This window comes from Saimiri boliviensis, chromosome 1 (assembly GCF_048565385.1).
Source record: "Saimiri boliviensis isolate mSaiBol1 chromosome 1, mSaiBol1.pri, whole genome shotgun sequence".
In the NCBI taxonomy this organism is placed as follows: Eukaryota; Metazoa; Chordata; class Mammalia; order Primates; family Cebidae; genus Saimiri; species Saimiri boliviensis.
The window spans coordinates 295207542-295351720 of NC_133449.1; the positions used below are offsets into that span (position 1 = coordinate 295207542).

At 45.2% G+C, this 144179-nt stretch overlaps 3 protein-coding genes, 1 non-coding gene and 1 pseudogene across 7 annotated transcripts in view; 2 read left to right on the plus strand and 3 right to left on the minus strand.

Moving 5' to 3' along the window:
• Positions 1–907: 907 nt before the first annotated feature.
• TENT4A (terminal nucleotidyltransferase 4A) lies at positions 908–44284 on the minus strand. 2 transcript variants are annotated; one of them, XM_010343060.3, is made up of 13 exons: positions 43002–44284; positions 20599–20722; positions 19548–19594; positions 18313–18433; positions 15602–15709; positions 14348–14476; positions 11825–12038; positions 9704–9830; positions 8275–8375; positions 7426–7598; positions 6733–6891; positions 4870–5034; positions 908–3194 (listed from the first exon to the last, which is right to left on the minus strand). In XM_010343060.3, exons 1-13 carry the CDS (start codon positions 43718–43720, stop codon positions 3003–3005), a joined length of 2379 nt encoding a protein of 792 aa, XP_010341362.2. In that variant the 5' UTR covers positions 43721–44284; the 3' UTR covers positions 908–3002. The 2 variants fall into 2 exon arrangements, with proteins under 2 accessions (XP_010341362.2, XP_003932554.2); XM_003932505.4 differs by having other exon boundaries at positions 908–3197.
• A 16428-nt stretch (positions 44285–60712) lies between these two features.
• LOC120365777 (small nucleolar RNA SNORA40) lies at positions 60713–60839 on the plus strand. The gene has a single exon (XR_005580634.1). It is a non-coding gene; the product is annotated as a small nucleolar RNA SNORA40 (small nucleolar RNA).
• A 39735-nt stretch (positions 60840–100574) lies between these two features.
• On the minus strand, positions 100575–130490 carry SRD5A1 (steroid 5 alpha-reductase 1). Of its 3 annotated transcripts, none has more exons than XM_003932506.4 (5): positions 129979–130473; positions 117775–117941; positions 111830–111931; positions 108603–108753; positions 100575–103678 (listed from the first exon to the last, which is right to left on the minus strand). In XM_003932506.4, exons 1-5 carry the CDS (start codon positions 130251–130253, stop codon positions 103612–103614), a joined length of 762 nt encoding a protein of 253 aa, XP_003932555.1. In that variant the 5' UTR covers positions 130254–130473; the 3' UTR covers positions 100575–103611. The 3 variants fall into 3 exon arrangements, with proteins under 3 accessions (XP_003932555.1, XP_039323527.1, XP_039323529.1); XM_039467593.2 differs by lacking the exon at positions 129979–130473 and adding an exon at positions 119752–119917; XM_039467595.2 differs by lacking the exon at positions 117775–117941 and having other exon boundaries at positions 129979–130490.
• LOC141581526 (keratin, type II cytoskeletal 8 pseudogene) lies at positions 114899–117768 on the minus strand (annotated as a pseudogene).
• A 28-nt stretch (positions 130491–130518) lies between the features above and the next one.
• Positions 130519–144179, plus strand: part of NSUN2 (NOP2/Sun RNA methyltransferase 2) — a 31099-nt gene continuing 17438 nt past the window's right edge. Inside the window, exons 1-9 of the mRNA XM_003932507.4 lie at positions 130519–130923; positions 131041–131198; positions 131791–131895; positions 135582–135687; positions 137931–138002; positions 139136–139220; positions 140645–140837; positions 142821–142895; positions 143955–144085. Coding sequence (XP_003932556.2) covers positions 130642–130923; positions 131041–131198; positions 131791–131895; positions 135582–135687; positions 137931–138002; positions 139136–139220; positions 140645–140837; positions 142821–142895; positions 143955–144085 — 1207 coding nt within the window. The 5' untranslated portion in view covers positions 130519–130641. The remainder of the gene's footprint in view (positions 130924–131040; positions 131199–131790; positions 131896–135581; positions 135688–137930; positions 138003–139135; positions 139221–140644; positions 140838–142820; positions 142896–143954; positions 144086–144179) is intronic.

Sequence of the window (144179 nt, forward strand, 5' to 3'; positions counted from 1 at the left end):
GCCAAGGTGGGCGGATTACCTGAGATCAGGAATTTGAGACCAGCCTGGCCAACATGGTGAAACCCAGTCTCTACTAAAAATACAAAAATCAGCTGGGCGTGGTGGTAGGTGCCTCTAATCCCAGCTACTCGGGAGGCTGAGGCAGGAGAATCGCTTGAACCTGGGAGGCAGAGTCTGCAGTGAGCCAAGATCATACCACGGCACTCCAGCCTGGGCAACAGAGACTGTCTCAAAATAAATTCCAAAAGTCAGTCACAGTTTAACCTACATTATGATTGCTTAGTGGTTTGGAATGTCTTGTTTACAAGCGATACAATGTTGACCTAAAAGAAACTAAAACTCCCTTCCCTCCCCCCACCCCCCTCCACCCGCCCCAACAGTATCACATAGCAGCTTGCCAGAAACTGCATATAAGAATCATTTAAACAGTTTTACTGAATTCCTGTTAGTGTCAGAATGTGAGGACAGAGAGCAGGTTTCTGTTACTGTTACATAGGTCTTATGCAAAGCCTAGAAGGTTCACCCACTTTTTTTTTTTTTTTGAGAAAGGGTCTCGCTCTGTTGTCCAGGCTGGAGTACAGTGGTGCGGTCTCAGCTCACTGCAACCCCCACCCCCGCCCCAACAGATTCAAGCAAATTTTCATGTGTCAGCCTCCCGAGTAGCTAGGATTACAGGTGTCAGCCACCACGCCTGGCTAATTTTTGTATTTTTACCTCCTCCTACTTAATCAGTGATAACATAAACTCCTTGCCGCAACTTGCTTTATAAGACTGGGATCATCTGCCTTCTTCTGAATCTTATTTAGGATAACTGGCTAAGGCATTGCCCTCATTTAGAAATTCAAACCTGAAAACGTAGAAGCCACTCTTACCCTTGAAAGCATATACTTGAACACAAACACAAAACTGGTTTCCAAAGTTTATTAAAAATCAAAGAATAGAAAAACTTTACATAAAAATATGTCAATTTTAGCTTCCATATTGTTGTCCACACACAAAAAAATCGAAACATGATATCTTTTTGTCAAACCTGTAGCACGCGACCACAGTGGTAGCCAGGCCAATTCATTTGCTTCACCATGACGGAAATGGAACGTGGTACCTGGGTCTATGAATCGAGCTTTAAAATGCACACCCCACGGGACACTCCCCGCCGGCCCCGCAGGGGTTGCCGTATTGTGGGTTTACAGTCAATATTGCTAATGTGTAGAGATTAGTACAGGCCTACAGATCAGTTTTATAAATATTCTTTATCAATAGGTTCACAATTTAAATATTTTAAATATTTTTGATAACTTTCGGTCATCGAGAACTGCAGACGCAGTGTGCTACTCTATTCTGGAATGCCGCCTAGGGAACCTGCAGTCGCAGCTGACAGCTCCAATGACAGAGTGAGCCAGTCCTGCTTCAAAAGGGCAGACCGCAGACATCTGAAAGCTTGTCCTTGCTGGGCGTCCATCACATTCAGAGATCAATCTAGAACTCCCACTGCTGCACATCCATCAGGTGTCATGGTAAGAAGTATCTTGTCTCGACATTCTCCACTAGTGGACTTCAAAGACCAACCTACCTGTAGTGTTTAGCAAGACCAGACCCCCGTTTTACAAGCAGGAAGTCAGATGGCCTACAAGATGCAACCAACTCCCAGGACAACTGTGGTACTCCACAAACTCAGGGTTAGGCAGGATGGATATATTCTTGTTCAAAAAAAGGTAACAAAGACAGTGGTTGTTGTGGCAGAATACACTTGCATAGTATACCTGTATGCTTCTGACGTCGGGTGCCAGCAGTCCGGCCCCAACACTGGGCTGTGCTCTCCTGCAACACGATCCATGAAAACACTCGCCACGGCGCACTGGGCAGCTGAAGCAGTTCTCCTAGATTTGCTCTTAACAGAACGAATGGATACGCTACAGATTCCTCAACGGAATCAACAGAATTCCTTTCTCCACATTCCTAAAACTGGGTACCATGGTCCGCAATAATAAGTCACCAGACCCATCATCACAGGCTATGTCACTAAAACTGACCGAAGCATTTTCCAGTTCACGTTTTCCTAAAGATTTTATGTTGTGACAACCCTTCTCTCCTTAGAAAGTTATACTTCTGGCACTTGAAATGCTGGATTTGTTGTCCAGTTTAAAAGAACTGAAAACCAAAACATTAAAACTCTGTGGTCAGAGCAAGACAACGGCCTGAGGCCCAACAGCAGGGCCACGGGCAGTCGTCAGGCGACTCCGGAGCCAGCCCTTCGGAAAACCACCAGGGCGCCCTGGCTCCTTCCCTCACTTCCGACCAAAAGAAAAGACATCAAAATAAAACCCTAAACCCCTCATCAAGGTGTTTGTAACGATGCTCGTCAGACAACCAGCCGACACGATGACCCAACTTAGAAAATGCAGCTCGGGAAAGGACCTAAGCTTGTTTAAAAAAAATTCCCTCCTCCCTTAAATATAACTTATGTGAAAATATGAAATTAAATAAAAAATATCTGAGTTATTGCACAAATCATAAGTTTTCAATATTTACATAGAAAAACAGTTCTGAAATTTCAAACAAAACGTGAGGGCAGTAAAACAATGACCTCCCAAGCCTCTCCGTGGAGGGAAGACACATGAAGGGGGTTTGATCTCCTCTGCTGCTCTGACAAACAGGAAATGAAAATACCAAACGGTGAAGGAACAGACGCGGCTACTGCAAAACCGCAATTGCATGTTCACGCCCCTGCAGTTCCTGAGCCCGGCCTGCCTCGGCACTGAATGAAGAATCCTGGGAAGGCAGAAAACAACGTCCACGTTTAATAAGGCTTCACAGATGAGCACAACGAGCTGTTCTTGAAGATGGACGCGACCACCACACAAAGAAACATGCAGAGTGATCAGCGGCGGGCATGCCGCGAGCCCGGCTGACGTGCGGGGTGCTGGTCTCGGTTCCCCTGCTGGTGGCCGAGGCCGTGGGGCAGTCTGCGGAGGGGTGGGGGAAGCTGGCGTAGCCGGGAGCCATTATCTGCTGAGGCTCACGGGCAGACTGTCCCGCGTGTGTGTGTGTTTTTTCCTCCTCCAGCCGGTGCGGTTATACTGGTGGTGTCCCCTGTTGCCCACAGGGGGCCGCACACCTCCACTACCCACAGAGCTGTAGCCGCCGCCTTGGGTGTGGCCGTGAGAGCCCTTCATGGACAGTTTCATGCCATTGTGCTGCTGGAGAGAGAGAGAGACAGCGGCGTTGGAGCCAGACACAGATACCAGGCACAATCGTCATGTCCTCGGGCAGTGAATTAGGCACCAAGGTGATGTTAGGCAGGGAAAAGGGAGGGACATCTGCCCTCTGGGACTTCCCAACTCTTCCATCTGAGAGAAAAGCATTCTTCCCATTCTGCCACTGACTGAAGGCATGAACCATGTGCCAGGATCGAACCGCCCAAATTCAGTAGAACCTCACTTCTAACTTGTTCTACTTATCCACAGAAGAAAGAAGTTCCCTGGTTGGGTGCTGGTGGCTCACACCTGTAATTCTAGCACTGTGGGCGGCCGAGGCAGGCAGATCACCTGAGGTCAGGAGCACAAGACCAGCCTGGCCAACACGGTGAAACCCCGTCTCCACTAAAAATACAAAAATTAGCTGAGTGTGGAGGTGGGTACCTGTAATTCCAGCTACTTGGGAGGCCAAGGCATGAGAATTGCTTGAACCCGGGAGGCAGAGGTTGCAGCGAGCCAATAGCACACCACTGCACTCCAGCCGGGGGGATAGAGATTCTGTCTCCAAAAAGAAGAAAGAAGAAGGTCACTGTCATGTTCTTCCCCCAACTGTGACCTTCTAGAAACAACCAAGCGAGTCGCACGTGCCAGGGCCTGGCGCTCTCACTCTCAGCAGCTTGTGCCTCGGCAGCACACAAAGTTCATCCCCTGCACTGTAAAGTCCCCAGCCAAGCAGACTGAAGCCTCACGGAAGCCTCAGAGCACGACAAACAGGAGGAGGAGGCAGGGAAAGGAGAGCCAAAATGCCATGAAGGGACCCTTGTGCTAAGTTGTTCTTTCACCCTGAATGTGTATCGAGGATGGATATATCCAAGAAGAAATGTTCTATTACTTAACTCCTAAAAACAATCATCATATGATACAGAGCCAAAGCAGCAAGCCTCAAGAATAGAAAACTTACGGTAAAATAGAGTAGACAAGCACAGGAGGAGCTGAGCAGAGTAAGAAGTGTGGGCATCAGTGAAAACATCAAGCACCCACAGAGTGTAGGGGAATATGAGGCACCATGGAGGCCGACCTGAAGACCCTCGTCATGGCTCTCCCAGTCATTCAGGTGCTTCAGGACTACGGGGACTTAATACGACCCGTTTTCTCCATGCACACAGCTGGACTTGAGAAAAGCCACAGGGCAGGCATGCCAGGGCCCTGCTGAGGCCCAGCACACAGCTCTGCCCACCCTGACACTTGCTCCCACCCCGGGCGGGGATCAGGCAACATGAGAATGACAGCAGCATACATGGGACATCATGGCAAGATCTGCTCTTGGTTTTATCATTTGTTTCTTGAAAACCAAGGTATTTAGCATATAAATGAAGTATACAAATGGGAAAAGAAACATCTTCATTTTGAACCTCATTTTAAAGTTGTTTTATGCTAATCAGTTCAACAGAGGAATTAAGAGATGTTTGTGGCAACCAACTATACATTACATCTTAAAATAATTTAACTTTTTAAAGTTCTGTTTGGAAAGAAAAGCAAACATAAGGCTGAATGACAAGAAAGCCAATTCCATTTTCAAATCATCTCTCTGGAATTCTCTTTGGAGGAGAAAATATTCCGCACCCCCTCTCACGTGGCACCTTGGGCAGGTGACCGCACTGGGACAGAGCCGTACCTTATGATACAGATGAGGGCTGGAGAGCGGGTTGGGGGATGCCGAGGGAAGGGCCGGGGAAGACATGTGGTGGACGGCTTTCAAAGACGCAGTTCCTTCGACACCAGCTTGTCTGCAGGGAACAGGAGCAACCCCTAGGGTCGGTGGAGGTATAGTAAACCTGGTCTAGGAACAAAACAACAGAGACAGCCATGGGTACCCAATCAATCCGAGAAAAACCGTCCATGTTCTAAAGCTCAGCACCACCAAGGACAGCTCGTAAATACCACAGCTGCATGCGGGCTTCATAAAGCAGGCTGTTTGACTATAACCTAACAATATTGTGCTTTGAATTGGAAATATCTTATGTTCTAAAACAGCAATTGCGATATAAAGTATGCCCAGTAATCCAAGTCGTAAAGTTTAAAACTCATTGAAGATCAAACGATTCAAAACATTAGAGTCACCAGAATAACAACTGTCACTCAGATCTCTGTCAAGAGCCCCGTGGTGAATCCCCTACTCACAGGCTGAACCCAGGGATCGGAGCCTGATGGGCCACAGGGCGGTCGGCAGCTCCTTCCCCGTCTGCTCTCTAGGTCCGGGGGGTTTCTATGTCTGCATCCCCTGTTACTGTCAGCAGCAGCCGCGCTAAGGAGAACCCCTTTTCTCAGACTTGCAGCACTGACCTGGCTGCATGTTGGCATCCCATGCATTTACTCCAACAACCTCTGGAGAGCGACTATGGCCAAGTGTCTTCTGAGATACCGATAAACCCTCAGCGTCCCTAGACTCCACACTTGAACCACACATGCAGCCACGGAGTGTGGCTCTGTAGCTCAGCTGCCGCGCTGGGCTCTCAAGACCCCAAGGCTTGTGGGTGGTTAAAACAAACACCTTTGTGACACATGGCTGAGGACGTCAGAGCCAACGTGATGACCATAAAAAGACAAGCGAGTTTATCTGTCGTAGAATTCATTTTCAGAGTGTAAATAATTGCCTCATAATTGTACGCTTATGCAGCAATGAGAGGCTTGTAGGACACATTGCGGTGTCTGGCTGGGCCATGGCCGGCTCTGTTCATCAACTCTGTGGGCCCTTACAGAGCCAGCATTCCAGAAGCTCTGCTAGTTTCAGGGTGGATCCTGTCGGATGTCTTCAGAGTAAGTGCAAAGCTCCAAGAAATGAGTCAAAATACTTTTGTGTGTACCTACATTGTTTTATGCTCAAATTATACCCCACATTTCAGAAAATAGTTTTACTTTGTCAATTAACATGTTAGGTTTCATACCCACACATGTTCAACTGATATGTAATTTGAAGTAGAGACAAAATTTAGTATTTACAAAATTCTCCTTCAGATTTCTAACTTTATCTAAATTTTAAAAACAGACAACATATTCTAACAGAAAAAACCTTAGAAATTATGCCTAATTAAAAACATTTAAAAAGTCTAATAATTTTACATTAAAACTTTTTAAAAGTCTCAACAGTGAGATTCTGAGAGGGGAGTGGGGTAAGTGCCTGGTGCTGCCTGGCACCTGGCTAAGTGGGCCGCAACCGAGTTGCTCTCTCAAGATGACCCAAGATGGTGGTCTCATGCTGGGCAGTGAGGAAACATGCAGGAAGGCAGCTGACCTGGCCCCTGTGAAAAGCCATGGCAGCACTCAAGAACCAAAGTCTCGCTGCTGAAACTGTACATGGCGGATCTCAATACCACAAGAAAGAGAGGATTTCCTAGAACAAGATAGCAATGGCCAATCTACAGAAGACTCGAAAAGCTATTCTTCTAAGTCAAAGTCCACCAGTCTCCTCTAGTGCATATCACAGTTCAGATGCTGTTCCCAGGGGCTGCACCAGGGAAGGCACCAGAGGGCCACGTACCTGATTGTTGGTTGTCATGATCAATGTTCTGGAAGTGGTGGGCTGAGGTTTGCCACTGGGCATTGGCAAGGCGGTGGGTAAGCCGGCCATGAGAGGAGCTGGCGCTTGCAGACTGAACTGGTAAACACTGGGCGTTGTGCAGGGCGGTGTGTCTGAATCCTTGAACCCAGTACAAAAAACAGTAAGAGCTGTCTCACAAAGGTGCACTACTACTTCCTTAAAGCTATGAAAGGAAATGCCTGCATCCAGGCTGGCTATGAAAGGTTATTCAAGTAAGTCTAGATTCTGAACAGGCAGTCCAAATCTAACCAGACTTCCTTCAAGTAATTTCAAAACTGAAAACAAATGTTAAAGGAAATACAGAAGAGATACTTGGATTGTTTAAAAAAAAAAAAAAAAAAAAAAAATCTCCAAATAGATTTTTTTAAACTATTCAAGAAAGCCCACTGTAGTTCAACTGTGAAAAGGATGGCTGCCCTCAACGGCCACATGAGACACAAAGACAGGTTCTCAAGGTTCGTGATGGGGGAAAGGAAGCCTGGTGCAGACAGCACAGGGTGCCCCCCCGACACACACATACACAGTAACAAAACCTGAGCAAAACTATGGGGGAAATTTTAAGCTCGCTGCTATGGACATTTACCAGAGACACAAACTGTCCAACAGACACACGGAGGAGGGGAGGGCACTCACAACATCACTCCCAGAAAGTGAAGACACAGAGGAGGCTGAGGAGCCCGAAGACAGGAGCTGGGGGCTGGAGAGCGACAAAGTCAAGCGCTGGCCATAGGGGGACTCGGGCTCCCGGCTCTGCGTCTGCTCCCCGTTGCAAGTGGCTATTCGCTCTTTGATCTTGATCCTGTTGTCTGTGAAGGGAAACAAAGCCTTGGTTGGTAACGCCCGAGAACTGCGGTGTGGCATCGCCAGGGCAGCATCAGTCATGGGGACTGCTGAGCTGGGAAGGCTGCTAATGTGACCAACAAACCCAACATTAGGTTTTGCTTAATTTTAAAAATTACATTCAATTAGTTACTGGTACACATTAAACATCTTTGTAACAACTTGGGAATATATAAATCGTCTTCAACTGTGAACTTTCTAAAATCTAAATCTAGACCAAGTATTTTTAATGAAAATTTAGCATCCTAATTAGGATGTACTCTAAGTACAAATAAATACACACTGGATTTCAAAGACGTAGTACAAAAAACAGGTATAAAATATCTCAGTAACTTTTATGCTGATTACATGTTGAAATGGTGATATTTTTGAGTTGAATAAAATACATTAAAATTATTTCACCTGTTTCTTTCTCATTTTTGACACAGCCCTAGAAACTCTGAAATTCTATGTGTGGCATGCATTACATTGTTTCTACTGGACAGTGCTGCTCTAGATCTTACCATGTTTTTAATTAATGCTCATCAGAAAAACTAGCTATTTTCTTAATTTGACCAATTTACCACAGAGGAATAAAGAAACACTTCTGCATGAACACACCAGTGAGTGGTTAGGAAGAATATAAATGAATCAATCTCTCACCCAGCCCTGGTGATGGGTGGGCTTTGCTGCCCCACTTCTCTTTGATCCATCTCCGGTAGTCAATCACCTCCTGAGTTACTTTGATGATTCTTCCTAAAGTACTGCAAAGAGACATTGTTGGAGATCAACAGAGTACAACAGGTGTCGGGGAGCTGAGAGCTGCTCCCGAGCACTACCTTACACCCCTAACAGGTCACCTCGCTAGGTGAATGACAGTAGGAAAGCAGCCAAAATACGTTTACAAATACATACGACTTCTAATGATTCAACTCAAGCATACCCTGGGATCGCCGTACATCTACCTACAGAAGACCACTGTGAAACGTAGTTCTAAGTAGGGGAGCGTGGCCTTCCCGCCCACGATGATCACACTGTGCTGACATTTCACTTCCCACTTCCCACTGCACAGGCGAGAATGGAGACATGGTACCAAGACAAGCGCCCTACGTGAGGCCCAGAGCTCCGCCTGAAAACAGCGAACAGACAGCGGCTCAGGAACACACAGAGCTCCAGCACCACCAGCGCCTGCAGCAGCTGCTGAGCCAAGCCTCAAAATCTGTTTATTCCGTTATCCACCATGGAACAGAACTATCGAACCGTTTCCACTTCCACTCTTGACAACGTCACTCTTCCTTCCCATTCCTACCTCATCACCTACCTGCTCCAATCCCACCAACTCCACCACCACAGCATGATCTAAGTCAGAAGTAAACACTTCTGACTACATGTTGGGACTCTAAAAATGCCCCCAAATGTAGAACAAGGGATGAGTGTACATTAAGAGAAGATGGCAGGGACTGGGTGCTCAGATACATTCACGTTTATGATTTGAAGGCTCCCTAGAGAAAAAACATCATGTTCTCAAGTTTTAAAAGCCAGAAATCACCTCCCCAAAACAAAAGACCCTGAAGAAAATGTCAAATCTCCAAAAAAGAAATTTCCAGCTCACGCCTGTAATCCCAACAGGGAGGCGGAGGTGGGAAGATCACCCGAGGTTGCAAGTTCAAGACCAGCCTTGCCAACATGGTGAAACCCTGTTTCTACTAAAAATTCAAAAAAATTAACCGGGCATAGTGGTGGCGCCTGTAATTCCAGCTATTCAGGGGACTGAGGCATGAGAATCGCTTGAACCAGGGAGGTGGAGGTTATAGTTAGCCGAGATGGCACTACTACACTCCAACTCCAGCCTGGGCGACAGAGCAAGACTCTGTTTAAAAAAAAAAAAAAAAAAGGAATTTTCAACTCTCAACCATGGACGAATCCCACACACCATCCCACATTCCTAGAAGGCCTTCCTTCACCAACATTTCCAAATTGTACTGAAATATGACAGAACATCCCTTCATAAATTTCATGGAGGTAAATGACAAGAAAATGGGTAACTACCATCCCACAGGTGCGCTGAGCCAACAGACACGCAACCCATTACCTTTCAGCGTCTCTGTTTGGATAGGACCTGGCCAGCGGCGACACAGCGTGGCTGAGCACTATGTAGGCATAGTCGAAGACCTGCTTCACCTGCATGGCACCATAGGAGCTCCGGCCAACGTCATTCCCTGCAGCAGAAAGGATGTGTCAGACTCTACCCACATGCACACCATCATCCACACATTTCGGATCTTCTCATACAAGTTACTCTGAAGCAGGTCCTCACCAGTGAAACTCTTCCAGATCCTACCAGCAAAGCCCAGATAAGCGAATACCATGGGCACACATGGCAATCGGCACTGGCCAAGTGCCCGGTTAATCACCATGGCACAGGGCAGTCTGTGTGTGCCAAGGGATCTGGTCTGCATCACCATTGCCCACGTGGTCATGGTCCACTCCAAGGAGGCTGCTACCATTCACAGATGGAGCGAGCTCACAAATAGCCAACTCTCCAGGTGGCAGAAACACAAGGAAGCCAAAGGCTACCACTGTGCAGATCAGCAGCACCGACCCAATGCGATCGCGGATCTGAAAATCAGGGGGCCTCACAGTGCCCCAACAGGACAGGGAGAAAGGTCAGCTCACCCTTGAGTTGAGGGCTTCACAACTCAATCAACACTACTGGAACCTGCAGGAAGGAAATCCTTTAGAATGGAACGTGAATGCTCATGTGTGGAAAACTAGGACAGCACATCAAAGGAAGCTGTCACAGAAGTCATCAAGGAAGCCACTCAAGAGCTTAATTTTCGTAAGAAAAGCACTGTTTGGAATTTTAATTTACATAGAACTCATTCTTCACAATCAGGTTAAGTATGAACTTTTTTAAAGGACGTATATTCTAAGTACTGGAATTTTATCTTTTCTAGATTTATCATATCTCAGTGATTATGTGGGTCTTTTGTTTTTTGAGTACTTTTCAGCAGACACTTGAAAACAATGGAAATGTTTCAACAAAAAGATGGGTGAGACACTGCCATACCGTGCTACCAAGAAAACCACTCACGATCCTGCATAAATCACACCATCTACAAACACAAAACACAACAGTTTTCCTTGAGATGATTTTCAGCAAATAAATCTCACATTCCCAGAAGCCATAAAACAAAAATAACCATTAAATCTGAGGGTTTTTAAAAATATGTACAGGAGCTGAATAAAAAAACACAAATGCAAACAACAAACTGGAAAAAATATGACATGTGAGACAAGAAAGGCTTCCCTGACACACGCAGGCCTTGCACACAGCAGGAGAGGGCAGCCAGCGACTGGGCGGACAACACACAGAGCCACACAGAGGAGAAGGCCCAGGGCCATGCACCTGCAGCTGGGCTTTCCACCGCCTATTCTGTCACCTATCACCGATTTTATCACCAACATAAGAATGGTATCTCACCTAACAGATGCTCAATCAACATTCGTGAAATTCATAAATAACAATTATGTTTAACTCACTAATCATTAAAGAAATGTGCATTAAACAGCATAACACATGGTTTTATCAGATAGGCCAAGATTTTAAAAGGCTGTCAACAAAGCAATGGGAACATACATATCCTTAAATACGCCAATGAGAATAAAACCAGGAAGCCTGGTACCCAGCCTTAGACTCTTCCATGCGGCAATCCTCACAACAAAATGCAACCTACACACACAGGAAAGGGTCGAGGGTAAGCATTAAGTCAAAAGCCAAGTGACAAACGTGTCTGTGTCGTGGGATACATTCAACAAGATGGCAATAACACATATGAATATCCATCTAGGGAAAAAGTGGAGAAATACATGTCCAAATGTGAGGAGATGGTGGCATCCGACGTTTTTCTGTATTACATATTTCTGTGAAACAAATGGTTGAGGTGAATATGTAATACTTCTATAACCAGAATAAAAGATTTCCCCTAATTCTGCTTAAATATAGACTGTAAACAGTGGAAAAGACAAAAGCTAATTAGAAGCATTAAATAAGGACTTCTGAAAGTATCATTACTAACTTGTTAGTATAAGAGAAACCTGTATCAAGAGCAAATGAACTGCCCGGGGCTCTCAGGGCCCTGACACAGCCCCGTCACCAGCACACCCCCAAGGCTGGCCTGGCTCCCAGCAATGCAGATGGAGGCACCCTTACCCGGCAGCAGGGGGTCCTCAATGCACAGCATCGACGGTCTGTACCCACTGGTCATGGCTTTCATGATCTCTTCTTTGGCAATATAGGCACCTCCTTCTTTGATTCTAATACCGGTTTTCAAGTAATTAAAATTTCTTCCATAGAGTTCAAAAAATTCTACAAGAAGCATTCCAAGGTTTTCATCAGCTCTCCGGGCATCAATTCTTGGATGCAACTGTAAAAGCAATGCACCCACAAGTTGTATGGATTCGCGGCATGTTCTAAAGAAAAGAGCATGCAACAAAGTCCACTGTCTAGCAGCCTCTTCCAGGAAACACCAGTGAGTGGCACCAACTCATTCACCAGCACCACGAGGAAACCTGAACAGCAGCCTCTTCAATGAGGAGTGTTCAAAAGGAATACAACGACCTAATCTGAATTTTACTGTAGTTTAATTTTTGAAATTGGTAATCCATACAGCAAACTTCCTGCAAACACAGATAACTGATTAACCACAGCTGCCAAATAATGGCAAATAAGGTGATCACATTCTGCAAAGCTTAGTCATCCAGATGGTAGATGTAATTTCAGATTCTCATCATCCTAATTTTGTTATACTGAAGTACAACCAACAGGGGTCAGTGTTAGACCAAACAGTATTGCAGTATCACACAAAACCAGAAAGTGAAAGGACTGATTTCAGCTGTGAACAAGTAATTAGTAGTGTATCATAGTATTTAGAGCAAGCTTCCATCGTGCTTGTCACACCCATCAGCACCACTCTCAGTTCCGGGTCACCCCATCTTCAAAAGCAGGCACTGCGCTTGTTCCCAACTAAACCACTGTCCACCACACCTCTCAGCTGTCCAGACCTGCATGGTCCACACGTCTATTTAAATGAATTAAAACAAATTATTTAAAAATCCAGCCTGTTGCTCTCACCGGCCACAATGCAATACTCAGTAGCCACGTGTGGCGCCTGGCCCCTTACCAGATCGTGAAGAGATGGCCATCACCATCACAGAGAATTGTTATCGTACAGTGCCAACTAGAAAGGGATGGTCAAGGCCACATGACAGAAAGCTCTCAGCGAAGTACAGTGCTTGAAAATATTTATAACACAGAGTGCCAGGAGAAGCTGCAGCTCAAAAGCCTACAAATGTTTTTAGGGTTCAGAAGAATCCTGGAGTTATCTGTATGCTTCCACCACACAAGAGGATTCTGATTCTGGCCTCACCTTTATTCCCTTCCTTATTACTTGTCTTTTAGCCAGAATCACATATCCAAAAGCCTGTCTGGTGCCAGGATGGGCCTCTTCCCCCCATTTAGTCAAGAAACTCAGATGTTGCCACAGTCGCAGTGCTGAGGCAGGATGGGCTCTGGGCACTGGATAAGGCACAGGGATGTGGCAATAAACACAGCAATCCCACCCATGTGGTGGTGGCCTCCTGTGGGGTCACAGGATCACTGAAAGGACCCCGAGCGGGTGGCAGAAGGCCCTGGGCCCAAGCCTGGCACACGGCACATGCATGATCAAAGTATTAAGTAGCAGCTATTACTACAAGGCCACAGAAATAGTTCAAGTCAGGAGTATTATCAGTAAAGAACAGAAGCCATGTTTCGCTCAAAATAATGTCCAAAAACTATGGAAGAAAGGGCCACATGCAAGAGGGGAAAGTGAAGACAGGACAGTGTGACTACAACTATAAAGAAACAAACATAGAATTCCATTTTCACTACTCTTAAAGCATCTCTGCAAAGACAGACCAAGGAAGCTGCGATCATCACAGGTGGTTACCCAGTGGTTCTACTACTATAGCATTCATGACAATGAGAACACTGCCAAATTATGGACATAAACAGCTCGCTAAGCACAATCACAAATGCAATATTAATAGTAAACATGGGGAAATACAGTTATGTAGCTAAATGATATGGGCAAGATTTTGCAAAGAACAGAATTTCTCACTCAAGAAAATGTAAATGGAATAATTACTGTTTCAATTGGAAACAATTTCATGTGTTTAAAAAGTTAAGTAGTTTATCAATACAACACAGCATTCAATAATACTTTTCTTAAACACTTACCGTGGGTTTTCAATTGATAGATTTTCCATGTAACTCAACAAAATAAGGACCATATATAAGTTAAGACAAAATAATGATGTTTCGTCAGTCTGAAAAGGCTCTCTTGTAAATCCTTTTCTCATATGTGGTACTCAACTGTATTCTGAGACAAATTTTTTTCTAAATAAATCACAAACAAGCACCAAGAAATGTTCATTGTTTACCATGAAATGGACATTTCTAAATATAGAGGATTCCTTGGGCTTGAACTGACACTTCCTTGGCACTCTAGACTCATAGAGCCACATGGGCACCCCTGCCCTAACAGTCACACCCAGTACAAAATGAGCTACAAAGGAGCATCCAGAAAGATGCACTGATCAAGAAGGTTTTATGACAAGAATCGGAAAAATCAACCTCTACCAAATTAAAACACAATAGTGCAAGGTGAGCAAAGTCTCAAGAAAGCATACGTACCTGTAGAAAGCTAATGGCCATTAAAATTAGGCTGTATGAGCTAATTCCACCTGTAAAAACTTCATTCAGGTCCCTCTGCAGAAGGAACTGTTTCAATACTAAAATCAAGTAAGGCAGCAATGAATATTTCTGTAAATTTCAAAAGAAAAAGATTTACTGAGTAAATAGCATACTTTCAAAGAGATTTCACATAGCAAATTACACATGACAGAAAGGAACATTTCATCAGTCCTCTTGCCCATCTGAAGGCTTTCAGCCACTCAGTCTCGAACTTTGGTTGGGGGATGCTAAGAATTAATTTCCTGAGGGATTTATGAAAATCGAGACTGTGGCACCCTCCCCAGGATACCACTCAACAGGAGTGCAGCCCCGCCATGAAGAAAGGCGCGCAGGCACAAAGCAGCTCAGGGAGTGACCAGCGTGTTCACTCAAGTATTTATGCGCTGGCTATGCAGGCTGTGAGGACAGTGCGGGCCTCTCGAGCAGGCCAGCGGAGTGAGGGTGCCAATCAGAGTGGCAGCTACTGCTGTTCACGTTGTGCTGGGGGCAGGCATGCTCATTCAGCCCAGATGACAAGAGGGAAAGAGGGAACCTGCAGGGCAAGGCCCCTGAAAATGGAACAAGACAGGACCAGAATGCGGGGGGTGGGCCTGACCCTGCGAAGGACTGTGTGGCCTTTACTGTAACAGGATTTGCCCTGCTAAGGCCCGTACAGTCTCTATAGTAACAGAGGTCACGACCACCCAGGTGTACGTCTGCCCTGCTAAGGACTGCACAGCCTCTACTGTAACAGGAGTCACGACCCCCGCTTAAAACCATGCACCTGGTCAGATTCCCAAATATGTCAGCTCAACCAAGTCTCTCTGCCCATCCTCAGGCACTGAGACAACCCGAAGTGAGTGCCACATCATAATTTACCAACTTCCAATGGACACTTGGGCAAAACCTGCAAATGAGGCACACTGAGCTAGAAGCAAAGTCTCTTTTTAATAACTAGAAAGAATGTTTTAACAAAGCTCTCTAAAATAATTGTCAACTTTATAAAATGGTTACTCAAAACAAGCAAAGTTTAAAAACAGCTATTTCAACGTATCTCTAGAAACAATACTGTAGGAGAAATAATTTCAGTGTAGGCTGTATTATGAAAGACTCCCGTGTGCAGCTGAAAGCTGTAAGCATCTGTAAGAGCAAGGCCGCCGCGCGTAAGCACTCCAGTCCTGCACTCTCACCACGCTGGGCCACCAAGCACAGTACCTTCATGTAATTCTTGATGAACTCCGCTGCCCGGACGCCCGTCTCCATGTTAAAGCTGATGTCAACTTTCACTTCAGTCTCCTGATCTGTGAGCTTTATTATTGGTACCTGTAAATATTTCATTTTAAAAAATGCTTTAATATGCAGGACTCTCCACAGTCGGGCATGAAAATGCTGCCAAAGCTGTACAGAGATGTGGGGCTTTTCCTTAGTAATGAAAGAGGATCAGAGACCACGTGTCAGTATCAGCAGTCCCTCACCCAGGACGACCCCCAGGCCCCAGCCCATCAAAGCCAGGGCCCACGTTCTGCCCAGCCCCTGCAGCCCTGGATTGGCACCAGAGAGGGGAGGTGAGGGAGCCAACAGGGAACAGGAGTCTGAGTCCCTGCCACACGCACCCTGTGTGCTAGGGTGGGGAGAGGTGCTTGGCCGCCCACTTCTATTTGGTAGAATTTTTGAAATCATTCAATGTAACTTCAAAGCCATTTTTTAAACTGTGTGTTATACTGTTATTATTTCTCCAAACAGTTCTACTTTGAGTTTTCACTCTTTAAGACAATTTTACTAAAAAAAATTTTTCCCCTGAAAAATTCAGCAAATAAAAGGCTCAATACTCTCTCAACAACAAGCTGTCACCAAAAGGTGCTTAAAAGCTGCTCCAGCAACTGTCCAAACACACTCACACCCCACCCTCCAACCCACCACTAAAACTGTGTTCTTCCAGAAGATAAAGGCAATGTTTCCTTCAGCCTTAAAAAATTAAAAAAGGAGTTTCTTTAACCAAAACAATCAGGGTCTAATGAAAGGTTTAAATGCTAATGTGAAAGGCAACGCAGGGACAGTGCATTCAGTACACACCTATTCTGGGCTTTAAAGTCTACACTTGCGGGCAAACAACAAGGACTCAGCGTGCGAGGGCAGGCCAGTGGGGCCAGAGTCACCTGGACACTACCCCGACCACCAGGCAGGGTAAGCCCTGAGGCCAGTACGTTCTAAGAAGGCAGAGAAACAAAATACATTCCCAAAGGACTCATCAGAAACTGCTTTGGAAGAAGCCAACACTCGATGGCTATGCCTTCCCCGACACCCAGAGTTCAAGAAGCAGTTTCCTTTTCGTCTCATGGACTCCTCCCCACAATGGCTCCTGGCACTCTCCTGCCCTACACTTGTACACACTCACTGACAGGAACCCCAAATCCTGGAGATGGGAATAACTCTGTAACATTCAGTTTGGAGTTACTGTTTGCAACAGACAAGCTTTCTCCTTAAACATAGCCCTCCCCCTGGACTCTTGTGCCCATGACAGGCCTGGGAAAGGAGCAGTGGCAGGCTCCAGGCTCTCCCAACAATCTACACTGGACCTCAGGCAACAGAGGAAAAGGTACTTAGTAGCCAACACACCACAGTAATGAGGTCACTGGGACTCAGCAGTTACAGCAACAACTGCTCAATCTACTGTGTGCCCTCAGGACAGCCAGACCTCAGCTCCCCTACTCCAAAGGTCACCTGTGAGTATTCCCACCCACCTCCCAGCTGCCCCCGGGCACACACAGAGGAGCAGACAGCAGTGGCCTGGGCTAAACACAGCTGCTGCCTCGCACTGCCAACAACCCACCTTGGGCTACCTCACCTCTTTACACCTCAGTTTCCTCACCTGTAAAATGAGAACAGCATCAGTGTCTGCTGAAGAGAGTGGCTGGGAAAGCTAAGTGCAACAAGGCCTGTAAGCATTTGAGAAAGTGGCCAGCCAGAGCTTGTCTCGGGCTAACGAGAAGAGCCAACAGCCTCCTCTGGAACCTGGGCCTGGAGGGGGCCTCTGGTGTTGCCTGCTCACTCCGGCCCACATGACAGTGATGTGGGCACACGTACTTCGTTAACTTTCACCAAAAGGTGCACCTGGTATGTGTGCACTTTTCAGTGTATATATCACGTTTTAAAACTCTCCCCCAGCCCCAATCAAAAGCACCTGATAATGAGAAAACCTGAATGTCCCCTCCCCTAACACCACACAGGCAGGAAGCTCCTGCCTTAACTTACACTCTGCTGAACACTATGAGGATGTAAATCACGCACCACTTAAGCTGAAACACAAATTTTAAAATGAAATGCTAGCTGGTAGCACAGGTGAGCCAAGAACTGTCATACAACAGGCAAGCACCTCACAGTCCCTGAGGGGCTTATCACCTTGGACTGACATAAACGTTAACAAGTACACACCAGAAACAGTTTCATCTTCAAACTTCCCCCAAAGATAAGAGACTTATCATATATGTACATTTTTTGGAACAACAAAAGGAACCGCTAAGTTGTTTCTCTTGAATGTAACTTAGCAAACGGGAATCACAGAAACCATGGTTTAGTCATTGAGCCACACACTCCAAACTGGGCAGCACCTGAATGTCAGTGTCCCGTTTCAGATATTCATCCTAACACAAGTAGACACAATCATGTCTTTTCATTCCAAGCACAGTTTAATGGGCTCACAATCCTAAAAGTTCAGACTGTCACTAAACAAGTTCTCAGTTGGTGATCATGACTATAAAACAAAAACATAACACACCTGTCTATGCCAGAAGTAGATTAATCTTCAGAACTGTAGCCAATAACTGTGTGAAATACCACAAGCTCATGACGCGGCACATCCTGCGGCCACCTGGGCTGTGACATCCTGCGCCTCCTGCTGGGTGGAGGGGCTGAAGCCAGGTACTCACCGTAGCCTTGTCAAGGACTTTGATGGAACACGGCTCAGCCACGTTGTGCTTCCGCAGGGCTTGCTCCAGCAGCTGTAAAGGAGGACGCTCCCATTTCCCGAAGACCACCAGGTCTATGTCACTGACAGAAGAAAATGCACGTCAGCCAATGCTCCCCTCGCAACAGCCACACACTCGTGTGGGGAGGATACGCACCAAGGCACGTGTGCCTGCATCTCCCCCAAATGCCAAGGCACGTGTGCCTGCATCTCCCCCAAATGCCAAGGCACGTGTGCCTGCATCTCCCCCAAATGCCAAGGCACGTGTGCCTGCATCTCCCCCAAATGCCAAGGCACGTGTGCCTGCATCTCCCCCAAATGCCAAGGCACGTGTGCCTGCATCTCCCCCAAATGCCAAGGCACAATCTCGCTAGGCTACAGCCCTAAGGAGGTGAAATGCAGTTCATGACCTACAGGAGGACTTCCATAAGTACAGAATAAGATGGAAAGCAAGATTAAATTATTCGACCAACAGCGCTAGGTGGGTGAGGGAATTCAGAGGAAAATGTCTGCCCCCACACCAGGCTGAAGCCCCGCTCTCCAAGTAGCTACGCTGGCACTACCTACACTGGATCATTCCTGTGGGCCCTGAACCTGTTCAATTACCCACTGTCCCTACCAACGTCAACCCCCAAATCCTGAGAGTATAGCCTCTTCGGCCTTCAAACGCTAACTAGCAGTGGGTTAACAGAAGTTAAACTTTTAATTAAGAGACAGTGCACAGGAAATTTATTTGGATATCAAGAATCCTTAATGAGAAAATACTATCATTTTCCTATCAGGTAAAAATCCCTAGAAAATACTGTTTAAACAGATTTTCGCTTGAATCTTCATTAAAACCTAAGATCAATTTTTCAAACACATGTTCTAAAGTATCAGCGGAATGTTTTCTATTGCGTTGGCTTCCCACAGTCCCCCCACTTGTCTTCTTCACGTTTCCAGCATCCAGCATTTTTGCACCCCAACAAATTAAGTGTGAGAGAAAAAATGCAAAGCAACGAATTCATCATAACACTAAATTAAATCTTACTTTCTGCCAATTTTCCCTCTGTAACCACAGTCTTTTCTTTTAGCTGGCATTTCTAACCTTAGACTCAATTACAAAGAATCTATTTGTAGCCCTTAATATTGCACAGATACATCCCAGCCCCCAAATAAGGACACACACTAGCCCATCCCCTGCAGCTGGGTACTCACCTAGTTGGAAGATAGAGACCTGTACTAAAGCTGCCAAATATCTGTACCTGAAAAAAAGAGTGATTGCATTAAAGTGTATACCACAATACAAGCAGTCACACTACCATTATTTCTTACGAAAAGAAAGCTCTCACTATACCCTTGGGTAAAAAATAAAACCACCTTGGAAACTGACAGAGGGGACCGCATAACAATCAGAAAATTCCCTTTAAGTTAAAGACATGCCCCAAAAAGGAATGTTTTAAAACTCAAAATTAAATTAAGAGGTGAAACAAGTTTTGTCCTCAGCCTATAACCCCCCAAAGCTGAGGACTTTTCAGAGCTAGCTTCAAACCCTGCAACCTCTTCTTAAACCCACAGCTAAGAGGCGGAGCAGGGCTTTGTCCTAGGGCTCTGAAGTTTAAAGCCAAACATATGTATCATTTTTAAAAAGGAGAAGAAACTGGGTTGTCCTTGCCCACTACCCACCAAGAGCAAGCATGCCCCTCACAGCTGGGGCAGTGCCAGCCTCACTGGTCCACTGAGCCCAGCCCCGGGGGCAGGCTTCACGCCACCTGCAGCAAGCATTCCAGAAGGTCCCACTCCACATGTCAGAAAGCACTTGTTCCTGCACTGTAAGAGTGGCGTGTGACAGTTTTACAAAAATAAACACATTATATGCTACCATGCGTGGTGGAAGGAGGGAAGCAGGAGTAGGGGACAGGGTGAAATTTCTAAATTTAAGAGAAACAATCACTTTATCCCCCCACTCCACCCCACCCCCAAAACAAATCCCTTAGCCGATGGTCCTCGCACTTGAGTATACACCAGTGCATCACACAGATGGCCGGGCCACCTCAGGTGTCTGAGGCAGCAGCTGCAGGTGGCCCAGGAGCTATGCATTCCTGGTATTCCAGGCCACGCTGGCCTTCTCAAACCACACCTGAGGAACTGCTGCCTTGGGCCAACGAGAAACAGGTCTGTGTGGACCCAGCCTACACATCATAACCACAAGGCATTTACATTTACTTGCAGGTGACATGCAGCATAGAACCCCAAAAAACATACTCACGTCAGCCGTTGGCCATAGGTCTTTAACCACAGTTTCAATCCGTTTCACCACCTCTCTTCTCATCGCTGCTTCTTCAGGACAAGGGGACATGAAGTTATAAAAGTCAATTATTTCCTCATGTAGTCTAATGGACAAAAGAGAAAACATACTAGAGTTACAATGAAACTTCACATTTCCTGTTTTTACATCAGGATAACACTCAAACATATTCCTGACCACTTACATTCAGTTTCATTTCTCCGCTGAAAGTATAAAATGAAACGAAAACTCAGTCCAACAAAATTACACAGTATGACTTAGCACCAGTAAACAACTGAATTTTGTCAATACCAAACATTAATAAATTTACAACTGGCCTTTAAAGACTTATCCGAAAAAAATCACCTTAGGGACTTTACATGGAAAAAATGAGAGAATTCCATCCAGGAAGTGTGAAAGCAGCTTTCTCATGAATGTGGCACAGTCGGGCACAGTTCTGAGGGCGGGACCCAGCTCCAGTGTTGCGCCAAGGCCCCACTGGCACCTCCCTGAGTGCCTCACACTAAGGAGCATGGAAGGGCCTGAGACGGGCCAAGATATGGGGAAGGAAGGAACACGCCAACAGGAAAAAAGGCACGTGAGTCCTCAGGGTCCCAGCAGCCCAGGTCTGCCCAAGCTACCTGGTGACCATCCACTAAATCCAAGTTTCATCCACCACAGTCTCAGCAGAGAGAAACAGGATCCCTGGGGGTAGAAAGCTGATCTAATTCAGTACTCAAGTATTTTCTCCTTAAGAGACCAACAAGGAGGTTAACACCCAAATGCTTGTGGGACCCGAGTAAGTAGGGCCTCTCTCTCTTAACCAAGCTCCAAAGCAGTGTTTTCAAGCACCAGGAGCACGGCCTGGAAGACGCCTCATGCCACCACCTCAAAGGTGCTGATCTCCTTTCACCCCGGGGGCTCTAAGAGCTGAGGTCAGCCCTGTGGCCAGTGGCACCAGGCTGTCAGGAGTTAAGGCCAAGGCCTACACCAATGACTGTGGAAAAGGTGCCCTCATTCTCTTTTAAGGGATTAATTAAAGATGGAGAGAGAGGAAGGCAAATTATCCAATCCTAGGAATTATAACAAACCAAACTGGCCTGCTTCCATTCTAAGAATCCTAGGAATTCCAACGAGTCAAATTCATCTACTTCCATTCTAAGTGTGATTAATAAAGCAACAGCAGAAGACAAAACAGGGCCAGCCAACAGCTGGCAAAGTGGAAGCATGCAGCGCCTCTTACATGAACTCCCAGTGGTGAGTCCAAAGGTGAGTGGCCCCACATCTGCCTACGGTTCGGCTCTTATGTAAGGTTAATTTCAACTGTCTCTCACCTGGAGTACTGCCGCTTCCCACCCCGCCAAAAAAAGTCATGTGGAATAAGCATTCCAAACCATCTAGAGAGGGTTTAAGGCTAGGCTACAAGCACACACGAGATTTCAGTAGCAGTAAATACCTGCTGAGCACCCTTGCTCACGAAGCACCTGCAAATCAGGCTATCCCTGGAGCCTAATTTTATCTATCACATTTAATTTTTAAAAAATAAGAAAAAACCTCATCCCAAGCATGATCCCAATTCAGCCAGCCACCAGTCCAGCTGTTAATGAATCCTAAAAGGATCATGTAACATTAAAATAATTTTTCCAAACTGATCAAACTACAAGAACTTGGAAGTAAAGCTTCTATTTTTTCAACAATTACTGACCACCAACTACATACTAGGCATTTAACTATCTTTTCTACCAGCTCAGTAGGCCTCTTTAAAGCCTGAGGTGTTACCTAAAATTTCCTACCACTTAGTAAAGTAAGCAGGACTAGATATGCCAAGTTAGCACATTAACATCCACCCCAGGGAAGAGCCACAGGCCAGCCTGTCTCAAGAGTGTCTGGGTGGACCCCTTCACCTTCACCAGTCACTATCATGGTCACTGCAGAGCTGGTGGCAGTTGTTGGGGCTGGTGGGTAGAGGTACAAGGAGGGTGGAGACAGCACTGGGCTATCCATGAGAACAGCACTGGGAAGTCTGTCCACCTAAACCACTACGCCACGTGGCCTCCTGCATCTTGCAGTCCTGTTCTGAGGATAATAACAGGAATAGGGAAATTTAGAGCGATTCTAATAAAGACGTGGGCTTGAAATTATTAAATAGTTGGCCCAAAGTCATGGAAGAAAGCCAAAGCTAGCATGCTAAAACTCTATCCACATCCCCCAAATTTAACTTATTAAAGCATACTGTAAACAAGGCATTCCAATTTGTCAAAATATCACTCCAGGTTTCTACCTGCAGAGTAGAATGTATTGTCAACTTCAGGCTGTACCTGAAGTAACAGTAACAGTAAATAGGTTTTAGGACCTGTACAGCCACATTCTACACCTTCAGAGGCATCCCCTACTATTAAGACATGCTCCACCCTCCAGGAAAGGACGAGCAGGGAGGTAACACCTGCTGCAGTCTGCCTCAGACACACAAAATCTGTGTTAACACAGTATCTGTTTTTGTCAAATGTCTGTTCACTCACAGATGTAAGAGTGGGTGCCTAGGTATTCCTCCCCCAAATCAGGAGAGATGAATGACAAAGTGTTGCCTGCCCATGCTCTTAGCAGAAGTGGTACTCAGGGAACACAGTCTCTAGACCTTGGCATTGTGTCCAAACAATAAGACACATTAATAGCCACACCTGTCTGAAATCTGTAACAAAATGGAACTAAAAGTGAGCAACTGCTGTAACAAATATTAGATAATAAGAGCCAAGAATATTTTTGTTTTGCCTTCTCAGAACAGAAGCGACACTGCGGAGGGACCAACCCAGCCATGCCTCTTAGATGAGGGAGTCGTACAAGAAGGCCCGGCGAAGCGCCCTACAGCCCTTCTTCCAAGACAGCGGGGACCAGCCAGGTGCCACATGACTCTAGAACTGCCCACAAGGAGGAATGGGAGCCTGATGATGGCCTCAGGGCATTGCCAATCGTCATCATAACGACCTCTGGGCTGACCAGAAAAGCTCCCAGGCTGCCTTCTGGTTGGCTCTTTGTGAGGCCCTCAGAGGGCGATGGGTGGGGGCCAGGTGGAACCCTGACCAAGCTGAGAATAAGTGCACAGTTAAGAGCTGCCCAGCCAAACCTACCCACATGAGGACACCGCCCTGCCGTGCCCACCCAGTGGCCTCCCAGTCCCTCAGCCTCCCTGCAGCCAGACAATTCTGGAGGCCATTTGTGGACGGACCCAACTGTTCATTGCTCCATCTCCAGTGCCCAGAATAGCACTTGCTGTGCATGGAATAAATTCATCAAGTTTTGCTAAGGTATTTTGCTGACCTTGTTGTCACTGCTCATGTGCATTCTCTTAAGATAACATCTAAAATTAACATTCTGAAAATATTTTACCTCTGCACTGAATAACTTGATTTGTTAGCAGAAACCACTTAAATGGCCAACTATCCATCCCTTTAAAAGTAACAACAGTCACTAAGTATTCTGGATGATCTCATTCAATACTAACATTGCCAGGACTTTTCACTGTCTGAGGAAGCTGCAGACATACCTTCACAGATAAACTCTGCTAACCACAGGCCACGCCGCCAGTGTCGGCTACAACACACCTCCTTTACTCATCTATGACTTCAAATACTCAATACACCCACTGGTTCAATTCTCCAAAAGTCTGCTGCAGAAGTATTATCAATGAAAACTTTTAATCATTTCTACTCAACAAAATAGAGTAAATTTATTCTTATGTTCTGACATACCAAACCTCCAGGGAATTTACAGCTGGCAAGACGTCTACATAAAACCACATGAAAGTCTCGCATCCACAGAGCAGTCACCAATACCTTTTAGAGTCAATTTCAGTTCTGCTCACTAGTGTTCAGTCTCCAAATGGAAGAAAGTTCTATGCACTGACCATCAAACAATAAACCCCTCTACAGTGGATCAGAGGTGGCATATCAAAGCCAGTAGGACACAGTGACAAACTTAGGCAGCTCCAGGGCCCTGCTGCCCCCAAGGCACGCCATCAGTCCCCTCCCCAAGGGAAAGGCTGGCAACACCTCGGGAAGCAGTGTCAACCAAAAGGCGGCCTGACAATCCTCCCTGCAGCCTCAGGCGCCAGTGAGACCTGGGAAGTGCCCAGGAGGACTTTCTCAGGCGGTTTTTTGGGGAAGGAGATCGCACATAGCCTTCTGGCCTTGCCCCCTACTCCTGACACATTAGGCTGCTGCTCTCCAGCTGCGGGCTGCTAGTGGCCCCAGAAACTCCTGTATGATACAAATCTCATTCTCAGCTGAGGAGCTAAACAGACAAACTGAGGTGGGGCCAAAGGACACAACGCCTGGAACACTGCACCCAGAACCGGGAGCAAAGCTTTCAACTGCTCCATGGTGGTGACTTTCAGCCTCATCTTAGACTTAGTCACCATTTGGAGTTGGCTGTGGTGTAGAAAAGGAGCGGGATCTATGAAGGAAGCAAGCCTCTGACGCTTGTCTCCATGAAGGGGAATCCTGGGACACTGGCAAGCCTCCTGCCCCACACAGAGCAGGGCAGCTTCCTGACAATCACCATGGAGCAAGCCCTGAATGATTCAGTTTCTGATTATCTTAAGAAAAAAGGAAATGGTGACAGCAAAGTTTTTCAGTGGATTTTCATTGTAATCAGGAAACTACTAGAAAACAGAATTCTGAAATATTATTTCCTAGTGTACATTTTCACTAAAAATTAGAGAATAAAGTGCATTGAAAAACAAAAGATAGGGGCCGGGCGCGGTGGCTCACACCTGTAATCCCAGCACTTTGGGAGGCCGAGGTGGGTGGATCACGAGGTCAGGAGATCGAGACCATCCTGGTCAACATGGTGAAACCCCGTCTCTACTAAAAATACAAAAAATTAGCTGGGCATGGTGGCGTGTGCCTATAATCCCAGCTACTCAGGAGGCTGAGGCAGGAGAATTGCCTGAACCCAAGAGGTGGAGGTTGTGGTGAGCCAAGATCGCGCCATTGCACTCCAGCCTGGGTAACAAGAGCGAAACTCCGTCTCAAAAAAAAAAAAAAAAAAAAAAAAAAATCACTCTCATTTATAATCACTACCTTGTAAGAGTTCAAACCCATGAAAAGGTAATGACTAACTTCTCAATTTAGTAAATTCCCAATTTTCTGCCCTTAGTACTAAAAAGCAAGATCAGCAATGTTTTTGTATTTTGGTGTCTGGTATATGCTTGCTGTATGTATTTATGAGACCCAACTAACTGAGCTATTTCAAGAGCAAAAGAAGGATCCTACAGTTAGAGAACAAAACTCTATTAGTCTATAGCTAATAAAGCTATTGATGAAAACAGGTGACCCATTTCAGGGGATGATTTTCAGCTTTAGAAGATGACCTAATGGGATTAACTGGTTTTCAAGTTTGTCTAAATTTGAATTAAAGCCAAAGCCAGGATGGACTGACTGCTTTTGAAGCTGAGGCCAAAGAGGTGAAGCAACTCTATCGTCCTCTACCTCACCCAGGTGGGGGCGCTTCCTATCCCTCCCAGGGCAGAGCTGGCTCCTCCCCCATCTCAGCCCCAAGGCTCTGCCCTGCCTTCCCCACAAAACGCAATTTCTAAGTTGTTCAAAAGTGATTTCTTCATAGTCAACCCAAGGAGGACAGGCAGCTGCACTGCAGTAGGTATAAAGGACAAAGGAACTAAGAGGCACAGAGGCAAAGGCCACAGCCCTGAAGCCAGGAGAGTTCATGTAAAATAAAACACTTGAGAAAGAACAGAGGAGCCAAAGAAACACACCAAATACTTCATAATGCCAGACTCTGCGTGGGGAACACACAGGAGCATGCTATGGGTTTGCCTGTCTAGGACGTTCCCCTAGATTTTAAATCCAATAGCTTCTTTTTAAGCAAAGTGATGGTCAAAGGTCAGACTTCATTCAATGGTTAAAGGAAAGGAAATGTCACAAAAATGAACATGCCCTCCTCTGATTTGGTTACAAGAAATTTCAAGCCAGGAGGGTTGGCCTAAGCCTGCGGTCCCAGCTAGTCAGGAGGCTGATGTGGGAGGACAGGCTGAGCCCCAGGATTCGAAGCTACAGTGAGTGGTGATTGAACCACTGCACTCCAGCCTGGGCAATGGTGCAAGGCCTCATCTCAAAAAAAAAAAAAAAAGAAAAAAAAAAAAAAGGGTGTTTCAGCACCTTAAACCCACTGAATATGAGCCGCACTCTGAAGAACTGGCACTTCCTGTCTTCCCAACTCACTGAAATTTCAGAACTCTCAACACTCAGGTCTGCAGCTCTGCCCATGTTAATTATGTGCCTCAGTTTACCTTTAATGCCCCATTAATCTCATCAATTCTGAATGCTAGGGAAAAAGTGATTTTAACAAACTGCATGTTAGTTCAGTTCCCAGTCTTTTCCATTACAACCTAAAATGCAACAGAAAACACTGGAAACTGTCATTAACTGGTAATTTATTCTCTCCCTCTCCTCCTCCAACTCTTCCTTCAAAAGTCTTAAAGTTAGTGGTTTCTCAGAAATCAAAGTTCCCTCTCCTCAGCTCCACAATGTTCCCTATGCATTTTTGCTTAAAAAAAAAAATGCCTTAGTGAAAATATTTGGAGTTAGCTACTGCAATTATGTAGCTTCTATAACATGCATTGATGCGCTTACACCAAAACAACTGATTCAGACCGCACCGCGCTGCACTGATGGGGTCTGGATTAGTATTTAACTTTAACTAGGAAGAGCAGGTTGCTAAGCAAATTACAAGTAGAGCATAATGAGGAAATGACTGCACTGCTTCTACTATTTTGGGGGATCGATGATCCTCTTTAAAGCATCCATTTACTGATACAGTAAATGAGCTAATTGTAAATCATTTTTATTTATTTTTAATTCTGTTACAAGGAAACTAATACCTGCACAAATTAGAAAATCCAGAAGCAGGTCTTCAAGGCTGCTTTTTTAAAATCAAGGCTCAAAAGAAGGAAAAGCACTGAAACTGTAAATGAAACTCTTCGTTTTCTAGGGCCGCCAGTAAGCTGCTTTTGGAGCCTGCCTCAGTTCCTCCCACTCTGGGCAGGGACCTATCGATGTGCCTATTTTTCTACACAGGGGCTGTGAATGAAGCTGCGGCCTCAGTTAAAGGGAAGGCCTGGCAAGGCCCCAGGAGAATATGCTTCAGACGGATGGGGTGCCTGACAGCTATAGACAGAGGAGGGGGCACACTCTCCTGGAAAACGAGCAGGAGCTGTGAGCCTCCTGAGACGGCCAATGCCAACTCAACCAAAAATGTTAAGGTTAAAACCGACTAACATTACAAAACAGCCAGGGCAGAAGGACTCTATAGCTTAGGAATCAATGCAGAACTCAGATCTACATGAATTCCACTCACAGCAAACGTAAGCCTTCTTTCCCTTTCCCTCTCACATCCCTCCTGGAATGAGCCACATAAAATCCTGGAGCAGGTGATGTCCCAGGGCCAGTCAGCCTCACTGAAGGGTGACCAGAGGGTGCCTTTGTGAGTGCTGGGGGGCACAACACTCATTCACCCAGGTAGAGCAAACCCAAGCACACTCCAAATGCCATGTAAAGGTCCTGGGGCCACTCAGAGGAGAAACGCCACAATCTTCTGTTCCCCTCAGAACAGAAAGAAAGAAAGGGCTTAGGTATCAGAAGCTTGTAGTAATTAAGCCACAGAAAAATACTTAACTTGGGACTCTGCATTGGTTCTAAGCCCACTGCTGAGAAGAAAATGCGGCACCAGACCAGGATGAAGCCCTGCATCTCACCAACTGAGTGGGCAGATACTCCAGCAGTGAGGCCAGAACTACTCAGAACCACCCCATGCCACACGTATCACCCAGAGCAAAACCAGGTGAGCTACCCTACCTGCTTAACATGTCCTCAACCCAACTTAGGGCAGAAAAACACCAAGGGGTTCAGTCTCCCAACACTGGAGTCTGAGGCACCCCACAGTGCAATCGAGAACCCACAGACTCTGCAAGAGATTAAGGAAAGACCAAGAAGGCACTTCCTGAGCCCCAGCTGCTGACTAGGCCACCTGCCACCCAGCCTGGCAGTGCAGCCACGGCACAACTGCTGACTACCAAAGGCCACCTCTGGGTGCTTCGAGGGAACCACGCCTGCTGTGAAACTGTGTAACTGCAGCTGGAGGCCAGCGCAGGCCTTGTTTGCTAGCTCAAGCATCTGATTGCTTTTGAAATGCAAACAGCTATACTTTGTTGTGTTTCCAGATATGCTTACACTGCATGAAAGATAAGTGAGCATCATCTTTTGCAGCAACTATACAAAATAAGAGCCAAGAGGCTAAAAACATGAATATCCTGGGACACTACACAACATCCACATTACCAACATGCACACTAGACCTTTCCAAATAGTCTCTGAGGCAAATACTACTATTTTCATTTTTTAGATGACAAAACTAAGTATTCATTAGATATATGGTAACTGGCCCAAGACCACAGACAACCAGGACTCAAGTCTTCAACCTGAACTCTGAGCCACTGGGCCGGAGGCCACACTCAGGAAGGAATCCTACACCGAAATAGGCCAGTCCTTTCACAAAGAGTGAAAAGTTGTAAATGTAACTCCAATTACTCAGAAAATTATGTACCTCTATACAGTATTTTAAAGTTGTTTAAAAGAGCTTTTTAAGGACATGAGAAAATGCTTACCTAGTATTCTTTTAAATTAAATGGTACCTTTGCTACATATTTAAAACAGCATTAAAAATGACATGTTCAAATGTTAATGGAAAATCATAGTTTCTGTAGTTTCCAAATTTTCTTCAATAAGTACACTACTGCTTTTAAAGGAAGCATAATCACTTCAGTTTTACTAATTCATACTGCAATTGTCAAAGAGTAGATATCACCATGCCTGCCTTAAGTCTTCTGTAAGAATCTGGTATCCCCCAGCTTTTACACTGAAGTCACACCAGCAGGGGCTCCCTCCCGGCTCTGCTGCCCAGCACCAGAGACCCTCATGCTGCTGATGCTGTGCTCGGCTCCTAGCCCCGCATCGTGAAAAGGCCCCCTCAGCCCTAAAGTTCTGGGTCTGGATTGCAGCCGTACATGTCCCCACCGTGTCAAAGGCAAGGGCCCTGAAAAAGCTATCCCACAATCCTGAACAACCTCCAGATGCAATGAGGTATGCGAGGAAAATGTTCTCTCGAGTACCCCAACCACACTAGTAAGGCCAATCAGACTCTCTTGAACATGCCAGTTCTCAAAGGCCCTGCTGCCAGGGGACTGTGCTGAGTAGGATTCCAAGGCTACTATACAGCCTTAGTAGAAAAAAACTATTAAGATTCATTAGTGATGATACTGCACCAATACTCATTAGCTCACATTTACCATCTGCCTCCTGTGCCAGGCACTCACTGTCTGACATGCTTTCCAGAGTCTGCTGAAACCGCCACTGCCACCCCACTCTACAGACGGCTCAGAGGCAAAGTACCTGCCCAAACCTCACAGGCGCCATGAGAGCCCACGCAGCAACGCAGGCAGCTCTGCAGCCCCTGCCCTCCGCAGTCAACCTCCTGAGGCCCGCCAAGATGGCAGAAAACAACTATTCAAGAAAGGACTACACAAAAGGCTGGAAATCGCCAATTACACAAAGTAAGTATGAGTGAGTAAATGAGAGAGAGAAAGAGAATAACTCACTGGATCCAAAGATGTACATCAATATTAATGCACAGCAAGCAGATGCGATTTATATGGGAGGTACAGGGGGCCTAATGGGGGAGATAAGTACCCAAAATAAACCAAAAAGGTGCTATGCAGAAATTTAAACTGGTAGCCACAACTGTAAACTTTAGGTTGGTCAGGGAGAGCTTCCCTGATACCAAGAGGCTGAGACTGAAGCTGAGATGGGAAAGGCAATGAGCAGCCAGCTGTGGAAAGACAAGGGGGCAGCACTCTGACATAAGGGACAGCAGGACGCGGCTGTGGGCCTCCAGGTGGGATGGACTGCGAGGGCACCAAGGGCACCAGCAGAACCCGAGCAGCGGAGTCTAAGACCAGGCCTAAGTGTTCCTGTCCCCATGGGCCAGCTACAGAGCAGAGTGAAGCCTGCAGGAGATGTAGGACGAACCCCTCGGAAAGCCAGGGCGCAGAGCCCAGGTGCCAGCAAAGACCCCACCGCTTCCCGCGGAGCCTCAGCACTCCTGAGACACCAGGCCCTCAGCCCATCTGCAGCCTGGAAGGGGAGAAGGTCCCAGGCGCAAGGGGGAAGGGGGATAAGCAGCCCTAGCAAGGGGTTGGTGAGCAACACCCATTAACACGCCAGCTGTGTGAGGGCAACACAGCGGAAAAGGGAAGGGAAGAGGGAGCCCCGCATGGACGAGCACCGGAGTCAGGGATCAGAGAGGAAGCCCGGGACGCCCTGCTCCACAGAAACACCTAGTAAGGACACACCAAGAAAGCACAAGGTAGATGGCGACAAGGAGTGGAACAAGAGGCCCTGAAGAGGCGACTGCGCTAGGGTGGCGAGCTGGGGGCCAGGTAGAGCCCAAATACTGAGAGAGCTAAGGTCACCCCAGGGAGGCTGGGCCAGGAGGGACAGACACTACCACCCATGGGAATATGGCACCAGTAACAAAGTATCCAAGACTCAACAGAAACACCTCCCACGCTAAGGCCAACCTCAGTCTGCAGCCGGATCTCAAGGAGCTGAGGCAGCAGTCGGGCACTGAAGGGAGGGTGCTCAGGACAGCTGGACAACCAAAGGCAACTGCCTGTCCCTGGGGACTGGGTCTCACCTCTGATTCCACACAACCCTGAAACCAGAGAGGACAGACAACATGCACAGGTTCTGAAGCAAAGAGTGGCCCAGTCACCTGCGACCCAGGCACACGGCAGCTTCAAGGTGTGCACCCCCAATCAGTTCTTATTCGGGAACTTTGACCACTCAATGCACATGACAAAAAGGCACTGACTGCGGCTATCTGCAAACACAGCGGAGGACAGTGCATGCCAGGTCGAGGTGGCACAGCACGGGTCACAGCCAGAGGACACTGCAGGATGCCCCGCGGGAGCACAGGGCCTGATCCCATAGAGCTGACCAGACGTAACGCTGGGGGTGTCACCTCAAAGAAACTCACCAGAAGCGTGAACCACGTTAGGAACTTAGAAATCTCGGGAAGCAGTTCTGGGAAGCCTGCTGGTAGTGAGTGTGAGGTCTGTGGAATGTGCTGCAAATCCTGGTTTCCCAGGCAGGGAGGGAGACTGCAGACCCTTCAGGAGCCCAAAGTGCCTGGGGTCAGATGATGTCTCAAGTGCAGCACACGGACGTGGCTACCCCACATGGTGCTGTGATGAGGACTTAATGAATCTTCACTGGTAAGTGCTCAGCACAGGGCCGGGCCCTCAATCGGGGCTCCCTGCAGTAGTGGTCATACATACGAACCAACCGTGAATGCTCAAGATTCATGGACATAGAAACACCACCACGCACCTCAGGAGGGGAGAAACATAGTGGCTGAGCTCCAGCCTACACAGCCCAAGTAACCAACACTTCATCAAAGCTTTTACTCTGATGCTTCTGTGCTTAGCCACTTAGGCTTTTCACCATGTTTTATGTTCTTAGTCTCAGCAGTATCTCTTAGAAACTAGTATTTCCATCTGAAGTTGGGACATTTTTCACTTTCAAGCAAAATAATTCAGCTAATTTTATGTAAAGGTAAGACTTTTAATGTAAGTGTTTCTGCTGACCAATCCACGTGTCCATGTACACGAGCCTAGAGAGAGGGGTCCTACGGTGGCAGCCACCTAATTGTGCTTCTGGGTGGTGGGACTGAGTGACTTTAGAGCTTTAAAAAACAAACCATGAATCAGTTTTAAAAAACAATGTCATTATTTTTAAGTTAGCACAAAGCACTCTTAGAAACAACCTCTAGCTTTAAAGCAATCAGCAAATGCAGCAAATGGCAGTGTAAGAGGGCACAGACAGCAGGTGGTCCCCAGCCTCACAAAGGAGCCTCTCTCCAACTGGTGGTGACAGCACCAGGTCTTCCTGTTTGGTTGAGAGAAGTCACCCTCAGAATCCTCTTGGGAAAATCAGGGCACCAGCTGTCCATCTCTGGAGTCTCTGAATCATTCGGAGACTGGGCAGGCCCTCAGATAGCATCGACATCTCTCCTGAGAAGCCAGACATCACTTCTGTGGACCCAGAGACTGCAACTCAGCATAACTGTTTTCCTCTTCATTAGCTTACCCCTTTGGACAATTCTTGCTTTGCTCAACATTTTCAGTGGCTAGGTGAGACTACCTGGATTCCAACGCCGGCTCTGCACCTACCAGCTGTGTGACCCCAGCCACCTCTGCCGAGAACAGCCTCTCCCGGGAGGGTGGCAGAGACACTGCATAAAGGGTGAGGTCTCAAGTCAGGCCAGGAGTGATTACTATGTGGTGAGGACTGTATACCACGCGCTTGACGGCAGCGAAGGAAAAGCTGAGGTCCCCACTGGTTAAGGGAGGCTCTGTGAACAGCAAGTCATCTTCCCCATCACAGGTCTTATGGCTTTATTCTAAAGCCAATCCTAAAACACCCTTTTCACTCAACAAATCTGCAGGCTTCAGTTCATTCCGTGCCTTCATCTCCCTGGATAGTTCCCACAGGTTTCCATCCTTTTGAGTGAGGTCTCGGTGTGCTTTCCTTTCACCCATCACGCTTCTACTTCAGCATGAACATGTCTCTTGTGAGTCAGAACCACAAACTCTAGACAGAGTCTCCTTCAGCTTTCTTCCATGAGGTAACTCGTAACGACACTCTAGAATTTCTTTGCGTTTCACAGGGCATGCAAGGTATCCTCTTCTAATTTTTGGCCATCATTTTATAGTTGTTCATTTTTTATAATGTTTTACATAAGTTTAGAGAAGATGCCTATAACCTAAATAGACTCTACCATGTTGTGCCACGGGCCCATCTCTGCCAATTCATAGATGTCTTGCATCGCTCTTCACTCCATCACACCAGCATCCTCTCTTCGGGGAAGTGGGAAGGAGCCTGGGTTTCAGCACCACACAGGCCGGCATCTGGGCACCAGTGCCTTTATTTTCTAGCAGCATCTTGGGCAAGACGCTTGAATCTCTTAACACTTAATTTTTCTCTCTTGAAAATGAGTTCTTGTCCAGGATTGTGAAACTGCATGTCAAGCCCCTACACAGCGGTGCCGACTCTGAGGCGACTATGTTGCCAGTCCTGCTTTGTCTTTCAACTGCCAACAGCGAGTAAACAGCTCATCAGATGCTCTGCTTCTCAGAGTGTGCAACTTCTAAGAACACTCCAGGTGACGGAAATCCCGCTCCGCACTGCAGCCTCCCTCCAGGCCAGCTCTGCAACACCTCGAGAAAGCACAAACCCCGAGCGCACTACCACGCAAGACTGGCTTCCCACCGAAATCCTCCCAACACTCCCAAACCCAGAGCTGTCGACTTTGTCCTCTAGTAGCTGTCAAAGCACCCCACCGTATCTGAATCTGATCTCTTTAGGGAAACAAAGTGAAAGGCCTCTACCAACCTATCCAAACCATGTTCCTAGAATGAGCTGCCAGGCTCCAACCCTGCATGTTGGCAATGTCTTGTTCAACTGAACACTTTCAGGAGTAAAGTGCCCAGATGTCAGCCCTGAACTGATATTTCCAAGTGCAGCACCTTTTGTCAGATCACATCAGCCTGTCAAGGCTTCAGTCTTCTGTGTACAAAACCAGGGTAATATCACTCATTTCATGGGTCAGCTCTGGGAACTCAAGGAGCAAACTCAAGGAGCAAACTCATGGAAAGAGCTAAGCCAAAAGAGCCCCAGGCACATGAGCCACCGTGATGCTGGGGACCAGAAAGACTGTTCAGAGAAGGAAATGATCGTCTGCATCATCATTAAACCACATGCAAAAATGCAAAAAAGCTGAGAGACCCATCACCCGCATGCTGGAGCAGACACTCTCCAGGTCACAACAGCTGCTCCGTGTTGTGCTCTGCTATGAACCTATTTCACGCTTCATGTGCTATTAAAACAGCAGCTTTTTGAAAAGGATTTGCACTGGAAACTCAAACAATTTCCAGAGCTTTCATACTGGTAACTTGCTGAGTAACACACTTTGACTGTTGTATGAGTTTCGATTTATTTCAGCATCAGTTACTGTATCAAACAGTTTCAAATAAAAAGAGTCTGAAGGTGCTGCAGTTCTGAGCTATCCAAATATATGGCTATTTAAATTTTAATTAAAAGTAAATAAAATTCAGCTCCTCAGTTGCATTTGTCACATTTCAAGTGCTCAAGTCACATATGGCCAGTGGCTACTGTATTAGTGCAAAAATAGAATTATTCCATCTGTACATGAAGTTCCACTGAACAGCACTGTTCTAGTTGCCTACTTACCATGCCCTGGCCCTTCATTTTGTTTTCCTTCACTATACACAAAACGCTATGTTAGAAGCTGCAAAGAGTTCAAAAAACACTTCATCCACTCATTCTACTATGTGCAGGGAATAAAAAAACCTTAACCAACTTTAAACGAATTACACAGAGCAGCACACACACCCCTGACAAAGTACATCAAGAGTACCCTTGACTCTGGGGAGATGAGAGTCTTATTTAAAGCTGCAGATCAGCGCTGATGTACCTTCACAACAGCTAAAAAAAAAAAAAAAAAAACTAGAACAGACATTACTGAGGCATTGCTAAATTTTTTTTTAAATAGAAAGGTATCTTTCACACCCCTCCAGCCCCCAACTCCAAAGACACAGAACATTCCATCTTTAGCAGTTTTCGTTTTGGTCTAAAAGTAAAAGTTGTATTTTCAAAAACCAAGAAAAATGCTTTTCCCGTCCAGCTGGCAACAAGAAAGACTTAATTTTTGGTTTCAATTTCCTTAAAGAGAGGAGAAAAGGGCAGCAGTGGCCTTTTTAATTTCTCACATGACAGTTCAGAGTGCTTCCAAATCTTGAATATGCCCTCTGAGGTGGGTGCCACAGGCTCTGCTTCACAGGTGGGGAAACTGAGGCTCAAGTTAGAACCCCCGGTGAAACCAGCCAAAGCCAGTCCTGTGAGTATGACATGGGCTGACCGAGCTAGGCTCTCGAGAGCCAAGCACATGGCTCCCAATGCTGCGAAATGGACTCCAGCCAGCAGGTTTGAAGCAGAAACATCAAAATAATTTGACTTTTCATTTCCCTTAAACTACTCCACCCTAGCCATTGCTTCACATCACAGGATTCCAGAAATGTTACAATGATCTGAAATCTCTTTCAAACATCGAAGGACAGAAACCACCTAATTCCCACATCCTAGCACTTGGAAACTAATTCCAATCTTAAGCCACAGGAGAGCCCAACTGGTTATGCAGAGCAGCTGATTTAGGAAAGAAAAAGATCACAAGCCCACAACAAAAGGCATGTTGTTGACAATCAAAGACATTCTCTGCCAACAGGGACCCTCAGAGCTGCTTCCATCTAGCCCACCCTGTCAGCCGAGAGATGGACGAACTTCTGCAGAGATCTACCCGAACCAGGCCCAGATGGGGCCCACCCTCTGGCTCACTGCCAGCAATGCAGTACACATCACCGGAGTCAAGGACACGAGGGACAGGCTCACAGAGCACCTACTAGGTGTTCCCAGTGGTGGACAATTCATCTCCATACTTCTCCAGGCTAACTTTTCACAGTTCGGTATTAATTTTTATAGTAAGAAACAAAGAGCAGTTAAAACTAAGTGATGTTTTTCAAATACAGACTTTTCTTGAATGTTTTCTACTTTTGCATTCCACGTTGTAAAACATAAAACTAGTTTAGCCACTCTCCAGGAAGGAAAGCAGATAAAACTGCAACAGACCTTATTTTTTTAGATTCTAACACAAACAAACGTTTTCCTCAGCATTTGGTTTACGAATACTCCATCGACATGCCGTCCCCCACCTGCTCGCCTGAGCTGGCAGATCCTCTTTCTGCTCTTCTTTCTTTGGAAAGTGGTACTCAGTGGCTACCATGTGCTTGGCACTAAGGATGTGGGCTATAATACAGCTCCTCATACAGCTTCTCCTTCCCTGAGGAGACTCAGGAGGGCAGTGGGGTCAGCTTTATAGGAGCAGCAATAACCCCACAAGAGCCAAAGGCAAAAAAAAAAAACAAAAAAAACAGAGCAGGCTCAGGAAGGGACAGAGGGAGAACTGGGTGGGAGTTTTCTTGTCCCTCCTAAAGGAGGCCCTGTGCTCTGAAGCCAAGGTTCTGGGGAAGCCAACATTCCTACAAACCTGGGCTGGCAGGACAAGTGTTGCCCACATCTTCTGCAAAGCAAAGAGGACTGCTATGACCTTAGAACTGGGTTCCAAAGGTGACTCTTGGGTGAGTCATCAACCACAACCTGCATAGGAATGACACCTTTCCTAGGCTAGCGGACGCAGGACACCTCATGAACAGGACACCTCATGAACAGAACTTTTCAATCACTGTATTTTCCTGTATTCACATGACTTTACTACAAACTTTTCTTAAATGATGTATTTTAAAGAACGTCCATCCGAGAGCAGTGCAGAAAGGTTCCAACGGCCCTCCTCATGATGGTGGCTGCCTGAGTTCAGTAGTAACCCCCAAGCCAGAGGACAGAATGAGCAATCTCCAAGACTCATTGTGATGAGCTGGAGTCCAGTCAGGGGAAAAGTGTTGGACAAGAAAAACCACAAGCTCCTCATCAACCGATTCCACAGCAGGGGAAGTCTACCCACAAGAGCCTCCTCCCCTCAAGGTCCTACACCCTACTTCTTGGAACCTGTGGCTCTGGTGAGGTTATTACACCATGATTATGCTGTATGACTACATGGCCTTAAGGGAGGCAGGTTATCCACAGGAGCCTGACCCAATCACACAAATCCATAGAAGCAGGGAACTTCCTTCAGCTGGTGGGAAATGTCAGGGAGATTGAAAGTAACTTGCTGGTTTGCAGATGGAATGCAGGTGGCATTAAGAAGCTGAGAGAGCCCTACCCACCTCCCCTGCTGCCAGCTAGTAAACAATTAAGGACTTCGGTCCTGTAATGAACTGAATTCTGACAATAATAGGAATGCGCTGGTAAGAAGAGGTAAGAAGACCCGAGCACCAGCTGAGAACACAGCTGGCCAACATCTTGACTTTAGCCTTTCAAAAGCCTGAGCAGAGAACCCAGACCCGCCATCCCTGATCTGACACACACAACCCACAAGACCATAAATGAGTGTTCTTCTAAGCCTCTGAGTTTATGCTAACTTGCTACACAGCAACAGAGAACTACTATAACACAGAAATCTCAAAAATGGGATGTTGTATTAGCGTATATCCCCAGTGTTGAGAGAAAAGGCATCCTGACCACCGCACTCGGGCACATATTTACACCAGGTCAGAGGTCCTGGACCCCTGTCAGCACTGACCAAGACCACCTGCCTGCCTTCCCTGAGGTGCCTGGCTCCCGAGGCAGGTTCGCAGTGGCAGCTTTCAGAGAGGGCGAGGCTTGCCATCCAATGCACTGCAGAGACACCATTGACAAGCCAGCCACACCTAGAAAGGGCCTCTCCACAGCAACACTGTGGCTTCTTTAATCTTCGAGTCTGGGTGGTCTGACTCTGCTACCCCTCCCCGCCTTTAGTCCAAATTCTGGTTGAATCCTCAAAAATCAAGTTTCTAAATTTGAATATCAAGGTTTTTTCTTAAACAACAACCTTTTTTACTCCACAACTACAAAATCAGATCCTAAACCCTATGACCTAACCGAGGCATCAAAATCCTTATTTTCCAACTCCTCCCACAGGATGCTTACATGAATCCCTTTAAAATGAAGATTAAAATCGCATGTTAAACAGTGACCAAGGAAAGTTTGAGACTTTACCTTTAGACACAAATCTTAGAACTTCTTACTTAAAAATATTTACTTAAAATTACTCTAATAAAATTACATCACAAACATGCGTTATTAATTATTCCTGAGAAAAAGCAAACTATGTTGTTCCATCAAACGCTCACAGCAGCAAGACAGAACCCACTTCACTCTGACTTCCAGAGCACGAGCATTAAGTGTGGGGGGGTGTGTGTGTGTGTAAGGATTGCAAGGCCTCTGATTCCCAGCTAGTTTAATCCTCCGACCCTCCTTTTCCAAAAATTCTGTCGTGCCCTCCTGGACAGCCCTTCTCCAAGTGTCAGCTGTCCTGACCTTGCCAGTCCTCGTCCATCAGTGGCCAAACATATGGTGCAAGCAGTTCTCCAGCACAACTTTCCTCAACCCCAGCAAGCCAGCATCTTGCCCTCGATTTTCAATTTCACCTTGTGGAGCTTGGCCATGGAACAACAGGCAGGAACAAGCGATGTTACTACTAAATGAGAGGAGTGTTGGAAGAGTTCATTTATGAAATTAACTCCGCCTCCAACAGTACAGGATCAAGTATCAGCTGCTTAGTGTGACCGTCCACACTTCTCTCTACAAGCTTATACCTCTGGGACTCTGAGAGTGAAACCCAGAAAGCAAGGCCCACACGTGTCACCACTGCCCTTTGAGGCAGGTTTTGCGAGAATCTCTCCCATGCGTCCTGGACACGCACAGGAAGGTATGGGAGGGAAAGGCCCCCGGAGTGATGCCCCCTCCGCCGCGCTCCGTAGCAGGCCCTACCCAGCGTCACAAGGATGCTTCGGGCAGGTCACACCTGCTCTACTTTATGTCAGTGAAGTCAGGCTGGAGGAAGAGTGGGATTCTGGTTGCGCCTCCAAGCTCTGATGCCTTCAGGAAAGTACTAAAAACCAACATGCCCCAGGTTGGAAATGACTCTCACCAGGGGCCCCTGGGGCACGGCTGACCACATCCCTACGGCCACATTTGTCGGTATCTCAGATTTCAAATTAAGAAGAGAATTTCCTCTGAGTTAATGGAAGATATTAAAAAGTGAGATTAAATAACATCAAGAAACCTGCAGAGAGGAAGCTGCATACACCTGCTGCACACTGCAGGCACACCTGAGATGAGACAGCCTTCGAAAGGCCAAACTCTGAATAGAAGCTTTTCAGGGCCCGAGACACCTGCATGTGTCTTCATTCAATTACACTATTTCTGGGTCTCTGTCACACACTAGTAAGGTCGTGGCCAGTATCTGAGGGCCACGCTCCCACTGTCACTTATCAGGACTTTTAACCCAAAGGTTTCCAAAGCTGCTAGAAGAACCATGGCAAAATAACAATAGCCCAAAGCACTGCTGGGTCAGAAGATGAGAGCACATGCCAGTGACAGCAGTCAGAGGCTGGGATGCAAAGGGACCAGGCCTGTCCACATACCTGCCCACGTCTGTAGGTCAAAAGCCCAGGTCAACAGCATGGCTCACACTAAGCACACCATTCCCAAAACAAAGGTTTGGGATTTCAATCAAACAATGTAATAAGATCAGAGCCAAAACTAGCATTTCACCTCCTCTCCTCTGAAGGTTCCTGCACCAATCCCTGTCCTTTCACCTGCTTTTTCTTCATCCTACTTCAGGCAGAAAGCAGACTGGCAGTCTCACAAGACCAAGCCATCAGGCAGTTTCCAAGGGCAGAAAACTCCTCCCCAGTAAAGTACAAATAGTGCGAGTTGCCACATGGGCTACCAGGCAAAGACCCAACTGGGTTCAGTCGATGTGCCACAGCAGGCTCACCCTCCCCTGAGAACTGCACGCTCCATTTTCAGAAGTGCACGTACTGGGATTGTGCCACAACCCCAAGCAGCCTCTCAGCAACAAGATCCTTTACTTTTGGCCAGGCCAGGTGTGTCTTTAATGCAGTTATTTCCTTCTCTAAGGCCCAACTGAAAGACTTTCTGGTGGCCTTTCCCAATACTCTGGGTGAGCTGGTGGCCAGAAACAAGTTCCAGACAGAACTACTTCTTCATAACAAAAGATTAGTTCATATAGGACCAACGGGCCATGTGGAAATGATCACCAGGGGGACCCTGCTTCCTCTAATCACAAGCCCCACTCCACCACTGCTCAGGTTTACTACTTCCTGTTCCTTCTGAAAGAGCAGCTGAGTAGCTGACCAAGCAGAGGTCACCCTGCCCTTCTAGGCACACAGCAGGTGATCCTCACAGGCCCCTATGGGCAGAGGTGGCAGGAAGTGATGCAGCCAGGGCCATACTGGAAGCATGGTACACACCACCCAGACAGGCAAGGAGATCTCCAGCAAAGGGGAAGAAGGTTCAAAGAGCACAACTGCAGTATGAAACCAGAGCTCATGGTAGACTTCAGAGCGCTCTTATGCCCTACACCATACTGCCTTACAGCTGGGTTCTACTAGGTGGACAAGGGCTGGGGCCAGGGGCCAGGACCCAGGGCCATCAGAGCAGTAGAGCCCTGGAGGTGTCGCTGAGTTTTAGGCTTTAGTCTTTAATGTGGGGGATTGAAGATGGGGGAGGTGCCATCAGAGGGTGAAGGGGAACCTGACCAGACCTGCTGGAAGAGAAGATCGCCCTATTGGCAGTGATGGGAAAGGACCCAGGCAGGGCCAAAGTGGATCAAAGGTACCTCTGGCTGCTGTAGCAATCTCTACAGAGGTGGCAAGAGCCTGCCTGAGGGTGGAGGATAAGGTGTGAAGAGACTGAAAGGGCCAAAGACAGCATCAGATGAGTGACTGGACACGGGGGATGAAGAAAGTGACAGGAGATTGCACAACTGAGCAGTCTCTTGTGCACTAGGCAGGGGGGCTTGTGGGCAAGTGTCAGGGTGGGTCAAGATTACGAGACTGTGTTTCCCATGCTATCCCTGCCCCAGAAAATTCCCAGATCCTAGCACAGCACCTGGCCCCGTGGGCTCATTCACTAACAAAAGCAACACCACCTACTGAGGCTGACTAGAGTTACCAGGAGGATCTTGGGGACCCCAAGTGAGGTGCATGGGGCCTGATGCACTACTGCTCTCCAAGGGCAGAGGTACAACAACCCGAGACTGACAGAGACCATGAGTCTTCCTATTCTTTCTAGCGCCAAGAGACACAGAGTCTATTCCAGTTACATAACAGGCTGTAAACGTAAAGGTCCACCCAAGCGAGTCCTTAGGTATGCATTGCTCTGCATCAAGAAAAAACTGCTCCCAACCACTTGCTCTCAGGAAGTTCTACAAGAATGAACCGGAGGGAGAGAGGAGAGGAGGCTGCACTCCCACCAGGGTCTGCAGTGCATGTTTAGGCTTTGGGGAATTTAGAAAGTAACACTTGGAGCCCAAGCCAGGTGAAGCTAGTTACAGAACATGCAGCTATTACAGTGTATCACACGCTTTAAACAAGTATCAACTTGAGCCAACATACAGAAACAGTTATAAGTAAAAGTGTACTATAAGAAGGAACTCCAACACCTAGCAATTGTGGGTATTTGTAGGACTCTAAGGCACGTAACCCTCATACTCGGGCAAATCTTTGTTTTTGAAATTGGCAAAAAAAAAAAAAAAAAAATTTGTAAGGAAAACATCATTTAAGTCTTAAAATACTGACACGCAACCTACATATAAATTATTTTCAGACGCTCAGAAAAGCCCAAAATTGCAAGGAGGCTGCGTAAATAGCATCACACCTGAGCAGCCTCACCTGGGACAATTCCAACCCCACACATCACCTTTCGTTTCACTCCCTGCCGTCTGTAGGTGCACTAAATTTAAGTAGAAACTCTAATTCCCTCCAGGAGGATGTGGAAATATTTAAAATAAAAATGGCATCTTCCAAAGAATCAGCATGTATGACAAATCGGTTTGTATTCTTTAAATAAAGCCAATTTGTATAAACTATAGATGATGCTTTTTGTGTTCATTGCAGCACGAAATTAAACCATACAAACCGCCCTCCCCCCCAAAAAAATCTAAGTTTACTGACGGTTAAATTGTATCACTACCAAAACCTCAGTTATCTTTTAAAGGAAATTTCTCAAAAACAAAGAAAGAAAGAAAGAGAGAAAGAAAGAAAGAAAGAGAGAGAAAGAAAGAAAAAGTTAATATTTACTTTCAATGTGATCTGAGTTCCTGGCAACGCTAAATTACTCTGCAACTTACATGAAACTCCACACTTATCTGTGCCCCACTTTGACAAGGAGTTGCCCACTTGCCGGGAGGTGGGGTGGACCGGGAGAGAGTCGATTTCCCTTTCCAGCGTCAAGAATAGAAAAGACAAATAACTGCAGGTCCTCTATTCGGCACCCCTTTCTTGCACTGTTACTTGCAAGATCTGGGCAAGTCACTCCATTATAAAGGAGTTTGATATTTAAAAATAATAATTAAAAAAAAACTTTCGGCGCAGAGTGGGGCCTTGGCCTTCGACACCCATCCTCCCAAGGGAGCCCGGGAGCCCGGGGCGGGTGTTTGCACCGGGGGCTCCGGACAGAACCACGGCCCCCGCCCCCTTGGCCGCCCCGCGCACTCACCCCTGGATGCCCGGGCTGTACGCGCGGCTCTTCCAGGGGGTCCCGGGCCGCGGCGCCTGGGCCCCGGGGCCGCCCCCTCCGCTGAGCGCGGCCGCGCGGCTGCCCGACAGCAGGTAGTTGAGGCCGTAGGTGCTGGCCTTGTTCTCGCGTTTCCGGCGGCCCGGGTGGAACTGGTGCTGCGGCGGGGAGCCGGCGGGCGCGGGGCCGCGAGGCCCGGGGTGCCCGTTCGCCGTGCCGGGGGCACTGGGCGCGCCGTCGGCGAAGCTGAAGAAGGCGCCGCCGCGGCCGCCGCCCGGCCGGCCCAGCGAGGCGCTGCTGGAGGAGGACGAGGAGCAGCCGGGGCTCTCGGTGCCCGACTCCGCGTTGGACGAGGACGACGACGAGGACGACAGCGACGGCGACTTGTGCAGGCGCCGCGCGCCCTCGGCCGCGGGCCCCAGCGCCGTCAGCAGCGCGGGGGGCAGCGCGGCGGGCGCGGCGGGGCCGGGGGTGGGCGGCGGGGGCGACGCGGCGGGCAGCGCGGGGCCCAGGCCGCCGCCGCCCCGCCCGGCCGCCCCCGCCGCGGCCGCCGTGTCCAGCGCCGGCGAGTTGAGGCAGAAGTAGGACGCGAAGCCCGAGCCGCCGCGGCCCACGCCCTGCGAGGTCTCCCAGATCTGCATCCACAGGGCATTGGCCGGCCCCTTCTGCTCGGGCTGGATCCAGGCCACGCGCGGATCCATCCACGCGCCGCCCCCGCGGGGCCCGCGCGCCCGCCCGCCCCGCCGCGGCCCCGCCCCCGCCGCGCCCCGAGGCCCGGCCGCGCGCGCACGGACGGACGGACGGACGGACGGGTCCGGGCCGGCGGCGACGGGCGGGCCGAGCCCCGGCCTCCTGCTCGCGCCGCGCTCCCGTCGGGCTCCGGTGCGGGGCTGCGGCGGCGGCGGCGGCGGCGGCGGCGATGGGCCCGTGCAGGCCGCGGCGGGCGGCTCCGGCGCTCGGCGCGTCCCGGCAGGCGGCTGCGGTCTCCGGGCTCCCGCTTCACGCGGCGCGGGGCGGGCGCGGGGGCCGCGGTGGCGGCGGCGTTCCACTCGGGCCGCGGGGAGAGGCCATCGGAGAGGGGCGGGCGGCGGGGCCGAGGGGGCGGGCCCAGGCGCCGCGCTGCTGAGGGATCCGCGGGAGGCGCCGCCGCCCGTGCGCCCAGCCCTCGGTCACGCTCGCGCCGCTGGCTCCGCGCTCCGGCGGCGGCGGCGGCGGCGGCGGCGGCGGCGAAAAGACACTCTCCGCGGAGACAGCCCGGAGGAAGGAGGGGGCCGCCGCCGCCTCCGCTCCAATGAGGGGCGGGGGCGGGGGCGGGGGCGGGGGCGCTGGAGGAAGCGGGGCCTCCCTCGCCGGGCCGCGTCGCCAGTACGCACGCGCGGCCGATTTCAAATCCTCGCTAGACACCGCCGCTGTAGTTACGGCGCTTGCGCGCTGGGGCCCCGTCGGGCGCTGGCCGGGTGGGGACGGCGTCAGAGGCTACGCGACTGGGAGGGGCTGGAGGGAGCGGCGGCGGCTTGCGCTCTTCCAGACTAGGCCGGGGTTGGGTGGCAGAGCAGCCGCTGGGAGGTCCGCCGCGGCGCGCAGACCGAGGCGTGCAGGACATGCGTGCTAGGGCCGGGGTCGCCTGCCGCCGCCGGGCCGCGCTGCGCGTGCGCAGGGGCGCGGCCGTCACCGACGCCGGTGGAAGTTTCCGTGCAGCCGGGCGGGGGCTGCGGGGGCTGCGGACGCCACCGCTGGCGCTTCCCCAGCTGGCCAGCCCTTCCCCTTGACGTAAGAGCGGGCCCGGGTCGCGGATCCCGCTCCAGTTCTCTTAAGCCGAAGGGCTGCGCAGCGGGTCACGCTGCGATCTCTGGGGTCCGCGCGCCGGCCCACGTGCTCCCTGCACCTCGCGGGTGAGCGGGCACCGCCGCTCCGGAGCCGCGAAGGACGCGCGGCGGAGACCCGCTCCCTAGCGAGTCCGCTCGCAGGCGTTTGGTTCGCTTTTTTAAATGATTTTCTTGGCGAAAAGTGAAATGAAATTTTCCAAATTAATTCCCTGGGAAAAATGGGCAGTGCCAGCTGTGAGAGGAGCGGCTCGTGGGCGGCGCGGCGCGGCCCGGGCTTGGATTTTTCCAGCTGCGCGGAGCGGGCCGGAGTCTGGGAACCCGCTCGCCGCCCGCGGCCTGCCGTTTGCCATCCGGGTGTCCCGAGCGCCGCGGAAGCCGGTCGTCGGTGGCGCTGTTCGGAATGCAGCGCCAGCCACGCGTCCTGTGAGGTCCGAAGCAAACACCAGCGTCGCTGCGGATGCTCGCGGTGCCCTGCGAGCCTGGGCGACCCCGCGGCTGCCGCCCTGCCTTCAGGGGGAGTCCCCGAAACTGCCTTAGCCCGGTGGCGCCCAGGCTCCAAGCCTTTTAAGTAGGACGGGACCGGGCCTGCTTAACCGGCGCGCTGGAAATGCCCCCTCGTCTCCGGCGCAGACGAGTAGACATTACTAAGCGTTACTAAGCGTTTGGCCCTCCAGATATCAAGGTCTGTGTATTGCATACAAAGGCTTTGGGGCAAGTGGAGGTGTTTAATAATAAAAATGGATGTTTCCGACGTTTTCAAGTACCTGCATATTGTACAGGTGGAAATCATGACCAAGGATTAGAACGTGCATTCAGTAAACTACGGAAAATCACGCACAAGTCTAAACAGCCGTTGTTCTGGAGCTCTTTGCTTCCAGTGGCTAAGTCCAAAATCCTTGGTCATACCTGGCTCCTCTCTCTGTCCATAATGAACACATCCCTTTGGCTCCACTGCCAGAAACATCCAGAACCCAACTGCTGCCCCTCCTCTTCCCTCTACCCCTCTTGACTTCCCTTCCTTCCACCCGCCCGTTTTAAAGCAGTGCCTCCTAAATGGCTTTCCACATTCCGCACAGCTGCTTGTATGATCCTTTTTATAAAAGATGTTACTGTTAAAAATCGGTTCATGCCACTCTTAGAATACTATACAGCCGCAGAAAGGAATGAGATCATGTCCTTTGCGGGGATATGGATGGAGCTAGAAGCCAGTATCCTAAACAAACTAACACAGGAACGTAAAACCAGAAATAAGTGGGAACTGAACAACGAGAACACACAGGCACAGGGAGGGGAACACCACACATTGGGACCTGTGGGGGACTGAGGGGAGGGGGATCATCAGGATACATAGCTAATGCATGTAGGGCTTAATGCCTAGGCGATTGGTTGACAGGTGCAGCAAACCACCATGGCACACGTTTACCTATATAACAAACTTTCATGTGCTACACGTGTATCCCAGAACTTTAAATTTAAAAAAAACTCATGCCACTCTTCTGCTCAAAACCATCCAGTAGCTCCCTTTCTCACTCAGCAAAATGGAACAACCTTACTATGACCTGCAAGTCCTTTATCTCCTGGTCCTTCCCCTTTTTCCCCCAGCCTCACCTCCCAGCACTTTCCCTAACCCAAACCATACCAGCCAAACACACAGCTGGCACACTCCTGCCTCAGGACCTTTGCACGTGCTGTTCCATCTGCCTGGCATGCGCTCCTCCCTCCCCATCTTAGTGAGGATGTCCAAGGGGCTCTTTAGAAGGCATACATAACCCGCAGCACCCGCTGTTCCCCTTCCTTGTTTGCTTTTTCTCTTAGCACTCATCTCCATTAGTTTGCTGGAGCTGCATAACAAAATATCACAAACTGGGTGGCTTAAAACAACAAATGCACACTCTCACAGTCTTAGAGGCTGGAAGTCCAAAATCAAGTTGTCAGCAAGGCCATGTGTTCTCTGAAGGCGGTAAGGGAGAGTCTGTCCCATGCTTTCCTCTCAGCTTCTGGTGTTGCTGACAAACCGCGGACTTCTTGGCTTGTTGGTGCATCACCGCACCTTCTGGCACGTGACGTGTCCTTGGCTTGTAGATGCAGCTGTGTGGATGGAATGTGGGAAACCCGCTAGGAAGCACTGCTTTAAAATGGTCGGCCCCATTCTCTGGCATCATCATCCCGTGGAGTTTTCCCTGTGTCTCTGTCTCTTCTCAGAAAGACAGCAGTGGCATTGGATTAGGGCTGCCCTCATGTCTTCCTCCTAACCTGATTACATCTGCAAAGAGTTTGTTTCCAAATAAGGTCACATTCACAGGCACCCAGGGTTAGGACTTGCACATATCATGTTGGAGGACACTATACCACCTCATATACATTGTATCTCATTTATCATCTGTGTCGTCCCCCACGCCATTAGAATGCAAGCCCCATAATAGGAATGGCCTATCCCTGCTGTGCACCAGCTCAAGGACTGACACGTTAGTCCTCAGTGAACATTGGCAGAATGACTGGCAGCTGATTGATTGGCCCAGTGGGAGTGGGCATGGGCAGTGGCCCTTGTCCAGCTTCCAGGATCTGTTACACAGGTTGTCATTGTTTACATATTTTTTTTCTTGATTGCCTCATGCTCTGTCTTTGCAGTTTGCTTCTAGCTAATCCTCCTTAATTTGATTCACCAGCCACCACACAACGTTTTGTAATCAAAGCCAAGGTTTTGTTATTTATATATGTGATCATAAATACTTTTATGTAAATTAAAAGCTGTATATATGTGTGTGTGTGTGTATATATATATATATATATATATATATATATATATATATTTTCCAGGCTAGAATGTAGTGACGCAATCCTGGCTTGCTGCAACTTCCGCCTCCAGGCTGAGAATCAAGCTGTTCTCATGCCTCAGCCCCCTGAATAGCTGAGGTTACAGGTGTGTACTACCACACCCTACTAATGTTTGTATTTGTAGTAGAGACAAGGTTTCACCATGTTGGCCAGGCTGACCTCCAGTGAGCCACCTGCCTCTGCCTCCCAAAGTGCTGGGATTACAGGCCTGAGCCACTGCACCCAGCTGCAGTATATTTCTTAATGCAATCAAGAAACATACTGAGCATAAAATACAGTTTTTGAGATGCTGGGCAAGGGAGATCTTTCTCTTTATTAAGTTCCGATTCCCCTTTTGGGCCAAAACCCACTCTTCTCTGTCTTCTGATGTTGGAGGAAGAGTAATATTAGAGATTACACAAGTTTTTAGTGATTTGTTCCTGTGGGAAAAAAATGGCTTACAAAGTGTATTCCATGGGCTACCCATGCCAGAATTAGCAATCCTGGTTAAAATGCAGATACCTGAAGCTCACCAGTCTACTGAAACTCTCCAGGAGCAAGCCCAGGAATCTCTATTTTAAGTAAATTTTCTGAGAAATTCTAAAACACAGTGAAGTTTGAAAACCTCTACCTAAATCAGGGTTCCCAAATTCAATTGCTCACAGGTGCCAAATTGGTAACTAAATCAAAGTGTGTATGTATTAGTGAGCTACTGCTGGGTAAGAAACCACCCCAAGCTCAAGACTTAAAAAGCGTTTGGTATTGCTCACAAGTCTACGAATCAACTAAGTGGTTTTGCTGCTCTGGGTCAACCAGCTGATCTTGCTGCACTCAGCTGGCCCATCAGGTGAAGGCTGGCTGGGCTAAAGTAGCCTAGCTGGCAGCTGGGGCACCAGAGTTGACAGGGCCATGAGTCTCTTGGTATCCGACAGGCTGACCCAGGCTTGTTCTCAGGTGGCTGAGAACAAGAATGCAAGCAGACATACACAAGGCTCAGAACTGACATGCCGTCACTTCCTTACCATTCTATGAGCCAAAGCAAGTGGCAAGGCCTTGACAAGTCAGGGGGTGGGAAAGAAGCCTCCACCTCTTGATGGAAGGAGCCACATCACATTGCAAGGTGAATGGGGCAGTGGAAAGGGGAGAATGGGGGGTGAATTATGCTAACCTCTACCTCTGTTATCACATGACATCCTCCTCTGTGTGTCTCTCTGTGCCTTCTCTTCTTAGAAGGACACCAGTCATTGGATTTGGGGCCTATTCTAAATCCAGGATGATTTCGTCTCAAGATGCTTAACTAATTACACCTGCAAAGATCCTATTTGCAAATAAGGTCTTGTTCTGAGGTCCTGTGTGGACACTAGCAGGTTGCATAATGTCCAATGTACTACAGAGGCTTCAATTAAGCAAAAAAGTTATTTTGCTCCCATAATAAGAAATCCAGCAAGAGAGGGCCATTGGCATAGTGGCCCAGTGCCCCAGGATGTCCGAGCTGACCTGTCTGACATTCCCCTGGCCTTTACCTAATGGCTTCTGTGGCTCCAACCCTCATATCCACAGAAAGGAGGTGGGGGGAGAAGGACAGTGTCTTCTGTCTGTGACCCTTTGTATCAGAAAAGCAAACTTTTTCCAAGAAACCTTGTGTTAAATTTGTCCTCAAATCTTGTTGACTAGAGCTGGTTTTAAGGCCACCCCGAGTGCCAGAGAGTCTGAGAAATTGAGACACAGGATGAGACACAAAATGATCATGAATGACCTAAACCAGTCGTGAGCCATTGTTTATGCTGGGCTTATGACCATGTTGAAAGGACCTGGGTCTGTTAGTAAAGAAGCAGGAAGTGGGTCTCATATAGAGCCAATGTCTGCCGCCCGCAGTCTCTTCTGAATTCAGTCTATACGAGTCTGGTTCTGAGAGCCTGCAAAGCCCCTGTTTCCAATAAAGTCTTGTTCTGAGGTTCTGGGTGAATGTGAATTTTGGAAGGACACTTTCTGGCCTACTACAGAGGTTTCAATGTTCTGATGAAATTCAATTTTCGATCTTGAATATAGAGTATCCCCACCAAGAGAGTGCAACCCACAAGAAATAGCCTCTTCTTCCCAACCACTCTGGAGCAGGATTGTCAACCAGAGCTGACTGTGTCTCCCAGGGGACATATGGCAATATCTGGAGACACTTTGGACTGTCAAGACTGGGGGTAGTTGCTGGGTCCCAGGGTCAAGCACACACAGATGATAAATTCGGTCTCTGAGTGAGGGCCCAAAGAAGCTCTCAGCGCAACAGATGGAGATGTGTGTGATGTACACGTGTGCAGGGTACTAGTGGGAGACAGAGGAAGGGGACACAGAGGTGTTGCCAGACTGATCCTAGAAGATACAGAGAATTAGCCTAACAGAAGAAGGATGTTCCAGGACGAGGAATGGCCAGAGAAGCACCCTGAGTACAAAAATGCCCTGGGCTCTCAGTGGCCATGGCCCATGCATGGCAGCAGAAATCGAATGTGAGGCTGTGGACCAAGGCCAGGCATAGGTAGAGTGTGCCACGTGACAGCACTTTTGCGGGTACCAGTAAAAACCATACCCCGAAGAGGGGTATGGTCTGACATGCGTTTTAAGAAAAGTTCACTTTGTCTTAACAGATGGAATTATGAGAGGGCAAGATTGAAGATGGAGATAAAGGTTGGGGGGATGGCTGGCTGAGAGGAATGTAAACTCAGTAATGGTATGGAATGGTATGGACAGTATTAGGTATGGAAAAAAATTATTTAGGAGAAAATAAATTAGGATCAGTCATTATAGTTGCTATAAGAAACCATCTCAAATCAGAGTGGCATGATGCGTTAGGAATTTATTTCTTATTCACTTCCCAGTCCACTGTGGGCCTGCCATGGGGCCTAGGGTATGGGGAAGGAGAACTCTGCTCCACACAGTCATTCAGGGATCCTGGCTCTTTCATGCAAAAGTTCTGCCATTCCCTTAGGCAGTGAAGTTTTCAGCTAGTTTTCTGCAGAGGATCAGCAAAGGCATGAAGGGAAGAAATAGGATGGAGCATCCTGCTGGAGGATTAGGGTTCAGGCCTGGGGGGGGGTGGCCAGCACATCACTCACACGCCTATCTTAGTGGCCAGAAATCAGACATGTGGCCCCATCTAACCCGAGGGAGGCTGGAATACGTAGCCCTGCTGAGAGCCCAGAACAAAAAGGAGCTGGGTCTGGCAAACGCACCGCACTGACTTTACCGTAGCATGTTTAGGAGGTAAAATCATCGGGGCTCTATAACTGATTCAGCATGGAGGACGGAGAGAGGAAAAACCAGAGAGCTTCCAGGTTTCCACCAAGGAGTTCGGAACAGGATGCCTTAGATGGTGAATACAGGAGCCACTGCCTGAGCAAGTAAGATGATGTATTCATTTAAAAATCACTGTATAGCTTAATACTCACTGCCCGTTTTAACGTGTGACCTGCATTCCATGTATTGGAGAAATGTTTCCTTTTCTTTTTTTTTTTTAAATGAATATAATTTACAATGTAAAAGGTTAAATAATGTGAAAGTAAAACAGAAAAATCCTCCCTTTTCAATATTCCTTTCTCATCTAATAAAGACCTCTTCCTTTCTTTCTCCTGGCTCCCACCTTGGGCTTAAAGCAACAACCAGAAGCCTTCCTGAGTGTTTACATGACAACACACCAGACTGCAGGCACCAACACCCCAGACACTTCCTGCAGCTCAAGTCACTAAGTTTGTCATGCCCCTAACTGAGGTCACTGGCAGCCCAGCACCAAGCCTCACTAGCACCAAGGGAAAGGGGTTATGGCTCCGCACAGATAAACAGTTCTAAGTAATGAAGACAAACCCAGACCATCCATGTCAGGGTAAGTTTGCTGGATTTTCTCTTTTAAGAGTCTTTCAACAGGGTGTACGACCCATTATCAAATTTAGATTTCTGTTTTTGTTAAGAACAGGGGCTGTAGAACCAATTTGCCTGACTTTACCGTCATTCTGCCGTTTCCTGACTGTGTGGCCTCAGGCACGCTGATTAACCTTGCTGACCTCAGAATGGGAACAAATTGTGGTAACTCATACTTGGGATTGTGTGAAGATGAAAAACAGGCATGTCCATGAAGTGCTTATGAGAGTGCCCAGCGCGGCGGACCTATTCTGTGTATGCCACCTGCCCACTGTTATTCCTCCTTGATTCTTAAGCTGGAATTAAAGTTCTTTAAGTCTTCTGTTCCTCTTCTTCCATCCTCTAATTGAGGGGAGGAGGCAGTCAGTGACTTCTGCTCCATGCTTTCTGCTCTTGGTTCGGGCTCCAACTTCTCCATTAATGGAATACAATGGCTGTCCTGCTCCCAGCTCTAATGAGCTAATTAATTTTTCTATTTCTCTAATCATTCTCTATTCCCTGCCAAACCCTCTGGGTGTCTGTTTTGTTCTATTGTTCAAGCCTGGACTTTGATGGCAGGCTGGGGGCATCGCTAGTCCCAATAATTGCTAACCTATGCACTTGGTCGTATCTTCTATACATGACACAAAAACCAGAGGCAAGCACAGCCTCTCGGGCCACAGAAAGGAAACCACAGACTTGTGCGCCTTCGTCACAGGCCAGGCTTTCCTTCCCCCTTGGTAAGAAGGTGAAGACCTGGAGATTTTTGAGTCAGGTAATCAAGGTCAAATTGACATACTCTTGCATGCCCTGTGGAACAGTACTGGGCAGCGACCCATCGGGCCAGGAGCCCAGCTAGGAGGCCGTGGCAGTCCTGCAGAAAGAGATTTGGGAGGCGGGGGTTAAATGGGGGTGCAGCATGGATTTGGATGCAGCATGGATTTTGAAGTAGAGCCTGCCATGGGGACCGAGTAGGTAGGAGGGCGAAGAGTGAGCAAAGCATTGGTTTGGGTCAGTGGCCTCAACCATGGATGAGTCTTGTTTCCTGAGATGGGGGATACTGGGTGGGACAGGAAGCACTCCTCTTTAGGAAATGCTAAATTGAAGACATCCCTCATACATCCTCAGGAGAGCGCTGGACATAGAGGCTTGCATTTAGAAGAGAAGCCGGTCTGGAAAGGGCTGTCAGGGAGCAAGCCCTGCCTGGCTGGCATGCAGCAGAGCTGCATGGGGTGAGCTCACCCGGACGGGCGGGGACGGGTGTGGAAATCTTGGAGAAGCAGGGTGGGAGCAGCCCGAGGGTTTGCGGGGTGGGGGCGGGGGGCGGATGGGGAAGTAGGATTGCCATTTGTCTATGAGAAACCACTGCATGGCATTTTAAACCCGTTCAAATTTCTGAATAGGTTTGAAGTGTGTGTTATAAGTTTTCAAGGCCCTGCTCAATAAAATATTTGGGTAATTACTACACTCGGGAAACTGGCGCAAGTCCACTGGGGCCTAAAAATAGCAAGTTTACAGACCTGTGGATTCTTTTCTCATGACAGGGAGGCCTCACAGGCCCTGCCAGGCAGCCCGGGAGGCGCAGGCCGCCCTTAGAGACAAGACAGAGGCTGGACACAGCCTGACTGGCCGAGACCTTTCCAGTGAATTCTGTGCCACCAGAAGGACAGGCGTAGGTGACGGCTGGTGCCCTCACTAGGTCACAGTGAGCTGTTTGTTGAGAAAAGTGCTGCTTGTAATTTTACTTTCCCTCTGAATGCTAGCCACTCCCTTCTGAATGTTAGCCATGACACAGACGCTGGCTAAAATCACAAAGGCCACAGCAGCGCAAAAGCCGGGGCAGGCAGGGGTGGGGAGAAGCACCGGACACACACGTTCCAAACATGGTGGCAGCCCTGAAAATGAGCGAGTGACCAGGGAATCCACTTCCGAGGTTTTCCTCACGTGCATGATCATCCGTTGTGAAAAGTGTTTCAGTACCGACAAAGACATGACCACAAAACCGCTGTTTAGGGAGAAATACAGGAGAGGTCATTATTCACGGCTGTTGTCCACTCGTGATTCACGGCTGTTGTTTACTTCTTTGAATCGGAAGAGCGGTTTTAGCTGTGAAATGCCTCCATGTAGCTGGGAGAACATGGGCTCTTCCATGCGAGTGTTTGAGGACCTCAACCCTGGATCCGGACTCTGGCTTGCAATTGTAGTTCAAGATGTCGGTGTTCGAAGGAGGCGGGCCAGGAGAACACGTCCACCTACACAAAGGGGTTTGCAGGAGCCGCGTCACTGCCGGAGGCTGTCCGCAGCGCACGCCCTTCTACCTGCAGACGCCTTGAAAAGGACAGTGCAGACTGGTCACTACCTGTCTTGGCGACATGTCTTAGGCCAGGCACAACGGCTGAGGCGGAGGGTCACTTTTTCCCTTTTTTGTTTTGTTTTTGGTTTTCTGAGACAGAGTATCACTCTGTCACCCAGGCTGAAGTGCAGCGGCGCCATCTCAGCTCCCTGCAACCTCTGCCTCAGGAGGCTGAGGCAGGGTTCAAGTGATTCTCCTGCCTCAGCCTTCTGAGTAGCTTGACTTACAGGTGTGCACCACCATGCCTGGCTAATATTTTGGATATTTAGTAGAGGCAGGGTTTTACCATGTTGGCCAGGCTGGTCGAAAACTCCTGACCTCAGGTGAACTCCCTACCTCAGCCTCCCAAAGTGTTGGGATTACAGGTGTGGGCCACCATATCCAGCCTCCTTTTTTTTTTTAAATAGAGATGGGGTCTTGCTATGTCGCCCAGAAGTTGGAGACCAGCCTGGCAACACAGGAAGAACCCAACTCTATAAAAAAAAAAAAATTAGGTGTAGTGGTGCACGCTACGTTCCCAGGCACTTAGCAATCTGCACCGGGAGAAGCATTTGGGCACAGGAGGGCGAGGCTGTGGTGAGTTATGATGGCATCACTGCACTTCAGCCTGGGCAACAGAGCAAGGCCCTGCCTGGAAAAAGAGAGGCGAGGCAGGGCGGGGCAGGGAGAGACAAGGTAAGGCGAGGGGAGGGGGAAGGAAAGGAAAGGAGCAGCCTGCCTGGCATTGCGGAAGATCCCATGCACCTCTCTGGAAGATGGGAAGTGGCCATGATGTATGAAAGAGCGTGCTGGCCCAGGATGTGCTTTGTTCAGCCCACTCTATGTTTTGTAATGTTTAAATGTTAATCTCTTTATTAGTTAGCTCTTGCTTATTTATGCTGCAGTAACACACAACCCCAGGACCTCAGCGGCTCATAGGAACGACACAGGAACATTGGTGGCAGCTCTCCTCCCAGGCTACGCCACATCTTGGCTCCCATGTTTGGGCACCCATCTCAGTCACATGGCAAAGGAAGGGGAGACATGCTGAAACCGCACATGGCTCTCAAGATTCTGCTGGATATAGCAGTGTCAGACCAAATTCCATATCATTGGCCAACGCAATACCAGGGATGCCCTGCAAGCCACGTGGTGAGGTGGGCTGTGTGGGCCTCTGACCAAGACGACAGACAGACGGCACCGGAGAACAAATGGGAGGCTCTGTTTCGTTTCTTTTCTCGAAGTCTTGATGCAACAGGAATGGGAGGTTCTAATACCATCCTCAAGAGTCCTTTAGACCAAGAACACATCTTCCACGCACCATGCCCCGCTGCCTCTCTCTCACCATGGCCCAGTCCACGCATGGTGGTCCCAGCCGGTGCTCAGGTTTGCAGCCCCTATGCTAATAAACGGAGTGCTGTTTACTGCCTCGGTCTGGCCAGCTTTAAACACAGCCACTAAGAAGGTGATTGCTTTTTATCATTAAAATCCTTGAGAGCATTGGATAGTCTGACCTCAAGATGTCCAAAAACAAGAGGAAAAAAAAAAAAAGCCATTTCAACACTCTCAAAAATTTTGCCCTTTGTGTCCAGCTCCCTCTTAGTTCTTAGATGGTTAAATTCATCTCCTTGTGCGTTTAATGTTCAGTTATTCAATGACTCTATCTGTGGTTCTACCCATGTGCTGGGTGCAGGGCATGTAGCCAGCAGTGGATGGCTGGAATCCAGCCCCAGGGTGCTTCCCATCACGGGCTCAGAATGAGGACTCAGGGTCGGACACCTCCCATGGCTCCAGCACCGTTCCTGTACCCGATAGCAGGCACAAATGCGAGGTTTTCAGAGCACATGTTCAATATTCTGTGTAAAAAATGTCAGCGTTACTAACAGAGCGAGCAGCGGGTAGAATGTGAGTCACCTAGGAGGGATGTTGGCTTTGTGTTCTTCTCAATTGTTCTGTAATAAGGGAGTTTCTAGAGACTGGAAACAGCAGAAAAGATGCACCATTGACACAAATGGTCACGTGCATTGCACGGTTTTTCATTCAGGGGTGTCTTCCACAGCCTCTTCCTCACCGTCAGTGGTCCAGCCCCTGCCTGGACACCTCCGTTGGGTCCATTTGTCACGATCCCACTCTCTCCTTCCACTCTACGTTCTAGTGTTGTCGCCACCTTGCTGGCACTCTCCCCCCGGCCACCCCGAGCCCCTTCGGACCCTCGGCTGCAGCCTGCTTCCATGCTGCAGGGCCTGAGTGCTGCCCTCTCTGTCTGGGAAAGCTGTCCATGAGCCGCTCAAGCTGCCCCGCTTCCCACCGTGTCTGGAATCTGGCTCAGCTGTCCTTGGGGAGCCCCTCTCTTGTGTCTCTGGTCCTTTGAGACCTTGGTCACGTCACTGCAGGTTGACTCACTTATGTCCCTGCTCTAGCTGCTTGTACCTGGGGACAGGGATTATGCCAACTCTGTCCACTCTTGTATGGAAAAGGTCAGCAAAGGGTCAGGCAGACAGCTGTGTCCAAAGCATAGTTGTTGAGTGAATAAAAATAAAGCCACTGACATTCCCTAATCTTAGACCTCCATCTCCAGACCAGCCTGATTTTTCAGCCACTCATCCACTTGCCGAAGCCCGGAACCTACCAGAGCTGGTTTGCCCAGAGTCCTGCACAAGCTACGGGCTGCGTTATCTGTGACCTGTGGCTCGGGGTGCACTGTCTCCTGGACGCCCCCCAACATCACTTTTGCCTCTCCCAGCGCAGTCCCAGTCTTCCAGACCCGGATCCAACCAAAACCTCTGAAACGCTTTCCTGTCCATATCACCCTTAAAATAATGAAATGAGGAGAGAGAAATTTGTAAAAATTGTGAAAATAACTATGGTGATTGTGAAAATGAATAATAGGGCTTTTCTTATTGCCTTGAATTACATTAGCGCTTATGCTTTTTTTTTCACTCTTTTGCTCAGCAGCCCCAGTGGACTCTAGGCTTTGTCCCTGCAGGAGCATGGCCTCCCAGAATCCGAGCCCTTCACGGGACCCAGCTCCATGGCCTGCAGGCAGGAGGCCCTCAGTGAACACGGGCTGGCGTGGTGTGAATTCACCACCCTGCCTCTCCGCTCTGTACTTCCCAGGAGGGGAAATACAACAGGCGTGTCCAGCATCACAGGGCAGAAACTCTCCACAAAAGCCTCAGACTAGACTGAGAGAGATGTTATTCCCTTTCCAATGCTCCAGACAGCAAAAGAGTGAGCCTGAGGACAAGAAAAGTATTCAGGACTGTAAATATTTAAGGAGCAACCGCTCAATGCCAAGGATGCTGGGCTCGGAGCCAAACCACATTCAGGAATAGACCAGCGTACAGCACAAAAGACTTAGGTTTTCACATTTGTTTGAAAACGTAAGCAGTTACTAAGTAAAAATTAAAAGACTGACTCTGTGTGGTGCCTCATCCCAGCACTGTGGGAGGCTAAAGCAGGAGGATCACTAGAGGCAGGAATTTGAGTCCGGCTGGCCAATATAGCAAAACCCTGTCTCTATTAAAAAATTTTTAAAATAGGCCAGGCATGGTCATGTGCACCTGTAATCCCAGCTTTGGGGGAGGATCGCCTGAGTTGTGTTTGCACGACTGCACTCCAGCCCGGGTGACGGAGTGAGACCTTACCTCAAAAGGAAAAAAAATAAAAAAAAATTGGAATAGGTTGCTTAATTAGGAAAGGCATATTCATGGCCCTAAAACTTTCAAAGAAACTGTCACATAGGGTACAAGAAGATAATTTGATTTACTTTGTCTTCGTCTTCAGCTCAATCACGTAATCTTTGTAAAATTCACTTTCATTCCTTTTGAATGGGATGTGTGCTTCTCAACTGGAATGATACTTTTCATTATAAAGTTAGAGAGGGATCTTGGCTAACTTTTTTTCCAGAGAAACTGACTCTTTTCTGGACAGTGCACTCAGCATATTTTAGAGACACAGATCATAGCATGTTTTCCAGAAGGCACACGGCTATTGGAGGGAGATGGGAGGAATTTTCACCTCTTTCTTTTACACTGATTCCTAAGAAGGAGTTGATGAAGTTTGGAGTGTCATAAGAAATACATGCATAAATGACCGTAATTATATTATTAGTTAAAGGCTTGATTAGTGACAGACAGATGAATCCATTTCAAGTCTATACAATAAAATGACAAACTGTAAAGGTGTTCTCAAATTTCTCCATGAGGGAGATAGAAAGCTGTGTTCTAAAAGTATTGTACTTGCAAAATGCCTGAAGCAAACAAAACATGCTGCTGAGGGAAAGTCATTTCCAGAATTCAAAAGTTTGAAATGGCTATGAACCTTAGCACATTATTTATATCCTGCTAGCTTAGGAGTTTTTAAAAACTAGGTAAATTTAATTTCAAATTGTAACTTCTTGGGACTGAAAGTCGCCTGATACCTAAAATGTGGCCTATAATTTCATTGGAGAAAAAGTGGTATTTATGGTAAATTTGAGCCCATTATTGGAAAAATCTTCTAAATATGTAAGTTTTTTTGTGAGAGAAAGACTTGAAGGCAAAAAAATGTTTCCAACTAGTGGATCATGAAACATAAAGTAATGGTTCAGTGGGTTAGTATAATATTTTAAGAATAATGACCAACCACTGTGAAGGGGAAAAATATTCATGGAGTACTTTTTCTGACCGTGAGTCATGCTTAGAATTTTCTCACCCAACCAAATACATATATTCACCATCTACCTTTACAATTCACATTTAAAATGTTAATGCAGTCAAGGTGCAGTGGCTCATGCCTATAATTTCAGCACTTTGGGAGGCTGAGACAGGAGGATCACTTGAGTTCAGGAGTTCAAGACCAGTCTGGGCAACATAGCGAGAACTCATCTCTACAAAATAAAAATCAAAAAATTAGCCAGTTGTGGTGGCACATACTTGTAGTTCCAGCTATTCTAGAGGCTGAGGTGGGAGATTGTTTGAGGAGTTCGAGACTGCAGTGAACTATGATCATGCTGCTGCACTCCAGCCTGGACAACAGAGAGAGACCTTGTCTCCAGAGGGGGAAAAGAAAAAACTTTAATGCCCTTTAAATTTATTTTGTGCAAAACATAAGATAAGAAATATATTTTTTTCTAAATGATAATGCATTCCAACACACTATTTCTCCAGTTACTGAGATTATGATATCATAAATTCTTACAGAAACTTGAATATGTTTCTAAAGTTTCTGTTGAGTACCAGTGATTGGTCTATTTACTCCTTGACCAGAAACATACTGATTTGATGATTAGATTGTAAATTTATATGTTTAATATCTAGTAAGAGTGTACTCCTCCTCCAAAATTCAATGTTATTTTACCAAAAAAAAAAAAAACTTGTATATTCAAGCAAATGTATTGTTCTAGATATATCAGGATAATTTTGGTAAGTTCAAAAACAAAACCCCAGTGGAGTTCTATAAATGCAAATGTATTATATTACATTTTTAGATTCTACAAATGGATTCTGTCAACTTTTGTTCCATATATGAGAGAATTAATACAGGAAATCCTAGCCAGAGCAATCAGGAAAAATAAATCAAAAAAGGATATTCAAATTGGAAAGGAGGAAGTCAAAACTGTCTGTTTATTGATGATATAATTCTATACCTAGAAAACTTTAAAGACTCCTAGATCTCATAAACAAATTCAGTAAACTCTCAGGTTATAAAATCAATGTATACAAATCCAGAGCAATGCTATACACCAACAATGACCAAGCTGAGAATAAAATAAAGAACCCAATCCCTTTTACAATAACTACAAAATAGCTAGGAATATACTTAACCAAAGAGGTGAAATATGTCTACAAGGAGAACTACAAAGTACTGCTGAAAGAAATAATAGATAATACAAACAGTAGTACGTCGCATGCTCATAGAGTGGGAGAATCAATATTGTGAAATGGCCATACTGCCTAAAGCAATCTACAGATTCAATGCAATTCCTACCAACATCGTTTTTTATAGAATTAGAAAAACAATCCTAAAATTCATACGAAACTTAAAAAAGAGCCTGAATATCTAAAACAATGCTAAATGAAAAGAGCAAATTTGGAGACATCACATTACCCGACTTCAAATTATATGACAAGGGTTATAGTAACCAAAACAGCATGTCATTGGTATAAAAGTAGATACATAGACCCATGGAACAGAATAAAGAACCAGAAATAAAGCCAAATACTTACAATCAGTTTTCTTTGACAAAGCACATAAAACATAAACCGGGGAAAGAACACCCTATTCAATAAATGATGCTGGGAAAATCAGCCACATTCACAAGAATGAAACTGGATCTCTATCTCTTACCATATACAAAAATTAACTCTAAATGGATTGAAGACTTAAATCTCAGACCTGAAACCATAAAAATATTCCAGGAGAAAACCTAGAAAAAACTCTTCTGGACATTGGCCTAAGCAAAGAATTTAAGACTAAGATCTCAAAAGCAAATGTGACAGAAACCAAAATAAATGAATGGGATGTAATTAAACTAAAAAGCATCTCCACAACAAAAGAAATAATCAACAGAGTAAGCAGACAACATACATAATGGGAGAAAACATTTGCAAAGTATGCATCTGACAAAGAACTAATATTCACAATCTATAAGAAACTCAAACAGATCATCAAAAAAATCCCATTAAAAAGTGAACAAATGCCATGAATGGACAATTCTCAAAAGAAGACATACATGCAACGAATAAATTTAGGAAGAAGTGCTCAACATCACTAATCATCGGGGAAATGCAAATTAGAACTACGGTGAGATACTACCTTAACCCAACCAGAATGGCCATTATTAAAAAGTAAAAAACTGCACTTACGTATTTTTTGTTTAACTGTGGGCAAAAGACTTATGGATAGGTGTAAAAAATAAATCCTCTCTTGTAACCCAGAACTCATTGTTCAGTATGGGTTTTGATACGTACAAGAAGGAATATTATGATAACTGAGACAGTTAACTGATGGGAGTATTAATAGCTGTAAAGGTTGCTTCCTGACTAGGCACAATGGCTCAAGCTTGCAATCCCCACACTGAGGTGGGAATATTGCTTGAAGTCAGGAGTTCAAGACCAGCTTGGGCAAGAAAGTAACAAACACCTCATCTCCATGAAAATTTAAAAATTAGCTGGGTATTGGGGCATGTGCCTGTACTTGCAGCTATTCTGGAAAGGGAGGCTGAGGCAAAAGGATTGAGCTCAGGAGTTGGAGGCTGCACTGAGCTTTGATGGCACCACTGTACTCCAGCCTGGGAAACAAAGATAGACTGTCTCTTCATTTCAAAAGATTGATTCTAGGACTGTAGAATGGTTAAAACAGCATGGGATATGAGAGAAATCCTCTGCAGTATTAATTTTGCATTCCAATTTCATGTTGACTTGATATAAGATGGCTTTTTGTTTTAAGGGCTTTTATCTTGAGAACATGATGTCTGCAGTTAAAGGTATTGGCATATTTTCATACATCTGTGCCATTCTTGAGTGTGATCACTTAGGAATAAATATCATTTGAATTCATTCATGTTAAGAGAGGGTGTCAAATTGAGAACCAGGCAGATCCACCACCTACAGTAAAAAGGACCCTAAAGTAAATTGGGTGAAGAAATCAGATCCCAAAAATTCTTGGTGAATTTTGAAGTCTTCGTCAGTGTATCCATATTAAAAGGAGGCGACAGAAGCCAAAATAAAAGAATTATGGGCTGACCGGACAGGTGGATTAAAATAAGCATCAGTTTCATTAAAAAGGGCTCACTTGAAGATAAATCTTTTCACTCCAGCTCTTTAGAGGATCTAATGTGACCTTGATGGGCAGTGGAAGAAATCACAACATGGAATTTCTTGAATAAAACATTATTGACTTTCAAAAATAAAATAAAAAGTCAAAAAACAATAGATGTTGGCATGGATGTGATGAAAAGTGAACATTCATACATTGTTAGTGGCGATGTAAATTAACACAGTCTCTATGGAAAACAGTTTGAAGATTTCTCAAAGAACTGAAAGTAAATCTACAGTTCAACCCAGCAGTCCCTCTACTGTGTATCACCCAAAGGAAAAGAAGTCGTTAAATCAAGACAGTTGGACATGTATGTTTATCAAAGCACAATTCACAATTGGAAAGGTATGGAATCACCCAAAGTGCCCATCAGACAATGAGTGGATAAAGAAAATGTGTGTGTGTGTGTGTGTGTGTGTGTGTGTGTGTGTGTGTGTATACCATTTAATACTCCTCAGCCATAAAAAAAATGAAATGTCTTTTTCAGCAACTTGTATTGAACTATAGGCCATCATCCAAAGTGAAGTAACTGATGAATGGAATGAAAAACCAAACATTGCATGTTCTCATCTATAAGCGGAAGCTGAGCTGTGGGTATGCAAAGGCATATAGAGTAGTGTAGTGGACACTGAAGACTCAGAAGGGGGAAGGATGGGTGAACGTGAGGGATCAATAATTACTTATAAGGCACAACATTCACTACTTGGGTGATGGATACAATAAAATCTCAGACTTCACCACTGTGCAGTTCATCCACATAACCAAAAACTACTTGGACTCCTAAAGCTATTGAATTAGAAAATTAAAGTTAAAATTTAAAAACAAAATTCAAAAAATAAATAGATGCAGGTTGATATTGATAATATGTAAATTGTTTTAATAAATTAAAATATTATAACAATCTGTTAGAAAGGAAATATGTAAATAAATCATGGCATATTGATACTATGAAGTACTATGTAGGAGTTAAAAATGAGATATAGCTATACAACCATAGAAACAACTCCTAAATGTGCTCTTGAATGGAAAGCAACCTGAGGAATAGTATATTCAGTGTGAATCTATTTTTATGCAAGCTATATGTTTGTGTTTAGATGTAAGTGTACAACTAAAAGTGTGTGAAGTTGCTAATGAATGTGAGCATGAGAGAGGCTTTAAAATCATATTTTGTTATGCAAATCAGTGGTTCTATAATTTTTTAAAAAAGAATTAATACAAGTGTCCAATCCAGAAGAGTGCTGTCTTACTCAAAAATGTTATGTCTTGAAGTAAAGTGTTAATTGCTTTGCAGTGACTCTGCACATTTTTTAAGTTTATTGCTAGTGTTTATATATTTTTAAATGAAAATATATAGTTTTTTTTAGCTTTTCAAGTTATTGCTGCCTTCTTGGAAAAATATTGATTTCTGTGTATTGGATTGTTAATCAACCATCCAATTAGAGTTTGTTATCAATTAAAGTAGTGTTAATCAATTGATTCCCTTGGATTTTTCAGATAGACAATCAAATCATCTGTAAAGACAGACGATGTTGTTTCCTACTTTGCAGTATGAAGCTTTATATTTTTCTTATCTTATTGCATTGTCTAAAATTATTAGACAATGCAAATGAAAATCAATGATGAACCGTATGAGTAATAGGCATTTCTCTTGTTCTTGATTTTAATAAAAATAACTATATTCTTAAAATTGTTAAATATTCTTTAGTTTCTGGTTCCAGTGGGTTATTAGGTTATAAAGAAAATGATATTCTAACCCTAGTTCTAGAAGCTTTTTAAAATTCAGAAAGAAGTATTCTCAAATACCTTTTTTATATTTATCAAAACATCCTATAGTCTTTCTTGACCTTTTTATCCATTCAAGAATTATAGAGAAGCTTTATTTATGTTAAATCACATTCACATTCAAGCAATAGAATCTACTTAGGCATGCTATATTATTACTAGACTATACTACCAGACAATATACACTAATATTTTATTAAAGGTTTCACTTCTGTGATACTCATGTAGTTTACATGAGTAGTTTGGCATTTCATGGCATTTGTTTCTTAAATATATCGTGATGATTATTTGTGAGAATTATCTGGCCATCCCAACAGTGAAGACAGATTTTTATAAATTTTAAATTTGCAGGAGCTCTTTCTGGTGTTCTATTTCTTAACAAATCCATTTGAATTATTTGCATCTTTATAACAAAACATCTATTTTATCAGAGATTTCAAGTTTATATAGCAGCTAGTGTGTTACTTTAGGGAAAATAAAATAATACAAATATTTGATTAAGGTAAAAGAAGTCATGAAAAGAGAAAAAAGGAGTACAAAGCAGGTGGATCAATCAGAAAGAAAATAGTAATGTGGTAAATATAAACATAATTATATCAGTATCTGCATTAAACATAAATGATCTAAACACTCCAAGGAAAAGATTTAAGATTGTCAGTTGAGACTGCTAAAGCCCAGCTACATGCTGCTTTCAAGAGATAGCACTTTAAGTATCAGGACACAAAAAGATTGAATGTAAAATAATGGGAAAAGATATGCCAGGAAAAAACAAATTAAGGCTAATATATATGTATATACATATACATATACATATGCTTTTTTTTTTGAGACAAGGTCTCACTCTATCATCCAGGCTGGAGAACAGTGGCACAATATGAGGTCACTGCAACCTCTGCCTCCCAGGCTTATGCAATCCTTCCACCTCAGCCTCCCAAGTAGCTGGGCCCACAGCATGCACCACTACATTCAGCTAATTTTTTGTATCTTTGGTAGAAAAGGGGTTTTGCCATGTTGTCTGGCTCGTGTAGACCTCCTGGACTCAAGTGATCCACCCACCTTGGCCTCCCAAAGTGCTGGGATTATAGGCATAGAAAGCCAGTATATTTATACTAATACCAGACAGAATTGACTTTAAGCCAAGAAGTGTTACTAAAGATAAATATTTGAAAATGATAATGCGGTCAGTTCACTAAGAAGACATCATAAATTTTAATCTGCATGAATCTAATAACAACTTCAAAATATATGTAGAACAAAACTAACAAAATATGAAGAACAAGTAAATACATTCACAACCATAATCATAGATTTTAACACATTTATTTCAAAGCAGATAATTTGAATAACACAATTAGCAAGGTTGGCCTACTTATCATTTTTAGAATACTGCACTCTAAACCCATAGCATACACATTATTTTTAATTGCACATGAAACGTTTACCAAAATTGATTATAGCTGGTCAATAAATCAAACTCCCAAAATTTCAAAAAATTTAAATAATGAAGATAATTTTATCTGGCCTCTGAGAAAGTTAGCTTGGGGAAAAAGAAACTGGAAAATCCTCACTTATTTGAAAATTAAGCTATACAGTTCTAAATAACCTATGGGTAAAAGAAGATATCAGAAAGATCAAGAAAGAATATTAGAAAATATTTGGAAATGAATGATAAAGACTATATGACATATCAAAAGCTGGCAAAGATTTTAAGCCATTGATATGGTTTGGCCATGTCCCCACCCAAATCTCATCTTGTAGTTCCCATAATTCTCACATGTTATCAGAGGCACCCAGTGGGAGGTAATTGAATCATGGGGCTGGTTTCCCGGATGCAGTTCTCATGATAGTGAGAGAGTCTCATGAGATCTGATGGTTTTATAAGCTTCTGGGATTTACCCTGCTGGCACTAATTTCTCTCTCCTGCTGCCCTATGAAGAGGTGCCTTCCACCATCGTTGTAGGTTTCCTGAGGCCTCCCCAACCATGCACAACTGTGAGTCAATTAAACTTCTTTTATTTATAAATTACCCAATCTCGGGTATTTCTTCATAGCAGTGTGAGAATGGACTAAAACAGCCATTCTTAAAAGAAAAATGCACAGCCTGAAATTCATATATTACAATAAATAAATAAAAAAGACTGGGACTATAGGCACACGCCACCATGCCCAGCTAATTTTTTGTATGTTTAGTAGAGACGGGATTTCACCATGTTGACTAGGATGGTCTCGATCTCTTGACCTCGTGATCCACCCGCCTCGGCCTCCCAAAGTGCTGGGATTACAGGTGTGAGCCACCGCGCCCTGAGGCTGAGGGAGGAGAATTGCCTGAACCCAGGAGGCGGAGGTTGTGGTGAGCAGAGATGGCGCCATTGCACTCCAGCCTGGGTAACAAGAGCGAAACTCCGTCTCAAAAAAAAAAAAAAAAAAAAAAAGACTGAAAGTCAATCTTAGTTTTCATCATAACCTCAAGGAACTGGAAAAAGAATAACAAATTTTTAAAAATAGAAGAAAGAATGCAATGAAAAACAAAGGCAGAAATCGATTAAATAGAAGGCAAATATGCAATAGAGATAACCACAAAGCAAACAATTCTCATTCTTTGAAAATATTAATAAAATTGATCAAGAAAAAGAAAAAGGGAAGAATATATATAAACAACATCAGGAATAGAGAAAGGGAAATTATTACACATCCTACAGCCACCAATCCTACACAAACACTTTCAGAGAATGAAGAAGAGACAGCTTCCAAGTCACTTTTGAGGCCAGTGTCACCTTCTACCAAAATCTATCAAGTATGTTACAAGAAAGAAAAAGTATGGGCCAATCTCTTTTAGGAATATAGATGCAAAAATCCTAAATAAAATATAAGCTGAATATAGCAATATATAAACATGATGATACATCAGATCTAATGTGAGTTTATGACAATATAAGATTGGTTTAATATTTGGAAGTCAATCTGTGTAATTTCCACATTAACAAAAAAAGGAGAAAAAATATATGATCATCTAGGTGGATACAGAAAAGTTTTTAAAACAAAATTTAACACCTATTTGTGATTAAAAAGAAAACACAAAAAACTAATGGAAATCAGAAACAGAATGGTACACTTGTAATTTCATTTAAAAATTAACAAACTAAAGTAAGCCTGTTAATGATAAAATATTAAAACTTTTTCTCATGAAATTAGAAATGAGACACAGATATCCATTATCACACTTCATTCACCCTCATATTGGAGGTCCTATCCAGTGTGATAAGCCAAGAGAGATGAATAAATAAAGGCAAAAGAATTCTAAAGAAATAAACAAAACCTATTATTTGCTAACATAATTGCACATATAGATAATCCAAAGAAATCTACACAGTATTCAAATAAGCAAATTTAGCAAGCTTACAGAATACAAAGTAGGCACATAAAACAATCAATTGTATTTCTGTATGCTAACAATAAATAAGTAGAACGTGGATTTTAAAATATATATTATTTACAATACCATAAAAATAAAATACATACAAATGGATATGTCAAAAGATATGCAAGACTTTTACACTGAGAACTTCAAAACTCTTTAGAGAAATTAAAGAATATTTATGTAAATAGAGGAATATATCATCTCCATTGACTGGAAAATCCAGTATTGCAATCTGTCACCTAGGCTGGAGGGCAATGGTGTAATCTTAGCAGACTGCAACCTCTCTCTGCCTCCTGGGTTCAAGTAAGTCTTCTGCCTCAGCATCCTCAGTAGCTGGGATTACAAGCGCCACAATTCCCTCAAATTGATCTGCAGGTTAAACACAATCCTAAGTAAAATTCCTACATTTGTATTGTGAAAATTAGCAAGCTGATTCTAAAATGTATATAGAAATGCAAAATGCTAAGATTAGCCAAGAGAATCTTGAATTATAAGAACAAAATTGTAGACCTCTGTTCCCAGCATCTTCCTTCAATTTCCAACCTGTTAATACCAATTTTTTGTAGGTATGACTCATAAATGGCACGTGTGTGTGTGTGTGTGTGTGTGTGTGTGTGTGTGTGAATGGTTGGTTTGTTTGTTTGTTTTCTGTAGAGATGGGTCTTGCCATGTTACCCAAACCAGTCTCAAACTCCTGAACTCAAGCAATCCTCCTGCCTCAGCCTCCCAAAATGCTGGAATTACAGGCACGAGCCACGGCTCCTAGCCACTTCCTTGTGCTTTGTTTTATTTTGTTTTTGAGACGAGTCTCACTCTGTCGCCAGGCTGGAAGGCAATGGCGTGCTCTTGGCTCACTGACACCTCCACCTCCTGAGTTCAAGCGATTCTCCTGCCTCAGCCTCCTGAATAGCTGGGACTATATACACGCACCATCATGCCCAGCTAATTTTTGTATTTTTGGTAGAGACCAGTTTTCACCATGTTGGCCAGGATGCTCTTGATCTCTTGACCTTGTGATCCACCCACCTCGGCCTTCCAAAGTACTGGGATTACAGGTGTGAGCCACCACGCCCGGCCTGTGCTTTGTTTTAAGGAACTTTCTGAAAGTTTTGTTTCTTACATGGCTAACTTGTACCATCTATGTTTTAAAAAATTGTATTGATAAATTTGTGCTTACTTCTATAATCTTGTTCTTTAGATTTTTCTTCTATTTCCTTGTTGTTTCATCCTTTCTCTTTTCATTAATTAATTTTTTGCTGGTGTTGAGGAGGGATTTTATATTCTCTACTACTTTGAAGTTATATAGCTTGGCTTTTAATTCTAGAAATGGTTATATTTGTAATTTTTAAATATAAGTTTCTTTCTTAATTTTCAGAATTAAAATTTAAAATGCTTTCTAAAATGTACCACCTCGTGCCCCAACCCACCCACTTTCCCATTGTATGCCGGCAATCACACACCCGTACTCCACACTGATTTTAACTGTCTTCTCCTTGCCAATTCTCCACATGTGTAACAGAATCTGGCATCTCATATGCAGCTATTTAATTGCAGTGTTATTTTCTTTACATTCCAAATCTTCTCTTTTGAGAATAATTTTGTTCTTTGTATTTTAACACTCTTGTGCTCACTCCCAGCCTTGTCTATAACTTTGTCCTTCTCAGGTGCTGGCTTTTGCTTTGTCTCAGCCAGTAGGAGCACATCTTCATGTAACTCACTCTGCTGAAAACTTGAGTATTCAGCGTACATTGGCAGAGTCTGTTATGGGTTGTTTTGGCTGCTTTCATTGACTAAAAATTAAAGTGGAATAAACTAAAAATAATATAAAATAATAGAATAAGTGTATTAAAACATTCAAAAAGTTTTAAAAATAAAAAAATTTAAAAAATAATGGGGGAAGACTTTACCTTCTAGATATCCAAAAATACTGTAAGAGTATTGTATTCCCAGAATCTCATATCTAGTAAATAATAATAATAATAATAATAATTATTATTATTATTATTATGAGATGGAATTTTTCTCTTATCACTCAGGCTGGAGTGCAATGGCACAATCTCAGCTCACTGCAACCTCTGCCTCCCAGGTTCAAGAGATTTTCCATTCTTGCCTCCTGAGTAGCTAGGATTACAGGAACCTACCACCATGCCCAGCTAATTTTGTATTTTTAATAGAGACAGGGTTTCACCATGTTGGCCAGTCTGGTCTTAAACTCATGACCTAAAGTGATCCATCTGCCACAGCCTCCCGAAGTGTGGAAATTAGGAATTTAAGAAATTAGGCTTGGATTACAGTCGTGAGCCACCACGCCCAGCTTCATATCTAGTAAATTAATAAGCACATAGAAAACATTAGAACAGACCCAGATAGCTGTGGACCCTAGTAGATGAAAAGAGGTAGTAATTCAGATACCTGAGCCAATACAAATGATTGGCTTTTCTTTAAGAAAAAAAAATATCCCAATGCACACACAAATTTCAGATATATTAGAGATTAAGATATTTTAAAGTGAAACTACAGAGTTTAGATGTAATTATAGGAGGATATTTGTTAGACAGTCTTGTTTTGATAGGTTTTTGGATTTAAAAAAGCCTTTCCTACTTCTGTTTTATTTCTTTTTCTTTTTCTTTCTTTCTTTTTTTTTTTTTTTTTTTTTTTTTTGAGACTGAGTCTAGCTCTGTCACCAGGCTGGAATGCAGTGGCACGATCTTGGCTCACTGTATCCTCTGCCTCCCGGGTTCAAGCGATTATCCTGCCTCAGCCTCTGGAGTAGCTGGGACTATAGGCACATGCTGCCATGCCCAACTAATTTTTGTATTTTTATTAGAGGCAGTGTTTCATCATGTTGGCCACAATGGTCTCGATCTCCTGACCTGGTGATCCACCCACCTTGGCCTCCCAAAGTGTTGGAATTACAGGTGTGAGCCACTGTGCCTGGTCGACTTCACTACTTCTAAGACATAAAATCTGAGCACATTTTCTTTCCAAAAGGAAAAAGTTAAAAGACAAACACAAAGGGGGGAAATATTTGCAATTTATCTGACATATAAGTAATATATTTAATATGTAAAGATCTATATCAAATCAATAAGAAAAAAAGAATAAACATTTCCAGTAGAAAAGGTGGGCAAAGGATGATGTTATCTATTGTTGCTCAGGTGTAGCCACTCTCGTGCTGCAATGAATGTGAAGTGCATTCAACAGTGTCTGTCAAACCTAGGCATCCTTCTACCGTGGGGGTCTATCCTGCAGAAACACAGCCACATGTATCCACGGCGACATGGATATGAGTATTCATTGATTATTTCTTTTCTTTTCTTTTCTTTCTTTCTTTTTTCTTTCTTTTTTTTTTTTTTTTTTTTTTTTTTTTTGAGACAGAATCTCACTCTGTTGCCCAGGTTGGAGTGCAGTGGTGCAATCTTGGCTGACTGCAACCTCTGCCTCCCAGGTTCAAGCAATTCTCCTGATTCAGCTTCCTGAGTATCTGGGACTACAGGTGTGTACAACCATATCTGGCTAAACTTTTTGTAATTTTAGTAGAGATGGGGTTTCACTGTGTTAACCAGGATGGTCTCGATCCCCTGACCTCGTGATCTGCCTGCCTTGGCCTCCCAAAGTGCTGGGATTATAACTTTGTGGGGTTTTCTTGTGTTTGCTTGCTTGCTTGCTTTCCTTATTTTTCTTTCTTTTCTTTTCTTTCTTTCTTTTTTTTTTTTTTTTTTGAGACGGAGTTTCACTCTTGTTACCCAGGCTGGAGTGCAATGGCACGATCTCGGCTCACCGCAACCTCGGCCTCCTGGGTTCAAGCAATTCTCCTGCCTCAGCCTCCTGAGTAGCTGGGACTACAGGCACGTGCCACCATGCCCAGCTGATTTTTAGCATTTTTAGTAGAGACGGGGTTTCACCATGTTGACCAGGATGGTCTCGATCTGTTGACCTCGTGATCCACCCGCCTCGGCCTCCCAAAGTGCTGGGATTACAGGCTTGAGCCACCACACCCGGCCTCTTTCTTTTCTTTTATTTTCCTTTCTTTCTTTCTTTCTTTCTTTCTTTCTTTCTTGCTTTCTTGCTTTCTTGCTTTCTTGCTTTCTTGCTTTCTTTCTTTCTTTCTTTCTTTCTTTCCTTTTCTTCCTTCCTTCCTTCCTTTCTTTTTTCTTTTTTTCTTTTTTTGAGACAGAGTCTCACTCTGACACCCAGGCTGGAGTGTAGTTGTGCAATCTTGGTTCACTGCAACCTCAACCTCCCGGGTACAAGAGATTCTTCTGCCTCAGCCTCCTGAGTAGCTGAAACTACAGGGATGTGCCACCACAACCAGCTAATTTTTGTATTTTTAGTAGAGATGAGGTTTCACCATACTGGCCAGGCTGATCTTGAACTCCTGACTTCATGATCTGCCTGCCTCGGCCTCCCAAAGTGCTGGGATTACAGGCATGAACCACTGTGACTTACCAGCTTTGTGTGTTCTTTAAAACTACATACTTTATATAATTTCATTTGCCAAAAAAATTGAGGTATATATATATATATATATATATATATACCTCAATTATATATATATATATACACACACACAGAAATGTATTATAATGTATTATAGTGTATGGTGTATTAATTTTCTATTGCTGCTGTAACAAATTACCACAAACTTAGTGACTTAAAACCACGTAAAGTCATTATATTATGGTTCTGGAGGTCAGAAATCCAGAATGAGTTTCGCTGGGCTAAAGTCAAGGTGTTGGTAGGGCTGCCTTCTCCTGAAGATTCTATAAAGAGGATCCCTCTCCTTGTCTTTTCCCACTTGCAGTGTGGCCTGTATTCCTTGGCTTGTGGCCTTTCCCCCCTCTTCACAGAACATCATTTAGTCCTCTGCTTCCAGCATCACGTGGCCTTCTCCTCTCCGACTGCCTGCCTCTCTCTTAAAGGACCCTTGAGATAACACTGGGTCCTCCTGGAAAATCCAAAGTAATCCTCAATCTCAAGATCCTTAATTTAATCATACCTGCAAAATTCCTTTTGCCATGTAAGGTCATAGTCACAGGTCCCAGAGGTTAGGACAATGGCATATTTGGGGCCATTTTTCAGTTGACCACATTTAGGAAGACCTCCATAAGCAAACCAGCAGCTATCTCAGAGGTGAGAGATTTGAAGTCAGGAGAAGTATTTAAAACCCTCCTTCAGTCTCTCTCTCTCTTTTTTTTTTCTCTCTCTCTCTCCCCCTCTCTCCTCACTTGCAATGAGCACACATCATTTTTCTAATAAAAAACATAAAACTCAAAAATGTAGAAGAAACAGAAAATGAACACTATAATAATGTGGTCTAGAGGCAGAGGTCACTCAAATTTTCCAAACATCAATGCCAGAAGCTCTAGCATAATCCCTAAGAGGTGGGAGAGCTGTGAGGGACATCTCATTTTCATCTGAGCCTGCTGTGCGTGTGAGGGTGTGTGAGTGAAGGTGTGTGTACGTGTATGCCTGAATATGTGCACGGGAAGTGTGTGCAGATGGGTGTGACTGAGTGTGAGTGAACATGTGTGAGCATAGGTATGAGTGTCTGTGTGCATGTTTGTGAATGTGATTGACTGCATGTGTGAATGTATGTGGGTGGCTGTGTTTTTGCATGTATTTTGGATGTAGAGACGAGGAGGAAATCGCTCCACTGAATTGGCATCATATTTGTAAAAGAAAAAAAAAGCATAAAACAAAGTGAAGGGAAACGTGATTGCATACTTCAGGTGATCCTAAAACCAAGGGTAGCTTTCTGCTAAGGCCTTTACATGCCAAGCTTCCAATCCTCAGAAACTCCCGCTGGCACATCCACATTTCACAGGCCAGAGGAGCGAGGTTCAGGGGGTTAGATACCCATCCCAGCGTTTCAGATACGGGCAGCGTGAGCCCAAAGCCGGCCCCTCACAGCTCTGCAGGCTGGCTCCGTGCTGGCTCAGCCCGGGGCGCTGTCCTCAGGGTTAGCCTCTCCGCTGTGCTGAGTGTGCAGGTGAATGCTATCAGTAGAAATGAGCTTTTAAACGTCAACGGACGCACTTTCATCTTTTCTCCACATTTCGGTTGTTAGCCTGTGTGATCTATTTTAAAATGTTTTCACATATAATAGTTATTCTCTTGAATCTGATGTTTCTGAGCCTGTTTGCCGAAATGCTTTATCGAACCTGGAATGTCGCTTTATTAGGTAGCCTGTCCCGGTCAAAGACCCAGGGGCGCTGTCCATGGTGTTAAAACACCTCGCTCAATACCTGAGAAAGTGTTTCTGCTTTTCAGAAGGGCTGTGTGCCGGCAGCAGGGAACAACTTTCAGCTTATAATTTGGAACTCACAGAAAAGAAAAGAAAATGTCTACTCTTTTAAGAGAAATCTGATCATCTGCCGGCGTAAATATTGGTTGACCTTGACTCTTCCTTTTGAATGCCAGGAAGCCTGAACAGGGCAGTTGGGGCCAGGACAGCCCAGAAAGGCAGGTTTGGGTGGGGCCCTGGCCTTTATAGAAACATTTTAGTGTCCATGGTGATCTTATTGGAGAGCCAGTGTCAAAACCTCTGAGCCCCAGGACCCAGGTTTCCTTGCCTCCATCCAGGTACAGGCCTGCGACCGTGCTGCTGAGAGCCAGGAGTAGTGGCACCTGCAAGACAGTGCAGCTCTCACAAGCTAGATATTTGATGTCACAGGAAGAGTTGCACCCAGACAGCTGAGTGCACCTGTTTAGCTAACCTGTTGCGGGCACTGGGAGGAGGGAGCATATCTGGCTGACCTTGAGGACAGAAAAGAACTCTCATCAAAATTACTTGACTAAGAGAACGTTCCAGGTGCCCAGCTCAAACATCATAGCAAATATTTACCAAGAAAGTAAGAAAAGCTTCTAGGTTACAACTGTGCTGGGTCCTCCCCTCATTTCCATCAAGCTTGGCCCAGAGCCCTGCAGTGGTCCTGCAGACCTCTCCAACCCTCCGCTTTGGAGCACTGTCAACGCCTCCAGAAGGCCAGGATCCTCCTGCCTGGAGCACTGGGTTATTTCCTGTTTGGAAGCCCCGGAGGGATTGGTTCCTTCCCAGCCTTCTCTCCTGTCCTGCCTCACCTTTGCTATGATGTCACTTTCTTGGAGAGGCCTTCTTTGATGCCCCCTGCACCTCCCCAGCACTGTGCCCTGTGAGGTTCGCACATGCATGAATTAATTGGATTATAATCGCACATTTGTTTTGCAGGTACTGGCTCATTGGCTTTCTCCTCTAAAAGCTGCCCATGAATAGGGGCTTCCACTGCCTACCCAGCAAGCGGCTCCATAATGTGCGATGGTAAGGCAGTTAATTTCCATCAGATATGAGGACTCAGACTGTAAATGTACACTCAAAAATATTCCCGCTGGGTTCGTCAGTTTTCTGGTTCCTGAATACATCTTGATTGATTTTCCAAGGCACACATGGCCGGTATCTGACCTGCTTCACACTGGCTATGGGAATTTTCATCCCTTTTGGAAATGGGAAATGCTGTTGTTACTTGCTTGAGTTTGAATCACTTTCCCCTAACATGTTCAACTTTAAGCTGCTTTATCATGCTACATATTCAATGTGTGTGTTTTGGAGAGATTTTTATGCTACCCTAGGAGATAATTTCTGATGACCCTGTCAGAAACACAGGAGTGGGGAGAAAGGTAAGCAGCCAGGATTAGGAATTAATCTTTTTAAAATCCATGCTATAGAAAAAGTCTTCAGGATCAGTATCCGTCTTTCCTGAGGCTACTTGTGACAGTTCAAAACTGTCACAAATAGCCTTGAGACATGTGTGGTTTGATCGTTATATATAAAGCTTTTGAAGGATTCTCAAAATTGCCTAAGGGTCACCTCCTTCCATAAGCCTTCCCTGACTTTCCCAGAGTGTGGGAAGGTCGTTCCTCCCTCCCCAAAAGCCAACTTTAGAGCAGCCAATGCCCTCCCTCCAGGCTAGTGTAGCTCCACAATCACCCCTCCAGTCTCTGTCATAGTTCTCCTGGCAGCCTCCCCCTTCAGACTGTGGGAGTAGAACCCACTGTTTCCTCATCCTCCCATCTTCAGGGCCCACAGCAGGCATGGCATGCAATAGGCACTTAATAAATATGAAGGATGAAGTGAATCCACCTTGAAAGGAGGGCAGCACAGGCACAGGGGCTTGAGGGCAGGAACACTGGCACCAGAGCAGTCAGCTTCTCTCCTGTCCCACCCCAACACACGGCACAGGTGGAAACCCAAGAACCTGTGTGGTTCACCTGGCCGTAGAGTCATGTTGTGAACACAGTAGAGCAGACACGGGCTGTGCATCCCATGCTATCTGTTTAGCGGGAAGAAGCATGTGTGGTGGCCTCGGAAGGGCCACCCACAACAGCCTCTGCACAGTGTCTATGCCTCCATCTGCCCAGAAGGGTCTCTTTGAGATGGAATCCTGCTCTGTCACCCAGGCTGAAGTGCAGTGGCACAATCTCGGTTCACTGCAACCTCCGCCTCCCGGGTTCAAGTGATTCTCCTGTCTCAGCCTCCTGAATAACTGAGATCACAGGCGTGAGCCACCATGCCAGGCTAAGTTTTGTATTTTTAGTAGATATGGCATTTCATCATGTTTGCCAGGCTGGTCTCGAACCAGGAGGGTCTTAAACCCTTGCTATGAATTACTCTCCACTACAATTAGTAATTTTTTGTATATGTCATGATATTTTCCAGTTTCGAGCCTTCTGAAAAGGGTAGGACACTAACTTGTAAAGGTTACTGTGATGGTAAATTTTATGTGTCAACTTGGCTAGAATACAGTGCCTCATTGTTTGGTCAAACACTAACGTAGGTGTTGCTGTGAAGCTATTCTGCAGATGTCATTAACAACCATTGTCAATCAGTTGACTTTAATGAAAGGAGATTACACCTGATAATGTGATGGGCCTCATTTAATCAGTTGAATGCCGTAAGAGCAAAAACTGAAGTTTCGCAGAGAAGAAATTCTGCCTCAGGGTGGATGGCAGCACCATCTCCTGCCTGGGTTGCTGGCCTGCAGATTCCGGACTTTCCAGCCCCAACAACTGAGTGAGGTAATGCTGAAAATAAATACATTTACCTATCTGTCTATCCATTCTATCAGTTCTATCTCTCTGGAAAGCCCCGACTGATACATGTACATATTTAAAATATGATAGAGGTATCAAAACACCTGAATTAGAAATAGATGAATGTATCCATATGAGGCATAACCTTTTTGACAGAGGTATCTGGTCGACTTTCTGGATCAATCAGTTGAATAAAGTCAATTGGGAAATTTCTGTCATTTCTGTTTATTTTATGCCTCAGGAATCTGGTTGAGAGGAAATCAAATCACTAATGTGTAACTAATGTTATTTAGCTACATATTATAATTTCATCATTTATAGAAACCTATTGATATACAACAGTATTAATATACGACACTAACTTTACATTGCCTATGCATTATGACACATCCGATTACTACTTGTTTTACAGAATAGTGTCATTTTGCAGGGAAAATTAATATCCTGCTGTTGTTATTGTACAGGGGATCTAATACCTGGGGATAAATCTCCTCTGTGAGGGTGAATCTAGGCAGAATCAAGAGAGGCAGGTGACACCCGCTGTGAGTGGGTACCTCACATCTCACAATCTACACCTGAGTTGCTGGTCCTCTCTGGGAGCCAAGCCCCCAGTTCCTAACCCCTGCAGCCTCCCCCACCTCTGTTAACAATGGAATCTTCATCCTTCCTGTTGCTCAGACCTAGGACATTGGAGTCCTCCTTTATTTCTCTCTTTTGGTTTTAACCCTTCAGCAAGACCTGCTGGTTCTCCTTCGCCACGAACCCTGCCCAGCCCCTCTCAGCATCCCCACTGCCAGCATGTTGCAGCCACCATCATCCCTCCCCAGAGTCAATGCAATAACCTCCTAGTGAATCTCCCTGCCTTGAACCTCACTCCTCCCTGGCTAGTTGCCATGCAGGAGCCAGAGCCACGCCATGAAAACCTACGCAGGCTCAAGGCCCCCCTCTGCTCAAAACCCTCTAATGGCTCCCAACTGGCTGAGAGGAAAGCCACGGTACTTACGGTGTCAAAGTCCTCTAAGGCTCTGCCCACACCAGTCCCTCTCTCTCTGTCCTCCAGACTCCCACCCCACCCCTGGCTCCTGCTGCTTCAACCGCCTTGGCTCCTTGCTGCTCCTTGAACCTGCCAGGCTCACTTACACCTTGTGGTCTTTGCCATGCGTTTCCCTCTCCTGGGATTCCTCCTTTCCTGAGGTGTCCCCTTGGCTGGTTCCCTCAGCCAAATACTGTGCTCATGTCTCCCCTTAGTGGCTGAGCCTACCTTGATGAACCCACTCTCCTCTCCTCCCTTGCACTCCTGCCCCCAAGTCCTGCCTAGCATGACTTTCAATTGTTTGCTACTCTGCCATCACATTTTTTGAGATGGAGTCTCACTCTGGAGTGCAGCGGTGAGATTCGATCTTGGTTCACTGCAGCCTCTGCCTCCCAGGTTCAAACAATTGTCCTACCTCAGCCTCCCAAGTAGCTGGGACTACAGGCACCCACCACAATGCCCAGCTAATTTTTGTATTTTTAGTAGAGACTGGGTTTCACCATGTTGTCCAGGTTGGCCTCAAATTCACTAGGAGATTCACTAGGAGGTTATTGCATTGACTCTGGGGAGGGATGATGGTGGCAGATCCTGACCTCAGGTGATCTGCCTGCCTGGGCCTCCCCAAAGTACTGGGATTCCAGCTGCAAGCCACTGCACCTGGCTCACTTATTTACTCTTCATTGTCTGTTTTCTATCTTCTTTCACTAGAATACAAGCTTTGTTTACTGAAGTTTTGCAGTATCTGAACAATGCCTAGAACATGCACATAGCAGGTCCACATTAAGTATTAGCTGAAGGAGTAAATAGAAGGTGAGTGAAAGTACCCGGGCCAGAAGGGACTTGGGAACTCCCAAGACCAATCCAGCTAATCAGGGGATGTTTCTACAACGGGGGTCAGATAGATGAACAAGAAGGCCTTGGCTGAGGCAGGAACGTGTACGAAGAAAGAATGGGTCCGAAAGAAAGCCTAAGAAGACGAAGCTGGTGTTGTCCAAGGGAGAAAAAAGGCTACCTGGGCAAGAGGCCTTTCCAGGGCCAGGCAACAACTTCTTTGAGAACACCTGCTTTTCACTTCATGCTTAGCCAAGAGATGTTCTGACCACTAGTGAAACCTCCCAGGTATCAAAAAGGGTGCTCAGAGGCCTAATCATCCTATGAGACAGCCAGGCCTTGCACTGTAAGTCCTTTGTGAATTCTAATTGACTTACCTTCCGTGGGTCTTCCCGTCATCCCACTGTGTCCCCTAAGCACATCCGTTGTGGTGAAACATTGCAGCCTACTTCCACCTACAAGGAGCCACAGGGCCGGCCTGCCTGGCCCCTCTCCACAAGCCCAGAATGTCAGGAGGCACACACTCACACAGTTACCAAGCCAGCTGCCCTAGGATGGGGTCCACTGTGTTCCAGTTACTTAAGGGGAGGCAACCCAAAGCCTAGCTCTGGTAGCCACCCTAGACCCTATGGTGGAATGGAGTCCGGCCACTTCTCCACTCTCTGAAGGTTTTATAGAGCCTTTCTGTTCTTAGGCCACACAAGCAGTGCAAACGACCATTTGTCCACTGCGTTGGACTGAGGCCTCAAGGCAAGCTTACCCCTGTGCAAGGACAATGACAAACTCAAGGTGGGCAGCTTGGAGCTGGCCACAGCCAAAGCCAAAAGCTCCAATGACATCTGCTCTGTGTCCAAAAAGGTAGAAGGAAAGGAAGGAGCACAGTATGCTAACTTACCTCAAATAAAATAATTATCTATTGGCAACATCAAATACGAGATGTGTAGCTATTCTGTGCCGGTTACAGAAAAGCTATATTGCTATGTATATTGCAGATTAGTTAACTTCCTAGGTTTTGACTAGAGAATAAAATTTATTTGTCTTCATTTCTAGTAAGTTTTATTTGTTGAAATATAGACTCTTAACATTCAAGACAGTGCTGGGTGTGGCACACGCGGGATAGCATGTGAAACGGTGTACAACACAACAGGGAAAAAAAATGGAAACCTGCTTTGCGGCAGCAACTTTTCATCTGCCCTTAGACAACGCACATTGCACGACTTATTTTGACAAGGATGCTCTTGTAGTCATTGACTAGGTCATCTAATTTGTAAGAATCTACGTTTTATTCCTGTAGGACTTCATAAAGCTTTTTCATTATGAATAAAAATGTGAACTGCATAAACATTTGTCTTTTTTTTTTTTTTTTTGAATTGGTCCTCTTAAGGGAGGTAAGGAGTTGTTTTTCACTGCTTTATACAAATATAAGGCATAGATCCATTCTCTTCAAAATATTGAAACAAAACATTTCGTTAATTATTGGCTTCTTTGCCTAAAAATGTCTTTATGACCATCAACAAAGGGAACAGCGTTTGCGTTTCAAAGTAAAATCTGTTTCACAAATCGCTAGGAGTGCAGCAGAGTCAGCCGCGGGAGTCTTGAGTCCTAGTGTCAGCCCTCTAGCCCCGCCCCTCTAGCCTCATCCCTCTAGCCCCGCCCCTCTAGCCCCACCCTTCTAACCCCGCCCCTCTAGCCCACTGCTCTAGCCCCACCCTTCTAGCCTCACTTCTCTAACTCCGCCCCTCTAGCCCCACCCCTCTAGCTCCAGCCATCCACCCCACCCCTGTAGTACCACGCCTCTAGTCCCACACCTCTAGCTCCGTCCCTCTAGTGCCACTGGTTGGCCCCTGCTCCTCTGAGGCTGCCCTGCTCCTGTGAGGGATTTGAGCAAGCCTTTGAATTTGGCTTCTAGGCCTTCAAGTAGCTCCCGCCCACCTGCTACTTGATTTTGGACTTTTCATGTTGAAGGTTAAAGAAGCTTATTCCCTCACTGTGGTATTAGCCAGATTTTGTTGACTATACACACACACACACCACACACACACACACACCACACAAACACACACACAAGATACACACTGCACATACACACACACCACACAGACACAGATACACACACACCACACCCACACATACACCACACAGACACACACACCACATGCAGACACACACCACACACACACACACATATACACCACACCTACATGACACACACAGACACATACACATACTGCATACACACCACACATACAGATACACTGCACAGGCACACAGACACACAGCACACGTACACATATGATACATAAACATTAACCACACACATACATATATACACATACAGTGACACACAAACACATACACCACAGATATATGCACACACCACCACACACACCAACTCTGTTATGGATGGAACATGTCTTCAAGTTCCTATATTGAAGCCCTGCCCCCAGTGTGACTGCATTTACAGATGGAAGCGTTAAGGAGGCCCTCAGGGTTAAATAAGGCCATGAGGGTGGGACCCTCATCTAATAGGACTGGTGTCCTTACAGGAAGAGGAGGAGACACCAGAGCCCACTCTTTCTCTGATCACACAGAGAAAAGGCCATGTGAGGATGCAGTGAGAAGGGGCCGTAGGCAGGACAGGAAAAGAGTCCTCACCAGAAACCAGCCCTGCTGGCACCTCAATCCTGGACTCCCAGCCTCCAGAACTGTGAGAAAATACATTTCAGTTGTGTCAGCTACCCAGTGTGTGATTATGTTATTGCAGCCTGAGCTAATGTACCATCTAAAGTATTTGTTCCTTCCTGATAATCAAATTCAACCTGCATAATTACAGCCATATAGAGGGCTGGTATTACATTTTCCAGTGTCAGAATAATCAAGTTCCCCACAGTCTAGATTATGGCAGAGTGAAGGAAGGTGAACATGACTCTGAGGCAGGACTGTGAAGGCGTATTGCTGGCCCTGCTGGGTAAGAGCAAACTCCTTTGCATATAGCACTTAAAACTGGAAAATAAATAGAAAGTATTTGTCAGATCAATCGATGTCTATCAAATACCAGGAGCTGTGATAATATTTTCCAATAAAGTTACAGAGGGTGGAAGAGCAACTGCTTTTGGAGTCACAGCCTATTTAAATTCATGGTAATCCACAGCCCATACCTTCTGGAAAGACTGCAGTAGTCTTTTAGATTACTCAAAGAGAGTAACCTGGTCAAAATTTACTGCAGAAATATTGCCAGTGCCACCATTCTTATATCTTTCAAGTCTTTGAGGATTATGCCAATTTCTGCAGCATACTCAGGAATATGGTATTACTTTGGGTTTATTATCCTAGAAGAAAGGGAAAGTTCCAGGAATTCTACCTGCTCTTTCCTCCCATACTAGCTCTTATTCCAAGCTAGTATGTGTGTAGCCTTCCCACTGCTGATGACATGCATTCCAGCTAATCTTGACAGGCACTGGAAAATAACAGCAAAGTGGACCTATGGCCAACTAGACCCATGTGGGGCTTAGGCAAAAGCTCCATTTATCATTTAAACAACATAAGCCTTCCCTTTCACTGGTGAAGCGCAGCATTATCATTATTCCCACAAATTAGCATCAACACAGAGCCGTCATCTAGCAATCCTCCAAAATCTGAAAATTTCCTTTTCTCCACTGCATATGTGTCCTACTGAATGGACACTGGTTTTTCGGAGGACACTTGGAGAAAGACTGAAAGAATAAATATATGACAACATTGCATGAATGTTAGTGGTATACCTAGTAGTTCGGTAACAGTACTGTCTTTTCCCTTGGACTCTAAGCTCCATCGACACAGAGACATGTCAGCTCAGCTCACTCTGACATTCTTATAACCTAGTACAGACCCAGACACAGAAGGGGGTTGTGAATACTTTCTGAACAAATGAATCAGGGATGGACTGAGCAAAAGGAAGCCACCAGATGCTGGGCCCCGCTCACACATAGGCGTGAAACCAAAACTCCAGCTGCTCATAGTGTCCTGTACTCAAACTTGTCATCAGTCTCCCTCAGGCTCCCCAGCTCATGAAAGCTTCATAGGACCGGTTTCCAAGTGTTCAGAATTCTGAGTCTTGACCATCTCAATCTTTTTGTGATTAGAGACAGCCTCTTTTTTCCTAGAATAGAGACTCGCTGGTCTCTATCTCTGGATTTAGCCATGTCTCAGCTCCAAGGATGATTCTGGACTGAGCACAAAAAGGATGGGAGAAGCACCAGCCCAATCTCTGAGCCTGAGTGTCAAGTCATCTCTGCCACTTGCCTGATTCTGACTCATGCTGTCTATGTGTGCATGGACATCTGGATGCTCCAGAATCAGAGGTCTTCCCTTAACAACCTGTGTGATCCTCCGATGGCTGGGATTTTCTTGGCCACCTTCATCTCCCTATTCGTCTTACCAGGCCATCCTCCCCTTCTCTTGCCAGGGGTCTTTTGGTGGAATTTCCTGATAGCTATTTAGATTTTCAGTTGGATCCCATGCTTTGCATTTTATTTTTTTATTGTTTTAATTTTATTTTGTAATAGTTTTAGATGATCAGAGAAAAGTTTCAAAATAGTACAGAGTTCCCATAAATCCCTAGGGCAATTATCAAATCAGGACATCGACATGGGTACTGCCCTCTTAAGTAAATGACAGATCTTGTTGAAGTTTTGACGGTTTTTCCATGAATGCGATTTTTCTACCCCAAGGTATGATACAGGATCCCACATTCTGTTTAGTTCTCTTGTCTCCCCAGCCCTCTCCAGGCTGTGATAATTTCTCATTCTCTTCTTGTCTTTCATGACCTTGAGATAGTTTAAGAACACTGGTTAGGTATTTTAGAATGCCTCTTCATTTGGGTCCTGTGAAGTATTTTTAAGTACAATATTATGTCATAATGTTTCTAACCTAAAATCCATGCTTCCATTATCACCTGCAGAATAATACCTTCAACTTCCCGTCGGGACATCTGGACTCCTTATCATGTGGTCCTGCTGTCCTTCCCTCCTCTTTTGCACATGGCCTTTGGAATCACCAAGTTCTGCAGCCATCCGGAATCATCCTGAACTCCCTCTGATAAACATGTTGGAGCACGGTTGTCCTTTCTGTGCCTGAAATACTTTTCTTACATCCCCTTGTCTAACTTGTGAACTCGCAATCATTATTCAATACTATGCTATTCATGTGAGTAATGTTAGAAGCTATAATAACTCCCAAGTCTTAGTGGCTATTTTAGTCAGGGTTCTCCAGAGAGACAGAGCCAGTAGGATATATGAAAAGGGGTGTTTTTAGGGGAAACTGGCTCACACAATCACAGAGGAAAAGTCCCATGATAGTCCAACTACAAGCTGAAAAACCAGAGAAGCCAGTGGCACAGTCCAAGTCCAAAGACTCAGAACCAGGGACGCCAACCATGCAGCCTCCAATGAGCCCTAAAAGCTCCCGTCAAGCCGCTGGTGCCAGGTTCAGAGTCTGAAAGCTGGAGAACCTGAAGTCTGATGTCCAAAGGCCAGAGGAAAAAGTGTCACTTTCCAGAAGAAAGAAAGTAAAGAGGACAAATCTTCCCGCCTGTTTGCCCCAGCTGGGCTCCAGCAGCTGTAATACCCGTATTACGTTGCTCAGAGCCAATCACATGGCTCCATGCACATGCAACTGGATGGGGTAATGTGGTCTCCTGGAGCCTGGGAGGAAAGTGCACAGTTTAATGAAGGCCTACCCAGCCACTATTCTGGTCACCAAGTTCTTTTGCTTCTCTTCCCATATGATAAAACTTGTTTCCCCTCTGCCAAAGGGAGAGAACACAGGTGCCCACCCAGTCACAGTATGCAGTTCAAGCCCAGGATTCTCCACCAGAAACTGAACTGCTCCAGTTGGTCTGAGCTCCTATGATCTGAACGATGTGCTATTTGCCATCCTGCCTTCCAGTAGGCAGTGATTGTTCAGGAACAGAACTATGTGTAATTCTTCCTTTTGGAATAGAGGAATGGAAGTCTCACGTGCATCTCTAGCCCATAGCTGCACTTGACTCCCGTAGATGCTAGATGCTGCATGGTAATGTTTCTCTGTTCTTAATGCTGGGGAAACTCTGATTAGATCCTGTTCTTGTGGCTTCAGAATTCACCCTCTGGGGGCTCTTCCTTCCTCATTGTTATCCACAGTCACCTAAGAACAGATGTTGGCCAATGTGTTTGGTTTGGGATAGTGCAGCTTTTGGAAGTCACTTTCTGTTCAGGAAAGATTGGGTACTCACAGATTTTTTTTGTTTGCTTGTTTTTTAAGATGGAGTCTCGCTCTGTCACCCAGGCTGCAGTGCAATGGCGTGATCCTGGCTCACTGCCTCCTTGAACCTCTGCCTCCCAGGTTCAAGCGATTCTCCTGCCTCAGCCTCCTGAGTAGCTGACATGAGGTACGCACCATCATGTCTAGCTAATTTTTGTATTTTTAGTAGAGACAGGGTTTCACCATGTTGGTCAGGCTGGTCTCGATCTCCTGACCTCATGATCCGCCCTCCTCGGCTTCCCAGAGTGTTGGAATTACAGGCGTGAGCCACCGCATCAAGCCTCAAAGATTGTTTTTAAGTCTCCAACAGTCAAGAAACTTTTTCATCCAGAGTTATGGTATTCTGGACAGTGCAGTTGTCTCAAAATCTTAGTGACTGCTGATCTGTTTGCTTCCAGTCAATTTTGTGTATCAGTGACCACATTTAAAGACCTTTCCTGAACATTGTTTTCTAATTTCCTTCGGATCCCACCTCTTCACGGCGTTCCTCCCGCTCAGTGGAATGGCAGCTTCTTTCATGTCACTGGCTTGAGTGGGAAGTCTATACCCTTACTCACATATTCGCTCTGAGTTACTTTAATTAGCTTAGAACGTTCACTAGATCTTTGTCAGCTCGAATAATTTTTTATTTTCATGTTTTACTGTCTGGGGACTAAAAGCAATTAACTTTTTCAATCCTATCATAGGGCCCGAAATTTCTGGCCTCTCTGTTACCTTTGGTTTTCTGTGTCCAAAATAGCCAATTATTTCTGTGCTTATTTCTTTCTTGTATTTGTTGCCTTTCCAAAGAGAATAAATTCTAATTAGCACACACTTCTGACATTCTGTTCAGTACCTCTGCCATGAGCTTGTAGTGATGGAGTCAGCCTTCAAAGTCTCTGCACATGACCGTTTGCCAGATGTCTCGTCACTATGTAACACAGATGCTCAGTCACCCAGAATGCTGTTTCCACGCCACTTCTTGCTCAACTGCTAAAAAAATGGCCACATATTTTTATTACTGCAGCAACCCCACTTCAGAATACCGATTTCCATAGTATTAAACGAATCATGCCAGTTGTTGCAAACGCCCTCCAAATTTTAGTGACTTAACAAAATAAAAGCTTATTTCTCATCCACCTAATGTCCAACAAGGATGTTCCAGTTGAGTCACCCCTCTCCAGGCAGTGGAGTGACTCAGAGATCCAGGCTCCTTGCATCTTGGGATACTGCAGTCCCCAACATGTGGCTTCACATTTGCTACGGGAAGAGAAAGGACTAGATGTAAGAGACGTTTCATGGGATAGCCTGGAAGTGTCACATATCATATTTGCCCACATATTCACCTTGGTCAGAACTAGTTTCGTGGCTCTATTCAGATATAAGGGTAAATGTGATCCTCCTGAGCATCCAAGAAGAGAATTAAATGGTTGGCAATAATTAGAGCTATTTCTGGACCATTTCTGCCATGACTGTTACTGGTGGCAAGTCTGAGTGGGCTCCCTTAGTCCTCGATCCTGGTCTCAGGAGAAAGAATTCAGCCAAGAGACAGAAGCAGATATAAAGTAGACATGACAGTTTATTGAAGCAAAGTGGAAGGGACCAAGTGGGCAACTCAAATAATTTGAATGCTTCACCCGATTGTTGGCTCAGGGCTCTTACAGCTTTATAATACCCTGGTTTCTCCCAGTCTCCTCCACTCATCTTTCCCTTTGGGTGGGCTGTTGGCTAATTGCCAAGTGCACAGTGACTTGCTAGTGTGTGAGGGCCACATGTGCCATTTGTTGGTTGAAGCTATGTGCACGCTGTCTTAGGGCAATTTCCCCTTATTGGTCTAGCACCCCCAGAGGAAGGCCATATATGGATCAAATGCTGCCATTTTGTCCCTTACTGTGCATGCCTAGACGTGTCCCAGAGGAAGATCAAACTCCACCATTTTAAGTTTTAACTGGGAAGATGTTGCCCAGAAACTTAAGGTGTCTCCTGTTTGTTAGAAATTTTCCCCTCTCTGCTGCCATCTCCCTGGCTGTCAACAATCACCCGACAGTAACCTGAAAGTCACCTGAGATTCTTTAGGGCTTCATGCTGCCCTCTCATATCTACCTAATTACGTACTCTAACATGACCACCTTAGGTGTCACCTGATTTCTTCGGAAACCCCATGTAGAATCAGATATTTCCCTCTCTGCTTATGTGTGTATTGTACATAATTTGTATCATAGCACCTAAAGTGTTGTATTAAAAATTATTTTTTATGCACTTATCAGGTAATGAGCCCCTGAAGGCTAAGATCTCCCCTGTATTCATCTTTACGGCACCAGTGCCAGGCTCCTTGCTGAATGAGAAAGTAAATGCAGAGATAGGAAGGAAGACAGGCTTAGGGTGGATCTGGAGTCAGTCCTCTCCTCAGAGAAAGATGGGGTTTCTCTATTAGTAAGAAAAAAATGGGAATTTTGTATACGGCATACCATCTAATAAAAATGAAAGCATCATTATTTTATTTTTCATTTATGCAAGAGAGAAGCCTGTTCCTCCTCCCTGCCCTCACACCTGCCGTTCACTAGGTAGTTTAGCATTTCCCAGTGCGTTATTCTCTACGTGATGAAAGTTCTCAGTAGAGGCCACTATTTATGTATTTTTGAATAACACCTCTTGTCCTGAATGAAACTGATACTTTTAGTAGACAAAAAGTCCCTAAAATATGGGTATTGGAAATTCTCAGAAACCCAAGTGGCTATTCAGTACTGGAAGTGTGGCATGTGAGCTTTGTCCTCTGAAGATTTAGGATTGTTCCCCAAAGCTTCTCTATTCAAGAAGCCCAGGATAGAAAAATTTCCTATTCAGGCAGAGCCATTTCCAATGAACTGGTGGAAATAGACGGAAATGAGGAACAACAGCACATTTGGTTGCTATTACTTTAAGGAACAGAGGGCTCGTGATGAACCTGCATGAAGGGATTCTGTACATCATCTTAGATGTCTTCTAGCTCCCAAGGACAGGGCCTGTGGCTGTGGAGGAGGCTTCCGAGTGGCCTGCCTGTCCTAGTGGATAGAGGGAACTGGCCACCAGGGGGTCAGATGGACCACCTGCCGTCAATAAGTGGAGGAGGATACCACGTCTAGGGGACGCCATCAGAGGTACTGACATCACAGCCTTGTATTTATCAAGACAGTTTTCCAGCAAATGAAAGTGAGTTGTCTGAAACATAAGAACAGTGTGACAATTTTCTGACAGGTAGATGTGAGGCATCTTCAATAAGAGCATCTTTTTAGGATTCTTCCCAAGATGCCACCTGAGCTTCCTGCAGCGAAGGGGGCAAGCCCTTCCCACCAGTCCTAACTTTCCCCTCTGACAGGGCCGAGCCTGGGGAAGAGATTACATTGTGAGGAGGAGTGGTGCTTGTGGTCTGAAATCTGACTCCAAGGAAATTGGCCTCTGGTTGTAGCTGACATGCTTGCCTTTGAGAAATCTGTCTGGCACAAAGGCACCAGAAGCAGCTCATTGAGTTACTGACCACCTCTCACCAGAGGCAATAGAGCATAACCACAGGAAATCAGAGCATGGGAAGGTGGACACCTCAGGGACAAGGCTGGTAGAGCCTTCTCCTGCCTTTAGCAGGTTTACGCCCACCCAGCTGACTCCATCACATGGAGGACGGAAAGTCTGCCCAATGAGCAAAATGCTCTCTTTCTAATCAGTTATTTTTTAAATTAATATATTTTATTTTTTAGAGTAGCTTTGTGGTCACAGAAAAAATAGAAAAGAAAGTACAGAGTTCTCACATACCTCCCTCTCCAACACAGTTTCCCCTATTAATATCTTGCATTAGTGTTGAACATAGTTACAGCTGATATTAACATAATCATAATAAAGTAAAAATTAAGTAGCATCTAAATTTAGTAATTAAATGACATTTTAGATAATAATTAAAATATGTGAAATAAATCATTATAATTAAATAACATATTATTGTTAATGAATATCCATAGTTTACATTAGCATTCATTCTTCATGTTGTATATTCTGTGTTTTGAAGAATGCATAATATTCTATATCCATTACAGTATCATAATGGTTTCACTGCCCTAAAATTCATCTTTTCATTGTCTCCATAGTTGTGCATTTTTCAGAATGTCATACAGTTGGGATCATATACGAAGTAGTCTTTGCAACCTGGCTTTTTTCACTTACCAATATGCATTAAAGTTCTTCCTTATCTTTTCATGCCATGATAGCACTTTGTTAGAAAGAAACTCTAACACTAATATTCTATTGTATGAATAGATTTTCCTTATAGAAATAGAATTTGATACAATTTATTTATCCACCCACCTATTGAAGGACATCTTGGCTTCTTCCAATTTTTGGCAATTTTGTGTAAAGCTGCTATAAACATTCATGTGCAGGGTTTTGTGTTTTCAACTCCTTTGGGTAAATGCCTAGGAGCAAGTCTACTAGATTGCATAATGAGCGTATGTGTACCTTTGTAAGAATCTGCCAGACTGTCTTCCCAAGTGGCTCCACCACTTTGCACCCTCACCAACAGTGAATGAGAGTTCCTGTTGCTCCATATTCTCACCAGCAGTGGTGATGTCAGTCTTCTGGATTTTGGCCTTTCTGATAGGTGTGTAGTAGTATGGTTGTTTCAATTTGCAATCCCCTAATGTGATATGATGCTGAGCATCTTGTCATATGCTTGGCACTCAGTTTTGTTTCCCTTTTCTTCATGGGCCTAATGGAGCTATTTCTGATTCAAAGAAAAAGGAACTGGCTTATTGTTATGGGAGAAATATGTTTCTAGACTGATTGCGCCAACATTCCCTTAATATATCTTTCAAAAGTGATGGAGAATGATACTAATGCCAATTATCATTTTCTTTTTTGGATGCTTTCAAATTAGACAAAACAATCAGTGCTAAAAACAATAGGAAATAATTGGTGCCCTCTCCAGAGGATCTAAATTGGGAATGGAGTTTTCCCAGCCACGTGAAGCCTTTGGGAGCAGATTTTGCTGCTTTGCAGTGGGGGAAGCAACCAACTCACACTGTCAAATACCTTACCAAGAGCTAGACACTAATTAATTTGAGATATTTCTACAATCCCACCTCCCACATGTGTATTTTAGACCAGATCAGCTAGATTTTAAGGAAGAAAGGAAAGTATTATTTTATTGAGAGAACCAGCTAGTTTAAAATTCTGTTGAATTAAAGAAGTTAAAATAGTGTCTGTATTTGCTCCAGCAAATTCTTCATAAGCCAATATTTATTAAGACACAGGAATTAACATATATCTTAAGGTACACCATGTCAACCACAGCAAGAGGTGCAAAGAGTGATGGTTAACTCCTCACCTTGAGCAGTTTACAGCTGTGTTGGGTAGACAGAACTGATACATAGACACCAGCAGGGATAGCCAACATCTGTAAGTAATAATGCCACAGTCAGGAGTACCAATAGGTAGCCCGACCAGGACACTTGAGCTGTTTCAATATCTAGTTTGATACTGATGACTGGAATTATCTGCTCAGAGGCGTGCCACTGAAGGAGCCACCCTTAGAGAGACTGCGTGAACAGAGGCTGGTGGCTACTGGTCCAAGATCCTAAACGAGAGCCTGCAATGGTCAGTGGATTCTTTGGTGTAGTCCCTAAAGTTCCCCCCAACTCACAGCATCAATTATTTTCTCCCTTAAGCACCAGGAAAAAACGTTCATATCTGCAAAATGTCTCTGTAAGTCAACATTTTCAGGAATCCAGGTTACGGTTCTCCTAAGTTCTCCTAAATGTATGGATCTCAACTACGGGTTCTGTTTCCCTTCATCCTAATTCTGGCTAATCACGACTAGCAACACTTGAGAAGCAAGACTGGGAAAGGAGACTATTTTAACATTGTCTAAAGTTTGTCTCTGCCCCCAAAGCCCTTCACCTACTACTGCTTTGACTCATCTCTGAGTATTACATAAAACTTTCCCAGTATTTCCTTTAAAACATAGAGTTTTAACAATCTCAGTCATACTTTTTTAACCAGCTCATTTGTAGACATTGAAGAATCCACTCTCCCAGTATAATCCACAAAGTAATCTGGTTTCCAGAATCTTCCCAGAGGGAATGTAAAGTTAAGGAGGCCCAGTGGAAAAGGGAGGCCCGTGGGTAGGTTTCTTCTACTGCATAGACACAGTCCTTGAGAGATGTAGACTCTCAACTGCTTTCTCCATTTGAAGCAGAAATGATGCCTTACAACAGGATTAGTTGCCCAGAGGATGCAAACCCTAAATCCTCAGCTCGATGTTCATGGCCCTCTCCACCTACAGTGCTCCTCTCCAGCTAGACCAATCTTGTCTCCTTACCATCCTGGGATGCCCTTCCTTTTCATTTCCTGTGGGATGCAGAGGCACACCAACCTTCTGAAGTTCAAGGGAATGGTGTTTAACACTTCATATTCTGCTCTATAGGCAGATACTTGCTGATTTTCCAGCAGATAGTATAGATAGACCACTAAATGCTAAGGAATATTTATATTGCTACATTAGATATATATTCATTTTATGTTAAAATTGACTGTTTTAGGAGAACCAGGAATTGAAGAAGTAACAGTACAATATTTCATTGGTATTATATTTGACAGAGATGAAGTTTTCATAAGTGAAAGGTGAACATTATGAAATATTACTCAGATTCTGTTAGTCATTAGTGGTATAAACACGTCTTCCCAGCTCTGTTTTATTCAGGGAAAAGTGGAAAATGTACTTTAAGAAAAAATAAAACCTGCGCAGTTTCTAAAATGGTTCACAGTCGATGGTGTTAAGTAGAATCTATCAATGTAGAAAAGGTTCTAGAAGTTCAGAAAAACTATTTTGCTGACTTAGCAGTTTCATTTAGTTTCTTCTGACAAGTCAGGTTTTTGAATGACCTAAAGCAGCTAGGGAAACATAACAGAGCTCTACTGCACTCACCACCACAAACAAACACGGCCTTGTAATAAAAGTAGTCTGGTTCTTTGGGAAGGACAACTGGTGCTGATATGTGGATATCTGTCTTGGCTATCTTGAAAAGCCTTTTTTGTCTCTAGTCAATTGTAGTTTTCAAACAACGCAAGCTATGATATTCTTCGTTATTGCATTAGTTACTTACAGCTGTACAATCATAGTACCACAAATGTAGAGGTGTAAGACAACACACATCTGTCATCTCACAGTTTCTGTAGGTCAAGAGTCTGGGTGCAGCTTAGTTGAGTTCTCTGCTCAGGGTCTTACCAAGCTTCAATCAAGGTATCAGCTGGGCTGTGGTCTTATCAGGAACTTGACTGGGGGAAGTGCTGTTTATGGCTGTTGGCAGTATTCAGCTCTTGTGGTTGCCAGAGTGAGGGCCTCAGTTTCTTGCTTGGTGTCCACTGGAGACAACAGTCAGCTCCTGACTCCTCTCCACAGGTACATTCATAGTGCAGCAGCTGGGTTCTTCAAAGCTGTCTAAGGTATGTGTCCCCCAGAGACAGGTGTTACAATCATATGTATCACAATCACATGCATTCTTCCATTTTTGCCATCAGATTTGTCCATTTTCGGGCCGTTGATAAAGACATTGGCTGGGAAGAAAAAGAGGTTTAAATGGACTTACAATTTCACATGGCTGGGGAGGCCTCAGCATCATGTTGAGGGGTGAGAGGCACTTCTTACATGGTGGCGGCAAGAGAAAATGAGGAAGATGCGAAAGCAGAAACCACAGATAAAACCATCAGATCTCATGAGACTCATTCACTATCACAAGAATAGCGTGGGGGAACTGCCCCCATGATTCCAATGATCTCCCACCAGGTCCCTCTCACAACACATGAGAATCATAGGAGTGCAGTTGAGATTTGGGTGGGGACACAGAGCCAAACCATATCAGCCATAAAAAGAGAATTACGCAAGACTATGAATGCCAGGAGGTGGGCATTACAGGGGCCACCACAGATTCATTCTGCTACAAAATACATCTTATAAAGTTATTAGAGCTTTCGTTTATGTGTAGAAAAATGTCACTCTCAGAGCATCAGATAAGAAGCTGATGGTACTCAGGAACTCAAAAAGAAATTGATATGCTAAGACTATGGTACAGCAGAGTATCTCTCAGAAATGGGTAATTTCAGAAGTATATGGGTACAGAGTTGAACGCCGCATACTGAGGCATTCAGTATGAGGGCCAAATGCACCAATAAGGAAATTTTTTTTCTTTTCTTTTTTTTGAGATGTAGTCTCACTCTGTGGCCAGGCTGGAGTGCAGTGGTGCGATCTTGGCTCACTGCAACCTCTGCCTCCCAGGGGTTCAAGCAATTCTCCTGCCTCACCTCTCGAGTAGCTGGGACTACAGGTGCGTGCCACCATGCCCAGCTAACCTTTGCATGTTTAGTAGAGACGAGGTTTCACCAGGTTGGTTAGGATGGTCTCGATTTCTAGACCTCATTATCCACCCACTTTGGCCTCCCAAAGTGCTGGGATTACAGGTGTGAGCCACCTTGCCTGGTCTTGCAAATATATATATATATATATATATATATATATATATATATATATAAATATATATATGTATATATAAATATATATATATATATATAAACATTTATTAAGTACATTAATGTGCCAGACAGTATCTGAGAACTTTCCAAATGTTATTCATTTAATGTTCACAACTGCCCCATGTGGTCAATGTTGTCGTTATTTTTGTTTTGCAAATGAGGAAACTGAGGTGCAGGACATTTAGGTAGGTGATTTATTCAAGGTTGCATGGATATGAAACGGTGCAGCCAGGACTTTGGGCAATGCCTTTAATTGCTCTGCATATTCTTTCACTCTTCACTAAGTTGGAAGCTAGGGCTAGGAGTCAGGGTGGTAGAAGATGTATTCTCTAATTAATCATTCATTCATGCCTCCTGAGACTGAGAATCATGGGGAAGGTTGGGACATAAGGGAAAATCAAGGGAGTGAGCTGGTGGCAGGAGAGGTGTTATGTCAGGGCTGAGAGAGAGGCTGTCGAGACACAGCAAGGAACAGCATGAAGCTGTGCAACCGGTGCTCGGAGTTTGGACAGATGCACCAGGAGCCTGGATGCCTGAAGACAGTGGCTCCATTAGAACAAGAGATCTATCCTAGTCACGGGACAAAGGGACCAGTTATCAGTGCACTTAGTCACAAAAGCTCCAGCAGAATGTCCAGGGTAAGACGGCATGGCACCTTTTCTTGTGATGTATTTGGCTAATGATGCCAAGAGGTGTGACCTCAGAGGGCCAGCTCACCTGGGTCCTTCAAAATAGCCCCCAACTGTCTCCAGAAAAAAAAGGGCAAGATGTGAGTTTATCTCTTATGAGTTCATCTTTTTTATCTGCATCATATCTGATGTCTTTTTTCTCCCGGTTGTTCTAAAATATACGTGGATTTTCAAATGAATCATTGCTTTTGGAATCTGAATTTCATAACGACTTGGTTCATGTGACTATTTTAGAGCCCAAAGTACGGTTTCTTCCTCCCAGTGGTGACTGCAAGTCTCAGAGCACAGGTTGCACGTGGGCATCAGGGATGGGCTTGGTCAACAGGAGTCCCCTCCCCACCAAGGATGGCCAGGGAGGAAACTGCCTGCTGGTGATGATCTCCCTGTGGGAGGGTGCCCATCTAACATCCAGCCTCCCGGCATTCCTCTTCCCTAATCTGTAATGTCAGGAGGATCCTACTCAAAAGACAGGAGGGCCTAGAGATGGGAGCAGTGGGATAGAGTGGTCCAACCTGCAGTGTCTCAGAATCCAGGACAGAATTCTACCCTGGATCCACTAGAGATGGAAGTCACTGGAGGAGTTCAGAAGGGATGCACTGTGATGTAGCTATGCCTGCTGCAAACAGGCAAGGGGAGCAGGGGAGGGCAGGCAGCTCTTTATGTCCCCAAGAGGCTCAGTGGTGGAGAGAGGGCCTGGAATAGGTTGATCAATATCTTTTTCCTCCTAAGTTATTGGGGTACAGGTGGTATTTGGTTGCATAAGTAGGGTCTTCGGTGGTGATTTGTGAGATCCTGCACCCCTCTCCCGAGTAGTACATGCTATACCAAAAATGCAGCCTTTTAACCTTTGCCCCCTCCCGCTTTCCCCCCAAGCCCCCAAAGTCCATTGTGTCATTCTTATGCCTTTGCATCCTCATAGTTTAGCTCCCACATATCAGTGAGAACATACGACGTTTGATTTCCCATTTCTGAATTACTTCACTCGGAATAATAGTCTCCAACAACAAAAACGGAGGTAAAGAGACAGGACTTAATTAAACTGAAGAGCTTTTGCACAGCAAAAAGAACAGTCAGCAGAGTAAACAGACAACTGACAGAGTAGAAGAAAATCTTTGTGATCTATACAGCTGACAAAGGACTAACGTCTAGAATCTACAATAAACTCAGACAAATCAGTAAGAAAAAAAATCCCATCAAAAAGTGGATTAAGGACATTAATAGACAATTCTCAAAAGAAGATAGACAAATGGACAACAAACATACGAAAAATGCTCAACATCACTAATAATCAGGGAGATGCAAATCAAAACCACAACATGATACCCCTAACTCCTGCAAGAATGTCCATAACCAAAAAATCAAAAAACACCAGATGCTGGCATGGATACAGCAATCAGGGAGCTCGTCTCCACTGCGGGGCAATGAAAACTAGCACAGCCACTGTGGAAAACAGTGTGGAGATTCCTTAAAGAACTAAAAGTAGAACTACCATTTGATCCAGCAATCCCAGTACTGGGTGTCTACCCAGAGGAAAAGACGTCATTATTCAAAAAAGACACTTGCACACACATGTTTGTAGCAGCACAGTTAACAGCATTGGCAATGACCTGGTCGATCAATATCATAAAGAAAGGTGAGCAAGCTTTGGTTACAGCAATGGCCTATGGAGGAGGTTACGGCTGCATCTGACACAAGTGAGGGTCCCTTCCCTTTTCCTTGCTTTTATTCTTGTCATTTTTTTCTACCCAACATTATTTTGGCGACTTATTTCTTACCTGTCACTCCCTGTGGGCCAGGACTGCTTTGTCTACCCAGCTGTCCTCAGCACCCATTGCTGTGCTTGGCATATAGGAAGTGCTTGGCAAATACTGTTGCATGCACAAATGCATGCCATTGGCCATGGAGATAAGGGGGAGGTGGGTACCACTACTGGTTTCTGGATTTTAGCTTTGGTCGTGATAGCAGTTAGCTGTGATCTTCCTACAGATAACAGCAGACAGGGTCTGGATGGAAGGAGAGAAATGGGTTATTGACTTGCAAGTTCTATCAGTGCTGGGTGACTGAAGCCGCGCACCGCGTCCTCTCTGAGGGAGGAGCCTAGCACGGAGCTGGTTTGAGTCAGACGCAGGTAAAAGGTAGGAAAAGAGAGAAGCAAGCCTCAGCAGCCTTGATGTCTCCACCAGGGAGAGGGCCAAGTCAAGCTGGGAGAGTCTTTAGGATTGTTGAAGGGGATTTTCAGTCCATAAAGGCAGAGGACCACTGGGGGCTGATGGGAAAGTGCTTGTTTTAAAACAAGTAAGGCAACTGGCCATCATAGCCTGGCTACCATTTCTGAAATACTGACTGATTTAAAGCCCTTCCTGCTAAGCCAGTTCTGCCTCCTCTCCTGCACCCTGCCCACCATCAAGGCTTAACCACAAGGTTGAGGTCAGAGAGACCTTGAAAAGAAGTTCTGCCTAGGCAAGGGAGGCCCAATAGAGATGTCTGCCCCGGGGAGCCCTGGGATCTTGTGGGAGGGAGGAGGAAGCTGTAGCAGGGAGATGCTGGGTTCTGAGCTCCTCTCTCCAGACCCCGGCCCAGGGCAGGGAAGAGGCATAGACAAGCTGAGGAGAGCACTGTGGGCCGGGGCTCTCGCCCCTATACCCGCCTGGGGTGGCCACCTCAGAGCAATCCCACCCCCAGCATGGACAGGAGGAAGGGAAGGGGACCCAGGCTGGGGAAGCAGTGGACCCACTTGTGCCCACAGACACCGAGAGCAGCTCAGAAGGAAGCTGTGCTGTGGCAAGGCTGGGGCTCACCATGCCAGGCCAAGGACTGGAGCAGGGTGTCTGGGTGCAGCAAGCTCCCTGAGAACCCCAAACCACAGAAGAGGGTGACAGGGGGCAGAGCGAGCTCAAGGCCACTGTCCCTGATGGGTTGGAGAGAGGCCAGATCCCCAGGTTGCCTGAGGAACAGGCTTCACACCCCAGCACTGCAGGGCCATTTCCATGGGAGCAGCCCCTTGCCTGGGACTGGAGTGTGATGGTGGGCAGTGGCACAGCCCCCTCGCCGAGTTCCTAAGGGCTGGCCACTGCAGGCGGCGGGTGGGGGACGTGTTTGGGTAGGAAAAACAAAGTAAGTGGGCCTGCAGTGTCTGAATGTTTGCGACCCCCACCCCCTCTAGTTTCAAATGTTGAAACCTAACCCCCAGTGCAATGGTGTTGGGAGGTGAGGCCTTTGGGAGACGATTAGGGATGAATGGGATTGTGTCCTTACAAAAGAAACCCACAAAGCTAGCTGGTCCCTTCTCCAGGTGAGAGCACAGGGAGTGCCGCCTGTGAACCAGGCACTGGGGACTCACCAGACACCACATTTTAATCTTGGACTTTCCAGGCTCCAGAACTGTGGGCAATAAATTTCTGTTGTGTATAAGCCACCTAGTTTATGGGATTTTGTCAGCAGCCGGAATGGACATAGGGCCCTCACAAAGCGACATTAGAGGAAGGCTGGAGGAAGCCAGGATACCCAACCAGGGTTAAGCTACAGGTTCTGGAGTCATGATTTCTTTGGCAATCTTGAGCTTCATCAGAATCCAGAGATAACCCTGTCTCATCAGTGGTGATGCTGGTCAGCTCTGAGCCAGCACGTTGAGAAGATCAAATAACAGAGTGAGTGAAGACGCAGATGTGGAGGCCCCAAACTGGCCTGGGGAGCTTTGGCTTTGAAAGTTGCTTCTACCCAGAAGTGGCCCCTTGGGCAGCCACTAATTTGCTTTCAAGGACACCGGGTTAGGAGGCTGTCACGGATCTGAAGTTACAGAGACGAGTTGTGTTTGGGGATACAGATCTGAATGACCTTCAACCAGGAACCAGTCACAGGCAAGTGCTTTTCCAGCCTTTCTATTGTACAGGATGCTCATTTCAGGCGTCTCTTCAGGATCCACACCCCTGGCTGTGTTTCCCTGTTGTCTACCTTGGTTTTCTACTTTGAGCGAGAAGCAACATGTGAGTCATTTTGTTGTTGTTGTTTAGCAAGTGTGCTTTGAGCCCTGACTGCATCCCAGGCCCCCTACCAGGTCTTAGGGTGGATGGGTCTTAGCAAATGGCCTGGATCTTGTTGCTGTACTCCAGCAGGCCACAGTGTCACGCGGCGCTGTCCAGAAGAAACGGAACGTGAGCCCCCCCTTGCTAATGTGAGCACCTGTGTGCCCATCCCCCAGCCTCTGCGGTCCCAATTAGCCTGGGGAATGGGAGGCTCCTGAGCTGCAGGTGACCTCCTGCTCATGGCGGCATCAGCATGCCATGCGGGTGAGGATTCTAAACACAAAGCACTCGCCTGCAGAAAATGGGAAGAAACGCGGCTCTCTGGATTTGACTAGGGAAGCCTCCTGGCGGCTGTTTATTTTTATGTGGGTGAAAGAAACAATGTTTTAAGTAAACACTCAGTGGGCAACCATTTATTAGCTGAATGGTTTGCTATGCTGACCATCAGTGACCTGCTCTTGTTAATATGTATAAGACAATTAGTGTCACACGGTCATTATCTTAATAACGTGCTACAGATGCTGTTGTGTGCTGGAAAGCAGTTTGGGGAGGGAATTCCACAGCAACCAATAGAAAGTAAAACTCAGAATTACTCTTTTTCACTGCGATTTGGAAAAGACGCCTTTTTGTAGAATGAAATAGTTTTTCGGACTGGATTTTTTGGTTATTTTTATTATTTTATTAATAAAAAGCTTAAATTTTTATTAGTCAAGGTCTTCGCAGCGCAGAGCGGTTTGGTCGTTGGTTGCAGGAGCGTCGGGTTTTCGCTGGGAGACTGCGGCTCTTCCCATCTTCCGCGCTGGGGAAAAGAAAACGGCCCGAACGAAGCAAGCTGACGGCTCCTAAGTCCTCGGGGAAAAGCCCCCCACCCGTCCCCGCTCCCCACCAACAGCCGGCCACGAAGGCCGCCGGGAAAGGGCCCCACCGGCGGCTGAAGCCTCCTGGCTCAGGCCCGGGCCCGTGGCGCTGGGAGAGACTCCCGGTTCTCCGCAGTCCACCGGCAGCGCATCCGAAGCCGCCTCTGCCGAGGCCGGTGCGGGAGATCGCGCAGGATTTCGAAAGCGACCTGAGGTTGCCCCGCGCAGGCATCGTGCGCTGCAGGAGGCGGGAAGCTACCCGGAGCGTCTGTTTGAAGATGCGAACCTCGGTGCCCACGTTCACACTGAGTCACCGTCGTGCCCAAAGACATCCAGCTGGCTCGCCGGATACCCAGAGAGAGCTGAAGTGAAGGCAGTTTTTATGGCGTTTTGTAGCAAATTCTGTAAAATACGTTGGTTTGTGACTTTTGTAAGACATTTGTTTATAATATGTTGCATTTGTGCTCAAGTCATTCCATCTTTCACCTGGGAGGGATGCAAAGAGTGACCGTCCACAGACCTCAGTGATGTGAGCACCGCTGCTCGTGAGTGACCAGCTGCTAATGTGCAGAAGCCCTGGGTGATATTTCTTGCTTCTCATGACGCATGTTTCTGTATGTTCATGACTTGTTGGGTAGCTATGAAGGCACTAGAATTGATCAATGTCTACAGGGTCCTTTTGCAATAAAACTGGTTGTAACAGCCGGGCGCAGTGGCTCGCGTCTGTAATCCCAGAACTTTGGGATGCCGAGGAGGGCGGAATACCGAGTCAAGAGATCAAGACCATCCTGACCAACAGGGTGAAACCCCATCTCTACTACAAATATAAAAATTAGCTGGGTGTGGTGGCGCGTGCCTGTAGCTAAAGGAGAATTGCTTGAACCCTGGAAGGGGAGGTTGCAGTGAGCTGAGATGGCGCCACTGCACTCCAGGTCACAGAGCGAGACTCCGACAAAAAACAAACAAGCAAACAAAAAACTGGTTATGACTTGATCCAAGTGTTTAACAATTAGGGCTGTTAAGTTTGACCATACCTTGCTGTGATAGAATGTGGGCTTTTTCAAGGGTGAAGATAGGAGTCTTAACCACAGTGTAACTTAAAGTTTCCTTAAAAAAAAAAAAAAAAAAAAAAAAAAAAAAAAAAAAAAAGTAAACCTGGTTGCTATAGAATACACTGTGCATTTACAATAGTTATTTAATATATTGTAAACATTAAAAAAGTTTTACATTTACAAGTGAAAAAAAGAGATGGTTGACATAATTTGGCTGTGTCCCTACCCAAATCTCATCTTGAATTGTAGTTCCCACAATTCCCACGTGTTGTGGGAGGGACCCAGTGGGAGATAATTGAATCATGGGGCAGTTCCCCCATACTGTTCTCACGGTAGTGAATAAATCTCATGAGATCACATGATTTTATAGGGGGTTTCCACTTTCCCTTGGCTCTCATTCCCCTGCCTGCTGCCATGTCAGACGTGTCTTCCACCATGATGTGAGGCCTCCCCAGCCACGTGGAATCATGAGTCAGTTAAACCTGTTTTTCCTTATGAATTACCCAGTCACAGGTATGTCTTTATCAGCAGCATGAATATAGACTAACATAAGCATACTCTTAGTTAACAATCTTTGCTTTTCTCTGGTCAAACAGGTTTGAATTTTAACTGAAGAACAGCCTTTTGAGCAAACATGAAGTTTTTAAGGGGTTTTAAACTATCTGAAGTAAATGTAACAATATTTAATGGAGGAAAATAAGCTATGGCTTATGAGTGTTACTGGGAAAATATTGGCATTTTGTGGAGTATCCTGTGTAGAAGTGTTAGAGTAAATTAAAATGGAGACCAGACCTGAAGAATCCCTGGGCAGACAAAAAGAGTCAGGCCTCATAAATGACCTCAACCTTGCTTGCTTTGCAAACAAGCAGAACTTAACTTGAGCTATTTGTTGTAAACGTCTGTATTGAAGAAAAACAGGGTTTAAACTCAACTGACCAGAGCAGGCAACAAACCTACATAACCAGGGACCTTCCAAGGGAACAGATCCAATGAGGCACGTGTAGCTGGAGCCACAGACTCTGCACCTGTCCTATGGAAGCCTTCCCCACGCTTCCCCCAGTGGAGCTCCTGAACCACATCTGGTTTGGAGCTGCCCAGTTCATAAATCATTGTTTGATCAAATACATTATTTAAAATTTAATTGTGCCTCAGCTTACTGTTCAACAGAATGAATTTTTAGAGATTTCAACATTCAAATCAGAGTTCTGTGAAAGGCTGATAGATGTGTACTGATATCTTATTAATGTTTCCCCAGAGTGACCTAAGACATGAAGCATCTTTGCATGTACTTATTTGCCACTTGTATGTATTATTTGGTGATGTGTATGATCATTTGCCCATTTAAAAAACGTATGCTTTATTATTGAATTTTGAGAGTTCTTTACATATTATGAATATTAAAACCTTTATCAGATATGTGATTTATAAATATTCATCAACAGTCCATTCCTTCACAGTGCTGAGTAGTATTACAGCATGCGATGTCCCACAGGAAGTGATGTCCATTCCCCTGTGGATGCTGAATCTCCCTGAAGTACAATTTCTTTTTAAAAACTCCCTTTGGTTCCTAGAATCATGTGTTCTTGAGAGGCATTCATTGCTCTTTTATGATGCAGATTTTTCTAAGTATCTGGTGCTTCTTGCTCTCTGGTTCACATTTTCTAAAAAGGACCAGAAAGGCTGAGCAGGAGCTGTAATTGTGGGGGCCCCATGCCCCCGCCGGGCTTCCCTGCAGCTTGAGGCAGGAGGTGACCAGCCATTATGGGACAGGATCCCTAAAGACCAAAATGTGGAGACTTTATTTTGTTTCCTGGGATGCCAATACCTCGTTGCTCTGCTTTTCCCCAATGAGTTAATTTTTGTGTTAGGAGAGACCGCCTCCTCAGCCCACCTTTCTCTTCCCCGGCAATGGGCACGTCACTCATTTCTGGGCTCTCCGTGTTCTCCGTGGGGAGTGGGAGTGCAGAGGACACTGCTGTCTGCTGCGTGCCCCATGTTTAGCTGGTCTCATTGTGAGGTGCTCATTTCCCTTCTGCCCTCTGTCAGCCCAGGCATGAGGACCCATGGTCTCAGCGGTGCGCCATGGCCCTCCGCCCTGCTGCATCAGGCCCGTCTCGACCCAGGCTGTGGTCCGTCTGCAGTGATGACTTTCTCTCACTTTATGGGGCTACTCCCCTACTTAAATTCCTTTGAGGTGATTTCAACTGGAGTCAGGATAGGGAGTGGAGAAGGAAAGGTGTATGTTCAGCTCATCAGATTTAACTGAAAGCTCTCAAGGCTACTTTTAAAATCATAAAAGCCGTTCCCAATAAGTTTGTTTGTTTTAAAGGAAATCTCCTTTCCAAATCACTGTAGATAATAAACAGCAGTTGCAAAAAAACAAAAACAGAAAACACAATGAAAGACTCTTTCCATGTAACAATTAGTAAAAGAATTTGAGCTAGCTTATTAAATGGCAAAGTCTATTTATTATGTTTTTAAAGACAGCTAAAACAAATGGCATTTAAAAACTTTCAGATGAGACGATAAGGCAAAGAAATGACCGATGAATTCATCAAGATAAAGAGTAGTATGGCAATGTGTTGATCCAAGGAGAATTTAAGTCATGAAGCATTCCACAGGAAGATTATTTTATATTGATAACAGGTACAGGCTGAGGGAGAAGCTTTGCAAAACCACAACAGCAAAACAGAAAGCAAAAATTATTAGAAGGAAGATTAGCTACAGAAGAAAAAAAAAGGCTGTTGAGAATTTTAACAACATAATTATTATGTTTCAATTAACAAAGAATAAAGAGGATAAATCTTAAAAAGTGGTCTTGTTAATTTACGGAAGGTGATCATTCTTTACACTATGAGAGAAAACTCAAAATCCACAAAGGAAAAATTTCACAGACAATAATCTCTACTATATCCACATGCAGGGAAGAGAACAAAACACTAGCTCTAGAGGACAAAGAGAAACCACCTGAGACCAGAGCATATTGATGGCGCATGGTGAGTGACCCATGGCCTAAAGGTGCCTGCTAAGGACCCAGGAGGCCCTTGCATGGGAACAGCAGCTCACTCCCTAGGAACCACCACCAGCATCCCTCCCTGCCTGAGGATGTCACCCGGTGGGCTGGGTTGGAACAAGTCCGGATGCCTTTGCTTAGCCTTGGAAGGACCGCGTGGAGCTTCCTCCTCTCCATTTACACACAGCAACTGGCATGAAGGCTGGAAGTTTTTCTCAGGCCATGACTGCACAATGGCTACCCCAGACCTCTGTGGCCTCCGAGAGAGGGCTCCAAGACAGATCTCAGCCCTATGGAGTTAGGAGGCAACACTGCTGTTGACCTTGAAGGGAGCACTGTAGGGGCTATAGAAGGGATCGTGACATTTGTTGCTCTTTAAATGCCATCAAAGACAGTGGTAAATTCTAGTCTCATACACATGTGGCAAGAGGTAGCCAAAGAGGTAAATTTAAAATTAGAAAAATTGTCAGCAGTTTTTACCCAGAGTTTGAAATTCTGACCTGTTATATGGTGGGATACTTCAATCTCCGTTTTTTGTGGGTTTTTTTTTTTTTTTTTTTTTTGAGATGGAGTCTTGTATTGTCGTCTAGGCTGGAGTGCAATGGCGCAATTTTGGCTCACTGCAACTTCCACCTCCTGGGTTCACATGATTCTCCTGCCTCAGCCTTCCAAGTAGCTGGGATTACAGGTGCACACCACCACACCCGGCTAATTTTTTTGCATTTTTAGGAGAGATGGAGTTTCACTATGTTGGCCAGACTGGACTCGAACTCCTGACATCGTGATCCGCTTGCCCTGGCCTCCCAGAATGCTGGGATTACAGGTATGAGCCACTGTGCCTGGCTGCTGCTTCTTTTTTTTAAAATTTCTTTTTTTAAATTTTTTTCCTCCAAGATGGCGTCTCACTCTGTTGCCCAGGCTGGAGTGTAGTGGCTCTATCTCAGCTCACTACAACCTCCTCTTCTCAGGTTCAAGCAATTCTCTGCCTCAGCCTCCCGAGTAGCTGCGATTACAGGCATTGGCTACCTTGCCCAGCTAATTTTTTTATTTTCTTTTTTTAGTAGAGATGGGGTTTCACCATCTTGGCCAGGCTGGTCTTGAACTCCTGACCTTGTGATCCACTTGCCTCAGCCTCCCAAAGTGCTGGGATTATAGGCGTGAGCCACTGTGCCCGGCCTCGTTTCAGCTTATTTAAAATGCTACTTTTTAGATAGCTTGCGAAATTACTAGGAAAAAAAATTCCTAGAGGACATCTTGAAAATGATGAATTAGCAGGAAAATTTCAGAGATGTGACTTAGTTATAAAGTCCCTGATAAATGCATTGGAAAGCTTCAAGTTGACAATAATTTCATTGAAAATGCACTTAAAACAAAAATGGAATTAGAACTTTTCTGAACTTTGGATACTCTTCAAAGTTCTGGAGGTACCACCTAAAAATAAGAAAAAAACATTAAAAAAGGAAATAATTCTGTCACTTAAACATTTAACAGATGCTAACAAAAGTGACACTATAATTCTTTATAAAATACTGAGTTTTTTAAATATAGTAACAAAAACTTTGGCATTTCATACCTATAGTTTGATTTTGCCTATAACATGAAGAATTAAATATGTCTAATCATAAAATATGATTTGGAAGAAGTAGCCCATAGAATTCACCTTTCTATCTGGAAGGAAAAGTACTGACATTTGATGAAAATACTGATCAGCACATTGTGGGGCTACCTTTTCAGCCCCCGGGGAAAGCATGCGGGCTGGAGGAGGGGCAGGACCAAGGAGGTGCTTCCTGAATCTCTGCTGGTGACTCTCGCAGTTTTCTCCCGCCTGTAGTCGAGAACTACTGGCCCAGCCCGGGGTGTGCAGAGTGAGTACCAGCACATGCCAGGGGGCTCCTGAACAGCTCTTAGCAAGGATTCAGTGAAATCTGGGGAAATGCAATATGGCATTGTCCACAATTCAGCCCTGTGCTCGAAGCAAACAGTATTTTCTGTTTTGATATAAATTATATTAACAAAAATGCTCATTTGTTTTGGGGGTAATAGTTGGGAAAGGTAGCAACTAAGTGGAGTAAAAATTAAAAATAGTTTGACAGGATGGATAAATGGTCATAGAAAGGGACTTTCTACAAACACACAGAGGAAGATTAAACAACAGACTAAAAATAATGATAGCAATTAGCTCTGTGTTAATGTGGTAGAAACAGATGAGGATAAGAAACAGAGTGAGTTGCTGGTCTTAGTTCTAAGTTTAACACCAGAATCCACAAATAGAGAATGAGAACATACTGGGCTACCATGTTTACTTTAGTATGTTCTGTGTCCCCAGAAACGCATGTAATAGGAACAATTCTAAGAAGTTGGTCAGGATTCCGGGTCAAGCATCATTTCCCCTGGCATGAGGCTTCAAGACTGCAGCCTTTCCAGCTGTGTGGCTCAATGGTGGTGCATGGACCCGAGAGTGCCCATCACACAATGTGGCCAAGCCTACCAGCCGGTGTGAAACCTGCAGAAGTGTGTTGCAAACATGTTCGCTGGTTAGGTGCTGAAGGTTTTCAGAGGCCTGCTGCGATCCAGGCCAGCTACCACCTGCACGTGCTGAAAAGCTTCCCCACGCTCCAGCGGCACAGGGCACCGCACAGGGACACGGAGGGGTGAGCTCCTCTCGCCCAGAATCTGCCTGTGGAAGATGGGTACTTTGGGCTGAAAAGGCGAGGGCAGAGCACACAACAGCAGGAGAGCCTAAAATGGACAAACACAAGAGGGTGGGCAGGACACAGGAGACACAGTACAGCCACAGGACCCCCAGAAGACGCCCTCCCCAGGCTGGGCAGCGAGGCTGGGCTCCGTGACAACAGAGGGAACATGTGTGAGGTCAGGATGTTCTCACACAGTGCAGGGATGTTGGCTGAAGCGGTTAAATGCATTTCACAGAAACCATTATATAGAAATAAATTATTTCTTGTTAAATGATTAAATGTGTCTCACTCCTTAGAATACCTTTAAATGTTGCCCTTAAAGAGAATATTTGTTAGCAACCCAGCACGGCTGGCTAACTGTTCCTGACCTAGAGTTTAACTATGAATGCAATCATTTATAAATTTAAATACTAATTATTATAGAAAGAATTTCATTGTAATACAATATTGTTTTTAGAACATTATAATCAATCAAATGGAGTGGAAGGCGTAGCTCCTTAGTATGATTTATTTTGGAATGAGCTTATTTGATGGCTTAATTCATTGGGTTTATGAAAATATTTTTTTAAAAGTAGTTTTTATTTTATTCGCAGCTTGTAAGCCCTTCATTTCTGAACATTCTTCTGCAAAACTGAATTGATTAATTCTTCAGACTTAAAACTGGTTTCACACTGACACCAATTTAAATAGCAAATGAATGACAAAGAGCTCTTTCAACTCATGAATTCTTCTGCAAAGAACACCTCTGGGTTTTCATTAGCAAAGACTTTCATTTAGATAACTGACTTGTTTATTTTCCATTTCTATATGTTTCATATTCAAATACTGAGAGGGGTTTTCCTGTTTTCATCTGAGAAAATATCTTTACCACTGACTTGGTAGGCCCTTGTTCAATCTTACTCTGATTCATGTTTTCTTAAAGTCAGTGTTATCTCATTTGTTTTTATTATTAGAAGTGAGCCACCGGTTGCCTCTTCACACCAAATATTAGGAATGTAAAAGAACGGAGTCTTCACCTGGAAGTGCGGCCCAGGCCGGTGCAGCACTGGGAGGAGGCGGGCAGAGGGGAGGCAGTCAGACTCTAGAATGTGTATTCAGAGCGGTAACGTATTTCAACCAAACCTGTGACAAAGTCGCCTGGCGGAGGACAGAAGAGAAGTCTTCACAAATCATACTCCTCTGCTCTTACTTTCCTAGTCGATTTTAAACGGCCAGAATGCTGGTGTATCAGCTCCCTGCAGCTGCTGGAACAAAGCTACCACACACTGGCCGGCTTATAGCAACGGCCATTGATTCTCTCCCAGGTCTGGAGGCCAGAAGTTGGAAATCAAGGCGGCGGCTGGGCTGCGCTCCCTCTGAAGGTTCAGGGAAGGTGCCAGTCCCATCCCCGCAGTTCTGGTGGCGCCACGTGTTCCTGCATCACCACTGCCTTTGTGTCCATCTTCCTACGGATCTTCCCATTGAACACCTGGTGTTCCCCCTTCTCAGAAGGACGTTAGTCATACCGGATTAGGCCCACCCTGCTCCACCTCATCTCAACTAATTAAATTCCCCATAAAGTTTCTTTCACAGGTACTAGGGCTTAGGACTCCCATGTGAACTTTCGGCAGGCACAGTCCCCAGCACAGAAGGCACATTCCTGGCCCACAGTGTTTTCTGCCATGCCTGGCATCGAGCCTCCTTCTCAAACCCTCTCTGCCTTCGGCACTTGCTCAACTTTCTGCAGACCCCTCTGTTTGTCTCAGCAGCTCTGGGATTTAGGTAGGTTGTGGCTCTCTGATCTCGCTCTCTCCTCACTGTCTATGCGTGAAACTACCAGGCCACTGGCCTGATGGAGTGTCTCCAAAGAATGAAGGGCGCCGCTCTTAGAGATCTCATCAGCTCTCGCATTTACACTATCACTTCTTCAAATGTTAGACAAAAAGGCCACCAGGCATGTTGGCTCATGCCTCTAATCCTAGCACTTTGGGAGGCTAGGATGTGAGGATTGCTTGAGTCCAGGAGTTCAAGACCAGCTTGGGCAATATAGTGAGACCTCAACTCTATAAAAAATATAAAAAATTAGCCAGACATGGTGGCATGTGCCTGTGATCCCAGCTACTTGGGAGGCTGAAGTGGGAAGATAGCTTGAGCCTGGAAGGTAGAGGTGACAGTGAGCTGAGATTGTGCCACCGCACTCCAGACTGGGTGACAGAGCAAGATGCTATCTTAAAAAAATAATTAGACAAAGAGATACTTCAGATCTGACTTTTCTTATTATCTCCAATAATCATCCTTTGCATCTGCAAACACATGGTGAGGCTGGGAAGTACACCTAGGTACCTTTCCCACTATCCCATGGTATCAATCTATTCTTCTTTTAGCTTTTTCTCTCTGTCCTTAGTCTCAAAAGAAACGGTAAACTCCATGAAGTAGGACAGCGTTATACATTTCTGCACACCTCGTAGCATCAGCAGCATTGGAGATTTCGATGAGTTGTTTTGAGTGGATGATGCAGGTGGCTCAGGGGACATGGTAAATGTGTACAACAGGCTGGCTGCTTGCTAAGCTCAGTCTCCATCATTTGTTGTCAGGGACATGCGCCAACATCAGGGCAGGTAAAGGTCCCATGCTCCTGCTGAGATCTCTTTCCGACAATGGGACGGAGTTCCTGGCTGGCCTCAGACTCTACTCCTGCTCCTTGAATCTCAGTTTCCTCATCCACTGGATTAGAAAGGATGTTCTGTAAATTTACTTCAGCCTTTACATCCTTTGATTTCTTTTTTTTTGAAAATGAGTCTTGCTCTATTGCCCAGGCTGGAGTGCAGTGGCACGATATAGGCTGACTGCAACCTCCACCTCCATGGTTCAAGCGATTCTCCAGCCTCAGCCTCCTGAGTAGCTCGGATTCTATGCACCTGCCACCACGCCTGGCTAATTTTTTGTATTTTTAGTATAGCAGGGTGTCACCATGTTGGCCAGGCTAGTCTTGAATTCCTGACATCAAGTAATCTGCCCACCTTGGCCTCCCAAAGTGCTGGGATTACAGGTGTGAGCCACTGCACCTGGCCCCTTTGGTTTCTTTATGAGTTTGTTGGTCAAATGGCTCGCAAGCACTTTGGAGGATCAGATAAAAGTCAAGGACCTGCTCTCTGGAAAATGATGTCATTTCAGGGGGTACACAGAGCCTCTGTAGCTCATCAAGGATCCCAGGTTCAGAGCCATGACCTAAGCCACCTCATAGCTAGAGAGCTCCTGTGTGCCCGAGTTCTGCCGGTGTGGGCTGACTATGGGATTCACCTTCCTCTTCAGGACTTCCTCGACCTGCAGCATTCACGATCCGGCCATTGGCTTTGCTTGGTCAGGGTTCTGTTTCATTCAGCCTTTTCCCATTCAGAGCGCTGAGTCCTCTGCATGGTGTCTAACTTGACCATTGACTCCAGCAATGTCAATTCAGAGAGGCTAAGGACGTAGTACAGAGAACAGCTGTGTGGCTGTGGATCTGACGACCCGTTAGAGCTGGGTGATTCTACAGCTATTGGTTTGGTTTTGTACTTTATTGGCGAAAGCACAGAATAAACTGGGATTCAGCAATTTAACTATTCAAAAATCTAGCCTGAAAATAGTAATAACATAGTCAAAGAACAAATTATAAATAGGAAAAGTGTTTTAAAACTTACTTATGATACCCTTTTGCTCTACCAGATAAAAAACAAAATGTGAAGAAAGCAAAAGCCGCGCCTTCAATGGACCAGCTGGCCAGAGCATAGCCCCACCACTCCACGATTTCTCCAAAATAGTTGGCCGCAGTTACGTATTCAAATAAGCCTCCTAGAAGAAAACACAGACCAAGGTAATGCATTTACCACAAAATGAAATACTGACTTCAGAGATGCTAGTGAATACTTACCTGGAGAACATAACATCTAGAACGGAAAAATATACCCTTAGAGAACGTTCAGCAATAAGACATATTCAGTGTTACGTGGTCTACTAATTTATATCACGACTTCTGATCATCAACTACATATCTATATCAATACCCATCTCCGTGAGAATATACACACATACAGTTCCAGTGGAAAATGCCAGTAGACCATGCACCTGCTGATGAATCATGCAAGCACAGAGAATACAGCAAAGCAACTGACAACGAACTAGCCACATAAAACGGACCTAGGTAGAACCCTTGAGCAATGAGTGATGACGATATTCATTTTCAAGCACAGATCCATTCATTCATTCACCACATCTTCACAAATGCACTGAGTCAGTATTATGGGCCAGGCCCTGCCCAGGCACTTGGACAGACCCCTCTCCACATCCAGAACCATAAACTCTAGTGTCATGAACAAGGAGGGCACGCAGCACGCGGAGGGGAGGAGCAGCGAGAGGCAGAGCAGAGTGAGGGGGCCCAGAGCTGGGATAGGGGAAGAAGGTCACCATCACAGGGTGGCTGGGAACAAGCCTCACGGGGAAGGTGAGGGTCAATTCAGGGCTTGCAGGTGAGGGCCAGGCTGGCAGGTATTGGGGGTGCTCTCAGGAGTGCTCCAGGCAGGGGAAGAGATGCAGCACAGGACCCAAGGCAGAGAGCAATGGTTGGTACACTCCAAAGACCAGAGGAGGGGTGGGAGAGGGGTCCCGGTAGAGCAGGAAGGCAGGAGGCCCCTCTGTGGAACTCATCCTTATGCTGTAGCTTTGTGGCCACTCAAGTGTGTTCTAGAGAGGCCTGGTGTGGTCTGCGCCAGGTTCTAATTGGGCACTATGTCTGCAGAGCTGAGAAAATGCTGAAGGCATATAAGCACAGAGCATTTAAAAAAAAAAATTAGGCCAGGCACAGTGGCTCACGCCTGTAATCCCAGACCTTTGGAGGGCTGAAGCAGGTGGGTCATGTGAGGTCAGGAGTTTGAGACCAGCCTGGCCAACATAGTGAAACCTTGTCTCTACTGAAAATACAAATGTTAGCCAGGTGTGATGGTGAACACCTGTAGTCCCAGCTACGAGAATCGCTTGAACCCAGGAGGTGGAGGTTGCAGTGAGCTGAGATTGTGCCACTGCACTCCAGCCTGGGTAACAGAGCTAGACTCTGTCTTAAACAACAACAACAACAACAACAACAACAACAACAAAACAACAAACCATTACACTCTAAAGTCATAAGACCAATTTCAACAAATGTCGTAGCAGAGGGTGGAGACTACATTACTGAGCACACTGCAATTTACATGCATGAGGGCTTTGGCTGGAGCTGAGATGGTCTACCTTTTATTTTTTATTTTTTTTGGAAACAGAGTCTTGCTCTGTCACCCAGGCTGGAGTGCAGTGGCATGATCTCAGCTCACTGCAATCTCTACCTTCCACATTCAAGTGGCACATGCCATGTGCCACCACACCTGGCAAAGTTTTGTATTTTTAGTAGAGACAGGGTTTCACCATGTTGGTTACACTGCTCTGAAATTTTTGACCTCAGGTGATCCACCTGCCTTGGCATCCCAAAGTGATGGGATTACAGACATGACCCATGGTGCCCAGCTTGAGATGGTCTACTTTTTAAAAAGAAAGACGACGGTTTTGCTGAGCCCAAGAGAGCAAAGTGTTTTACTTTTTCTTATTTAAGGAAGGTGGGGTGTGTAGATGTTTGCAATATTGGGCTCTCTACTACTTGGCTGTAAGCAGTCATAGCCATTCATATCAACCCAGTCCAGGATTCATATCCTTTGCTTTTTCATTTCCATCTTCTAACATGCTTCAGTGGTGTTTGTTTTGGTCTTGTGGGACTTTTAATTTAATGATTAAAAATAAGGAATGGACTATGAACATCATATCTCGTCTGATCTTGGAAGTTAAGCAAGGTCGAGCCTGGTTAGTACTTGGATAGGAGAAACTACAAATTTTAGAAGCATTTTCTTCCCAGAGTCTTCTGTGTCCCATGTCATCTGCACTGATGTCTGGCGTCACCTCCTGCTGCCTGGGCGTCACAGCCAAGCTTCTGCGTCTCCTTTGGCCTGTCTATTCTCAGAGATGCCATTGATGGCCACGGGCTGTCGGGAAGCTGGGGTGATTACTTGCTGCAGGAAGGAGGCTGTGCGTGGCGGGGAAACATGGCACAGAGGGGTCTCCCTTTACTGCAACAGGAATAAGCTAAGTTTGTAGATTGTGGATTTGTCATAGGTGTTCTTTAGTTGATGGGTATAGACCCTGCAACTGCTCCATTCACATTTTATTTTATTTTTAATTTTTTTGAGATGGAGTCTCACTCTGTCACCCAGGCTGGAGGGCGGTGGCGCGATCTCGGCTCACTGCACCCCATGCCTCCCAGGCTCAAGTGTTTCTTGTGCCTCAGCCTCACAAGTAGCTGAGATTATAGGTGCCCACCACCACGGCCAGTTAATTTTTGTGTTTTGTGTTTTTAGTAGGGACAGGGTTTTGCCACATTGGCCAGGCTGGTCTCGAACTCCTGAGCTCATGTGATTCCACCATTCACTTAGATCTTGTTCTCTGATGACGACTTCCTTTCTTGATAGTATACTGATGCATTTAAAAAGATTTTGAAAAAAATCCAACATTTTAAACTGTTTTCAGAGGAGGGTTAAAGTATCTATTCTATTATAATGCTAGAAACAGAAGTGTCAGACACTCCTCGTCAACCGTAAATTCTTCCTCATACTCTCTTTCCAAGCACAGATATAACTGGAGTTTCTGCTGTAATAACTGTTCAGTTAGCCAGATTTGTTTTTTCCTGTTATTCTAATAAGACAATAACAATAGCACTTGTTATTAATAATGATGACTTACACTGAAAACTTATAGCTAATAAATACGACTACTTCTTAGAGCTAGCAACACTAAAATAGTAAGGCACCATGCCACTCAACCTTCACATAAATTCTTCACTTTCAGTACATACCCCTTGGTATTTTGTATCCAGTGTCTCCTGGTTTTCTGAGATTCCTTAGGATATGATCTGAATGGATGTTTATCAACATGCCCATTAACCACAAGCCAAAACCTAAAGGAAAAAAAATTACAAGATGATTATGGCTAATAAACCATAAAATTTCACTATGAGCCCCAGCCTGGCTGAACAGTATTACTGTAACCCTTCATATTACCATTGGTAGTGCAACATATTGGCCATAACTGGTAGTAAAAACCACTAAACACTATTGTCTGGTAAGCTAAGGAGGGCTTTTTCAAATAATACAAATAAATTATCTAGTGTATTCAGAATACTTGGACCTGATCATCACAATCTGATTTCAGGATGACAGATATGGATAGAAATCTGACTTGGGCACAAGTCTCCTTTCCAGGGAGCATCAGGGAGCCAGCCCGGCAGATAGGCTCACCCTACTTATTTCTCACCATCTGTGCGCGGCAATGCTACCGTCTCTACCACATGCAGCAGGAGGGGAGAGGCACTCGGGCTGCTCTGTCGCCATGGGTTGCATGCTGCCTCTTGAGGGGTGGCAGCTCCCAGGAGCTGACCTCTGGTCTTCTTCTCTTACTTACAACCTCATTTGAACAAATTAATGCATATCCATGCTTCGCCCACAGCAGAACTCCTGCAGGCTCATCAATCAGCATTCCTCGGTCAGCTCTTCCTCCTCTGTTCCCAACAAGTCTCCCATGCTGGCTGCATGATTCTCCCCAGAATCCTGTGGTTTCCCCAGTTTTCTCTCCTATTCTTACAAATCTTTGGGAATTTTTTATCACTTAAAGGAGAGTTCTTAATATCACATCAATTAATTCCATCAAGAAAAGGCAAAATGCCAAAAGTGTTTTATAAAAGAAATACTGATAAAAAGAGGTTAACTTGATAGTTCTGAGATACTTTTTGAAAACTGTGAAAGGCAGATGCTGCTTAATGGTGGCATTCAATTTAATATTAAATAAATGTACACCTGGGGTATCATTATTATTTTATTCATCACATCAGACATTGAATACTTTTTCAAAGTTAGAACAAGGATATAGAATACCTGGTGTATAGCAAGCGTTCCACGATTTCTTCCTTCTGATTTTGCCACTGTAAGCAGCTTTTTAAGAACATTTTTTCTCAGCAGTTCATACCAAATTTTATAATAGGTTTTATAAGCCATTTATTGGATCCATACATTTATAGATGATTTGCTACCTTTTTTGGTATTAGTATTTCACCCCTAGGTAATTTGGCTTCCAATATGAGGTTCTAGAAAGAAAGCATGCTGTCTAAATAGCATGGCTACTTTATGTTTCTTCTAGGAGACAAGCTCCCTTTATTGCTTAGATTGGAAGAAAACTAGTACTTGTGTTCACCTAAGGTAAATATTTAATTCTATTTATAAGAATCTTAAAATCCGACTGGGTGCAGTGGCTCACACCTATAATCCCAGCACTTTGAGAGGTCAAGTTGGGTGGCTCACTTCAGGCCAGGGGTTCAAGAGTAGCCTGGCCAACATGGTGAAACCCCGTCTCTACTGAAAATACAAAACTTAGCCAGGTGTGGTGGCACATGCCTGTAATCACAGCTACTTGGGAAGCTAAGGCACGAGAATTGCTTGAACCTGGGAAGTGCAGGTTGCAGTGAGCCAAGATTGTGCCACTGTACTCCAGCCTGGGTGACTGGGTGACAGAGTGAGACTCTGTCTTAAAAAAAAAAAAAAAGAATCTTTCTATAAAATATTTTAGATTACCCACTTTTGCTGTTATGGAAAACCTTTTGTTAGAAATATGCTGGGCGCGGTGGCTCATGACTGTAATCCCAGAACTTTTGGAGGCTGAGGTGAGTGAATTACCTGAGGTCAGGAGTCTGAGACCAGCCTGGCCAACATGGTAAAACACCATCTCTACTAAAAAAAATACAAAAATTAGCTAGGCATAGTGGCATGCACCTATAGTCCAGCTACTCAGGAGGCTGAGGCATGAGAACCTCTTGAACCCAGGAAGTGGAGGTTGAAGTGAGCTGAGATTACGCTACTGCACTCTAGCCTGGGCAACAGAGTAAGACTCCATCTCCAAAAAAAAAAAAAAAAAAGAAAGAAAAAGAAAAAGAAACTTATTATTATTTGCTTAGTTCTTCATGGTAACTACAGTAGGCATACTTACTTATTGATGTAATTTCATGTATGCTTCCTCACAAAAATAATAAACTCTAGGCAATAAATGTAACACACAAAAGGTAACCTAGATTTTCTCCCAATTGGCAAATTTTTTCCTTTTCAAATCCTTCTGCTGAATTGTAGAGAAGTCAAGAAGTCTGTATACAATTTATTGGTGTCTGGAATCTCAACCAGCTTCACAGTCACCTCTATGTGATGCGACCCATCTGCAGAACTACTTTAAATAGGATTTAAATCCACAGATCAAAAGGATTTTTTTGTTGTTGTGGTTCATCATAGAAGTGAGTCCCATGAGACTCTCAGTAAACATTTAAAATCTGTATCTTTAAAAAGACAAAAGAAAGAAATTCCTCTTCCTCTTATTCCTGTTGCCACCTGTGGACACGCAGCTTGGTGAGGCGGTGGAAATCACCGCTCTGCTATTCACTGTATCTAGATGTCTCGGGCCAGCTGTGTAACTCTTCTGACCTTTCATGTCTTATCTGAAAAGGGCATCCTTTCTGTCTCAGAGAACATGGGGAGGCATAAATCGTGTGTTCTGCACAGGAACTCAAAAGCCTGTTCCTTCTCTTGACAGGTGGGGCAGAAGAAAATGAAGTAGTCAAAAACCAGTAAATGAAGAATATATTTGTGGTTACTGTACAACAATTTAGTCCAGCATTTCATGGAGGCACAGATTTCTGGGGCTAGAAAAGGATCTTAAAACACCTCTCAGCCAACCTTCCTTTCGTAGAGGAGGGACAGATGTCTCATTGTAACAATCCTCAGGTATGAAGAAACCCTGGAATAAGATTCTAATTCACCAAAAAAAAAAAAAAAAAAAAAAAAAAAAAGACTGAGAAATGTTGAAGGGGATCTCTCAGCCACAAGTACTATCCAAGTGTTAGTTTATTTCTGTGATTATAAATTAATACACATGAAGAAAGCAAAATGCTATGTAAGGTCACTTTATGTAGCTTAAGGTGAAACACTGCAGGGTAGTTTGCAAGTTTCATGGACTGACTTCAGAGTTTTAGCATGCTACCGTGGGGGTAAGCTACGCCTTAGTATGGTTTAATATCTAAAAGCTAGAATAGACCAAATAAATATACTGAAGAACCTTTGATTTTTGCAGAGCTAGCTGAGATTTTATTTCGGACAAAAGAAAAAAAAGCAATTGAATTATTTTGTAGCTGGAGGCATGGGCAAAGGGTGTCCCCAGGCAGTAAACTCCCTGCATGTGGGCTGAGAGCTTAGGCTGAGCTTCAGGTGGGTCTCCCTTTCGTGCTTCCCTGCTCAGCGGCCACAGGAGGGGCAGGCTGGGAGGGGCTTCTGCAGCTGTCCGCTTGGGCAGGACATCAGAGAACTCGGACACCAGCTTCCCAGCACAGGTCTCAATCTTCTTCATAACCACGGCCCTGGTAGAGCTGGTGTGGCTGAAGGAGCTGGAGCCCACACCAGAGCCAAAGCTGGGGCCCAGGCCACACCTACGGCTGGGGTTGTGAGGCCCCCATAAAAACCACCTGTCTAGCTGCTGGTGGTCTTCATATGGATACTCATGTTCTGCATCCCAGACTCCAGCCGGCTCTCCTCGCCTTCCAGCAGCTTCCTATAGGTGGTGATCTCGATGTCCTGGGCCAGCTTGACATTCATCGGCTTCTGGTACTCACGCAGCTGCTGCACCATGCCCTGCCTGGCCCGCTGTAGGGCGGCCTCCAGCTCGGACAGCCTGGCATTGGCATCCTTACCGGCCAGCTCCCCAAGCTGCTCAGCATCTGTGACGGCAGCCTCCAGGGAAGCCCTCTGGCCTTTGAGGCCCTCAGTCTCAGCCTGGAGCCAGCCGATGTTCCAGCTCCTCTCAGAGATCTCAGTCTTTGTATGCCGCAGGTCATCCTGTGCTTCCCAGCCAGCGTCTTGGTCTGGTACATGCTCTCAGCCTCAGCCCAGCTGCGGTTGGTGATCTCCTCATACTGCATCTTGACCTCAGCAATGATGCTGTCCATGTCCAGGGAGCAGCTGTTGTCCATGGACAGCACCACAGACGTGTCTGAGATCTGGGACTGCAGCTCCCAGATTTCCTCTTCCTACAGCTGCCTGAGGAAGTCGATCTGTCAGTCAGCCCTTCCAGGTGAGACTCCAGCTCTACCGTGTTCATGTCACCTCCATCCACATCCTTCATGATGAGGACAAATTCATTCTCCATCTCTGTAGCTTGTTGATCTCATCCTCATACTTGTTCTTGAAGTCCTCCGCCAGCCCCTGCATGTTGCCAAGCTCTGCCTGTAGCTTCAGCTTCTCCTGGCCCAGAGTTTCCAGCTGCCACCTAAGGTTGTTGATGTAGTTCTCGAACGGGCTGTCCATGTTGCTCTGAGCCATCTTCTGCTGCTGCAGGAGGCTCCACGTGGTCTCCAGCATCTTGTTCTGCTGCTCCAGGGACCTTCCCTTGTCGAAGGAGGAGGCAAACTTGTCATTAAGGGTCTTGATCTGCTCCTTCTCCTGGGTGCACAAGGCCTGGATGCTGGCGTACACCTCCAAGTTAATGGGGTTCAGCAGGCTCTGGTTGACCATGACGGTGGTGATGCCTCCATGCTGCTGGCCCTACCACAGCCTCCACCCAGGCTAGCCTGGAAGCTGCTGCTGCCCACTCGAGAGAAGCTTGAGGAGCTGAGGCGGACACGGGGTTCACTCACACAGGAGCAGCTGCTGAAGGCCCAGGGCCAGCGGTGGGCACCCTGGAGGACTTCTGAGTCACCCTGATGGACATGGTGGAGGCAGGAGTCAGAAGTGAAGGCAGGAGGGCTGAACCAGGTAGAGATTCCAGAAGGAGGAGAGAAGCTGCTTCTTGGAAAGAATCTTTCTTATATATAAGATTCCTGAGCTTTTTTTTTTTTTTTTTTTTTTTTTTTTTTTGACACAGAGTCTCACTCTGTCACCTAGGCTGGAACGCAGCAGCAGAATCATGGCTCACTGCAGCCTTGACCTCCTGGCCTCAGGTGATCCTCCCACCTTAGTGTCTGTGAGTAAGCTGGGACCACAGGTGTGTGTCACCATGCCCAGCTAAATTTTTGTGTTTTTTTTTAGAGATGGAGGTTCACCATGTTGCCCAGGCTGGTCTTGAACTCCTGGACTCAAGTGATCTGTCCACCTCAGCCTCCCAAAGTGCTAGGATACAGTGTAAGCCACTGCACCCAGCCAGATTATAAATTTTTAATGCTCTTGCAGATATCTTTTATGGCTGTTTTATTTTCATTTTGCTCAGGTCTTATAAAGGTCTAATTAGAGGTTGAAAAGGTACATGAATTCACATTAACTGACACAAATAAAAAAATTCAACAACTTCGTAAACGTAAAAGTGATTCAGGTTCACAGAATCACAAAAGCTGCCTTGTAGGAAGATAACCCAGTCTGTTTTTTTCTCACATCACAGAAGAGACCACAGGAGTTTGGGGCCCATCTTAGATAGGGTGGTCAATGAGTGCTAAAATCGTCTCAACCTTTAGTCCCTGCTCATTCTGCCACAGCATGCTGCTATTTTCGGGTTCTCAGTCTGACCAGGCACCTGTGCTTCAGCCCAGCACCTGTGTCACCTCCCTGTCCCCAGCTGTGCTGAGACAGCCTGGCTCTCCCATGGGGATCCTGGGGTCCTGCTGCTCTCTCTGCTGTGAGTCTTTGTTCTCACAGGAACCTTGGACTTTGTCAAGAAAAACCACTGGGACAGCAACATAAAAGCAGTGACGTGAATGAGATGGAGTTGACTGCTGTGGACACTCACCCATTAGAAACCGGGGATCCCTCATCCAGTCATCAGCATACACCGCACAATGGCTTAAGTATCTGCTTTGCAAATAGCCATTACTGGTACAGAACATGATTGCCAATATACATGGAAACAGTGGCATAGGCGTTCCTTCTCGAATCAGAAATGGGTAAATTAAGGACCTGAGGAAACAAGAAACAGGTACACGTTTTTGAAAAATTAAAGATCATCATTTTTGTAATCCTATCTTAAATGATTTGAGTTTTAAATCTCACTTTCTTGTACAAATGTCATCCTCAGTAACATTCATACTGATTTATTATATTTAAGCTGAAAGTGGATTTTGATTTTAATTTTATTTTTTTGAGAGAGGTTCTTGCTGTGTTGCCCAGGCTGCAGTGCAGTGGCGTGATCATGGCTCACTGCAGCCTTGAGCTCCAGGGCTTAAGTGATCCTCCTATCCCAGCCCCAGAGTAGCTGGGACTACAAGCATGTGCCACTATATTTACTATTATTATTACTTTTCTTTTGTAGACACGAGCTCTCACTTTGTTGTCTAGGCTGGTCTCAAACTTTTGCCTCAAGTGAACTTCCTGCCTTGTCCTCCCAAAATGTTGGGATTACAGGTGTTAGCCACTGTCTCCAGCCAAAATGCAGATTTTTAAATAAAGCACTACCACATTTCAACCATGTTCACCACAGTGCACAAACTCCAGATTCTACTTACATACAACATAAAACAGAATACACTGAATTAGGAAAACTAGGGTCTTCAAGAAGGTCTCAAAATTTCCACTATCCTAAAACCATTAACCAGTCCTAGGCTGGGCAATAAGATTTGGAACACCCCATCACGTCATCCATCACCATTGCAACGGCTCCATTCCCTGAGCATTTTCACCTGCAAACCACTCCCAGCCTCCAGCTAACCAGGCGGGAGGCACTCTTATCCACATTTGACAGAGGATGAAATGACACACAGTGGTTAAGTAAACTGCTCAAGACCACGGGCTACTGAGTGGCTGAGTTTAAATGTAAATTGGGGCAATTCAAAGATCATGTTCTGTTGTACCACACAGGCTTAGGTGCACTTTACTGAAGGTTTAATGAGACAAAATAAAAGGACAAGAAATTAGAAAATTATAAAGAGAATGCAAAATGTTATTCTGTGTTCGAATTTTCTCTTTAATATCAATGTACAGTACATTAAAGGAGGGGACATCACTACATATCCTACAGACCTTAAAAGGATAATAAGGGACTCTTTTTTTTTTTTTTTTCCAATAGAGGGTCTTGCTCTGTCACCCAGGCTAGAGTGCAGTGGGGCAATCATGGCTCACTGCAGCTTCAACATCTTAGGCTCAAGTGATCCTCCTACCTCAGCTTTCTGACTAGCTGGGATGTGAGGCACACGCCACCAAACCCGGTTAATTTAAATTTTTCTTTGTAGAGATGGGGTCTCTCTACATCTGGTCTTTAGTTCTGGTCTTGAACTCCTGGGCTCACATGATCCACCCAGGTAATAAGGGACTATTATGAACAACCATCTATCAACAAATTCGACAACTTGATGAAATAGACAAACTCCTTGAAAGACACAAATGACCAAAGCAGACCCAAGAAGAAAGAAAGGTGACATGAATAGCACTGGTACCTATGAAAGAAACTGAATCTAGCCTTAGGAAATTCTAGAAAGGGCAAAATGAGACTCGGGGGAGGTGATTAACCGCAAAGATTAACTTTCCCTTTTTGGGCAATATTACTGCTCTCTATATATTAATAGATTATGAACTTGAATTTAGACTTATGAAATCCAGAAAAGGCAAAAATAGAGTCAGGGTGGAGCCTGGCTGCAAAGACATACAACAGGAGTTTTTTAGAGGAATACAAATCTCTTGATTTGGGGTGATGATTACACAACTATACGCAATCACCAAAATTCATCCAACTACAGACTTAAAATGAGTGAACTGTATTATTTGCAAATTATACCTTAACAGAGCAGGAAAAACCTTAAAGCTTGTTATTTGTTTCCGTTCTGACCATTTGTGCCAGGGTGAAATCATAATTAGTCATTAGTCATGGTTATGAACGTGGACAGTGATCATGTGATGAGCAGTATAATGCTGGCTGTGATCAAGTCATTCTCTCCCTAGCACTTCCACTCAACTCCTGGCGAAGACATTCACGTGAGTCCAAAGCAGCCTCCAGGGTTCTCATCTCATTCAGGCCAGGACCCCTAGGAAGACTCCACACTGATTCACCGCAAAGCACACTTTGGCCAGTAAGTGTACATTCGGATGCTGTGCCATCACTGGGGTGTATTCTCCTGGAAGCTGTAGTGTTGGCAAGCAATGAATAAGAACGAAGAATCCCAGCAATTGCTCTCTGCTTCTTGGTAACATGATTCAGATCTGGGCAGACAATGGGTACCGTGGGGTGGCATCTGGGATGCGGCAGGTACACTGCGAGAGCTTGCATACCAACGTTTCCTGTGGAAAAAGCAGAATCTGCTTTTGACGGAGATAAGAGGGTGCTTCTTGGACTGGCACAGGCTCTCTTAAACATAGGAGGCGATTTTGATTTGTGACCAGACATCTTTCCTGCCTCCACCCATTTGTCAGCCAGAACAGGAGGCCTTGTGTTAGACCTGGACGAACAGAATTAATGACATGAGACACAGCAGCTCTCACTCTACCCCTGAGTGTATCAACTAGAGAAGCACCAGGAGCAGGAAGCCCACTTCTGAAGTCAGCTTAGGAGATTCTCAATGCAGCGAAGAGCAAAAAGGGCACCAGCATGAGAAAGTTGAGAGAAAACTTCCCTGAGAGTGATGGCCTCACGGTATTTCCCAATAGGCAAACTGCAGGTGGGGAATATAAGGCTTGGATTTGGTTTAGAAAGATTTCTGCTAAAATAGAGAGTACTCAGTTCATAAAAGGTTAGGCCTCTGGACCTGAAAAAAGTCCATCCTAAATTCAATACTTGATAACAGGAAGGCAAGGTCAAAAAGCAGAAGGAAAAAATATTAGCACGCTTGAAATACACAGAAGTGAAAATGGTCTAAGAGACTTCTGCACTGGATGTCACCCATTTAAACAATGGACAAATGCAGTGTGAGAGAATCTTTCCTTCCAGGATGTGAGAATCACACACAGCAAACTTTGACCCATTTCTCTCAATTTGGTTTCAAGTTCTGGGTTGAATGCTCAACAGGCAAACGTCAGCTGGTGATGACGCTAGAACTGTGTCAAAAGAATATCATAGAGGATAAATTACCTGACTCTGCACTCGCCAACATATTCCCAACTCACAGGAAAGCACTGGTCAGAGAAATCAGACAATGTAAGATAGAAGCTCATCACAACAGGATTTCTTCACAAAACAAAGGAAAATGAGGCTGCAGCTGAAGTCGATTCTCGGCGGCCCATTGCTTAGTGAAGCAAGGAATGCCTGCATCAGCGGTGAGTTAATTAACAGCAGCAGCCACAGAGGCGCGTCCAGAGAACACACCCGTTTTCATGATTAGCCTTTCAGGGAGACCACCTGCTGGAGGAGCAGGTGAACACTGGGAGCAACATCCACGGCCAATTAAAACAAGGCAGGCCCAGGCGCCGTGGCTCACGGCTGTAATCCCAGCACTTTGGGGGGGCGAGGCAGGCAGATTGTTTGAGTTCAGGAACTGGAGACTAGCCTGGGCAAAATGGTGAAACCCCCTCCCTAGAAAAAAATATAAAGATTAGCTGAGTGTGGTGGTATGTGCCTGCAGTTCCGGCTACTCGGGAGGCTGAGGTAGGAGGATCACTTATGCCTGGGAGGTGGAGGCTGCAGTGAGCTGAGATTATGCCACTGTGCTCCAGCTTGGATGACAGAGTGAGATCCTGTCTCAAAATAATGTTTTTTTTTTTAATTTTTATTTTTTTAAAAAAGGCGGAGGATGAGCAGTGTTTGTCAGCTCTGGGCGAGTCTATGGATATTACTGACATGGCTCAGTTGTTTATTTGAGGAGTTCACATCAAGGTTGAAGTGAATGAAGTGTTAGGCTCTTTAAATAGTCTGTGTAGAATAACTACTGGCAAGAATACTTTCAAAGAAGTTGAGAAAACATGAATTTAGTAGAACCCAAAGTGGAATCCGCTAAGCTCTTGCAATTGACGGTGGTAAAAATGTATGGAACAGAAAAACAAATTACAAACTTACAAAGCTTGTCAAAATGTAAGGTGCTGCAAGCTATTCCTGTATCAGCAGGTCTTTCGCAGAAAATCTATTATGTGTGATTGAACCCATAGTGACAACAGTGAACGCCAATCCCTCTCATGGACTCAACCACCATCTGCTCTCTAACTTTTCATCAGAAATAAGCTGACCATGCCGATGTGTCCCACCATACACCAGTTTGATGGCTTAATAAAGTTTAATCCATTGTTTTGAGCTCAGAGCTGAGACTGAAACTTTTCTGAACAAGAACTGCCCTCACCACCATTACTGAGTTCGGAAGGGCTTTGGAAAGTAGCTTTCACTGCAGACTTCATAATGTATCCTAATAAATTTAACCTAAAACTGCAAGGCGAAACAGTGCTCATGTGCAAAACGCAGATTCTGTTAGAGTCATTTGGATGGTAACTGACACTGTCCCAATCACAAGTCACATCGAACTGCGTTCCGCACTTGCCATGCTAGTCAAATTAAAGGGAGTGAGAGCTCCATGCTCACCTCAGTTTGCAGTGGCTATACATTCTCACTTTAAACTACAGTGTGTTTGTGAACCTGGATTTCCATATTTCAAAGTCCATTTAGCTGTGCGGTGGAGGAGCTGTCATCTAACCTTCCACAGGAAGATAAGAATCTGCAGCGTAATACCATATGGAAAGGCAAAGATCAAGAGAAGAATCTAACCAGATTCCATGAGTGCCTTCCAAGTGATGACCACGCTCAATTAAAATCATATACACCTGGACTGATGTCAACGCTTCCATTTACAGAGATAAAATAACATAAAATCTAATTACAGATCAACATTAAGAGAGGAACATTTAGAATAGATGTTGATAATAGGAAACACTTTGAATCCCAATAAATGAAATGTTTTCTCTCACCAAGAAAAGAATTCTATTCTTCTCACTAGACACATATTACAAAAAACACACAAAGATATTTTGAATTTATTACTAAAACCTTTGTGAACATTTGTTTTCTCTCATCATAAATACCTACACAGTATCTTGGCCCACAAAGCCTAAGGTATGCATTACCTGAATAGAATAAGACTTGCTTTTCATCAGTTGTTTGTATAACCCATGAAAGTTGCAAACCTTGGTGTCTGTGAGGCCACCAGGAATGGGAGACATGTTTGATGATGGAGACGAACTGCGAGTATTAAGGAGCTAGAATTTCTTTGGTGCATTAACGGCCAGGATGATTTGCAGTTGCCTTTTGGTTGAGTTTACAAGCTTAGATATAATATAAAAGTGCACCTTATAGTTTCTTATAGAAGTGTCTCTAATAATTTCTAATCCTATACTAAATGCCCTTTTTCTTACACTGCAAAACTGTGACTATTATCCCTATTTTACAGATGAGAACATGGAAGCTCACAGGAATACAGTGATGTGGCCAGAGGACATCACAGTGGCAGGGCTGGCTGGCACTGTCCCCTTCCCAGGTGCTCCAGCCACCACACCATGAGGACCCGTCAAGAATTGAGAATGTCTGGCCCAAGCATATGAAATCGTCACTGTCAGTCACTTTCATTAAGTGTTTCTATTAAGTCAGAAGAAATACTTACCAACTGTCAAAAGTAGGTTACAAGATGTTTTTTGTATTTGTCTGTGTGTATTTTTACTGCTTAGAAGAAAACTTACTAAAAACAATGAAAGATAAGGGAAAATATAATACTGCAATATTGTTAGCTTTATCTCTAAGATGAAATTATAGGCACCTTTGAGTTCCCTCCTTGAATTATTTTCTAAATTTTCTACAACAAGCATGTATTTCACCTGTAAGTTTGTTCACATACAATACTGACAAGTATCTTGAGTCCTGGCACCTAACACATTCAGAACAGATGGAATGAGAGACATGGAGAAATTCTATTTCTTGGGCTAAAGACTCACAGTTGCTGATTGAGAAGGCTTGGAGAGAATCAGGCAAAATTAATAAACAAGCAAACACAGATCATCCTCTAAGGAAAAAGAGAGTACCCTATAAGCACCCAGGAAGAAAAATGGATTATTGAAAAGCATAAAATCATCAGGGCTGGCCTCCATGTCTGCTCCTACTCTCTGCGAGGGCTACGGGGTGGCACCCACAGAAGGGCACCGAGAACTCCGAACTTCCCAAACATCTACTCCTAAGCAGCACTTGAGTGATTTCTCCAGCTATTCAAACCAGCAGAATTGCCCACAGAGTATTAAACCCAAGAAACTGGTAAATAACTGTTCATGCTCATCTGCTCGATATGATCTGCTCCAAAGGGGAAAGACTCAACATCCAATACAGTATGCGTTCCAGAGGATGAAAATGCAAGCAACTACTTGGAATAACTATTCTTTAAAACATTTAAAGTAAGATTTTTGGGTTTTGTCATCTTGGAAGCAAGTTCTATGCCTGTTTAATTCACACGGTGAACAAAGGAAGTATGTCTTGGAATATTTTCCCAACAAACTGGAACAATAATCCTTTGGTCTACTTGTGATGACAAATAAGATATTTATTCAGCAGATGATCTGACTCTCAAAGCAACTGGACATCATCTCTTAGGAAAACCTATATGTTGCATCCTTAAGTTTGGGAACAATGAAACAGCAAATTTGGTTATCTGGGAGTAATTTAGGCCATGGTGGATTTAACCATTTTTAAATGTTTAAAACGGAGAGTGGTTAATTTTAATAATTGGTTTATTACTTTTTTCCTTAACAACTTGAGGCCATTGAAATCTACAGCACTTCCTAGATTTGGGTCTGTTCCTTTCACCTAGCTTTTCTTTCTGTACAAGACTCATTTGAAATAACGGTCAAACTGCACAGCTGCCAACAAAGCATGCTTAAAATCAGTGCTTGGCTATCAATATTCCACCTTTCATCATTCTACCCTTCTGCACATAAGTTTTTCTTTTCTCAGATTATTTCAATCTGTGAGGCAAGGACCAAGGATTCAGTATGCCCTTGTTTAAAAAAAATTAATTAGAAGTCTATTAGGCTGAGATGGTGCCTTGTGTTTCACATAAGCACATGGAAGTCCAACAGTGGAAGGAAATTTAAACCAATCAGAAACTGCCAAGTGACTTCTAATGAGAGATTCTGCCAATCAGAAACCACCGACTAACCTCCAGGACTTTCCACTCTGACCAATCAAATGCTTCCTTTGTCTTGCCTATGCAAACAGGACTTACAAAATCGCTTTCTCACACACCTTCCAGGTGGAGCCCACCCTACTTGTGGTTTGGTACTGATTCACGAATTGCTGTCCCCTGCAAAAACATGCTACTATATATATATATATATATATATATATATATATATATATATGAATTTCACTCTTGTTGCCCAAGCTGGAACGCAGTGGCACGATCTCGGCTTACCACAACCTCCGCTTTCCAGGTTCAAGTAATTCTCCTATCTCAACCTCCTGAGTAGCTGGGATTACAGGCATGCGCCACCATGCCCTGCTAGTTTTTGTATTTTTAGTGGAGACAGGGTTTCTCCATATTGGTCAGGGTGGTCTTCAACTCCCGATCTCAGGTGATCAGCTCACCTTGGCCTCCCAAAGTGCTGGGATAATAGGCATAAGCCACCATGCCTGGTCATTTTTTTTTTTTTTAAGATGGAGTTTCACTCTTATTGCCCAGGCTGGACTACAATCGTGCAATCTCAGCTAACTGCAATCTTTGCATCCGGTTCAAGTGATTCTCCTGCCTCAGCCTCCCAAGAAGCTGGGATTACATATACCACCGTGACCAGCTAATTTTTGTATTTTTAGTAGAGATAGAGTTTCAGCATGTTGGTCAGGCTAGTCTCGAAGTCCTGACCTCATGTGATCCACCTGCCTCAGCCTCCCAAAGTGCTGGGATTACAGGCATGAGCCACCACATTCGGCCTAAACAACTCTACAATTTTAATGTACCTAAGTTTATCTTTTAACATAATTTACCCTGGAAGTTTCCTGCTGTGTTTCAACATTACACACAACACATTTAAAAGTGAAGCTGGGCCAGGCTTCCTACAAGAGCCCATTAATAGAATTACAAGAGAGAAATAAGAAATCAAAGTCAGTGTAGTTTATTGAGGCACCATCGTCAGCGATAAAGATGGAAGCAAAGTCCCACAAGGTCAAGGACCTGGCTGAGTACAAACCCGGGGCAGGTGTCAGAAAGAGGAGGTCTCCGGGCATCTGACTGCCTCTCTGGGCACCATCCGGCCAACAGTCCTAACAAAGGCAGTCACAGAGCTCCCGTGGCGAGGAGCACCTTCTGCTCAGGCTCCTTGGAGTGAGCTGTTAAATGGAGGTGCAATGAAGAGATAAGCCCTCGACTAACTCACTGCTGATGGTGGGGAGGGAAACTCCACGAGCAAAGCAGACTGGGTTCAAATAATACCAAGCAAACCTGCCTGGGTGGAGAGAAAGAGCCTGAGGTCAGGCAGCAGTCTGCAAAGCCCCCCAGTGACTCCAACACAGTTCAGAGCTAATGCCCTTGACTCCAGGAGACCTCTGCTGTGTCTAGCAAAGGAGGATTTAAGGGCAATGGTAGAGAAAGACCAGTGGGGTGGAGCGAGGAAGCCCAGCAAGTACCAACACAGGTGACAAGGACCTGGATTATGGCTCCAGCCCAGGGAGACAGAATAGAGGGCTAGGGACAAAAATGATGGCCAGGTAACAGGATAAATGTGGGGGGTAAGGGACATCCCTGTAACCACAGAGTGGAAGGGAAAGGTGATAGGAGTAAGCACAGGCTATGGAAAGCCCTAGGGAGGTCTGGCAGGAGGTTGGCACTGTGCCAGATGCCACTTCATGTGCTACCTAAGGCCCCAATAAGACGCTGCTGCCTCTGCCCCCAAGAACCCAAGCACCCTGGGATAGAACAGGAGGCTTCAGCACAGATAGGGCACAGGCAATCCTTGCCGCTACCTCGAGCCCTAAAGATGTTCCTGACAATGTTGTTTGCCATCCTGGGGGACCTGGTCAGGACCCTGGCTCATCCTGCGTCACGGCTGTCTCCCCACCCCAGCCCCATTCCCTTCCAGGCAGCCTGTCTTTCCCTCCCTGGGGTTTGTGTCCAAAAGACCCCGTAGCTTCTGCAACCTGACTTTTGCTCCTCAACTCAAAGGGAATGTGTTGTCACCATATCCCCAGCACAACGCCAGGTCCAGAAATCCTCACTGGCACATGAGTCCTCAGTAAATGTTTGAGGAATGAATACAAGAAAGCACACCATTCCCTCCACCCCTTTTACTTTTCTTCCCTTTACTTTTCCTCCTTCCTTGAGCTGTCCTGTACTCATAGTACCCGGAACTGTCAGTTGCTCTGCCAGGAGCTGTATCTCTGCTGCTGCCCTCAGGCCTCACGGACTGGGCAAAGCCCCTGTACCTTGCTCTGGTTCTCACCATTCCCAAAAGAGGCTGTAGCTCCAAGCAGGGCCCCGCCTCACTCCTGTGAAACCTCACAGCTCAGCACAGGGCCTGTGTGGACACCTGTCAAGTTGTATAAAGTGCTACTGCCTGGCCAGCGCCTCCTCAGTTTCATCTTTCTCCTGCCTCTCCTGAGTCATGCTTGTACCCACAGCCTCCGCCCACTGGGTCTGGTGTTCTCTGCAGGACCCTATGCAAATAAGGGGCTCCACGACGCTTCCAGGGACTGCTGAGATGGTTTGTGTTGAGTGCTCAATGCTGTTTCCACTCTGGTTCTCTTCCAAGTCCTCACTGACTTAGGTCAAATGACTGTTTAATAAATCAGTTGCTTGGGTAGAATGGAAAGTGTTTATCTTTTTCTATTTGGAAAATGTAAATGTCCCCAAACCACATAGCTATGTATACAATAACATGTACAACTGAAAAAAAAAAAAAATAGCCCAGCAGTTTAAAAAAACTGTACCTGACCCAGCCAATTGGCTTGAAGCAGCTTTTAAACTATTAGTGTAGGAAGTGGGCTTTCGTCCCAGCAGCTCCTCATCCAACCGTCTCAGAGAAGACACCAGTATGCTCCGTGTTCTATTCTGCATGAATGAGCTGTTCAAGATCTATCACTCAAGGTGACTCTGGCCCTTTGGGAGGCTGCATTCATTCTTCTGCTTGAATGAATATAGGTACAATTAAACATGATGTCTCTGGTTAAAAAGCTTCCACTTGGGATTTCACGCAAAACTTTGTGAAACTTTGCTCCCTTCATTTCCAACACCACAGTTTGGCTGGCCCACGAGGCTGGCAGCAATGTACGTGAATGACACACAGAGTGCATGCCTGAACGCGCATGCACGGCAATGCAAAATAGTGCTAGGTATCGTGCATTGAGCACCCAGATGCGCCAGCACCATGCAAACACTTTAGGGAGTTGCCTTTGCTTAAAATGCATGTGATCCCACAGGGCAGTTCCACCACTGCCCATTCTACAGGGGGAAACCTTGCTGTGGGGCAGCTTGGTAACTCATCCTGGGTCATGAGCAATGGGGCTAGGACAGCACCAAATACTCTGACCTGAGATTGCTTTTAGCCATAAAGAAACAGACATACAGGTATATTTATGAAAAAGTATATACAAACAGCAAAGTCTGACTAATATTCGAATTGTAGAAATGCTTGATCCCATTACAAAAAAAAAAAAAAATTCAAGCAGACAAAAACTTTGTGTAATGGTAAGGAGTTTCAGGCACACAGTACTCATTAAGCACCTGATAAATGTTGACTTGTCCCTGTTTAAACTTTCTGTTTAAAGTGTCTGCATTGAAGCAAACTGAGGACACAGACTGCCCCAGACACCAGGTACAGGGTAAGGTGCTGGCTTTCAGGGAACTTAGGTACTGAAAACTGTACTGGGTACAACATGGTTCCAAGCAGTGGAGCTGTGTACCTTCTCTTCGCTGGAATGCATGACCCCAGGAGAAAGAAGAGAGGCTTATAAACACAGTGAGTTCTTCCTGTCTCTCTGGGAAGTAGGTGTTTTAAGATGGGACCCCAAATCAGAAAGGTTGGGTAAACTGCCCATAGTTACACAGCTAATGAGTTCCATTTCCTTGGGTGCAGAGACACCCTTTTAATTATGAAGCTTTCCAGAGACTGAATTAAAACATTGAAAATTGGATTTTGAACTTTTGACCAGCCATTGCAGACACAGCCGGTTTTCAAATATTAAAACAACAACAACAACCCCCTAAACCTTGAAAGATTTAGAAGTCATCTTTAAGACTTCATTTGTTTAAGGTTTAAGGTCATTGCCTGGAAAGCCATCCCACAGTCCTGAGGTCCCCTGCATAAGGTGGAGGTAAATGTCTCTGAAAGTGATCAAGCCTTTATGGGGAAACTGCTAGGCAGTGTTAGGATAACAGGTTTCCAGTTGCAGCTGATCACTTGGCTGGGAGAAAACAGCTCCACCATCACCAAAGATACCAAAAGGGGAACCAGCATAAAGGTGCAGAAACCAGGGGCCCTCAAGACTGGAGAGCATCGGCATTAGACTATAGGCCCTCCTGCAGTCTTGATCTAAGGGAATAAAATCTAGTCTCCATTTTCAGTTTGCGTCACTTTTTACTTTTTAATTCTTTATTTTTATTTATTTAATTTTGAGAGAGTCTCGCTCTGTCGCACAGGCTGGAGTGCAGTGGTGGGATCTCGGCTCACTGCAGCCTCCGCCTACTGGGTTCCAGCCATTCACCTGTCTCAGCCTCCGAGTAACAGACAGGTGCCACCGTGCCGGCTAAGGAAACCAAACCTGGGACCACCGAGTGGCTCTTTCCAGATCGGTTTCATCCCGTTTTTTCCACCACTCCCTTCCAGTCCTTTTCTGTTTCCCGCCCTTTCTAGACGAATCCCTCCTTGTTTCTAAATCCCGGAGCCGGGGGACCCGGGGAGAGCACCCCAGGGACGACAGGGGAAGGGGATCCGTGCAGAGGAGGGACGCTCCGGAGGGGCCGGCAGGGAGAGGGCGTCTGGGTGGGAAAGGCTCCCGGGAGAGCGCACCGGGCAGTGACGGGAGGGTTGGTGAGGACGCCGGGCCGGGGGCCGGGGACGTTACCGTTGTACGTAGTGCACGAGGAACATGGCCAGGAGGATGCGGTTGGGCGCGTGGCGGAGGCGCGGGGCGGACTCGCTGGCGCACTGGTAGAGCGGCAGGGCCAGCGAGGGCAGCTCCTGCACGGCCCAGGCGACCCGAGCCGGCACGCGGAGCCTGCACCTGGGTGTCGCCAGGCGGCCGTACGAAGAGTTCCTGTTCTGGTCCAGCCCGAGGAGCAGGCAGCCCGCGGCGCACTGCAGGTAGACGAGCGCGGCCAGCAGGCGCTCCTCCGCCATCGCCGAGGCTGGGCGCCGCGCTCCATGCCCCGGAGGACGCGGCGGGCAACATATAGGGCGGCGGCGCGGGGGCGGGAGGCGCGGCTACCCGAAGCCCGCACCGCCCGGCACGGCAGGACCGGTCCCGGATTCCGGCCTCTCCTGGGCAGTCGGGGCTGGGGGCGCGGCCCCCGGGGGCGGGGCGAGCACCCTCGCGGGGTGGGACCAGCAAACGCCCCGCCCACGCCGGGGCCGCCGCAATCGCCCCGCTCTGCGCATGCGCAGTCTCAGGCTGTCCAGGGAGATCCCTGAGCCTGCGTGGGAAACCCGGGCGCTTCGCACCAGAAGCCTTTGTGGCTACTTCTTGGAGCCATTTTTCCCCTCGGAGCTGTCCGCGGTTTTCCCTCTCATGCTGTTTTTCGGGAAGATGGGTTGTGCGCTTTGGGCTTATTTCTGGACGGTCCCCGAAGGCCCCCGAAAGGACCAGGCCCGGACACTTGGGGCCTTGGGTTCCGGCCGGAAGTGGAGCTGTCGGGCCCCGGTTTCGGTTGTGCCGGGCCGGTTCCTGCGTGCTGCGTGCGCGCCCGGGTGGGCCATGGGGCGGCGGTCGCGGTGCCGGCGGCTCCAGCAGCAGCAGCGGCCTGAGGGCGTGGAGGACGGTGCTGAGGGCGGCGGAAAGCGCGGCGAGGCGGTAGGAGCCGGGACGCGGCGGGCAAGTGGGTCTGGGGCTTCTCGTGGGCCTCTCGGACGCCGAGGCCTGAGAGGCGGCTCCTCGGGCCTCGGGGTAGACGTCCCTTTCCTTCCTCAGGGCTGGGAAGGAGGGTACCCCGAGATCGTCAAGGAGAACAAGCTGTTCGAGCACTACTACCAGGAGCTGAAGATCGTGCCCGAGGGCGAGTGGGACCAGTTCATGGACGCCCTCAGGGAGCCCCTCCCGGCCACTTTAAGAATTACTGGTTACAAAAGGTAAGGGGGCAGTGCCTGGTTTTTTAGCGAGTTGGGGGCCAGCATGCTCCAGGTGAAAGGCGATGGTGTTTTCTCTGACAAGTGTTACAGTGCCAGAGAACCGTGGCGTTTCAGCGGTGTTAATTCAGGAAGCATTGAGGTGGGAGCACAGGGTTCAATGCAGTGGTCACGGAGGTATTGCAGGTGCAAAGTTAGAAGAGGAAGTGAAAATGGGATCTGAGGAATATTCGGCTCCTGGGGATTGGTGAGCTGAGGGTCCTACCTTTTCGAACGTAAGCGAGTTTACAGAGAATGCATAAAACCCCTTGATCCTTCCCCTCCCCCATCTTTGTAGGTACCTCTTTCTAAATGAGTCGCAAGTAAAAAAACTAGGTATACTTGGGAGAGAAGGAATGCAGTGTTGCTCTTAGGATCAAACAGTGTGAATTGCTTAAATTTTGAAAGGGATACAGTGTAAAAGTAGTGACTAAAGACTGTTTTGTCTCCGTGCAAAGTTGGCTTTAGTTTTAAAACGTGCAGTTTTAAATTTAAATGATACAACGTATTAGCTTAGCTTCTTAGATCAGTTTGAAACTTTCTTGTTTTTCAATAGCCATGCAAAAGAGATTCTCCATTGCTTAAAGAACAAATATTTCAAGGAATTGGAGAACCTGGAGGTGGACGGTCAGAAAGTTGAAGTTCCGCAACCACTGAGTTGGTAAGTACCACAGTGCTTCATCTCGAATACTTGTTTGGGGTCTCAGTCTCTGTCACTTGAGTTGTATTTCTTGGTACTGCATTTGCTGTTAACATGAAAGAGCCTGGGTTTACTTTGCAGACATCCTAATATTCTAATACCTGGTGCTTTTTATCAACATTGCATTGGTATGCAAGTTTTCATGAGATTTGCAGCTTCATGAGTCGCTCAGTTCAGCGAACTCTTCCTAGTACATCCAGCCTCTTCCTTTATGTCACCACTTCTGCCAGCTCCATGTTATAGCCCTTGCTTTTTCACATCAAAACTGCTGCAAAGTGGCTTCTTTGCCTTCAGGAAAAGGACACACTTAGCTGGACGACAGTTTCCTGTTAGGTGGTCTCCTGGTATTTTCCATTACAGACAGGTTACTTCTGTCTGCTGTCAGGTTATCTCCTTGTACTTCCCAGTAGAGACTGCCCTAACCAGTATAGCATTTCCGAGTCTCAGCACCTGAGTGTACTGCTGCTCCGGGAGCTACCTCTTTCTTCCCCTGTCCTGGAGGTGCCCTCTGGGTTACCTGTTCCTCATGGCTCATATCTAGTCTCAGTTGTATGAAGGTGATTCCTTGTGCTGACAGCGTCGTGTAAAGATGCTTGTGGTACTCCGGAGACGCCAGTCCTTTGGTTAACTTATAAATGGAAGAGTCATTAAAGCAAATTGTTATAGTTTCATATTTCAAGTTATTAACTTTGAGGTATTAAGTTCTCAGAAAAGAAAAGCATTATCTTAAATAATGCTATAAAAAGGCGAATTAAGCGTTTTGTATTAGCTTTTGATGCTTTGACTATTCCAGTACGTGATGTTATCTTTCCTTTTTAGAAACCTTTAATGTTTGCAAATCACAGTCAAATTTTCATTAATCATGGGGTACAAATTTGCTGGCTTTTCTTTCATTGGCTGCTCGGAATTTCATTGTTCATATCGCAGATGTACGTATCATATACATTCAGAGGGAATGTTGACTTACCAAACATTAAGTCGGTATTCAATCAATATCAAGACCAAATATCACCATCATGGAATGTGTTTCTGGGATATGATAGTAAATATGACCAACATGGTGAAACCTGTCTCTACTAAAAATACAAAAATCAGACGGGCATGGTGGTGCACACCTGTAATCCCAGCCACTGGGGAGGCTGAGGCATGAGAATCACTTGAACCCGGGAGGTGGAGGTCTCAGTGAGCTAAGATATAACGTTAGATTTTTAAAAGTTTGAAGGGTACAGTATAGGAACATTTTTCTATTCAGGTGCTAGGTTGCTGTTAGTGGTCACTAATTGTCCACTGTAGTGAGGTCAGTGGAAGGGGGAGATGTTTTTCAGCCTCTAGTTACGGCGTTGCTGAGATGAGGTAGCCTTCATGGGATCAGGCTTTTCTCCCTCATAGTAACTAGCCTGTGGAATTTTCTCAAGTGGTTTGGTTTGAAGATTGGATGACACTGATTGTGTTCTGCTTTAAGTAGAGGTCTGATGTTGTAGTAGTCCATTTTCACGTTGTTATGAGGACATACCCAAGAGTGGATAATGTATAAAGGAAAGAAGTTTAATTGACTCACATTTCTGCATGGCTGGGGAGACCTCAGGAAGCTTACAGTCATGGCCGAAGGTCTCTCTTCACAGGGTGGCAGGAGAGAGAATGAGTGCTGAGCAAAGGAGGAAGCCACTTATAAACCATCAGCTCTCCCCCTGAGAACTCACTCTTGTGAGAACGACATGCGGAGGGGGCTGCCCTCATGATTTAATTGTTTCCACTTGGTCCTTCTCTGGACATGTGGGGAATATTACAATTCAAGGTGAGATTTGGGTGGGAACACAGGGCCAAACCATAAGACAGGATTATGATTGACCTTGGGCACATTTGTATTTTTAGCAGTGATGTGTGTGTGTGCTGCTTCACACAATCGCCTGGAAAGACTTGTCTCTAGATCCTTGTGTCTAGAAGCACAGTGATGGGATAAGAAATGCTTTTAAGGTGAAGACATCCCTGTCCAGCAGGACATGCCTCTGTAGGGAAGAGATGGGCTCTCAAGGCACATCAGTGTGGGCATTTTCTTCTGCAGGCCCCAACAAACTAGGAGAAACCATGCGATGTTAATAAGGCTTGCTATTTGTTATTATTCTCTGCAAATTACAGTTAAACTTTGATTTGATCAGTCCTTTTAACATTTAATAGCTGCTTTTTCATCTCGTTTATTGAACAACATGTCTGGGTATATGACAAGGCAATTACCAAACTCTTAGCATCTGCAGGTTGTCCGTAGTTGAAGAATGGAATTGAATCACTCTCTGCCAGAAGCCAGCTATGTTTATGTTTGCTTAAACTTTCTGAACACACAGCTGAACAAAACATTGTATGATTTGGGTTCCTAATACTTGGCTTTTCCATTATCAATGATGGTTTTTCTATTTTATTTTGAGACAGGGTCTCACTCTGTCACCCAGTCTGGAGTGCAGTGATGTCATGATGGTTCACTGTAGCCTTGACCTCCCAGGCTCAAGTGATCCTCTCTCCTCAGCCTCCTGAGTAGCTCAGACTACAGGTGCATGCCACCATGCCTGGCTAATTTTTATATTTCTTGTAGGGATGGCGTTTCACTGTCTTACCCAGGCTGGTCTTGAATTCCAGGGCTCAAGCAGTCCTTCTGCCTTGGTTTCCCAAAGCGCTGGGATTACAGATGTGAGCCACCATTCTTGCCCAGTGCCAGTTTCTTGGCAGCTTTATTCTCTAAACATTTATTTATTTAAATTCACCTGTCAGTTGTAGGATACTAACTCAGCAAGCAAGTAAAGCAGAAGCTTTCCAGGACTTGGTGGTTTTCTCTATTGCTCAAGATGCGGAAATAGATCATGAAATATTCTTCCCAATCCTCTAGTACACAGTGAAATATGATTTAGGAAAGTGTTTTTCGGAGCTACATTTTCTGGAAGGAAAGTTATGAATAGGACCATAGCTTGGGCTAATTTCATTTTTTTTCCTACTTTCTATAGACTCAGAACAGTGAGGAGTTATCCTAAAGCATTCTTATAAAACCATTGTTTTGACAACCAGTTGTTCAGAGAGCCCCTTATTGTTATTCTATTTACGTGCTGTTTTTATTTATTTTATTTATTTTGAGACAAGGTCCCTGCCACCCAGGCTGGAGTGCAGTGGCATGATCTTGGCTCACTGCAGCCTCCACCTCCTGGGCTCAGGTGATCCTCCCACTTCAGCATCCCAAGTCGCTGGGACTGCAGGCCCACATCACTACACTCAGCTAATTTTTTTATTTTTTGTAGAGATGAGGTTTTGCCATGTTGGCCAGGCTGGTCTTGAACTCCTGACCTCAAGTGATCCACTCATCTTAGCCTCCTGAAGTGCTGAGATTAAAGGCATGAGCCACCACACCCGGCCTGTTTATATGCTTTTTAATGTCTAGATTGAGGATGGTTTGTCATAGATGTTGTATGTATTTACAGAGTTCTTACAGCCATGTTCCTTGTGCCACAGGGATATCTCTGAGTGTTGCCAGCTGTCTTAGAGGATTGAATCGGAGCAAGGAGAACAACATCCCAAGTCTCATTTGGCACAACCGCTACAAGCACAGAGTTGTCAGCAGACACTTAAGTATTTATAATCCATCAATGTTTTGCTTTCTTTTTGTTCAGGTATCCTGAAGAACTTGCCTGGCACACAAATTTAAGTAGAAAAATCTTGAGAAAATCGCCACAGTTGGAAAAGTTTCATCAGTTTCTAGTTAGTGAAACGGAATCTGTAAGTTGATTTCTTTTGATTTGTTAGATTCCTTAAAGCTGGAAATGCATAGATGTATCGAAGTTCTGTTTTTAGGTTCTCGTCACTAGAAGCAATAGGTACACGTCATACACAGTAAACATACCTGCAGTCTGTGCACCACCTGTGGTTTCTGATTATCTGTATATCCATTGCCATGTTTGGTTTATCTAAGCATAACATTTAGTAAGGGTATCAATCCCAGCTAGTTAATTTATTGTTTCTTCATGCTCATGGATTTGGGGGCTGTAGGATTAGGGTGAGCACTGTACTTCATTTCCTTCTTAGGTACACATTTTAGATTCCCGTTATACATATAAAGTGATATGTTTTTAAGGCCATCTTGGTGGGGAATAGGTTTTTGGTTTTGTTTTTTAAAAATTGATTTACTGAAAATGAAGCTTTTGATTTTAGTTTTTACTATCTATTTTTTTTTTCTTGGCACGCATTATTCTTGGATTTTACCTTTGCCAGAACCACAGAACACCTAAGTACAGCTTTGTTCTCACAGGATGGCATCCGTCTTCACCTCTTGCCACCCGCATTCCTTGAGTGCAGTTCAGGTGCTGAGCTTTTTATTGTTAGCATCAGACCATCCCCAGAAAAATAGCTATTTGCTTATGTAGTAAATAATTCAGTGAATGCTCATAAAGTTTGGGTATTTGGTTTTTTTGGAATCCCTAGTCTCATATTTAAAATCTGAGGTTTCCTCCTTTCAGTTTTCTAGACTACTACTTTCTAGTAAATCTGTGTGTCACCAGATTATGGTTTTTTTCACTTTGAGCTCCACTGTGGCTTTCAGTCATCTAGGTAACTGGCTAAACTGAGCTGCTGTCTGTCTGGCTTCTCCTTCCTGAATAGTAACAAGAACCAGGAACTAAGTGCTGCCACATACCCCATTCCATACTTGTGACCAGTGCAGGAAAGGATTCTCTTGCTTAACTTTCAATCTAGATGGAAGGCCAAATAACGATGAGTAAGCTGCTAGAGAATAGCTCAGGTTTGCACTTGGAAGAGAGCATGGGGTTTGCGGGGTGTGATACACGTGTATAAGTTGGAAGAGCCAGGTTTTGGCATGTTGGGAAGATGGAGGAGGTGGGAGTTTAGTGTGGGTAGCAGGTGTTGCAGGGAGCTAGTGTAGGTTTTTGATTAGGAGTCAGCATGATGAGAGCTCTTGAGAGGAATGGCAGTACCCTCTGGGTTACAGAAAGCTAGCCATAAAACCTCTACACGGGGTGATCATGAATCCGGTGACTGCTGGGATGTCTCCATCTTAATTAATGCTCGAATTGAAACCTTGGATGGAGACAGAAGGCAGGCATATCAGGATCACACATATAACTCAAAAGCTTGGAATCAGTGTGCCTCGTGATTGAATCACTACAGACTCATGCTAGCCAGAAACTCGTGAGGTGAAACTTAGCAACCATCAATGTAAAAGCCTGTATTTAAGGCTCTGACAGTCAGATGCCCGAGTTTAAGGTGAGTGATGGCTGCCTGGGTAGCTGTTCATTTCCAGAATTCCTACTTTTGTAGGGTTGTGGTGGAGCAGAAGCCTTACCTTCAAGGCAGTTAAAATAGAGGTGTGGTTGAGGCTAGTGCTGGGCCAGGGCAGGAGGATTTTGTCTGCATCCGAACAGTTCTGCCTTCTAACAGATGCCCTGTGCACTAGAGACGGCAGAGGACAGGGAGCGTGGTGAGGGATTTTAGATATCGTTGGCCTAAAGATGGAAAGTGGTGGATGTCTTCATCTCTTTGAAAGGTAGTTGTGAGAAATAGAAAGTGAATGGGCTGTGTCTGAAAAAGAGAAGGACTAAGAAATAGAATTTTAGGCAAGAAGGACAAACCATCTGACAGTCACTTCTGTCCTAAGGTGATGCTCTCTGCTGCTGAAGGTATTTGTTTAAATATTCAGTAGCATTTCTGTCTTTGAAAGCTGCCCCTCCAGCTTCTGTGCTCTCCTGCGATGGGGATCTGGGGCTCTGTAAGCTTCGAGTCCCGTTTCCTTCATGAAAGTTGGTGTTATACCTGAATTTCTAATACTGGAATCGTATAGCAGCCATTTGTCCGCTAGCGTACAGACCCGTCTTCATTTAGTGTTCTGTGTGAGTTCTCTTGTTTTATGGAAGATTGTATGGGGTTTGCCTGTTGCCTTTGAAATGATGCCAAAGATTGAAATTCTCTGCCTTCTTTTTTTTAATTGTTGCTGATTTTTTTTTCTCAAGGGAAATATCAGTCGTCAGGAAGCTGTTAGCATGATCCCACCACTGCTGCTCAACGTCCAGCCTCATCATAAGGTAGCACACAGCGACCGGAAATGTGTGGGCGGGCAGCTTGTTACCAGTGTCATGCCTGTTTTTTTCTGTTGAAACCACTTTTTCTTAATTAGTCCTTTTTTTCTTCTTTTCACTTTGGATAGAGAGTGATATTATGTATCTTATTAGTTTCTTTTTTTTTTCTTTTGTCCTACTTAATTTTTATGGTTTAGGAAACTGTTTTCTCCCCTTTAGTTTTATTGATTTGTTTACTGTGTGGATTATATTCGGTGATGCTGATTGGCTAAATTAGGTTGAAAATGATAGTGAACATGTATCAAGAGCTCATTGTATGGCAAGCATCGCTTTGCACTCTTTTTTCTTTCTTTTTTTTGAGACGGAGTTTTGCTCTTGTTGCCCAGTCTGGAGTGCAATGGCGTGATCTCAGCTCACCACAACGTCCGCCTCCCGGGTTCAAGTGATTCTCCTGCCTCAGCCTCCCGAGTAGCTGGGATTACAGGCATGTGCCATCAAGTCCTGCTAATTTTGTATTAGTAGAGATGGAATTTCTCCATGTTGGTCAGGCTGGTCTCGAACTCCCGGCCTCAGGTGATCGCCTGCCTCAGCCTCCCAAAGTGCTGGGATTACAGGCATGAGCCACTGCTCCTGGCTTTGCTCTGTGCTCTTTAGGTGACTTAATTTGCTTTATTATTCACACAACCCTCCAAGGGCAGATACTGTCACCATCTCCATCTTTCCAGATGAGGAAAAGGAAGCAAGGAGAAGTGAAGTAATTGACCCCAGGTTACAGAACTAACAAGTGGCTGAGCTGAGATTTGAGCATAGGTAGCTCTGTTCCTCAGTATTATGTTCTCACGATTCTTTCTCGCTCATCTGTAAATTTAGTTCATCTCTAAACTGGCTTCCGGTTCCATTCTGTTCCCATCCTCTTTGGAGACTGTACCTATATCATTCTGTGATTTTGCGGCAGTATATTTTATGGAATCCCATAAAAACTAAAATATGTCATGCTTTAGATTCACTCTGTAAAGAAGTGTATTTAGATCTTGGAATAGAAATTGAAAAACTAGAATGACTCATAAAATTGCTTTAAACTAAATGTAGAATATTTGATTTTTTTAAAAACATGAAACAGTTTCTTGCTTTGTTAATAGATCTTAGATATGTGTGCAGCACCTGGCTCAAAGACCACACAGTTAATTGAAATGCTACATGCCGACATGAATGTCCCCTTTCCAGGTATGCATTGGACTTGCGTTCAGAAGGGTAGGAATGCCACTTTGGCAGATTGTAGACAAGGAAAAGACTCTAACTTTGCCTGCTGATTTGGTCCTAAAGTCTCCTATGACAAGCAGATGGGTTTTCTTGCTACCGGAAGTAGAACTGGACATTTTGTGTACCACTGTCAATAATTCTCAAACCAGCACACTCATACCTTGGGGTAGCTTTATTTTAGAATTATGTGTGTTTTCTATAAAAGTAAATGGTGTTTCTTTATCAAGCCTACTTACAGAAGATGGATTTCACTGTTTGAATTTTTAGTAGTAACAACTTCCCCTCTTCCCTTACCTTTATTATTGTTATTATTATTACGTACTGCCTTATGTGAAGGGCAGTAGTGTGTAGTTGTTAAAAGCTACTGTCAAAACAAACAAACAAAAAAACCTACTGTCAGACTCCCTGGGTTCAAGTCCCACTACCAGTTAATCGGCAAGTTACTGACAGTGTTAGACATCCCCTATGAAATGGGACGTCAAGTGTGTAGCCTGCAAGGTGCTCAGGAAATGGTAGCTGTTATAGTTAACACTCACGCCCCTTTGTCTTAAGTGGAGACAAATACCTCTCGTGGTGTTTTAGAGTCAGCTCTCATCTCGTCCTATCTTTGTTCAGGCAAACTTCTCTAGTTCTGTTTTAATAGGCATATTTGTTTGGTCTGTTTTTTGAAGTCCTCTTTTTTACATTATTTAAAGATAATGCTTTGGCTTAAAAGCCTACTTTATTTTTCCCTGTTTTTATTTTCTCCACACTGGCAGTAAAGAACCTTGATGTCCCAGCAGCAGCAGGTTCTCCTCTTTGTATTATGGATGTTTTGCGTTTCATATTGTTTTGAAGAGTGGCTTTGATCATAAATGTTGTCGATATATTTGCCTTTTTGCTGGGGGTGTGGGAAGAACCAGAAATGAGCAGAGGCACACCCAGTAGAATTCCCAGCCTGTGGAGCCTCCAGGAACAGCTTCCGCCTTCAGGTGCTTGGGCCCCGCCCTAGGAGCCTGACTCAGTCAGAGCAGAGTCCCGACCCATATTCAGGATTTCAAAACATTCGTCAGGTGATTCTATTGTTTCTACACCTTTCTCCTCATCTTTTTTTGTAATTAATCATTACTAGTAATAGAAAAGACATTTTTGGTTTGGTAATTGGCACAAAGTGAGTAATTGCTGAATAGATAACTTTTGAGGTTTTTAAAATTGAAGTGTTCATAAAATCCATGCAAAGCCACCTGGTTCCTTCTTTTGAACCACTTAACGTACTTGTAGAAAACCTTGACTGTGCGTCTCGTTTGGTGGATTGCTGTTTCTCACTGGCTGATGTTTAGAGGTTGCATATTTCAGGAAGTGACTCCACTTAGGCTCCATTTCATCTGACACTGCACTTCTGTCTCCAGAGGGCTTTGTTATTGCGAATGATGTGGACAACAAGCGCTGTTACCTGCTCGTCCATCAAGCCAAGAGGCTGAGCAGCCCCTGCATCATGGTGGTCAACCATGATGCCTCCAGCATACCCAGGCTCCAGATAGATGTGGGCGGCAGGAAAGAGATCCTCTTCTATGATCGAATTTTATGTGATGTCCCTTGCAGGTATTTATCTTAGTGGCCAGAAAGCCTAAAATCCACTAAAGAAATCAAGTCCAATGAAGACTAAAATGAAATTGTGTGTGAACATGACTCAACTGTATGTGAGTCTTGGAGTACAGAGAAAGGTTGTGTGAGCCTAAACCAGAAGGCGGACACGTAGAGTCTGAATGAGAAGCAGCAGGTGCTGGACAAGGAACAGAAAGGGGTGGTTGTGATAGCCTGCGGAAAGATCCAGAGAGAACATCTCAGAGCAAAACAGAATCATAGACTCTCATTGTGGTGTATTTTAGAATGTGATTGCTTGGAACAATTTGCGTGCCCTACTTATTTTTTATTAGTTCGTCCAGTGAGTACAGTATATAAAAAACTTTGTCATAGAGTAATATGTAATCACATTGGGTTTTATGTTATTTAATTAAATGAAAGAAATTTCGGAGTTCAAGATGTTAGGAAATTCATTTTACTTGTGTTTTTATACCTTTCTTGAGATAATAGGTGAACATTTTAGATATTTAGAGTTTAGATATAAAGTAATACTCATGGTATAACTGAGTAACGGTTTTCTGAAAAGGAAAGAAACACAATTAGACCTCATCTGTTCCATTCCCATAGGAGATGCATGGATGCTGCTCCCATGTGATAATGCCTTGTGAGTGACATAAATCTGTCGCAACCAGAATTCAAAAGCTGCCACAAAACTTGTTAGCACAGAATACAAGGTTTGAATACATTCCACATTATGGAAGAATGACATTTTATTTCAATAAGTGGCAGATTTACTGCTCATGGCGGAACTCAGTATGGAAGTTGCAGCTGGTGGCTAATATCTGGAAAAACTCTTCAACGTAAAATTTAAAATACGTCATGAACTAAAGTTTTTTTTCCTCTTGGTTGCAGTTTTTCAGTATTCCTTGGGGTCTCATGTTTTCCCACCCGTTTTTTTTTTTATCAGAAAGATAACTTGTTCCTTGTATCATACTCTTGAGATCTGAGAACACAGTTGCAAGCTGACGAAATTTCTGAAATTGTGGTGGGATTTCTACCATAGAAGCCACTAGTATACAGCCAGGGATGCCACTGGAAAGTGGGGATTAGCTCTCATGGGACACTTCTGTCCTGCAGACCTGGTACCTCGTGTACACGTGGCTAGACCACCAAGGAAAATGAGCATTTACAGAGAAGGCCACCAGAAACAGGCATTACCTCTAGAGAAACAGGATAGATAGAATTAGACATAGACAGAAGGTAACAGTCCAGTCTTACTATAACATGTACATGGAAATTGCCTCTATTAACAACAACATGAAAATAACCTCAATTAAATAAAATTAGAAAATCAGAAACGTTTAACCATGATTGTAGGAAAATTTAGCTACTATATGTTACTGTGGAAAATAATTTATTAGTCATTGAATTATTGTGATTAAAATGCCACTGTTGATTAACTGAGTTTTCAGTAGTGTTTTATGTTCTGAAAAACATGAAAATTTTTATTTCATTTCCATTAAATAAAAGTAGAAAGTCAGAAATGTTCTTAACTGTGGTTGTAGGAAAAATTTTGCTAATGTATTAGCTTAATTGCAGTTACTGTGGAAAATTTCTTATTAGTTATTATTCATGTAATTCTGATTAAAATGTCATTGTTGATTAGCTGGGTTTTTCAATAATATTTTAGGTTCTGTGTCCTAGGTCTACAAATTAGTCTTGCTAGTATTTTTTCCAAATGGAAGCACATTAATATCTCTTTAGACAGTGAATGGAGTTTACTGTTCAAATCTGTTCTTTTCTGTTTGAAAATTGAAGTAAAGTATAATACATTAGAAAATCCCTAAAACAAAGTTGATTGTAGTTTGTGAAAATGTAGATTGTTTTCTAACTGATATTTGTAACACTTGTTTTGTGACTTAGCTTGAATGTGACTTATCTGTTAAAATGCAGTCATCCACCCATACAGAGTTTTACACTCTTTAATACCTTTTTCCCCAGTGGAGACGGCACTATGAGAAAAAACATTGATGTTTGGAAAAAGTGGACCACTTTAAATAGCTTGCAGCTACATGGGTAAGTAAAACTTCGTCACCGCTAACACTGTGTGACAAGTGGATTTGCAGAGGTTTATTGTCGCATTATGTAACTGAGCAGCCGATCTTTAATTATAGAGCTGTCCACCTTCAACGGTTTTATCAGAATTTGTTTGAAAACCTTTTAAGAGCAGTAACTGCAAATTGTATATATTTCAGATGACACGTTTATTAAAAATGCCTTCTAAAAAAATTTCTTATTTCAAATATGTATTTTTCCATGAAATGACCATTTATCTCTTGGTGTATGTCTTACCTTTTCCTCTCTGTTTTTGTTCTTTTTTATCATTGTTTTGCTGAGACAGTTTGATCTCTTAGATATATTTTTCGGTCGGCTTTTTATGATGGGGAACTACTCATTAAAGAACATTTGGAAAGTTCTTAAAAGAGAAATGTTACAACACGATGATAATGTCTGTTAATGTTTGGTGTATTGTTTCTCTGTTTTTAGGAATTTTTAAAATGCTTTTTTTGAATACTTTGGATCATGCTGTCTATAGAGCTTTGTATCCTTTTTTTCTTCTGACCTGACAAATGCCACGGTCTTGCATGCAGGTCTGTCCTGTGCATGAGCAAAGAATACTACTCAGTATCCACCACAGCTAGCTACAGCAGGAGGCCTCGCCTCCATAAAACATGTTTACTGTTTCCTGACACAGAGACGAGAGATAGGTTGGAATGTATGATACCAATTTTTCATAGAAAAACCACAGATTTATAAAGTATAGAGGCTTTTTGGTAGTGAAATTTCATCTGGTACGTTGAATTTTGTTGTTACTGAACTTTATGCTTTGCTGGTTGACATACTGGGAAAGGTTAATAGACCAATCAGAATAGACTTTTTTTAATTAACATGAAACACTTTATATAGGTTCACTCTAACTTCACTTAGATCCCTAGAAGGTTTTTTTTTTTTTTTTTGAGTATAATTGTGTTATAAAACTTGTAATGAATGTGTGACATAAGCAGTTGTTTCTATATGTGCACTTCATGGATATGTTTAGCCTTACAGTCATCTGATATCGCTATCGCTCCTTAGCTTACAGCTGCGGATTGTAACACGTGGGGCTGAACAGCTGGCTGAAGGTGGAAGGATGGTGTATTCCACATGTTCACTAAACCCTATTGAGGATGAAGCAGTCATAGCATCTTTACTCGAAAAAAGTGAAGGTAAGCATGCTTGCTGCATCTTTTATTAAAAGTATATGCTTTTCAGAAACGTCCTGTGGCACTGATGGAGATTTCAATTTCATCATCCGATCTG

Coding starts and splice junctions, on each gene's coding strand:
- TENT4A (XM_003932505.4), bottom strand. CDS start 43,720: ATGGATCCGCGCGTGGCCTGGATCCAGCCCGAGCAGAAGGGGCCGGCC. Junction 14,477..15,601: donor TCATCAAGAATTACATGAAG/GTACTGTGCTTG, acceptor TGAAATTTACAG/AAATATTCATTGCTGCCTTA. Junction 7,599..8,274: donor CCACCCATCACCAGGGCTGG/GTGAGAGATTGA, acceptor TTCCCTTCACAG/ACAACAGGATCAAGATCAAA.
- SRD5A1 (XM_003932506.4), bottom strand. CDS start 130,253: ATGGCGGAGGAGCGCCTGCTGGCCGCGCTCGTCTACCTGCAGTGCGCC. Junction 111,932..117,774: donor GGATCCCCGGTTTCTAATGG/GTGAGTGTCCAC, acceptor TTTTTCCTTTAG/GTTTTGGCTTGTGGTTAATG. Junction 108,754..111,829: donor TGGATACAAAATACCAAGGG/GTATGTACTGAA, acceptor GTTTTCTTCTAG/GAGGCTTATTTGAATACGTA.